Genomic DNA, 144179 nt, shown 5'->3' with positions numbered 1-144179 from the left:
TTGCAGCTGCTGATCTATGAGGTATGCATAAGCTTTACCTTTCTAGATGTTGCGGTGAGGGAATACATACTTGCTCAGATTTTACTTGCTGAATAGCTGCAAGCTTTGCTCAGGATTGCTGCCTCATTCTATGTTCTAAAAAGCAGCCTCTTCTCTGTGTGGACCCAACTTTGGCATCAATCTGACTTGCTAAGGAAGCTCCACAGGGGTGAATATTGTCTAATGAGATGTCAGTTCTGAAAAGCATTGCACTTGAATATCCATGACCTCCTTTGGCTGTATCAAATTTTGCAATGAATATTTTGATCATTGAGTTGATTTTATAAGGAATTTCTCAATTCTATCATATTTCTGTTTGTTCAAAAATTTCCCACTAACCTGTGTATGTATTACTGGTTGATTCAGATATTTTAGCATAGTGAGGTTTTATGTAAAGGGATAAAATCTAAAACCTACAAGATTTAGAGAATATTTGAAACTTGTAAGTACACTATTTACATTTTTATAATGTGATTAATTCACTCAATAGTCCAACTTTTATTTCTAATGGCAATGGGCTTTCATTTAATAATAATCTAATAACTTTTCTGAATTGCCATGTATCTTCATAACAAGATAAAAATCTAATATCAAGAAAATTAAATATGATAAACTTTACATCACAATACTAATGAAAATTACAACCATTGGTTATATTTTATTAAAAGCATAAAAATTTCATTTTCAGAGTAGCATTTCCCTTCAAGTATTTAGATTCAGTGATTTACTTTCTAAATACTTATAATTTTCCTAAGCACTCAAGAAAACTTTATTGAAGGATTAGTTAAATTATTCTAAATCATTATAACCTTTAAAAAGGCAATTCTTAGCAACTGAATATTCTCCATAACTGCAGCATTTATATTAATATTATCACTACCTGACATATTTAGTAATAGTTTCATTTATTTTATATTACTTCCACTAATACTCTCTTCTTTATATCTTACTCTACCACTAATAAATATTAAATACTATGATGCTTAAAGATTTCATTTTCCACTTAATTCAATGAGATTCAAAGTTCTCTTGAATTTTGATAAATCTGTAGACATATATAATGTAATATCATCATATCTACCCCACATTTCCACCTTCCAATTCCTGTCATAGCTCACAATACCCTTTGTGTGTGTGTGTGTGTGTGTGTGTGTGTGTATATCATTAAACCAATGAGAGCTATGTGTAGGTGAATAGATGTGAGTCCATCTATTGGAGTATGGGAAACCTACCATGGTCCACATCTTGAAGTAAGAATGTTTCTATCTCAGAACCAGAGATCATCTACTCTACTTGTGCTGGGATTTTTCGTGTCTTACCTTGTATGAACTAATGTAGCTCTATATTTTCTTTTTTTCCTTCTTTTTGAATTTTTTTCTTTTTATATTTTTTATGTCTGTGAAGAATGGTCTTTTAATATTGATTGGAATTTTTACGGAATGCCTTTCTAACCATCAACAAAGATGTATCTGATTTTGTTTTACCTCTTCAGAGATCTATGTTTTAAGAAGCTGATCCTTACAAGCTGCAGTACTCAGGATAGCTGGCCCTGACCCTTCCCTGGGCAGCACAGTAATGCTAGTCCTGGTGGAGGGGTGCAGGTGAGCAGACCCCAAGGGCATGAAAGTGGGAGAGCTGACCCTGCCCCTTCCCAGTGATGGCACTGTGTTGGTTGTCTAAGACAGGGCTTGAGAACTTGCCCTGTGGGTGCAGCTGTAGGAGAGCTGGCAGATTGACCAACTCAGCTACCACCCAGGCCCAGTCCATGGCTTTAAGTTGACCCACCCCCAAATCTTCATCTTCTGTAAAATGTTCAGCATGTAAAAGAGATGGTTCTGCTGCACCAAAGCTTCAGGTTCTCCATGATACAGGACAACAACAAGGTAATCAAGAGGGGTCCCAGGTGAGCATCCAGTATTGGTGTGGCAGTGGGCAGAGGCCTTGAACCAGGCCAATGACTCATTTCAATGAGCATATTCAAGTGAAGATGTGTGAACAAAGGGGTATACTGTGTCATACTATAGTTTCTTTGAAAAGATGTTTTCTGTGCTTTGTTTTTTTGTTGATGTTGTTTATTGGTCTGATTTTTATTTTCTATTGGGAGAAGTTTGCAAAGGCAGATGACCAGTATGAGAGGATGGGGAGACAATTGGACCGGGGTTAATTTTAATTCTAAAACAAAATTCAAACGTCATCTAATGATCCAATAAAAAGAATGAAATGTTATCAGATGTAATACATTAAATTAGTATGCTTACCATATAACATATTTATTTTGATTAATGTGTTAAATGACAAAAACAAGGCATCTCATAAAAATCCATCCAGGATTATTAGATTCTTAATTACTGATGTAATAAGTTATTACAAACCCATAACTAAAAATATCTTCAATTCTAACTGTCGTACACTTAGAAGATCCACTAGTAACAAGAGGTACTACCTTTAAGTACCAATAGTATGGTGTGCAGTATCCTTTTTCAAGCCTTAGCTTATAAAAAGAATTCTTCAATCTTTGTTAACATTTCCACATAGTTTTCTCTATGTAAATACTGTTCTCTCCCTCTCCCTCTCCCTCTCCTCCCTCCTCCCTCTCTCCTCCCTCTCCCTCTCTCTCTCTCTCTCTCTCTCTCTCTCTCTCTCTCTCTCTCTCTCTCTCGATATTGCATGCAAGTTTACAGCCTTCTGAAGTTATTGTGACTTTACCTTAAGTTGGTTATACATATTATAACACTACTCCAAATTAGACCACATTCACAGCTGCCAGGGATCACAACTGCACCCTGTCATTTCAGTAGACATAAGTCAATCCATCATCTTGTGTGTCACAATCTTCCAAATCTTCCAATTTTTCTTAAATAATAAGGGACTGTAGACTAAAATATTGAGAGATATGAAATTTAAGTTTCTCAGAATATGGGGCTTTTATGTTATGACCCAGTTGTCCATTCACATCTTTATAGTTCACGTGCATGAACATGTGGCTTTGGTGTCATGTTCAAGCCAAATAGTTACTGGACATTGAACAGATATATTCAAGTCCATCATCTATAAATCTGTCAAATAAATCCCTACTCCAAAAGTTTTGCTTTGATGTTAGTGACTAGAAGCAAAAATAAAACAGTTTGATTTGCAGTTGGCCTGCTGTTCTTGTGACATGAGAGCATTAAGCGAGAATGCCATTGGAGAGCATAAACCAAGAAAATTTAATACAGGCTTCATTGGTGTAGTCATAGGGGAAACAATTTTTCAAACTTTAGAGGTATTTTATTGCTGCTTTTAACATTCACTACATCTTTCAGCAATCTTTGCATATAAATATTAAAGGTATCTTAAAGAGTAATTTATATGCAAATACATGGATATTAAACATCACATGATTTAGAAACTATTACATACTGTTTTGAAGGCTATGGGAAAAACTAATTTGGGCTTTCTTAATTCGCATATTTTTATATTTCAGCAAGAGTTTGGCTTAATTTTACCTTTGCTTTATGAGAAAATAATTTTCTACGCATATTTATCTTATGAAGAAATTGCCCTGCTTATGTGACAAATTATATACATATTCTTTGTAGCCTGAAAACATTTATGTATGAATAATTGATATGCTAATTATATCTCATTCTCAGACATTAGTTAAATCAAGGGGATTTTTTTTTTTTTATGTTGTGATTCTGTAGAAAACTCTAGTTCAAAAGCTGAATAGAGCATGGTAAAGAAACTCATAAAAGGTTATATCTATTTAAGAAAAGAAGTCATTTTAATCTATGGTTTTATTGATTTAGAAATCATGTCTTTTGTCAATGAAGTAAACAAGTAAACCTGTATTTATTTACAGGTTGTTATATCTAAGTGCAAATTTGTTCACATTCTGAGACAGAAAGAGAAATCTGCGTCAGTTGGTGTTAAGATTGGTCATTGCTACGGTTGAAGAAAAAATAAAATGACACCTTAAAAAGTATGGAGCTTTCCTTGTCCAGCACAGCACTGCACATGGTGTCCTTGTTATTAGGAAGGTAATAAGGTAAGTATATCAGGTTGGACTCTTGGGAGTAGTAAGGCCACTGAAGATACATGTGTCTAACGTTGCTCAATACGATTTTAGAAACTAAGGAAAGCTATCAAATTTATTAGTGGAATTTACACATGGGAAAACTTTTCTAACTTTGTAATATTCATCCTCAAGAAGGCAAAAACATACTGGTTCCTACTATGAGTCTGGAGGAAATTAACAGGCCAAGTGCTAGGATAAAAAGTAACGATGTGCCTCAAATATTTCAGAAGAAAGTAGAGCAAGTAATAAACCACAAATCATGTTATAAAAGAATAGTTTCTGCTTAGTTCAAGCCTTAATTATTTCCTCACTTGAAAAGACTGTGGGTTCAAGCCCCAAGATTCTCATAGTACTTAAAAGATTTCCAATACGTTGGAGAAAATTCTTAAAACAAAAAGTCAGCATGATCTTTTAATCATGTGATTTTTTTATACGATTAAAAGATTAAAATGTTAGCTTCCTTATTTGTATGTTAGGGATAGTTTACTAAATGTTTATTTTAAGTATTTGAAATCAGTCCCTCCTGGGGTGAAGAATTTATTTCTTGGTACTTGTGTTGTTTGCTGCATTGATTGTTATTACCAAAAAAAAAAAAAAAAAAAAAAAAAAAAAAAAAAAATGTCAAGTCTGTAGATGCAATAGCTGTTTCTGAAGCAACAGCTAGGAGAAATAGAAAAACATTTTTGAATACCCATTGAAAACCTGAGTAAAGAGGAGGATTATAAAGCCTCTATGGATCTTTAAAAGTTTCATTATTACCTATAGTCATAAAGTGAGTAATGAGGGCATGATTACAAAAATCACACTACCAGTTAAATGTGCCCTTACTGATAGAAGTATGTTAATTCTGAAACCTAACATACAGAAACATTTTCATGAAAATTATAAAGACAAGAACTTGGAATCCCTAAATATTTGTAAACTTTATTTTTCAATAGGATCACCCCCTCCTCAACTTCCTACGCTCTATAAGATCACCTACCTTTGGCCACTGACATTCGTAATGTATGGTTCTCTGAAAAATTCAACCTATTATGCCCATGAACTGAGTTCCAAATGAGAAATAACAGACTTGGTGTGGGGAAAATACAGCCTTGACAAAACGCATTGGAGAAATCTGAGAGTCCAAACATTAGTGAACTGAGGCTTTCTGGAGAATGAAATACTCAGACCTTCTTAGAGTCATTTTGGGTAGGCTCTGAACTGAAACAAAACCAAAACCACATTGACTGAGTGGTCAGAAGATAAGGCATTTGATGCCAGATAATACATAGGTGTATGGTTTGTGACACGGTATAGGGTATTCATGGGGAGCTTCAAGTGCTATGAAGCATTCTCCATTTTGATAAATACAAAAGGGAAACTACTCAGCTGTATTGAGTCACAGTTTCTAAGGCTAAGTTCACAGCTGAGCTGCTTCATTGTGTCCTCTGTGCTCTGACGACGCTGGTCATCATAGAACAGATCTGAGGAACAGCTTTCCCTTCCAAAGCCGTAACCCTGTGACCGACATCTTCCAACAGGACCTCACCTTCTGAAACCTTCCTCACCTGTGAGGTTCACACTCTCATTCACATCAGCCTTTTATGACACCACCAGCCGTGAATCAAGCCATCACCTCATGAACTTTCAAAACATGTTATGTTCAAGTCATACAACACACAGCCTGCCTTTCAGTTCTGTCTTTGGTGTTTGGATGTATTCTTAGAATCTAAAATACATTTTATGTTTGTTCCTATGAGTTAGAAATAATTACAGTTGGTCCAGAAGAAGCCAGTATGCCATGTCTACACTAGTATTTAAAACAATAACTTGTTCTGGAAGATTGGAAGAGAACAAGTTGAACAAGTCATTATCAAATCTTTGTAAATTTCAAGTTAGGTGGCATTCTTATTTCATTGGACATTAATTTCTGTCTTGCCTGTGAATGGTTTTATATTTTTTTTCAGGCCAGATTAAGGATTTTACTAAACACAACTGAATTAGCAATGTAAATTTTTAGAAAAGAAAAAATAACGTTTTATACACCTAAGTTGATTTCTTGTGCATTTGTATCAATAAAGATAATCATAAGCAAAAATGGCAGACTACCTGACAGTCTCTCATAAGTCAGCTCCTCTGCTCCTAGTTCTGTGCTGTCCAGAGAGATCTTACTCTTCAAAATATATCATTGTACTTTATTGATTATATTATGCTAACTAACCAAGTGTGATGGTTATTCTTGTTCCATAACTTCACTGTATCTGGAATTAACTAAAACCTAAATGGCCAAGCACACCTGTGGGGTATTTTTCATAAATAAATCATTTGAAATGAAAAAAGACTCACTTTTAGTCTGGATCACGTGAGGTAGGCAGACACACAGTACTCCAGTCCACCCCTTCTGCTGGAAGCCCGTGTAAAGGACATGGAAGAATGAGGCTGGCTTATTTTTTGCCTGTTTACTTTCCTCTTGCTACCAAGTCTATTCCTTAACTGACATTAGAGTGTACTTTACTGGGATTCCAACGTGTACTAAGAAGATCAGCTGAGACATTCAGCCTCCTGGACAGAACAACTACTGGGTACTTGGACCATCTATTGGTAGAAAGATATTGTTGGACTAGCTGGACTAGCATATGATATATGCCAAGAAACAAGCAACAAACTCTGGATCTCTGCAAGAGCAGCAAGCACTGTGAGCTTCACCATCTCTGTAACTCTGAAACAAGACTTCTAAAACCACATTTGCCATATACAACATTGGGTTCTGATGAATAGGTTCATTTAGCTGAAAGGAAATCTTATTAAAACACTCTCAGAGGAAATAGTTTTCTGAAAAGTATACAGAAACTATTAAGCATTAGTCCACATGTTAGTCAGACATATGTCACTTCATGAACACATGGCATATCAGTGTTTGTCATTCACTCTCTTCAGTAGCAAGTAATTGCTCATCAAGAATTAGCTGATCTGACACAGTTGACAACTCAATGGTTTTGTTCATTTGTAGATGTAAAGGGTGAGACCAAACTTCGTGGTAGGTATTTCTTTTCTTTCATCCTCTTTGTTTCCAGTATTGAGTTTAGAAACCAGACCTGTACCAAGCACTCCAGGTCCAAGGCATATCTCCAACTTGATGTTTTAGCAGCTGTGTTCAACACTGAACACAGGTTGGGATGGAAAATGCCTCTGATTTCTCTGCTCAGCATCTTCATCTCTGAATTGTGATGGTTACAAGATTAATTGTAACAGAGATATTAATTAGTGTTAGTAACTTATAAACTTAATATATTTTGCACAATTAGTTTCCTTAAAGTGGAACAAAGGTGCAACCGTGTTTACTGTCTTTATGATGAGTATTTGGATTAGTGAAGTTAAAAATGTGTAACAATATTTAAAACTATTTAATAGTTTCCATATTGATTTAACAATGTAAGTGTTCTATCAACCATAAAGAAAGGGTGTTAAATGGTCCCAGGTTAATTAGCTCTCAATGCTTAACCAATCTTTTAAGCCTAAAAACATAACAAGAATTTTCAAAAGTATGATTCTTCTTAGCTTGCCTTAAGAGTGTTAAAGACACTAACTGGTATTTAATGAGGCATAAGTAAGTGTAATGGAGCTTAAAATTTTTGCTGAAACTTCAGATTTTCTGAGACATAAGACTTCATTTGATTTCTGATTATAGCGATTTTACCTAATTTCTGAAAAAAAAGTTTAATTCCTGAAACAAATATGAAGACAATGAGGTATGATAAAGAAGGTGATTTTTTATAAGTTCAAATGCTATTTGGACCAAATGGGAAGAGGGAAACCAAGAAACTGGTTGACTATAAATGATGACTATACCTTTAAAGAAGGAACTTGTATATAATAGGTACACAGAATATGAAGATGTGTTTTCCATATGACCCATCTCTCTATTATGGAAGCCATCTTCAACTACTTATGAAATGTTTACCACACATTAGGTTAGTGTTCATTTATCTGTAAACCTCTTTACATATTCAGCTCTGCTGCAGAATTTTGGGTGGGTATGCGACTCTGGGTGTATAGCAGTTTGTCTGCTGGTGGTAGTGTTGATAGTTATGTTGTTTGGGGCTTTTGATTTTATAATCACTTAATATGTCATCATTTCTGTCATGACTTGTCCACAAAAAAAGCTCAAGCCCCATATTTATCTTTGTTTTCTTGCACGGAATGTGGCTTTTTCTGCATGTGCCCGTGTCATAATCACTTGGAGCTGAAGTAACAGATGGTTTTGAGCTGCCTGAAGTGGAAACAAGGAACTGATTTTATTGCCTGGAAAAACAGGAAATGTGCCTAACTTCTGAGCCATCACTCCAGCCATACGGTCCAATTTTTAAAAATGGTCTAATTAGCTATACTATTCTAGGCTGATATTTTGTTCTTTTTAGAAGTTTAAAGGTGTGGCTGGTTATCTTCTGGCTTGCATCATTTCTAGTAAAATATTCACTGTTATTCTTGTACATAATACAGAATACTTGTTTCAAAGAATTTTATTATAGTGGATTTTACTGCAGTTTTCTTATTCAATTATTGTCTATTAAGCTTCTCCATTCTGTTTGCTTAAAATGTTCATCATAATTTGTAAACATTTTAGCCATTACTGACTCCCTTCTCTTCAGACACAATTGTATTACAAATAAATATTTTTAAGTTTGGGTGCCAATTTTATTCAAATTGCTGAGATTTTGGTCTAGCTTATTGAAATGAAAAATAAAATCATGATAATATTTAGTGTTTTTGTCTACAGGTTCTATTATGTATTAGTTCTTCGCAGATTACTTGTCTACCATAGAAAATGGTAGTTTCTGTCTGCATAGTTTTCTATCTGTATTACTATCAATGAAAAAAGACAAAAGAGAAAAATTGAGATGCAAACATGCCTGTCTTATTTTCTATTTCTCCCTCTCCCTGTCCCTCTCCTCCTCCCTCTCCTTCCCTCGCTCTTCCCCTCCCCCTCCCTCCCAACCCCTCTCTCTTTTTCTCTCTTTCTCTCTCTCCCTCTCTCAAACACACACACACACACACAAACACACACACACACACACATACATGTGCACATACAGATAGAAACACACTTACAAATTTGTCTCACAGGCCTTAGCTTCTTTGTTTAAATACGTTTCATCTTCTACTTTTAATTTAAATGGTTGAAATTTCTATATCACAAATTCATTGGTCTTTTTACACTGTTTCTAATTTTCTCAACTTTTCAGGGCACTTGTGACTAAAATCACTTGTCATTCAGAGTAGGAATTTTATCATGAGAGAGCCTTCAATTCCTCATTTTATTTGCTTGTTTACTTTTTAAAATTGTTCTTCATTTACTTCTGTCATTAACATTCTGGATAAATTTCTTATAGAATACTAGACATTGTAAATTTCAAGTTTCTTAATTTTTTTATTTTTCATGACTTAACAGTGTTCTATATTATTGAGATCATTCTGGGAGACTTTAGAAAGTGACAATCTTTTCAAATCTTGCATTATACTTTGTTTTTCGAAATCAAGCAACTTTTGTATATTGAGGGGACTGCTGATCCTACCTCTACAATAGTTGATATTCCTTAAAATCAGAAATTCTTCCAGGCCCTGTGCAGGATTCCTTGGTGGTTCCATCTACAAAGTTCTCGAGGGTCTTCCTGCTCTTGTGTAGATTCTGCCAAACTGTATATTCTATAAGGCCTTGGCCTTCTGTACATATTGAAACCACTCTGTGTACTGACTTGTCTTTCTGGAACTGTTCCTTGACACATTAACACTGGAACATCTCTGGTTCTCAGCTCCATATTCACCAGCATTTTCCTGGTCTCTCTTCCATGCCACATCTCCTTGTTTGTATTCGGACTTTGACCTTGTGTTACTCCATGCCATCCTGTCTGAAGGGCTGACTTACTTTAATTTTAGTATCATCTCAATTATCTTAAAAGTCATTTTTCCTAACACACATGTGCACGTGCACACACACACACACACACACACACACACACAAACAGCGAAAGAGAGGATGAAAGAGAAAGAGAGAGAGAGAGAGAGAGAGAGAGAGAGAGAGAGAGAGAGAGAGAATGTTTGTTTGTATAGTTGACATCCAAACACTGAGATATAAGGAAGCATGGGAATTTTTACAAAGTCTGCTGTTTTATACAAGCTTTCTCTATGATACTATGTATGATCTCTATGATGCCATTGAATAAACAGTTTTTAAATAGCAGTCAATGAGTTAAAAATAATTGGAGGGGTATTTTTTTTTCCTGACCTGGTAGCACATACTCATAACCACAAAATTTGGAGGGCTGGAAGGCTGGAGAATTAAGTTAATCTAACTTGAAAATAAGTAAAGTTCACTTGCTTTTGCTCCCCCTTTGGGTATGTTTGTAAACTGTATAGCTTATGCCTGTGTTTCTAAATGTGGAATGTAGAATAAATACTTTCATGTAATCTCACAGTCACATATATTTTCTATACAATGAGAAATAATGTTGGATATTGAGATATGAATAGCCTGGAAGTTCAATCTCAGTTTATGGGATCTCGGTTTAATTCATTTAAATCAAAATAATGCTTTCAATGTTTCAGTTTTCAATGTTTCAATGTTGAGATTTTTTTTTAAATTCAAGTTAAGCAAACTAGAGCTGATTTTTGTGTAGGGTGATAGATATGATTCCATTTCTATTCTTCTACATGTGGATATCAATTTTCCCAGTACCATTTGCTGAATATGCTTCTTATATTACACAGATTTTTATCAACTTGAAACAAACTAAAGTAATCAAAGAGGAGATAATCTCAATTTTAAATAAACATGCCTATAAGATGAGGCTGGAGGTAAATCTGTATGACATTTCTTAATACATGATTGGAGGGGGAGGGCTCTACTTATTGTGGGGGAGGCTATTCTTGGGCTGGTGTTTCTGAGTTCTATAAGTAAGCGAGCTGTGTAAGCCAATGGAAGCAAGCCAGTAGGAAGCTCCTCCCCATGGCTTCAACATCAAATCCTGTCTCTACATTCCTGCTCTGTTTGAATTACTGTACTGATTCCCTTCAATGGTAAACAATAATGCAGAAGTGTAAGCCAGATAAACACTTTTCTCTCCAAGTTGCTATGGTCAGAGTGCTTAATCATGACAATAGTAACCCTAACTAAGATACTGTCTTTTCTCCAGTGTGTATTTTGGCTTCTTCTTCAAATATCATCTTGAAGTTGCATGGCTTCAGGTCTAGATCTTCTATTTAGTTCCAATTTTTTTAAGTCTTATTTTGAGCCAGAACCACACTGTGTCAATCATTGTGTCTCTGTAATATAACTTGAAATTTAGTATGGTAATCCTTGTAGTTTCTTTCTTTTTGCTGAGAATTCTTTTGTTTTGGCAACAAATACTGACAAGGATATAGAGAAATGAGAAGCTTACTCACTATTGGTGGAATTGTAAGCTTGTGCAGTCATTGTTGAAATCACTGTGGAGAATTTTCAAAAGGATGTAACTAAATGGACCACATGACCCAGCCAAGACACCTAATGGCATACATACAAAGAGCTGGACATCCTATGTCACAGATCCTTTTACAGCCAACATGTTCATTGTCATTCCATTCACAAAAAGCTGGGAAATGGAAATGTACTTTGGCTCATAAATGGGTAATACAAGACTTACATAATGAATACACAATATGTGAATTTTCATGTCACAGCTGTTGACATGCCATTATGGATGGCCAAAACCTCACAAGGCCCTATCCCTGGCACAAGAGCTACAGGCTATAGGCAATTAATAGCTGCTGTGAAAGTAATAGTCTTCTTCAGAGATGAATACCATGATAAACCACAATAATTGATATCATCCAATGCTTTCAACTTTAAACAAACATACACAGAAGCAACACCAAATAGATCCAAAAGGATATATCTATCCTATTAGATAGATAGATAGATAGATAGATAGATAAAGATAGATAGATAGAAAGATAGATAGATAGATGATAGATAGATAGATAGATAGATAGATAGATAGATAGATAGAGATAGGTAGATATAGTAGCGAGTGCACAAGAGGTGTTGGAGTGTTGGAGGGAGAAAGGGAGAACTAAAATGCTGTAAATGTAGTGTATATCTATAAAATTCTCAAAAATTAAAATAAAAAATGATGATATCTTTTTCACTCAGTATTTACCATTTTGTACAGACTAGAAAAATCCTTATCTAATATAGCATAAGCTTATTTGTTTATGATCCATTAGTCTGCTTCAATATTTTATTTTATTTGTTAAGATATTTGTTTCATTAATGAGTTATTTGTTTTCTCCCCTTGACTGATTTGGCTTATGGCTCTGATAACAATTTTATAACATAGATTGCTGGACTTTTATCATTGAAAAAAAAATAAAACAGCTTGGCCCTCTTAAGTGATGGGTTCTTTTAAATATTAGCAATTCAATTTATTCATATTCAAGGAAAAAATAGAACAAAGCTTTTGATACATTTCAATTTTCAGATGATGTTCTCAAGAAAAAGTAATTTTTAAAGGGATGTGGGCAAACATAATATTATGTTTACTTACAGAGGGATTGCTTATTAATTAATTTATATTCTTTTTAAAATTATTTCTTTTATTTTTTGAGATGAAATATTTTAATATTACAACTTTCCATCTCATCCAGTTTGCAACCTAATATACTTCTTGGGTTTCTTTCCTTTGTCTCATTTTGCAGGATAATATAATACAAAGGTAAACTAAATTAAGTTCTCTGTATGCTTTCACACTCTGATTGAAAACTGTTATCGAATAGTGTTATGTGCGTGAGATATACAAAAAGTAAATGGACAAGCATTCATAGTCCTGTATTATTAACACATATACATACTTTCTCTTCAGCCTTAGAAACCAATACCAATAAATCCACAATAATTGTATTGAAAATGATCTATGGCCAATGCTTTGTCATTTTCTCTCACCTTCAAGATGTTAATACAACATTTGGGGAAGAACAGTTACCTTCCCTTGATAATTTTAAAAGTTGTAATAACAATGTATTTTTAGACCTAGAAGCAGGTCACCTCTGTGAGCTCTGCAGAACAGTGTATTGTAGCTCTCTGGTTTCCCAGTAATGTTGACCCGCCCCAACTGAAAGAAAGAAATCAAAATAGTTTAAATGCAAAATTTACTTGTCTAATAAATCTCACATTTTAGACAAGGCTGAAGAAATGATATTAAATTTACTCAATTCTGTGCATTTTCTTTCATTATATTTTTTAATGATGAGAACACAGTTTCAAATGATATAAAAACGATAATTTGGGTATATATTTAAGATTCTAAAAATATGATAACTAAATATGTGGAAAGAAGAAATCCATAAAAAAAAGGGGGGGTGAAATTAGAAACATTGCTAACAAACTCACTGATGCCCAACAGTACCAGTTCTGTACTTCTTTATTGAATATTTTCGTTATGTACATTTCAAATGTTATCCACTTTCCCAGTTCCCCATCCCCAAACACCCTATCCCATTACCCTCCCCCTGCTTCTATGAGGGTGTTCCCCCACCTACCCATTCCAGACTCCCCGCCCTAGAATTTCCCTACACTGGGGCATCCAGCCTATATAGGACCAAGGGCCTCTCCTCTCATTGATGCCCAATAAGGCAACCTCTACTACATATGCAGCTAAGCCATGGGTCTCTCCATTGTACTCCTTGGTTGGTCCCTGGGAGATCAGGGGGTCTGGTTGGTTGATATTATTGTTCTTCCTCTGGAGTTGCAAACACTTTTAGCTCCTTTAGTCCTTTCTCTAACTTTATCATAGGGGACTCCCATTGGGGACCCTATGCACAGACCAATGGATAACTGCGAGCATCCTCTTTATATTTGTCAGGCTCTGGCAGAGCCTCTCAGGAGACAGCTATATCAGGTTCCTGTCAGCATGCACTTCTTGACATGCGCAATAGTGTATGAGTTTGGGATAGTGAATGTATATGGGATTGATTTCCAGTGTGGCTGTACCAGCTTGCAATCCCACCAACAATGGAGAAGTTTTCCTCTTTCTCCACATCCTCACCAGCATCTGCTGTCACCTGAATTTTTGATCTTAACCATTCTGACTGGTGTGAGGTGGAATCTCAGGGTTGTTTTGATTTGCAATTCCCTGATGACTAAGGATGTTACACATTTCTTTAGGTGCTTCTTGGCTGTTCGAGTTTCCTCAGATGAGAATCCTTTGTTTAGCTCTGTACCTCATTTTTAATAGGGTAATTTGATTGTCTGGAGTCTAACTTCTTGATATATATATATATATATATATATATATATATATATATATATATATATGATATTAGCCTCTATAGGGTGTAGCATTGTTAAAGATCTTTTCCAAATCTGTTAGTTGCCATTTTGTCCTAGTGACAGTGTCCTTTGCCTTACAGAAGCTTTGCAGTTTTATAAGATCCCATTTGTTGATTCTCGATCTCAGAGAATTTTGTACTGTGTTTTAATTACTAATGTCTTATATTTTAAAAGGTATTCAACTACAAGTACCACAGCATCCCTAGATATGTTTATAATATTCTGTGTGCATTAGCTTGCATCTACTTTTAATCAACACACTACTTACAACTTACTGGGGTTTTAGATTTAAATATTTTATTTTCAATCTACTATCATCTAATATACCTGAAATCTGTTAGAAAGCTTTTATAATGTAAGAAAAATCCCTATTATATGTTATTCAATTCAAGAAAATAATTTATTTGCATTTTGTCCATGTCTTCAGAATTTGAATGGGACTGAATCTAAAAGCACAGAATTTAAAATGCATTTTGAGCATTTGACTTTTACATTAGGATCACTGGTTAAACTCTAACACCAACAGGGTCTTCCAATCAAGGTCATTGTGTTATTCCAATTATCAGTCACAAATATGAATTTTCTGCTGTCCTCATTTGTTTTCTGTTGCTATGATAAAGTACTGTGACCAAAAGTGACTTATGGAAGAATTTCATAATGTGACTTATGGTTTATAGTAGAGAGTGTTCAATGAAAGGAGAGACATGACAGCAGGCAACAATTTAAAGAGGCTGAGAGAACATATTTTCAAGCACAAACATGAAGCACAGAGAATGAACTGGACATATGGTAAGGACATAAACTCTCAGAGCTGCCCCCAATGACTTACTTCCTCTGGCAAGCCAAACCTCCTAAAGATTACTAGTTTCCTCAAAGAAAAGCCACCAACTGAGTAACGAGTGTTTCCCTTTTGCTCTTCTCAACTGTTTTTATTTTTATTTTTTTAATATTTACTTTACATCCTGATTGCTTCCTGCATCTCCTTTCACCCAGTCCCTCCCCATATCCCCCCTGCTCTCCTACTCTGAAAGCATGGGATATCCTGCACCTTGTCAAATCCGGTCTCTTCAGGGCTAAGTGCATCCTCTTCCATAATTGCAAGACAAGGCAGCCTAGTTAGAGTAACTGGAAACATATTCCACAGATAAGAACAGCTTTATGGATAGCACCTACTCCAGTTGTTGGAGACCAAGTTGCACATCTGCTACATAAGTGCAGGGTGGGGGCTAGGTCTATCCTATGTATATTCTTCAGTTGATGGTTCAGTCCCTAAGAGCCCCCAACATTCCTAGTTTTCCTGTAGAACTCCTAGCCCCTTCAGGTCTCTCAATTCTTCTCCCAACTCTTCCACAAAAGTCCCTGAGCTCCTTCCAATGTGTGGCTATAGGTCTCTGCCTCTGTTTCAATAAGCTGATCTGTGGAACCTCTCAAAGGACAGTTATACTAGGCTCCATGCATGTCCTTTTGGGTGTGGGCTCCAGTTCCAGCCATTTGCCTGTAAAATGCATGGTGTCTTTGTTTTTAATGACTGGAATAGTATTCCATTGTATAGATGTACCACATTTTCTTTATCAATTCTTCTGTTGAGGTACATCTAGATTGTTTCCAGGTTCTGTCCATTATGAATAAGGTTGATGTGAACATAGGTGAGCAAGTGTTCCTTTGGTATAGTGGGGCATCTTTTAAGTATAGACCACAGTAGTATATCATCAAAATTCCAAAAGAATTTTTACAGACCTAGAAAGTGATTCTCTACTTCATATATAAAAACAAAAACAAACAAACAAAACAAACAAACAAGATAGCTAAAACAATCTTGAACAAAAAGAGAATTTCTGGAGGTATCACCATCCCTGATCTCAAGCTTTACCACAGTTCAATAGGAACAAAAACTGAATGGTATTAATATAGAAGCAGACAGGGTGATCAATGGAATTGAAAGAAAGATCTGAAATAAATCCCCACACCTACAGACACTTGATTTTTGACAAGCTAATGAAAAAAATTGAAAATTGGAAAAAAATCAACAAATGGTGCCAGCTTAACTAGTTGTCTGCATGTAGAAAAATGCAAATAGATCCATATATATCACTCTGCACAAAACTCAAGTCCAAGTGTATCAAGACCTCAACATAAAACAAGATATACCAAATCCAATAGAACAGAATGTAGAGAATTTTCTTGAACTTATTTACATGGGACAGCTTGCTGAACATAACACCAATGGCTGAACTCCAAGATTAACAATTGATAAATGGCCCCTCATGAAACTGAAAAGCTTCTGTAAGGCAAAAGACACTGTAAGTAGGACAAAACAACAGCCTACATACTGGGAAAGGATCTTTACCATCCCTAAATATGGCAGAGGGCTAATATCCAAAATATATAAAGAACTCAAGAAATTAGACATCAACAACCCAAATAACCTAATTAAAAAATGGAGTACAGAGCTAAACACAATTATCAAATTGGAATCTAAAATCAACAAGAAGTACTTAAAGAAATATTTAATGTCATTAGTCATCAGGAAAATGCAATTCAAAATGACCCTGAGATTCCATCTTACACCTGTCAGGATGTCTAAGATCAAAAACTCAAGTGATATCACATGCTGGCAAGGATGTGGGCAAGGGGGAACACTCCTGTATTTCTGTTGGGAGTACAAATTTGTACAATCACTTTGGAAATCAATTTGGCAGTTTCTCAGAAAACTGAGAACAAGAGTTTGTAAACCCTAGCCTATTTGGGAGAGTTCTCATTTAAACTAGCATATCTCCTAAAATAATAAGGATTGGGACATGTTGTAAGGACAAGAACAAAAAATCTTTTTATCCTTTTGCTAATCATTAACTTAATATTTGACATCAGCCATTTGGCAGGAAACCTTGATGCCCATACAGAAGAAATCTTCTGTCAAGTTCACATGAGTAAGGTGACACTAATGATGATGGCCAATTTCTAAGGGTTAGTGAAGATGTCTTAATAGATTATGGTGCTAAGACATTTTTGTTCACTTATATTTGCAAAACCTGCATTTGCTATCGCTAACTACATTCAGTAACTAGTACTAAATAACTGCTTTGGCATATTTTTATTTTATGAATTATACAATTCAAATCAATAAATATTTACAGTAAATTTTTTAGTTCCTTAGCCTAAAATCTAGTAGAAATCTTGCATATGTTGGGAATTCAGGAAGAACTAAGTGGGCTGATTAACTAGTTAAATATTTTATTCTCATAAAAGCAGTAGGTTTCAACCATAAAAATGTCAGGTTATTAATTTTTATGTCATCACACATTCTGATAACTATATGTATAAAAGGGGATTTAAGATCCACTTTATGATAGAGAACCCATCTTCAACACTGCTTCAGTGGCAAAGAACCTGAGACTAGAAAGGCCGGGGACTTAGGGGAAAACAAACTACTACTATTCTGCTAAAGGAACACAACAGTAAAATGATAACCAAGGACATTCTGCTCTTCTCAGAGATCAGTTCCTTGCTCAGCCATCATCAGAGAATCTTCTTCCTCCATCAGATGGGAATAAATACAGAAACCCAGCTGCAGAATATGCAGAAAGTGAAAGACTTCTAAACATTCTGTCCTTAATGGTATGTCACCATCAAATGCCTTCCATTAGAGCTTGGGTAACCCTGCAGTAGAGAGGACCCAAAGACTCTAAGTCCAGAAGAGGATAAAGGAAACCAAGAAAATAAGACCTTCTAAATAAAGCAGGATTGATGAAAACATGGACTCACAGAAACCATGGCAGCATGTTTAGGGCCTGCCTAGGTCTATGACAGATGGGGTCTCAGCCATGAGAATGAAAGTAGACATAAGTTAACATTCCTAACCCACACCTTTTCTCCAATTAACAACCACTCACAAAAGAAAAGTCAGTGTCATTGGGGTAAAACCACTTTTAATAACGGGCTTCATGACTAGCAGAAGATGACCAACATAAAACAAACTCTGGCATTTTTGGAGGTTCTTGGTCTCATAATGCTTTATCGAGGCATTTTTTTCCCTTACAGATCTTTTCCATACATATTATAGTTTCTGGTTTTGCGTTTTTATTATATTTCTGTGTGTGCAGATGTGTGTGTCTCTGTATGGATATGTGGGGTTTTTTGTGATTTTTTTAAAGGCTTATTTTCTTCTGTTTGTTTGTTGTTTGTTTTGTCCTAATTGTGGCATGTTAAATTTTATTTTATATTTATTATTATTAATTATTTTAGATGCCTGTTTGTATAGTTATGAGCAAAGAGCAAAGGTGTAGATATCAGTGGGGGTGGAGGGGAGCAGGTAAAGAGGATCTGGAAAGATTTGCGATAGAAGAAACCATAATAATGTATGAAAAAATCTTTTCTCATTAAAAGTTCCAAAATGAACATCAACCAAAATGGTTGACAGTACTGGCTACTGCACTGTAAACTTTAACATCTTCACCAGAGAATTGGCTGTTGTTAAGAATCCAGACTACTGTTATTCTCTGAGTTGCTCCTTGTGTTTGAATGCCACATTTTACTATTCTAATCTCTACCTAAATTCCAGATAAGCCATTGATTCTTTGTAGACTAGAATGTGATGCCCTTTCTTTAACATCAGTATTGGATTATACTTTGATGTGATATTTAGCTTTCAAAGCTAAATTCTTTCTCAAATATTATTTTATGTATCAACATCAAGATAGCTATGTGTAGATTTTGACATGATCCTAAACGTCACTAGGACCTACTTGGTAGAGATTTGAAGACTAATTTACAGATTTGATTAGGATGGAACTAAATGTTATGTTCCCTTGATCATCTAGACAAAATGAGTGAAGCAGAGGAGCCAATGAATGTACTTTTCTCAGAAGAGCTTTTTCAATTACAATTTTTTTCAGGATTCCAAGAGCCTTTGTTGGGGAATTCATGCCTTTGCATAGGATGGTTTTGTTTTGTTGTTGTTGTTGTTGTTGTTGTTGTTGTTGTTGTTGTTGTTGTTTTGGTTTGTTCGTTTGTTTTTTCTGTAGTACTTGAATTAGATGTCTGATGTGTAAAATTTTAAATAAAGTTAGATATGACCTGATATATTTTATTTCAGTCTTTGCTAGCATTTTAAGTTTCTTTCTATGAATGATACATTTTTCTATTTTGAAGAATGCTCAATAGTAAAAATCCTCCTGACCTGTGCAGTTAACATCTATTGATCCTCAGATTTTGTCATCACTTCTGTGTGAGCACCTGCTCTATGACCTTGATTGAAATGGAAAGGCATTAAACCCAAACTGGGGCAGCTGGAATTTTACCCTAAGGCAAATAGAGCATTTACCCAGGGAGATTAAAAGGTACATCTTCCAACATCAAGGCATTTGGCTGGCATGAACTACTTAGGCAAAAATATATGTTGAACATGGGAAGACAAAAGAGGCTGAGCCACAGGACATGAGAAAATGTGGATTCAGACAGAGAACAAGAAGACGAATAATAGCTATTTTCATCCTCTATGACAAGATTCTATTTCCATTTTACATGAAATTAGGGAAAGTTTGTATAAATATTCTTCCCAACCCATGTAGAATTATGGATTATGTTTGTACTTTTAGCAATTAAAACTAAATGATATCTCATAAATAATTCAAAATGATTATTGATTAACGTGTGTGACTATTTGTTTTCTGGTCAATAATGATTTATTTCTGCAAACAGGACATTAATATTCTACCAGGTATGTTGGGATAATAGAAAAAAATAAACAGAAAGTTCCAAGAAAATGTTGACTTTCAACTTTCCAATTACAGAAGTAAAGTGATTGTCTAAGCAGACAGAGAAAGTATGAGATGGGGCCAGGGCTTGATCTTAGGCGTCTCATCATGTGACTGAGCAGGCTCTACACTTATTTTATGATCTGCTGTGAAGCACAACATCATTGATGCTCAGCTATATGAAAGGAACAAGAGCAAAGTGTGTATGTTAAAGGACTGTGCTCTGCCTTAGAAGCTCTGGTTCCAGGAATCAAAAAAGTTGTGTGGAGCTTTCATATCTCACTGGGTCATCACACACAGAGCATCCTTCACAAATGATAAGAATAGAACCAATGGTCACAGTATCTCATTTTATCTTTAGTCAGACATGGGACTTAGGTACCTTACAGATGAAGAAACTGGAATTGAAGTGACTTCTTTAGTGTTATAGAGGCAATAACTGGTATAACCAAAGCACATATTCAGGCCTTTCTGCCCAGCATTCATGCAAGTGAGTCGCCTTTGTAGATTTCAGGGTTTGTAGCTGCATGGGTGGTTACCTTTCACCTCTAGTAACATCAAAAATCTTGATATTTTCAAATGTAATTCTTAGAAGATTGAGGTTTGTTTTTCACAGAATCAACTTACAGCTAGATGTTCATTCTAGTATAAGGATAAATTTAAAAATAAACAACACTATAAAAATTTCATAGCACATGTATAAATACAAATTTGCTAACATGATAGAGTAAACAATTTTGAAGTTTAATGATATATGAAATTAGATTTAGCTAATTTTCAAAGCTTAAAAGATAGCTAATAACTCTCCAATGCAATCAATTTTAATATACTCATTGTTTTTAAATATGTGTTATAGAAAATAGAATATCTGTATTTTTATAAATTTTTTAACATCAATATTTCTAATGAATATTGCATTATCATATCTTATTTGGAATATATATATATATATATATTCCAATGCATAAAGGTATTGATACCTTTGTTATAATATCTGAAAAAAATGATCTACAAAATGACTAGTTTTATATATGTTTCATAAAATCTACACTGAAAATGTTTATTACAAATCTGAGTAAATTTTTCATATTAATATCAAACTAGATATATTACTCTGTGATTAAATAGTCGAATAAAATTATAAATGCTGTTTTTCTAATTTATTTGAAAATTATATCTCTTCCCATCAGCCAGCATAAAACTGCACTTTGACCTAAAGCAAATCCCTTAAATGAATGACTTATAAAAGACACACACATGCCAAGTGTGGTGGTACATGTCTTTAATCCCAGCACTTGGTAAACAGAGGCAGGAGGATCTCTGAGTTCAAGGATAGTCTGTTCTACCAAGTGAGTTCCATGACAGCCAGGGCTACACAGGGAAACTCCGTCTGGAAAATCCCCAAAGAAAAAACTCAACTTACACATATTCAGTGCTGAGTGTACAAAATAGATCCTCTTGAAAAAGTTTGACTGAGTCTTTAAAGTTTGTCTACAAAGAAATATTGTTTGCAATAATGCTTCATAAAATGACTTAATTCTTCTAAAAGCCATAATTACTCCATTTTGAACTTTAAAATTCTTGACTGGCATCTAGCAGATTAAAAATAATTCACGTGATTCTAGAAGAGTAATTTCGAATTACTGCTTAAAGACTGTAATATAGCTATGTATTCAAGGCATTGTTTGAGACAATCATACATCCCATAAGCCTTAAAGCACGTTATCTTTATTCTTTTGTTATTGAAACAAATGGAGATTTAACTTCATCCTTTTCATGATTTTTAATTGTGCACATTCTTTAAAGATTTCATACATGTTTACAATATAACTTTATCATAACCATATCTTATTTCTTCTCCTCTAAATATTCCCAGAAACCCCACACACATATACACCATGTCTTATTTATTTATTTATTTATTTATTTATTTATTTATTTTCTAACTGAGAACAATTAGTGATGCCCATATGCACACAGGCATGCAATCTGAGACATGGGAAACCTTCCACTGGTCACATCTCTAAAGAAAAATTATTCTCATTTTCCCTGTGGTTACCAATTGTCAGTGCTTCCTCAGCATGGGGTGGCCCTTGAAATCTGCTCTCTAATCCACTTCAGTCTTTTTAAATTATGTTGAATTATTTGAGAATATAATACATGCAGATAATAACATTTGGAAAGGAGCCACTCGCCATTGCTTCATTTTAAATTTCTTTGCTCCCAATTCTATATGTTCTGTTGAAAATTGATTTTTTTCACACAATATATCCAGTTTTACTCTTCCCCATCTCCTTCCAGATCATCCCCACCTTTCTACCCACCCAAACCTACACCCTTTTTTTCTCACTCTGAGAAGAATACACACAGGCAACGAAAAAAATAAAAAGGAAAAAAGCAGTAAGAAAATAAGATAAAATAAAAACAAACATGCCTAAATAGAACAAACCAAACAAACAGAAGAAAAAAAGAGTTTTTTCCCCAAAAGAAAAAGAAAAACATGACTCAGTGACACACACATTGACAAATATAAAAATCCCATAAAAACACAAAATCAGAAATAATAATATATAAGCAAAAGTCCTGTAGTGTAAGGAAAAATCTCAAGATAAATCATTATTAGTCAAAGAACTTCAAAAAATACCATTGAGATAATTTTGTCTTGGAAATCCAATGATCAGCATGAGACCAGACCTTAAGATTGGTTTGTATCCCCAGTGAGACTAATGTTTCCTTCATAAATGATCATTAATTGAAGATTGTTCTGGATTACATTTGTGGCCTTATGTTCTCTTCCACTCTCAGCACTGGGACCCCATCTGGGTCAGACCTGTGCAAACCTTGTGCATGCTGCCAGTTTCTGTGAATTCATATGTGCATCTCTCCTGCTGTGTTTCCTTCTTTCCTTGGTGTCCTCTAGCTTCTCTAGCTCCTATGCTTTCTTTCTTCTCCTCTGCAGAGGTCTCTAAGCTCTAATTAGAGGGATTTGAGGGTACTATCCCATTGAGAACTGAGTGTACAGAGGTTTCTCACTCTCTTCCAATTGTCCACTTGTAGGTCTCTGCCTTTGTTCCAGTGTGCTGCAAAAGAAAGCCTCTCTGATGATGAACAAGACACTGATCTATGAGTGTAGCAGAATGTCCTTGCAGAATGTCCTTGGGAATCATTTGATTGCTATGTTCCTCTAACAGAACAGTAGTATTTGTTTTTCCCTAGGTCCCTAGCCTATCTAGTCTCTGGTTCTTGACACCAGGGCAGTGTTAGAGATGGGTTGCATCTCAGAGAGAAGTGTTGGCCAGTTCCATCTCATTCCCCCTAGTCATCCCACTGTGCAGTAGCTCACACAGCCTCCTTCTCTATCTAATTATAACAGCACTTGTTGGTTAAGTTTTAAATTAAGAAGCATTATGTCATCCCCTTTTCTTTAGTTTCATTTTTCTTTCATGATCATCATTTAACTCCCTCTTTTCAGAGTCAACATTCTTACATTTATTTTTTTGTGAAATATACAATGTGTTTTGGTGAGTGTATATTTTTAGTATGCTGCAGAAAAAGGATCATAGTCAGTATTCTTATTCTATTATCGAGTACAAGAGCATGGGATCACTCTAAATCACCAAAATGCTTTAAAGGGAAGAAAAAGAATGTCTTACCTTAACTAATGTACAGATGTTTCCTAGAATCTCCATGAGATGCATGTATCCAATCATGTATGATGGCAGACATGTTAGTGCTGTCTCTTAAAATAATGTTCTCTTCTGCAAATACAGTCAGCACTGTGCATACACATGCACACACACAGGTATACATACGTACACTCACACACACATATATACACACATGTACATACATTCAGAGTACATACATGCACACACATTCGTACATGCAAAGGCACACACAGGCGAACAAATGCACACACATGCACACATGCATGCACACACACTTGATAGTTTTATACTACTTAATCATCTCCCCTAAAAGAGTAATTCCTGGCTGTCTTGATTGGCATTTTTGAGATTCTAAGGAGCATTTTATAACACACTGCTCAGCCATCGACGAAGTATGGCAGGTTGTTTGTCCCTTTAACTGCTTTTTTGCCTCTCCCAGTGAACTTCCTGTCCTTCTCTTGTTTAGCAGATGTTTCTACTCCTTTAGTTCAGTCACATTGGGTTTGACCTTCCTCCTTTATCTCTATCATATGAGAACACAGAAAGAAGGGTGCCCTCTCCTGTCCAGATAAAGTGCTCACTAGGTGTACCAAATTGACATTACATGGTTTGGCATGGGGCTTTGAGGATGCTGAATTGAGAGAATAAATTCTTGTAATGTGACCTCTAATTCTGTCATGGTTTTTTAAACTTATTAATACAAATACTCTTCCAAGTTACTTTGCAACCTTTGTTTATAATTTTCATGTTTTATTTTTCCTTCCTGTCTGGTATTTGCTGTATCACATTTTCTTTTATGGTTCTATTTCTTGTATTTCCTCTTTCTTATTTATTGCATTTTCTTTCAATTCATTGGTGTTCTTGCATTGGATGTTTTTGTTGTTGTTGTTGTTTTGTTTTAATTTTTGAATATTTCTACCTTCCTACCAGACAAAGTAGATAGATTAAGACATTTGTTTTCCTCTAAGTGCCCAAGTACTTTCACCTTCTTTTCTGTGACCACACACTTTTTCCACTAGAACACTGTCAACAATTGACTTGCAGGTTAAATAAAAATATATGTATGAGAGAATACAATTTAAAATAAGATATAATAATTAACTAATAAACATATTCTTAAACCAGATTCCCTCAAAAACTGTAACATTTAGTTTTCATTAATACTTGATAGATAATGAATGAGCAAACCAGTTAGCTGGCTCACTGGTCTAGAATTTGGACTTGTTCTGAAAGAAGTCAATGATGTTCTATCCTGAGCAAAATCTTGTCTTTAGCAAATTCTTGTGCCATGGTATCCATAAGATTTAGAGACTGTTAGGCAGAGCCTGAGTCCCATCGTGAATTAATTGATACTCCACAGAGTCTTGGGGTATGCCCACAGTCATACCTGGGCAACTTGGTCATAGGAGCTTCATTGCTTATCTCTCCTACTTATCCTCTGTTCCTCAGCAGCACGCAGATTTTTGCAACAAGAAACCTATAGTCCAGTTTAAAAGCCCTTTGTTGAATTTGGTCTTTTAAAAGGTTCAAGAAAATGATGTAAAACAAACAAACAATCAAACAAGCAAATCTTGCCTTTTGGGTTTGATTTGGTTAAATACACATCAAATACTATACAAGTAGTTGGTGAGATCTTAGCAACACCTAGTGTCTGACTGTGGAATCACATCTGAGACATGAAAATCTGTGACTTCTAAAACATATTTTATATAGATAGCATGAGGTTGGATGGTGATGCATAGTAGATCGGGTCAGAAATGTTGTCTGTTTCTAGGTAATATTTATGAGACATGTTCTGCAAAAGAAACCTCTTTCATAACCAAGAAATAGCTAAAATATTTTACAGACACTCGGGGGAAATAGTCAGTTATGTATCAGCTTGACAAATACAAAGATTTAGACCTAGAACAATGGATCAATTGTTCTATTCTATTATTCTAACTATTGACAGGTAAGGGATGAAGACATGAGTTTGATCCCATTAAACTCACATTAAAAGGTTAGATTTGGCAGCATGAACCTATAATCTGAGTCGTGGAGAAGTAGTCACAGAAGGATACTCATGGTTTGTTGGTCAGCAAGTTTAGCTGAATGGGTGAGCTCTGGGTTCAGAGAAAGATTTTTTTTTTTAATAAATAAGGTAGGTAGCTATTGAATAAGAGACTCAATGTTGACCTGTGACCTCCAAAGCCACACATATATAATTTCACATGGACACTCCCACATTTGTGAACACATATGTGAAAACTATGCAAAAAATAAAAAACATAAGGAAACAGAAGTTCTTATTTGGTGAAAATAAAAATTGATGTGTTATGCAAGGTAAAAGTGGCATTGGTACTGAAAACCAGAAAATGCATGTGTTTAAAAATAGTTATGCACATGCATGAATCAGGTCATACATATTCATGAATGAGGTCATACTACTGATTTTATTTCCTAAACTTAATTAGATTTCAATACATACACTTTGGAATTGATTGGTATAGTAAATAATACACAGAAAAAAGAGCAAGGAGTCTATGAATAATACAATAAATGATTTTGATTCCATATCTAAGATGGTATATTGAGAATCCTAATTTCATTAAATAAAGAATAAGATTTATTTTATTTTTTGGTAGTATATTTGTCATGGGCTTAGCTAAAATTAATATTCTTGTGTAGGGGAGAATGTGTGGCAACCTAGCAAGGTGGTTGCTTCTACATGCTAGGCAAACACCCTATCCTGGTTACACTGCCAGACTAAGATGATTATCTTAACTCATCTTAGTAAGATACAACCTCATCTTATTCTCAAGGAAAAAAATCTAGATAAAAGAATTTAAATTTCTCATAGTTATTTAGTAATAAGAGAGCACAGGCAAATAAGTAGCAGATTAAAGAAAACAAAGCTAAAATTACAAATAAAAAAGAAAATAATGTATAACTCATACTGTAGGATACAATAATATGTTTATTGAGGCAAGAAGAAAACTGCTAACTCCATCATTAATAAAGGAGGGATTAGCATTTACCATAAGTACTATAACATGATAAATATAGAAGAAATTTACTAAAGAAAGGAAATGTGTGTGTGTGTGTGTGCACACTCGTGCGCACGCACGCTCAAGACTTTTCTGAGGAAATAATAGCTTAAGACAATATCTTAAATATTCATTCAAACACAGGATATTCTCAGTAATTTTAGCAAGCTTCAAGGTCTGGCTGTTTCTTAAGCCCACATTAAAGGTACATTCACATTTTTATCATTACGTCAGCCAGAGTGTTTGGATCTTCCATCTAATCTTGAATTGTGGAAACTGCTTCTTAGTGTGTAAGTTCTGGGTCTTTGTGGTGATCCATGTCTGCATCTGCAGAGATCTTAGCACAATGTCCAAACTTCTTTTGTCTGATGATACACAAGTAAAAGAGATAGGCTTTGCATGCCATGTGTTATCTGCCTGTTCCAGCTATATAACCCTACCAATATTGATAACTTCCAATTCCATATAAGTTCATTTACAGTTGGGACTGTGTAGTTTATGGAATAGAGTTAAACACTGATTTGAGCAAATTAATAAAAGAATCAGATCCTATCATAATCTTCAGTTCAGCTTTACTGGTAAAAACATCTGAATCTAATTTTCATACTTACTGGCCTTTTTTTTTCTGGATTCCACTTGTTAAGTTCTCAAAGATGAAAAGAGTAACTAATTACTCAAGCTTCCTACTTGTGAGAACCATAGAAATTACAGTACGTTGTTGAGTCTGGTTGACAGCAAATCCAGGTTGTTTAAAAAATGTCACCATCTGCCTAGAGTACACTCAAAGGCAGAGGAAGTATGAAATATGCTGGATGTCCCCCTTCCATTTGATAAGTCTGTGCGGGAGTTCTTAAGTAGTTCACTATGATGAAGGAAAAGGAAGGCTGGCATGCTGCAGTCTGTTCATGAAATGAACCAGAACTGAACTTAATGAGACAATGGCACATTGGGAAGAACAGTAGAAGGAATTACCAGGGTCAATGGCAGTCATCACTGAAATAAATGGTTTGACATAATGAAGCTCAACTACAAAATGATGATTGATGTGGGAGCATCCAGGTGAAGAAAAAGAATAGTTGTCCATTCCATTTCTGTTCAACGCAAATCCCTTTATAGAAAGCTTTTAACTCAGGAACACAGGTTCATTAAGCGTTAGATGTGATTGGCCAATGACTGACCATGGTGAAGGGAAAGAACTAACTCCCCATTTCACAATGACATTTTAAATGGATGTCTTCTCATTTTAGAATCTAAACTCTGCAGATCTTGCCTAAATAAATTAATTGACATCCTCATGAAAACTAGGTGTTGTGCAGTCAGGTAGGAATAAGTTCTCTTGGCACCATCTAGTGAGATCATGGACTGTCAGTTTACACCACACAACTGAAAAAGCAAAACAGTGGCCTCTGAGGATTTTCCCTAAGTTTAAATACCATTAGACTGACTGACATCCGGCAAGTTGAGATTATGTTAAATTACTCCGAGGAGTGAGGCTTGTTAATGATATAGCATTTAACAGATACAGTCAACTGTCAAGATGGAGTCCTTCCCAGGTTGTGGGTTTGGCATCACCAGTAATAACACATAGGAAATGTCATACGTGTAATCAGTCACCTTTAGATATAAGACTATATCAAGATTAAATTACTAATATTTAAATATGTCCCAGCCATCTTTGCAAAAGCTCTGGCTGGGAGATAATAGGTAGAGATTATGTGTGGAATAAATAAAAAATAGAAATAACTCTGAACTCTATATTTAGTTTATACATACATACATACACATGAGTGGGAAAGAAATAATTGGTCATATACTAGTTTAGTGTATGAATGAGAGAGAACAATAAACATAGGAAAATGTAAACATTCTTATTTTTGTTTTGTTTATTATTTCTTCTTTTCACTCTGTTCTGCTTGGATGTCATGGTTTTACTGCTTAAACCTCCTCAGATCTGAAATTACAGATGCTAACATCCATATCAGGCTGGCCTTGCTTCTGATTTACCACGGCCCTCACTTTGAATGATACGATTCCATATTTTCTCTTTTGTAGTAAAGCACATATATCAGAATTGCATGGACTATTTAATTTCTGCTGCCTTTGTCTTTATTCTGACAATCTCACATGATATAGAATGTAAATGGGTGGTTTTTAAATTAGTTCAGCTGAAATTAAATAAATTTCAAAATCAATAATTTATGATATACTTGTACCTGCGTGAATCGCCACCTTTTCCTCTCAGTGGTGAGCTCCTGCCCCTGGTGTAATACTGTTTTGAAAATAAAATCTCCTAAAACACTGGCTAAGAACAAAACAAAGCTGGACTTCTTTGATATTTTTCAAGGTTGCAATAATTGCTTTAGTCAGCTCTTGCATCAGCAGCAGTAAATATTTGAGTCTTTCAAAGGAGTCAGTACTAATTTTTCATGCTTTCCAAAGCACCATTGGAAAAAATAACTATGGTATTAGATTTCCATTGCTATTGTGTATTTCCACAAATACATTGGTTTTCCACCAGGATACTTATGTTTATATTCCCCAAATCAGGGCTACCCACCTCCAGCATCCTTTCTGAAGCTCTAAGAAAGAAGCCACTTTCTTCTTGTTTTCCCAGCTAGGATTAGTGTTCTGCGTATGTATGTATGTATGTATGTATGTATGTATGTATGTATGTATTTACTTATTTATTTATAGAAAAAGGGGATCCAGGAAGCATTCTATTGACTATGTGTGGAGGTCAGCTTTAGAATGCGATTTCTCTCCTTCCATTCTGTGGGCTTTGGGATTTAAACTTGGATCATCAGGCTTGGTAGTAGGTATCTTTTCCAGTGTTACTTTTATTCATTTTATAGTGGTCATGTGAGTATCTTCAACCCACAGATTGCTAAACAGTTGGGTATTGAGGTTATCAAAACAAGGCGATGGGTTCTTATTTAATCTGCATGCATGAGAGTAACAAAAGTCACATGATTAAGTGAAGAAGTAGCCTGGGTGTGTTAAAATGACTCTTGAAGCAACTCAATGAAATTAATGGAAGAATTTGAACTATTTAGGATAGTCGATAGCTACTTCTCTGGGATAGAAAGAAAAATTCTTGCAAGTAATATAGCTTGTTGTAAGAATGATATGAAGAGACCCAATGAGGTGCATTAAGGTAGGTATTATAATAGAAGGAGATCTGGGGATGGTGCACACCATGAGGAACCATGTAAGTAATTTCAAGATTGGAATCTTCAGTTGTATGAGGAATATGCTTATAAAAATATTATGGTCTGAAAAGAGGTTTCCTTGAGAATAAACTACACACATAGCAGCATGCGGGAGTGAAATTTACGGTAGAGTATACAAGGTAGTATAATTTGCTTTTTCATTTGTAGAGACTATCAAGAGAGATGACTTAAAAACTGTCAGGAGCCATCTAGGAAAGGCTGAGTCTAGCACGCAACTGTCCAGAGACGTTTCACCATGGAACTGTGATGAATGAGCCTCATGGAGGCAAGGTCTGAGGGACAAGTCTCGGGATTGAGTCTTGCTGTTGATATGCCTTTCCTGTCATCATTGAGCCAATATAACAATTATTCCACCCTAATAAGCAGATTTTCTACAAATCAACTAAGATGGACTCTCTTCTCATGATGCTACGTAGACAAATAGACGATTCCTAATGATGATTCTATAAGAATTCCTAAATTTATACTAATAATTACTGAACCCTTTATAATAAGAATTATGATTAAGGCCATCTGTAATATGGAAACTAAAAATAGGGTTCTACCACTCTTCGTGTATCATGAGTTAATTGATATGAAATAAAAAGCAGACACTGATACAGATTTACAATTTAGGAATTCATATCTTTAGGACATAAAACCATTAAACTAAAGGCCAGAATCTGGAAATGAACAGTTTATTGTAGGTGCAAGCACTGAAGATAAAATACTGACTGGATTTATCTATACAAAACTTCAATGTTAACTTATAGTTTAAAGCCTCAATGAACCTGTGGAGCTATTGACAGAAAATAAATGTCTAGTTAGATCACCAGTCTTAATGGAAACACATGTAATCATCTCTATTGTAAGTTCTTGTTTGATTTTTGACTTGAATTGATGTTTGAATTTACTGGAACTTTTAGAATACCATATGATCTATTCTCCTGAAAAATGACAAAAAATAGGAAAGATGGCATTACAGAGGCAAAAAGGATAGGTTAGAAGCATTACAGAGATGAAGAACTGAGCAGATGAGAAGAGAGACTGAGAAGCTACAGAGAAATCAGAAAGCAGCAGCAGACAGGCTTTTCTTACAGGAGGGGGCAAAAACTGGACTGTAAAAAAGCTGGACTGTAAAAAAAAAGTAAAGTCAGAGAGAGAGAGAGAGAGAGAGAGAGAGAGAGAGAGAGAGAGAGAGAGAGAGAATCCCTAACAATTAATCATTTTGCGGTAAGGTGTTAATAGCCTGAAGCCTATGTCTTCAGGCCTCTGAGTAACTTCAAGTAGCTTCAAGACAAATAAAGTTTATTATATTAAGCAACTTTTAGAGCCCCTGCCAAGGCTCCACCCAATCTGCTGACTCAAAGACCCAAAGCTTGAGACAAATCTCCAAGGAAACAATGTATTGGATAATGTCTCTTTTCCCTTTTGTTTATTTTCACTGGGCAAAAGAAACTGAGGAATCTTCTTTTTAAAACTTTAGTGTAGAATACACAATATGTTTAATACAATCTTTGTAGATACTGTGTTTCAGGCAGCAGGAATTGCTCTTGGCTAGAAATAATCTGTTGGGTAAGCCCGGATGAGTCTATGGATATTTTAATGCCCTGTTGCCTGAAGCTGAACCCTCAGAGACTTAGCTGCTGCTATGAAATACAGCTTTCTCTGAGTACAGAGAAAGGTGGTTTTACTCAGAGATGAGTATGTTAAAAGCAAAGGCAAAAGGAATTTCCATTATTGGTAACACACTCTTGCTACATAGAAAGAGTAGATTAGGGGAGGCATGCATGCGTGCGTGCGTGTCTGTCTGTCTGTCTGTCTGTCTGTCTGTCTGTCTGTGTACAAAAATGGTAGAAATAGTCTACCCATGAGTCCTGATTTAAAAAAACTTCTGAGTTTTAAATTTAAAGGGTGACTGACTGTTTTTAGGAAATCCAGACATGTTGAGGCAAGGCATGAAGGAATATTCATTTTCACATAGATTCACATTGATAAAGTCTTGCTTTATCAACCACAATTTATATACATCTGGATATGATGAATAAAGAAGTTAAAAAGATAAAAAATACGTCATTCAAGGACTGATAGAAACAACATGTTTTCTTGAAAAGAACTGAACGGCATCATATAAGCTTTGGCTTCTTAAGAAAAAAAAATTGTAAAGTTTGTGAAGGTAGCCAGCTCCATCTCTTACACCACCATAGCAAGGCTGAGACAGAATGGAATAGTGTGTTATTGCCAGTTACCCTTGATACCAAGGTTGAATGGCAGCATTGACTATGATGAAGAGGAATGCAACCCTCTGTCCTTTATAGAACATCCCATTAAAAACAATGTAATAGCAAAGCTTTTGGATAAGCTGGCATGTTTCAGTCAGTGTACCTTAAATGTGCCAAAAAAATTAACAGTGAGGACTGAACCACTGGGATTGATTCACACTGCCTAAGTGGCATAGAAGTTTTCCCTGGTGGGATATTATTAAAAGTGTAATTTCCTTTTAAAATTATCAAGGTTTTACCCTCATTAATAAGATATAGTTGTATTGTATCCATAGAAATGTATGTATCCAAGTATATAACTCAGTGAATTTTCACAGTGTGGACATAGTATAAACAGACAACCAATCTGCAGATCAAACCAGTACCCAAAAATTTTTCAACATCTACTCCCAAAGAAACCACTATTCTGTGGCTCTTTACTTTTATATTTTGAGATTATACTAAAATTCATAATTTTCCTTCCCTCCTTTCAACCATGAATATCCCTCCTTGCTCTTCTTCAAATCCATACGCTTTGTTGTTAAAATCAGGAAGTAAACCATTCAAGAGCTTCAAGAAGTCCTTGAAACTGATTCAACAAAGCCCTCTGTCCTCAGTATCTGTAAACTGTGTGGATTGCTAAAGGGCTTCTCAGACAAACTGAGCTGCCCAGCAGGGGCTCAGACCTGCTGAGGTATTTGGACAAAAAGACAGACTAAGCTTCTTGAAAGAAGAGGTGACCAGAGATGCCTGGAGGATGTGAAGACCTGATGGGCTGCCTAGGAAAGGCTCAGATCAAAGAGGCTTCCTGAAAGAGATAATACCCTTTCTGGCATGATGCCAACAAGTTGTGCAGTGTGTTCCAGGTTTGAAGCTTCTCTGAACTGCTACCTGTGCTGTGGATGGGTTAATAACACAGTTTTCAGAGTCATTTCTGCTGCTGTACATAACCCTTTCACCCATATTTATGCAAATAAACCCAATAAAATCCATTGTTTCATCAAGTTGGACTTTGGTCCAATTTCTATCCTTCATTTCATTTGAGGTTAGTTCCTTACTTGGTGTAAGTCTTCTATCTTTCTACCGATACAGACTTTTACTTACTTTGTGGAAGTTTTAGGCTAAGAGAGTCTGTGGTATAACTTAAGAGTTTAATTTACATAACTTTCTGTTTAAAATGAATGCTATTATACTGTCTTTAAGGAGAAAACTTTTAAAAAATAAATTAAATATAATTAAAAATTAAGTACACATGGATGAATAAGTAAAACAAACATTCTATGATTTTCTAAAAATATTATTTTATATTATATGTAATATTATTTTAATTAATATATAAATTTATATTATATATAGCAGATAGTAATACTTTGTGATAATTTTATATTTGTGTCTAGATGTAAAAGGGTCCAAATGTGCATATTTTTGTGTGTGCATTCATATTCTCCATATGCATATCAGTTAAATCATAAAATCCATTGATTCATCAAGTTGAATTTTGGTGGTGGTATCTTTCTTTTGGTCTGAGGTCAGTTCCTTACTTAGGGTGAGTGGATGTTTGCTCATATCTCAATAATAGTGTCATGGTATGTGTATTTAAGTCTTCTATCTTTCTAAGGTACAGTCTATCAGTATCACATAGTGACCAGACTATTCTTGATGTACAGCATCATGTACCAATTTCAGAATAAACTCTTGACTATTCACGTCTTTACAATTGGGTGTGCTCTATTGTGATAAAGGTTTGAATTGTCTATCCTCACATGACGGTGTAGCTTTAAAATCAGTACTTGTGTCTTACACCATAAATCCTTTTAAGTTAAAGTTGTTTTATTTTTCTTGGCTACTTACTACAACATAAGTTTATAGCCGGTTTGTCAGTTAAATACAAAGCAAACAATGTCTTATAGAGATTTTCATTGAAATTGCACTGTGCGAACAGAGCAGTTAAAGGAAGTTCTAGGAAGCAAAGCAAAGACTTTACAATCACACACACAATCACACACAGACACACAGACACACACAGTGATAGATCTCAAATCAACAGCTTCACTTTACAAAAAAAAAAAAAAAAAAAAAAAGGAATTAGGAAAACAACAACCAGTGAAACTCAGAGGAAATAGGCGGGAAGAACTACCAGAGGTTAAAGCAGATAAAAACTTGCATGCATTAATAATAAAAATTAAATAAAAATAGAGAAAACCATATGAACCAAAAAGTTGTTTCTTGGAAATATCATAAATGCTCTTATTTTGTATTTAACCTTGGGCGCTGTTTTATTGGTTTCCTTTATCTACATTCATTTTGAATTTAAACATTTAAAAGTTGGTTGGAAATCTCCAAAAATAAATAAATGTTTGACATTTCCCTGAAGTAGTGTTATATTTGTAAATTGATCTTGGAAGTACTGTAAATTTATCTTTTGGCTTACTGATTCTTTTTGGAACGATTAATAGTGTCTAGTGGCATGAAATTCATTTCACCACTTTTTTTTTTTCCAAAACAGTATCATTTTAGCTTGTATACTATGTTAGGACATTTTTTTATTATTTTTTTGTGGCTGTTATAATGTACTATTTATAATGTACTGTTTCATTTTGCTTTTGTTATATATGGAAACAATAGTATTTTTCTCTGTTAGTCGGCAACCCAATTATTCCACCTTATCATTTTGTACTTTACAGTAAGTGCTTGAGTTTGCCCTACTTCAAATTCCTAGAATAAGCCCACATTAAAATGATTTTATCTCCTCCTTTTCAAACTTACGAATCTGAACATTACTAACTCATGATCATCAGTGGCACATCTGTGACTTCTGCTTAACTAAAATGTGTTTCCAGCACATTGGACAAAATTTGTGTTAAAGAAAATAAGCCATATCATATATAAGCTTTGAGTTAAATAGAATAGAATTCAAATGTTATTGTTTGGCAAGTAAATAACTATATTTTACATTTAGAATTAGAAAAAAGCCTTCATTCATATTTTCTTTTTACCCCATGCTACTTTCCTTAAATAAACAACAACAATGACACACACATTCACACACATATGCTTAAATATGTTTTATCAGATAAAAAAATGTGCATTGTCTCCCTTTATCTAATAATCTTTATTCTACATGGCAGAAGAATTGTTTTTTCTCTAAAGATATGTAGACATCTCCCTCAAATTCTGGGCCTGGTCTCTTCGTGGTGGTAGAGACGTTACTTTGTTCATTTTCTTCTTTTGTCATGGAATCTCATTTGCATTGCCTAGTTAGTCTTGGGGTTCAGGCGTGGTGTGTTGTCACCCTATTAGGGGTCCCAACATTAAAAACCTGACTCTTCCTCTCCAAGCAGCTGCCAAATAATATTGGCTCCTATGTTGACAGTGGATTTTTTTTTCTAGCTGTAGCTTGAAGGGGTCTTTTGCCTGCTGTCAGAATAATTGCACACTCAAATGTTCATCTTTCCTGTTGTGTCTTGAAGTTGTCCACCACCTTTGCTTCTTCTGGTCCTTCTGGCCAAAAGATCCCTGAGACTTGAGGTGAGATAGGAATGTCAGATTTAGGGCTGAGCACTCTTCTTTTTTCTGCATGCTGACCACTTGGTGGAGTCTCTGTGTTACTTTCCTCTACTGCTAGGAGAGGCTTCACAGATTGAGAAGATGTTCTGATTTATGAGCACACCAATAAACCATTAGAAGCCATTTGGATACTATATCCATTTACAAGAATAATAATTTTGGCTTCCTCCCTATCGTCTAGGATCTGCCAATCAGAAATATTTTTTAAACACAAATGACTAGTCAGTATCTCATTATTATGTATGGATAAAAAAAGAGAAATATTTTTGTAAAATCAGTTGTGATATGAAATAATGTAAGTATATAATGATTATTGTGGTTACATTGTAATAGTCAGAGTTGGTGTGTCCTTATTAAAGCAGTCTGGGCTAGCCTCCCATTGCTTGGCCAAACCATTCAACTAAGTAATGAACCAGTCACAAAGTTTGCTTCTTGATTTTTTCAACTTAATTTGCATCTTATCAATTTTTTTATTTCCATTACTTTCAGAAAAAATCCTAATCCTAGAATGAAGAAAAACATGACTTGTAATTCCCAGTATTTCTGTAACACTTGGGCAACCTAGAAGGAACTGTTCTGGGCACACCAATAACCCTCCTGGATTGGTGCCTGGATTTTTAAACTCAAGTTTCTTGGGGGAGTCAGCCCTATACAACTGTCCGTGGGTGTTCTAATGGAAAACAAACAGAATCCTACATCACTGAACATTACATTAGGACTGAAATTATATTAAATATTAAACACTACCCATGTAGTCACACTGGCTCAGGCAACAATAATAAAAAATAAATTTGAAGTTAAAGCTTAATGCGCCTGTTTTATTGGCGATTGCAATCCCACGGGAGCACTTCTAAGGAAGTAAAACCACCAGCAAAGCACAAAAAAAAATAACTGTTTGCTTAAGATACAGGAAGTGAAAAGGTGAGGAGGCTGTAGCTGGTTAGCCAGGGTGACTATCTCTTGTCTCTCTGAGTATTCCCACAGAAGCTGTGGAGCCACTGCTCTGCAAAAAGTTCAAGGCAAGGCTGAACATAGAGGTTTCATTCCAGTTACTACTGGACTCCTGGGCTTCATTCATCAGTTTTGTTTGTTTGTTTGTTTAAATTTAGTGCTGGAAAACAGTTATAGACTGGCCCCCTGTTGCATTTTTATAACGACCACATACTACTGCACCTTTAGCATTTGAACATCCTAGCACTCATCCTTGTTGAGCATGCACACCTAATATACGTACTCGTTAGTTTTGCAGAAGTTTCTTGAGTAGAAACTCCTATGAATCATGCTGATGGTCATCTTCACAAAATCAACAATTTCACCCACGTAAGCTTTGCTTTTAGAGCCTTTGCATACGCTCATTAACTGTTTAGGGTGGTGTAAGCGTCTCATACAACATAAAGCTGAGGTGGTTAAATCAAAAATGACTTAGTTTAAATGCTGTGAAATAAATGCATAAATCAGCCAGAGTTGAGACTGGGTTAATATAAATAAGTCAGAAAAAAAAATGAGTGATACCACAATTGATTTTATAGGCTGTTTTACGGTTTGTCTTTTTACAGCTAAGTTGTGACGATGCTAAAAACTGTTACTGCCATAAGGAACGGCTATTGTCTTCTATTGCCTCTATTTAGTCGTATTTAGAAATAGGAGCAAATCTGACTTGCACTCTTAGCTCTTAGCAAAGTTTAGAAAGAGTTTTTCAACATTGTACTTTGCAGTCCCAATGGGCCAAGAGGGTTATTATGTTCTTCCAACTCCTAAAATTCTAAATTCTTGGTCAACACGGCATCATTAGGAAAGAACTAGGAAGAGGTCATGGGCTTTCTCCGTGGTAAAGAAAAGTCCCTGGGAGACACTTGGCCTAGTCGGTGCCGGGTAATGATGCAGGAGGCAGCTAGTGGGGCGCAAGAAGTAAAGAATGAAAAACTGCTTCCTCCAAATGCTAGCAGACAAGTAAGTTGGGTTCATTTAGATGAGTCACCCCATTATTAAGTTCACTGTAGGTTAAATCAATTTAGCAACACGCTTTGTGTGGGTAAGGTTTGGCTCAGTTCTGCAGTTAAGTGTTAAAGTCCTGGACTCTTTTCCATATGTATCATAGAGTTTCATCAACTTCTTCATACTTTCAAAATGCAAAGTGAAGCTTGAAACAGCCATCATGATATGTTGATTTTCCTCATCAGATCAGGAGGAGCACAGACTCCAAAATAAGTCAGTTTGAAGTCACTAGTCATTCTTGGGTACCAATATGTTTTCATCACGTTAACAAGTAACATTCTCATTTATGTCTGTACTGAGGACCACCAAGTGAAGGGTCAAGGTTTCAGCACTATTAGTCTTTGGTGCTATTCTTTTAAAAATCCATGTCTCTTGTGTGATTTCTCTGAATGGTTATATTGCTGAGGCCGTAAGTCTAGAGCCTGAAAGATGCATTAGTTGCAAACAAATGAAGTATCTTTTTTTTCATGGATAAAGCCCAAGGGTCTACTATCTAGTCATTATGAATTAGTGTTTCAAAAGATGAGGTAGTACATATTTTTTAAAGAGCATCTCTGTTCAGTTGTGATAAATATCTGAGGAGTTTATCTGCATGACCATCTATTGTGGTGACTTCTTCTTGCTGTGATAAAGCATTCTGACCAAAAGCAAGTTAGACAGGAAAAGTTTTATTCCATCTTACAGATTACATGCTACCATCAAGCGAGGCCAAAGCAGGGATGTGAAGTGGAAATCATGGAGGGACACTGCCTAATGACTCACTTTCTTGCTTCCTTACTGGCTCAGCCAGCGTTTTAGTACAACTCAGACCCACTTGCCTAGGCATAGCTCCCAGTGGGCTGGGCACTCCAACATTAACCATCACTTATGCCAGTCTCTCACAGACATAGCCCCGTGACAATCTGATATGGGCAATCCCTCAGTTGAGATCCTCTCAGATAACTCCATGTCAGACTGACAGCTGCAATTACCTAGAACACTGTCAAATAACTGACACCTAGCTAAGTAATTCTGGTTTTGCTGAGGTTTCGAGAAACTTGAGGAAAGATGACATCTTGGTTTATCAAGGTGACCAAGGAACTAGAGGATGACTGAGCAGGGCCTAAAAAACAATGTGGCTAATAAAACAGAGCAAAAACATTTAAGAGCACAATACACTGCATTATTCATGTACTCAAGAATGCTTCTGAATTTAGTACATAATGGCACTTTCAATGTGAGCTGTGTTGTGGGGAAAAAACTGGCAGAGGCACAGGGAGGCTTTCCATGCCTGCGGGTCCCACATACTGGAGAAAGTCTGAAGTTTCAAAGACTGGAAGCTTTGACTATGGCAGGCCCCAATGATACGTGGATTTTCAAGAAGTTTATTGTTCATGATGTAGTCATTGGGTTTGGATGTGCGCCCCCCCACTCAGTTAAGCCAGAGTGGGTCTGGCTTAAATAGGGAGGGGGTAGAGGGAAGGGTCTGGGAGGGAATAACTTAATTAGTTATGGCCTCTGGCTTTTAGGTAACTCATTAATTTGTAAATCTCTTGAGGCTGAGGCCTGTAGCCAAGCCCTCTACCTGTGTCCTATGTGACTGAATAGTGAAGGTTAAATGGAGATGCGACCCTAGGTTCTGGGGTAGTGGCCGAACTCCTGCCTTTTCTCCCTTGGGGTCTTGGGGGTTCCAGGCCCATGCCCACCCAAAAACCAAGATACCCTTCCACGGCCCGACACTGTGTGAGTATAATATTGAAGATAAAAACTTAAGATCTATAAAGAAGAGTTTGAAACAATTGATTCTACGTAAATGATCCCACCGTGCTTCAGACACAACTGTTGAGTCCTTAGACAAGCTGTCCCTCTGGTCTCCAGGTCCCAGAGGCTCAGAGACAGGCAGGATGGTAACATGTTTTCACATTTCTCCTCCTCCTCTAAGTGCCTTTTCAGTTTTCTGTCCTTGCTCTTAGAATATTGGAAATCATTACCACTGCAGCAACACTCATTTTGTACCATTATAATACTGACATTTATTCCTAATGACTCAGTGTGGAAGCCAAAAAGCAATTACGATCGATTATATGTAGAAAGTTCATTTTGTTATAATTATAGTATTTGCAGGAGTTCTAAGATCTGAAGTGCTACTTCTCTTTGAAGGTAAATTTGCAATTACTACCAAGATGCAAAATACATTTTTTTAAAAGCAAGTTTCTTAGTAAGAAATGTGTCAAATATGCTGTTCTCTTTTTCTTCCCTTAGGATCCAATATAAAATCTCTGTTTATGCTGTCAAAGACTCACCCCAAAGTATAGCAAAGAGTTTCGTTTATTCTGACTTTTCCAAACAAGTTATCTTATTAAAATACTTTTAGCATAGATTTCATACCCATTCCTTTGAGCTTACCTGGAATTTCAAAACATGATTCTGTCCCTGAAGCACATTAGTGGAAATATTTCCTACTGGAATGGTTTAAAACAGTCTAATGTCTATGATGTTATTTCTTGTCAGTTTATTTGTTTCCCTTTCTTATCTTTTTTATGACTGCGCTACAGGAATGGGCTCATTATTAGGAAAAGAATGAGTCTGTATTATTTCTTTTGTATTATTCTCTAAGCTTTAATCCCCATTTCTAAACGAATGTGGACTCCTCTTACGTCCTGCTTCCTGATAAATTTCTACAGATAAAGGTTCATTATTTAAATTGCTACATTGGCTAAAGCTTTATGCTCACTTCTGCAAGTGTCTGAGTTACTTTAAAGGTTTTTAAAATTATGTGTATATGTATGTATATCTGGGAGAAAATGCATAAATGTATGTGCAGGTATCTTTGTAATCTAGAGAGGGCATCAGATCCCCTGGGACTGGAATTACAGAGGGCTGTGAGCCCCTTGACACAGGTGCTAAGAGCCAAACTAGAGTCCTCTGCAAGAACATCGTACATTCTAAACCATTGAGCTACACGCCCAGCCTTCGCTCTCTACTTTCAACTCTCATTATATTTTCCACTGGTTCTTTTACCATAGGCTCATACTTATCCAATCTACCTGTTTCTTCAGGTAGAAGAGGCTCACAGTCTGTCTACCTCAAGGTATAGCATATAGTAGGCACTTTGTGGATACTTGTTTATGGAAATAATGAAACTGTTTGCCAATGGTAACTTACAAGGGAAAATGTCTGAGGTAAAACAGAGCACTTGTGGCTTTTATCATGGATCTCTGTTATTTCTAATGCTCCTTGTTATATATTTTTCCAGAGCTGAAATGAGACACAACTGATGTTGCATGAGACCACTGTTGGCGCTCAAAGTGCAGCAAAATCTTCTCGCTGTATTCCATGCTATAATTTGGAAGGAGAGGAAGAAGACATGTTTTTCAGACTTCCATAGATGTTTTTATAAACTAAGTATAGAGATAAATCTGTGTCAAGTGGAGTGGGCTCAGGAGGAGCTTAATATCTGAGGGAAATTAGTTTTACTGTGTCTAGGAGGTTGTTTCTGAATGAGGCTAACTTTTGAGCCAGAAGATGGACAAAGAAAATTATTCTCTCTAGTCTAGAGAGCTCTCATCTAAAGTGTTGAAGGATGAACAAGAAAAAATATGTCGACCCTCTATCTTTGAATAGGCTGAAGGGAAGAATATCTTGAGCTGACACTCTCAGCTTCTCTGGATGTTAGGGTTGGATTTAGACTGGAAAAGCAACCCCTGGATCACTGTCTTACCTACAGAAATTACAAGACCTATCATCCTCCTGTTTTATTTAATATTTTGCTTATTTTAGAATTACAATTCTGCTATGAAACCCAGGCTAGCATTGAAATCATTTTCTGCATCAACTTCTTTAGTACTAAGATTAAAGGCCCATACAACATATCACGCTTTAATGTGAAATGTTATTTTTTTTCAGTGTTGGTATTGAACTCAGGCCTTTGTACATACTAGACAAATTTCTGCCACTAACCTGAATCTATAGCTCCAGACCATTAATTTTCAACTGGAATAATTTCAAGTACATAAATTAAACAGTGAAAAATCTTTTTATTATTATTATTATTTATTATTATTATTATTATTATTATTATTATTATTATTATTATTATTAATCCTAAATCTGCCTTCTATCCCCAAATTATGCAACAGTAGTTGTTCTAGGTGGCATGCAAGGTCATATTCAAACACCAGGGGGCAGTAGAGTATTTTCTTCTTTAGAATACAACCTCTAGGAATTCTTAATTTGAAAATTTCAATCACCCACATTTAGTAAATGCCACTGTATGCAAATCCTAGGAGACAATGTTGAGGAAATTCATTAATAAATAACATATATCAATCAGAGGCATTTAAAGTGCATTAAATTTGAGTTCATTCTCTATAATGCAAAAGATCCATAGCTACACACAGTTACTAATTAACCTGTTAGTCAGACATTTCCATCACTGCAGAATGTTCTTTTGGATACCACAGCCAAAGGTAATATAAAACCATATCTTCTGAGAAGATTGCTAGAGAGATTGAATCAGAAAAGTGTGGTGTCAGCAAACACACACACACACACAAAGATTTCAAGGAAGAAATGGTTAAACAGTGCTCTGTTCTGACATTTAGGGAATGATCTTCTACACATTGCACAAAGTCTCCAAGATTCCAGTATTTTATAATAGGATGTTACAAACTACAGAGGGACCAACATTTCAAGTAAATGGAGTACTGAATTTAAGACATCACAGGGCATCAATTAGTTAATTATAGGCATTTACAATTTTAGCTTTTGTTGTTTAAAGTGTGGAGATTCTAACATAAAAGAAAAGACAAACCAGGAGGGCACCTTATGATGGTGCCAACTGCTACTATGTACCCCTGCAGGGCATTTTATACCTGCAAGATGTTCTTATAGTTGGCCCTGACAGTATCATTTCAGGGTAAGTGAAAAAAAAAATCTGAGGTCAAATTTTGCAGAAACCTGGAAGAATGAATGGGATGTAATTTCGCACAGAAGCCATTTAAGAAAGTCTTAGAAAAAAAAGACAGGAAAGAGAGGAGGCCACATAAGATTAGGGTTGGTTTCATTGCAACACCCCCTCTAACAACTGATTGTTCAAAAACCTTAGGAAACCAAATATTTGGTTTTCTGGGTTTTCTCACCTGGGCCTCTTTTAGGTAGAAATAGTGCCTAGCATACCTACACTTGAATGGGATAATTTTGGAAATGAGTGAAAACTGATCTCAGAGAGTGCCACAGAAAAACACATAAAGAAATAAATTGTGGATAGTCCACGGAAAACCACAGAATCCTCAGTCCTGCTTACTAAGTGGGGGAGAAGACCTGAGCCATCAGTCTAAGAAACTCTGCAACTTCCTTTTCAGGGCTGTGCATTTCTTCTTCGTTTCATGCTGTGTTTTCCATACACCATTGCTAAGGTAATCTCTGTGGTGAAGAGTATTGTGTCTGTTACAACCTAGATTTTAAACTAACTTACCAACACGTATTTATTGGGGCACTATGAGCTCATATAGAGACCAGCACTTTTGAAATTCCTCTTGCACATGCTTTTTCGTTCCCGTACCAGAAATATTCAGAAAGGCCAAGATGAGGCATTACTCAAATGATTTTTAAATATTTAGTATATCTGGGAATCTTCTTTATCTTTGCTATACATGATACATAATTTATTTTGCCTCTTTCCTCAGCATATCCAGAGTCCTCCTTGTACTTTGCAATAAGAGTCACCGTTCCAAGGAAGCTTGTTTATGTATAATTCAGTGCCATTTTTCCTTTTAACCTTATCATCATGATTTTACTCTAAAACAGGTGTGTGGAAGTCAATTTCTGATCATACTGCTGCTCTAATTATTCTGTAATAAACCACAGACCTGTGACATTTATAAGTTAATTATCATTCAAAGGCTTTGTGTTGGAGCAATCATTTAAGCTCCCTAACTTTGGATATAGGTGCACGATCATACTTTCCAAATAGCTTAATAATCACAATAATTCTTGGGTCACTGAAGGTCATTATTTTCTGCTATTTACTCTATTTCCAAATTATCAAGGCAGACAACATTACTTGCAGGTTTCTTAAAAGCTGGCTCGTAGGACAAGAAAGAGGCATGTTCTCTGATTCCTTGAGAATTATTTTCTGGGAAGAAGATCTCAGTTAAGTAAACAATGACACCGTTGATAGTAATTGCAATAGGCTGTGTGAGCACTTATAACTTCTTAGTAAGAAACAACAAAGGAGTCCTTATTACTCTTAAATATGCCCGATATCAACTGAAGGGGAATAAAGAAGAAGACATACCAGCCAGATGGTACTGGAGAAGTAACACATCACAAGTGATGGCTGTTTCTTCCAGATTTATATAATATGCCAGAGAGAAAAAATGGATTTATGCTATGTTGTAAACACGCCAACATAATAAATTTCAACAACTAACTGCTGGGGCCCAGCTGAATCTATGATTCCTTTCTCAGGCACAAACCCTGACTGAATGGGCGTTGTGTGGCTGTGAAATGACATTGGAAAACTGCAGTTAATAGATAAAGCCCAGGAAGAATGTCCTCAGGGACAAAACTAGATCACAAGGGCAGGGAAGTGTGAAAGGGTCCAGGAGACAATTCACTCACTAGCTCTGCTTGGACTCTATCTTTAGTGGCTAGCTAAGTGATATACAAACAGCATTGGAAAAAAATGTAAATCCCTGAAGTAAGCCGAGTCCTGTGTCTCTGTCTACTGTACCCTGCTTTCCAGGTCCCTTGGTCCCCATATCAATTAACGTTGCACTCCAGGCCACTGCACACCCCGCAACCCCTCCCCGGGAACATTCTATTTTGGATCCAACTTAGATTCTTTGAAGATTTGTTCCATGCTCCAACTGCACTGCTAATGGATGGGTCTCAAAGGACCTTCTCACTGCTTTTGAAAGGAAAGCAGCCACGTCTTTGTCTTTGAGAGTGACCAGCAGAGATATTTGATCTAGAGGGCTTCCTGCAGGCCAGGTGGAAGGAAAGCCAGGAAGAGTTTCTCAGACTACCTTTTAAAATGTAGTATAGAACAAGGCAGAAAGCAGATAGAACTCTGGCAGCTTTTCTAGACATCCCCCCCTCATCCTGATCAGGTGAAAGACGGGCAATTCTATCTCTTCAGTCTTTGTTTGAATAAGTTTTCTATAAAATATGTAACTACTAATTGTGTTCCTAAAACTGACTTAGACAAAGCAATGGTCTTTGTAAAAGATAAGTCATTCGTATAGCTTCATACTTGCTTATAACTTCCCTTAAAATTGTACATTGGTTATTTTAAGTTTGTTCTACTAAGGCAAAACATGAGCATAGTTAAAAAACCCATATTTGCATTAACCGATTCATCTTCCTAAATACTGTTTCAAAATTTTAAAAAATTTCAATTATTCTCACTGTCATTTAGTTTTAAATTAATTTACTCTATTTCATCTAACTGATTTGCAGGTTAAATTTGATGTTGATCTCTAATGACTCAGTTTCTAACAGTATTGCTACCATTTCTAACGTGAAAACTGATAATCATCATATTCTTCCTCTCGTTTCGTGAAGTCATGGTGTCAACAGATCACTGGTAAAATCCACAGCAGCTAGATTCACTACTATGATTCTTTTAAATCCAAAAGACAAAGAGAGAAATATAACTTGTTATATATGTTTGAGTTAACATTAGAAGGGCTTCTAAATGTTTTAACTTTAACTCATTTTCCCCTGTTTTGAATTGTTCCAAGGTATATACTGTCTCTGTTGCCCGAACTGTGTGTCCTCAGAATAGATTATCTATCTGCCATATCCATTCTGACATTAGAAAGTAATCCTTGCTTTTTGTGGTGCCTCATGCTTGCTTGTTACAAAAGCCTTTTTGTCCTAAGTGTCCCCCTCAGCTCAGGAACTTGTATGTTTGCTTTTCCCTGGGCATAACCCATTTTTTTAGTAACTTCTTAAGCAAGAACAGGTATGAGACATTTTAAATGCATACAAAATTGATTTGGGAGAACTTCTATGTCTGAAAATGATCTGTGTAAGTTAGCTTAGTTCTGTATAGAATACTAGACTGGAAAAAATTTCTTTAGCAATTTGAGTATACATATTTACATTCTAGTAGATTTTCATGCTGATACTGACAAGTCTCATATCATTTATAGCCCAATCTCCAGATGTTTTAATATATAGATTTTATAGGAATAATAAAACACTTCATTTCCATAATTTCTACTTTGATTTCAAAAAAATATTATATATAATAATATTATATATAATTTATATATATAATATTATATATAATTTCTTATATATAATATTATATATATATTCTATATTATATATAATTTCTTTACCTCCTCACCTATATTCTTTTTTACATCTATTTATTTTATATTTATGAATGTTTGCCTGTATGTATGTATATATGTATGTATGTATGTATGTATGTATGTATGCCACATGCATGCTTGGTGCCTGCAGAGGCAGGTTCCCCTAGAATTGGAGTTTTGGTTGATTGTGAGACTCCATGTCACTGCTGGGAATTGAACACCTGTACTCTGTGCAATCAGCAAGTGCTCTAAACCACTGTGCCATCACTCCAGCCCCAGGTTTTATTATTTTGAGGTATTTTCACCTCTTATGACTACAGAGCCTATAAGAACAGTTGCTTTGCCAACATTTTGTGTGTGTGAACTTTTATGTCAATGTGTATGTTTCTACAAATATGTAAAGACCATAGGACAGCCTTTGGAATTATTTTTATTCTCTACCATAGTATTTCTGAAACTATCTTACCATATGTATATTTTGTTTATATAGTGTAGGTGTGGGTGGTAAAAAAAGATGTAAAGACCAAGCCAACACACACACTTTGATCTACAGTTTTGCCTGACTACAAGATAATGCCGATGCAATGGCAGCACTAAGGTTTTGGGCATAACCCAAATCAATATCTTATTTTACTTAAAACACGCTCCATACCCAACACTTTTTGGGTCATCTAGCACCAGAGACTAGATAGCTCAGGGTTCTAGGATAAAACTAAATAATATTAATCTAAAACAAAACAAACAAATTGTAGTAATAAAATGACTCTTAATGACATTCTGCTATTCTCACCAGAGAAGATTGCTCCTGTCATGGATAGGAACAAATACAGAGACCCACAGCCAGACATTAGGTAGAGAGAGAATCCTAAACAAGATGCCGTTATCAAATTCTTCCACTCATGGCTTCAGAAAACCCTAAAAAGATAAAGCAGGAAGAGTGTAAGAGCCAGAGTGGGTATACATTTTTAATCAACATAATCAAAATTCATATAAATTCATAGATTGAGGTAGGAGGCACAGGACCTACACGGGTCTGTACCAAGTCTTCTGCATATATATTACGGCTTCCAGTTTAGTGTTTTTATGGGATTCCTGCGTGTAGGAATTAATTGTTCTCTGATTCTTGTGCCTTCTCTTGGATTTGTCCCCTTCTGTATGATTTTCTAGTGCAATTCCAATGTGTCAGTTTGTTTTATGTTATTATAGTTTATTTTGCTATATTTTATTACGAGGTCCTAGAAACCTGTACTTTTCTAATAAGAAACAGACAGGGAATAGATTGGAATTGGAAAGAAGGTGAGGAGGAACAGGAAGGAATGAAGAGGGAAACTCATAACAGGTTATATGATGTGGGAAAAGAATTGATTTTCAATAAAAGAAAAATTAATGGTCTTTTGTTTCTGTCATATATCAAGGGAGTATACAGTCATCATGCCTCCATTTTCTTCAGGGTGACTCAGCTTTGTTACTCAGACTTCTGAACTATAAAGGGGACATCTGTCACTTAAATTTGCTTATGAACGTTACTGTTTTTACCTCCACTGGGTCAGTTCTTCCAGTATATTTACTTACATGATCTTTTTCTGCCATCCTGAAAGCATTCTTCAATTCAACAGTGGCTCTAATTTTGTGATGAGTAAATAAAAAGTTGCATGCTCTGTGCACTGAGGAACTGTATGATGGTTGAAGACACTGATCTTGGGGATGAGATGCTTTGTTTTCTGTTGATCTGGGGATTAGTTGACCTATCCATTACTCATACTTGTGTTAAATTTTTGAGAATTTTGTACAATGCATTTGGATGATTCACGTTCCTTATTATAGACATCAAATGCTAATATTGTTGGTTTTAGAGTGTGGTACAGGTCATATACATCAGAGAAAGACTTTAGAATTGGCCTTGTAAAATTCAGAACATGACAACTAAAGTTCTCAGACATAAGGGAGAAATTGCACCAAAGGACCATTTTTTTTTCCAACATTACCCAAGTGCTGTTTTCAGTCAAGCTTTTATCTTTGACTGTTATTATTATACCAGATACAAAAATTTTAAGATACAAAACTTCTAGACCATCTATTTTTCATTTTAAATTGATTGTGAGAGGAGCTGAAGGGTGGGTTGGAGTTGAACTTCTGCTGACCTAAGATTCTCAGAGAATGTTCTGTTTGTAGCATTCTGCCTTGTCCAGTTGCACTGTGACCAAATATCTTCACAATGATATAGAATTGTCTACAAAAAAAGCTAACTTGATTCTTACCAATATCACTTTCTACAGATAGTGAATTTGTTGTTGCTTTTTTTTTTCTTGACCGAGTCATTTATCATTAGTCTGGTACACTCCATTCTGTCTAACTGAAACTGGTTTTGTAGATCTTTTATACTTTCACTGGAAATGTCCTTAGGAGTCAAGATATTTCTATTTTTTGTCTTCACATTTTTAATAGAGAAATAGATTTCAGCTGATATTTTATCTAACCAAAAACAAAGTGGTAGAAAAGAAAGAAATAAGTTCAGTTAGATGGCTCAGTGAGAAAACACACTTGGGACCAAACTTGATGACAAGGATTCCGATCCCAGAAGCCAAAGTAGAAAACAAAAAACAACTCCAGCCAGTTGTGTCATGCTCTGCCACGGTGAGCAAGTGAGTGTGTGTGTGTGTGTGTGTGTGTGTGTGCATGTGTGTACATACACTCATGCAATGATAAATAAGTAAATTGAAATAAATATATAATTTGAAAAAATAAACAGTTTACAAAACTAATGAAAATCTAATACTATACTGAACTATCTGAACTTATCACCTGATAATTCCAACTTATGTGAAAGAAATATTACATTTGGATGTTTTATTTATAAGTACATTCATTAGACATCCTGGAAACAGTGATAGATCACAAAGGACAGAGAGTCAGCAAGTTTGAGTAAGCCAAATTCTTTGGAATGCTGTGGCCCTCTACTAACTGTTTGAGAGACACAAACTCTGCTATTTTTCAGTTACTCTTATGTTAGATCATAGTACTAAAATCTAACTTGTTTCCATGGTATAAACATATTAACAATTTCACAGGTATGCAGGCAATGAAAATATAACTTCCAGTAAGTTACAACAAGCTGTAACTTACCAATTATGTTTTCTATTTTATTTTTATCGCTTGGAGTCCTCTGGGCCTCTCTCAAGCCTGTCTGGGAAGTACTTGCATGTGGCTACTGAACATGTAATTGAAACTGGAATGAATTGTGGTTAGGAGCATTTTGAACATGAACTCCAGACAGGCTAATAGCTTTTATAGTCTGATTCCTAGGATCAGGGCGGTGTTATAAAATCAAGGAAGGTATGAAACAGCTCAAAAAGTCCCGTATAAGTAGAAATTCCCTCATTATATATTTAATATCTTTTCTAAACTTAAATATTTAATTTAAATTTCCTCTAATTTTCTTTAGTGATTATGTCTAGATTTAGAAGACATTTGGAAACTCAAACTGAGATACTGTGTTTATTGCTTATATATCCCAGGGCTCCAAGAAACTAGAATTAGTTTAAAAACTTTTTTGACGTATGGTTAATGTATCTCCCCAACTATTATAAGGATACTCAAATATCTGCAATTAGCAATAAGCTGTCTTTCACATCTGGGAATCTGGGATTCAGGCTGTTTACATTGTTCTCTCTGAGTGTCAAACTTTTCCAGTTTTACTCAGCAACCAGGCCCACATTCCAACAACTACATAACAGAGGACAGGGCTGAAGACTGTGATAAGGTTTTCTTGAGGCAATGCCAAGGAACTCAAGTTTATAAGTAGTGTTGTTTATAGAATTCTATGTATATACAAAGCATGATAAGAAAGCAACACTGTCTTTGTGTGTAAGACTTTAGCTATTGAAGATTTTTCTAGTGATATTTTAAACTACACCTGAAGAATCAGTTAGCATTTGCAAAAAAAAAAAAAAAAATCCATGTGAATTTAGAAGAATTACCAATTCTGGGGTAGGCAATGTAGCTCAGTGTTATGGTGCTTGGCATAGCATGAGAGACAACGTGGGTTCAACCTCCCACATTCCAAAGTAAAAGGATATACAAAATGCCAACCCCCAGGAAGACATGCTTCTACAATATGATTTATAATTTATTCATCCTTAAAAGCTATTGTCCTAGTTTTGACAACAGTCCAAAAGCCATATGTATTCCTTATCATCCCTCAGCAAAGATAAAGAAAGGATGCTGACTAGTCAGGGCATCCACCCTACAAATTCATGTTGAAGAAACAGCTTCTTTCTTGTATTGTTAATTGACAAAATAAACAATTGGGTATGTTTGTGAGCTACACTGTTGTGTTTTGACATCTGAATGCATTGTGAAAATAGTCAAACTAATTAATATATCCATCACCTCACTGATGTTATTGTGTGTATGAGGAGAATTTTAAAAACATGTTCTAAGTAATTTTGATATATGTAATAATATTTCCTTTACTGCATGAACTTACATTCCTATCAACTTTATAGACCTGTCCTATTTTTTGTATCTCTGTCAAGTATTTCTTATAGATTGCTTTATTTATAATAAAACTTCAATAATAACTTAGTTATGGTTTTTAACTCTCCATGAATTTGTGGAACTGTGACAGGTGATGACTCTTTACCCAGATAATTACTCCTAATGGATATGCATGTAAACATTCACTCAACTTTTACTTTTTACTCAGTTTATGATTTGAATTTATGTGTGAACTTGTGATGAATTTTTTACCAAGTGATCATGTATTCTGAAAGATCGATAAGTGCTGAGGACAGAGAGAGAAGTGCGAATTTCTTTTGTTCCACTTAGCATCACCATGGTCAATTCCTCTTTCCCAGTTTTTCTTAGAGTGCTTTCATAGGAAACATTTTACAACTTAGAAATAGGAGTTAAAAATCATTTTTTCAACATGTCCCTTTTTCTTCCTGTGATTTGAACTAGCAAACTGAATGTTAGAGCCATGCAATTCCTGTGGAGACAGAACAAAGGCTGCATTACTTTATCCCCCACCCCCTGCTGTTAGACTACAGGTGTTAATCCCCTAAACCAGTGACTTTTAACCCTCAGAATGAATAAGAAAGTTTTTAGGACTCTTTAGAAGTTACCATCAACATTCAGTCTAGTTAGAGAGCTTGAACATCCAGAGACCATCAGTCTTAAAGCTCCACCAGAATCCCACTCTGTGTCTCCTTTCAACTCGATCCAAACCAGGGGGCTCCTGGCAAATACATACACATATACAACCTGCTAAAACCCCTGTATTCTTACTAGTGTGCACATGATTGCATACAGGGCTGACTACTTCATATTGGACAGTTAATTAGGAGGATCACTCCTGGCGAAGACTACTTTCCTGCTTTCAGAAGGTCATAGCTGTGGACAATTCTTTGTCAAAGGGTTGGGCCCCAGTAAGATTTTCTCCTCCAAAATAGAATGTCTATTGAAGTTGCCATTGTTCAGGATTTGTTTAAGCATCCATATTGTAGAGTTATGATAAATTTAGCTTCTTTGTTGGTTCTAGGGTATTTGTCCTCATAGGAGACCTTCTGGTCCTCTCGCTATTGCAAGTCTCTCCTAACTCCTTCTATGATAATCACTGAACTTTGGGTCCAAGAGTTCCACTGTAACTGCATCCATTGGGGATTGAAAACCCACAATCTGCTGTTGTCTTCATTTTAATGAGTTTTGGATTTCTGTAATAGTTTCTGTCTGCTCCAAAGAGAAGCTCCTTCGATGGGGATTAAAAGACATTTTTCTCTGTGGGTATAAGGATAAATTTTTAGAGTACAGTTAGAGATTATGCTGGTTTAGTAAAGTGTAGAACAAGTTCTTTTTTTACCTTCCATGACCTCACTAGCCCTGAGTAGCTGACCAGGTTTCCATTACCAGATATGGTTTCTTTCCTACTGAAAGGGACTTAAATTCAATTAGACAGCTGTTGCTTCAAATCCAGACATGGGTGCTCCATTGCACACTTAAGCATGCACCACAACTGGGCAGGAATATTAGTTATTTCCTTTCTCTGGTAGATTTCATAGGATCTTCTAATAAATATAAAAACTGGTCTTTAGGAAGAAAAGAAAGCTTTCAAGTGAGATCCCACTCAAATCCTCCAAGTTCATTGTGCAAAATGCATGGTGTCTTCAAACTCTGAGAAGAAACCAAGGGCAGCAGCAAAAGAACGATTTTGAGACTCTCTAATGTGATATGGGGAAGAGAATCCTCTATTAGGGACAAACCTTATAATTCCTCTCTTGAGTCTCTTCTGCACATGGATGTAAAGGTTGTTAAAAGTGGTGGCAAGAATTTGGATGGAGAAGATACTACCAACCACAAAATAAATTATGTTAGATGTATTTTTAAATTAAACATAATTACATCATATTCTCCTTTTTTCCCCTCCAACCCTTTCTATGCACCTCCCAGATACTCTCTCTCAAATTCATCGTCTCTGGTTTATATGTATATGTGTATGCATAATCATAATTTGTATATATTCACAATGTACATATATATGTTAAGATGAACTTAACAGAAGATAGGTGAAGCCCAAGGTGTAGTTTCAAAAAAGAATGTACTTGTATTTGGTAGAATTGTTTGATATTTTACTGTGTTTATATTTATTCAAGGCTATGCAAATTCTGGGATGGTTATAAAGATAAAAACAAAGTCCAGATCCACCTGCATTTGTGGTACTGATCTGTTGGTATTAGAATAAACATCCCCTGTTTACAAATGGTATAAGAAAAATAGTGCTCCCAGGTCAGGGGGCTAGTTAAAATAGTATGTTTTACTTGATGAGGCAGAATAATATGTCCAGAGCATCTGTAATTTGAATATGTGCAAAAGACAAAACAGCTTAGAAAATACAGTAAGATGGTCTATCATATCATATCATATCATGAACCAGACTAGACAAAGTCCAAAACAAGATGTGTAGAGCAGGGTCCACCTTCCACAAATCTTTCTGTTGACAAAAGCAGAGATGGTTTTAATTTACTCCTTAGAACATAATTGTAAGAATATTTCAGCAAATTCCATGATCCCTTCAAATAACTTATTAAATGTTTGAGATATCAGGTGGGTATTGCTAAAGAATGTCATACAAATTTTAATTTGGCCAAGCCCACAGCTTATTGCCCCCCCTTCCAATGTCTAAGCTTCCCCCCTCCAACTATTTTCCCTCTGAATTTTGTATACCCAAATTTCTAACAGTCACCAATGGCTGCTCAGATAGAGATAGGATATTTGAGCTCTGCCCCGAGCTGTTCCTGGGTTTTGTTCCTTGCTCTTAAACCAGTCATGTGCATTCAGCAATAGTACTGAACATTTATGTGTGCCATATCCATTCATGTCTTTGTAAATACTGTTTCACTGTAGATGTCCTGTATTTTTGGATCTTGTATTTCTTTCACTTTTTCCATAATGTGTCCTGTGCTTTGGTAGGATAGGTGGTAGTGAGAGGGTGTGATACTCCTTTTAGAACTAAGCATTCTATATCCTCTGTGGGTTGGCCAATTGTTAGTCGCTGCATAAATCCATTTAATGAATATAGAAACTTCTTTGAAGAGGGTTGTAAAATGCACTAATTTAAATTTAAAATGATAAGATTTTAGAGTACAGTTTATTACTTTGTTCATTCAGCTTAATGAAGCATAAAGTTCTTTCTTAGCGTCTGTGATCTAGCTGGGTACTACTTTGGGACCCAGATAACAATGTGAGATTTAAGTTCTGTCTTGTGGAGTGGGCTTTCAGTTCAGTCAGTAAGTGGTTGGATAGTCTAACAACATGTGTAGTACAATGCAATAGTGGGTATATCTTGTCAGGCCTGGAGGTTTTACATAGGCCCCAATAGCACGTTGAAAGCTAACCAGTAGGGATAAAGCTTCCAGGTCAATGCTAGATTTATTTCCCCATCTTATGACTCAAATATATGGGGTCTTCAGGAACAGGATCTATGATCAATTTCTTAAGAGCATCCAAGAGGAATAGCAGTGGTGTATAACGTTGGAAATGGTGTCTGTGAGACATGGTGGACAACTTAAAAATTGGTAACCCATAGCTGGCCCTGTGCATCATGAAAGCCTGGGAAAGGCAGTATCCCCCCATTCTAGGATAACTCTATTTAAACCACTTTTAAACACACACACATGCACACACACACAAACACCTATAGAAATTTTCCATATGACATTTGCCTACCTTTAAGAATGTTTTCCAAAATTGTCTGTTGAGTTTATTTTATGTTTAAATATACTAAAACATACACAAGATTGTATTGGTAAGCATGGCAGATTGCCCCAAGAGAAAGCTTTCCACCCTAGGAAATGTATTTTTAATAATACTACAAAACTTGGGTGAGAAAAGCTGGAAATCCATGTACAATCTTTGAGAAAAAAATTGAGTGGATGTTTGGCATTGCAAAATTGTTACTTTTATTTTTAGGTATGACAATAGTACTAGGTTAAATTCTGTAAAAAAATTTATTCATGGACATATGCTAATTTTAACAAATCAGATTTTTAATAAAATCTGGACAAAGTAGGATTATACAATGAATGGTCTATGTTGTTTCAAAACCTTTCTCTGCTCCATCTCAGAAAAAAGAAGAAGAAGAAGAAGAAGAAGAAGAAGAAGAAGAAGAAGAAGAAGAAGAAGAAGAAGACGACGACGACGACGACGACGACGAGGAGGAGGAGGAGGAGGAGGAGGAGGAGGAGGAGGAGGAGGAGGAGGAGGAGGAGGAGGAGGAGGAGGAGGAGGAGGAGGGGGAAATATCTAGTACATCTTCCCTACATCTCTTAGAAAATACTTTAGATGTAGAATGTGAGAAAATTTCTGAAAAGAGCAATAAAAGTCTCCTCTGTGTCTCACTCATATCCCAGTAGCCAGAGTAGAAGACAAATATGCAGTAGATTTAGGCTTCCCATAAAGTATTTCCTAAAGCAGTTGCACATCTGCACAGAACACCATCCACTGCAATGACCAGTTTCCCATCCTGAAGGTTGACAGTCCAGGTTGACATTTAGCCCCATGTATTCTACTAGGCAGTCAGACTAGTGCAGGGGAAGCCTTCTGCATGTCAGGACCCTGCGTTTGCCATCCTCCTCTTAATACATTTCCCTCTGCTTTTTCTACGCACTCAGTGGCATACAAACACAATTTAGCTGCATCCTGCTTTCGCTTTTCTCCCAGGTTTTGGACCCTTCATGCCTCTGCCCAGCTCTCTCCCTCTCTCATCACAAAGTCCTAATGCCCCTTGAGTGACTGGCTCCTTCCCAGGCAGCAGGAGGTTGCAAAGCCACTGCTAAAGCTGTTATTGCCTCTGCAGCTGGGTCTCTGTCAATATCAGCCGCCCACGCTTATCTTAGCTTCTAGAGTCACAGACTGGCCTGGAGATGAGGGTGGGGGAGTGGCCAAGAGAAGGGAGGCAGGAAGGCAAAGGAAACAAAACACGGCTACAAGGCTTTCTGGGCATCTTTCTCTAGGTGGTCTCTGGGTCTGTGACTGTGGAGCCAGCCAGGTGGCTGAGTGTCTAGCGGACATCAGCAGTGGACAGCAAGCACAGTGCAGCAACCTCCTAAGCAGAGAGCCCGAGAAGAAAGACAAGCCCAGGAGAGCAAAGGGCTCTCATGAGCCTTGCTTCTGGGGTTCCTGCTGGAGTTTTAGTGAAGACTATTATTTGACAGCAGGTAGGTGCATTTTTTTTTTCAGTAACAGTCCCAGGATGGGGATAGCTCATGGCTGTGGCCTGCTTTTCTGTCCCCCTCCACCCGCCCCACCCCTAAATTTTTGGGAAATGTTTGAGGACTAAAAAAGAACAGTAATATCTAGACCTGAACTGTTTCAAGGTGGGTGTTTGCTTTGCCTATGTGGTCAGTTATATCACCCACCCAGGTAAGCAGAAACCAAGAGATGATCTGTTATTATAAAATTTCTAGAACTCTGTAGGAAGTGATGGCCAGAATAGATGAAGCAGAAGGTTATGTGAGTTGGACTGTACTATTATGAAATTCAGACTTCATTTTGGGTAATTTTGTGCATTCAATAGTGGAACTTTTGATGTGGCAATCTCAGTATTCAAGCAGACGAAGAGTGCTATTGGAAATGGTGTGTTTATTTTGAACAGCTTGGAGTTTGACGTTATTTGTTCCAGCATGGTTTATGTTTTATTTGCTGTATTGTGTTTTCTCTCAAGCATATTCTTTCTAGATGTCTGCTTCCTTTTAGAATTGATGATGTTATTCTGGTTATGTTACATTCAACAGTTAAACAGTTATCAGACCAGTACTGATGCTGGATTTGTGCAGACATCTCAGCTGATGGACTTGTTCAATGTGCCATGTGGATTTTGGTCAGGAAAATCTGAAGTAAAAGGGTGGAAGTATTTTGGTGGGCATTTGGAGAGAATGTAAAGCACAGTAGAAGGGACCTGCTGTACAATGTTCAGAATTCTGGCACCTTGTCTGCCATGACTAGCCTTTAGGTGCTATTATCAGCTGCTACTTTTATAAGTGGTACAGACAAGACTTCTGAGGAATAAAAGCCCCCTTCCTCTTCTGTGAGCTTCTTTCACTTACTTCACGGTTACACTCCTACTTTCACACTCTAAAGTTATAATTTGATGAGTTATTGGGCTATCTAATAATTGAACCTGAACCCAGTCATATAATTTGGAGAAGTTAGAGTTATAAAACTTTGTTTGCCTTTGGTATAACATTATGAATTATTAATATTTAATGTCATAATAATTTGTTCCCCTGATTTTTAAGAATGATATATAACCAATTCCTGCTAAGACTAAAAGAAACAATGTGAATTATTTCATAAAAGCAATCATTTGTGTAATGATTAGTTTTTCTCTACTTCATCAGTGTAGCTCCCATTTGAAGTGTAGCATCCACATGGGAACAACGGGTCTTTAGACAAATTGTTCTAGAGTTATGAGAGTAAAGAAAAGTCATGCTTGAAAAAAATATTGTAACCTGTAAGACTTCATCCTTCCAAAAGGTATGCCACTCATAGTGTAATACCCTTGGATCTTCTGTAAATATGACTTACCCTTTTTCTCTTTTCAATTTCAAATTTTGCTTTTGATGTATGGCCTTACTTTCTGAGTTAAAAATATTAACCATAGTAAGTAGAGTGTTTGGAATTTATTTTATATAGTTATTACTATAGATGCAGTCAAGTTTAGGCATTTAAAACTTTTGGTTGCAGAAATCCATTCAGTCTTACAGTTCAGCATAGGATATGTTAAGCTCCTCTTTAATTGTGGATATTTTTTAAATAATAGAATTAACTGAAATTGGTCATGAGGCTATGGTAGAGGGGTTGTCTAGCCTTGGATGACACGTTGGGGACATGCCCACTCCAGATGCTTATCACTCTCACCTGGAGGAGTGGAGTAAGAACCAAACATTTGGAAACTGGACATCCTGTTTCTTGTTTCTCATGGAGTAAATAAATGGCCAAGGTAACTGATATGTACTATGATTAAATTTGCCTAACTGAGATGAAGCATGCATGTCTCATCAGATTAGAAATGTAGAGCCAATACCTTGACAGAGCCTTTCCTTGGATAAGGATTATGCTAATACTTCCAAATCTAAACCTCACTGAAATAAACTCAGCATGTCAGAGCAGGACCTGGAGATTTACACGCAACTCTCTAACCACTATTTAAACCTTGTCTTCAAAGCTTATGGTAGAATTATTAGTTCACAAGAGATATTCTTTTCAATATATATTTAATTTTTGAAATTACAATGTAATTACAACATTTTTACCCCCTTTGCTTACCTCATTTTCATCTCATTACCCTTTTTCCCCCCCACCTCATTGTTTTCTCATAAATACATGGTCTCTATAGCTCTAATTATTGTTACATTTCTGGGAGTCTGATATTTTATTTTCACAAGTCAATATCAATGCTGATCAGTCTGAGACTATCTACAACTCCTACCTGCCTCCACTGACTGTTAACAAAGATGCTATCCTTCCTCCCATGAGATTAACTTGCAAACAGTTATTATTTCCCTTACCTTAGTCTTCCTCTCTTCGGTATCTCCATGGTGATAGATATAATATCATTAAAGTAAAGTCTCACATCCCAAACACTGAAAGATGTAGCCTTTGACTTTGAAGAGAATGCATTCATACGAAGGTTGTTATAGATATGCCGTGACCCAGTTAAGATTCTGATTTTCATATATTTATGTGGCTACTGCTTCTTTCCTCCTAAACCAGGGTCTATTTTGTTGTACTCTGTCCTCCTATACCAAACAATCAGGTATCCCTGTTGTTGGTACAGCTGTTTTGACTCACCTCATTCTACTGATGATAGCGAAGAATAACTGGTGATAGCTCCATAGCAGAGTCAGGTATCAACTTCATTGGGTAGGTATCAAAGATCTTGATTGAAAAAAGAGCTGAACTTGTCCTGCTTATAAAAATTCAAATTCAAAATGTCTGTAATTAGAATATTTACAACAACACTAGATGCTGATTCTTTGGGGAGCATAGTACTTGAATGAATAAACCGTGTCCAGCAGAATATTCTATCCTTTGTATTTTAAACACAGTGTGAAGCTTCAAGTTTAAAGAGTCCTCATTGCCTGAATCAAAAATTATAAGTTGTCACTTTGGCTTTGGTCCATAGATTTTATCTTCCCTGGACCATATAGCCCTAAGTTGGTCATAGTTTTGTCCAGTGCAAAGTGAGATTAAATACTAATTCATTGTCATTCAGTTCAGTTATTTTCAACGTTTCTCTGTTATTGCTCTCCAATTTGAAATTGGTGGACAGCTATTGTGTTTTGTTTTTCACATTTGAAATCCTAGATTAACGGTTTGCGAGAACATTGGGATCCTAAAATGTCAGGCAGACTCTGGGTTATGAAGAGAAGTAAACAGGAAGTCCCAAGAGGTCTTTGGGACTCCAGGAAATGTCCCAATCTGGATTTAAGAAAAACATTTCATAGATCAGTTGGCATCTAATACCATTGTCCAAAGGGTCTTAGGGTTGCTGGGGACTGTACAAGCTACATTCATTACTGGATCCCTTTTTATTTCTTGAACAGAGACAAGAATGCATTCCTCTCCTTTGACATCTTAAATGGCCTCTGGCCAGCTGTTTCTGGTCAAGGGTTTTACAGACTAGACTTGTAAGAATATTTAATTTTGAAAGCTTTTGGCTTCCTCCCAGGATGCTTGTTTGGTAGAGCAGACAAGCACAGCATGGTAGTTTTCACAATCCCAGTAGGAGACCTTCCTAGGGAGCCATGGAATTGGCATAGAACTGCTCAAATGGACATTGGTCACATGAACAGCTTTCATTCTTGTGCCTGGAGTTCTCCCCTAATTACACTGTCTGACTAGTTATAAAAGTTCACTGTGTTGAAACCCACATTCCACAGACTGGATGTCTTGTGTGTCCTTGCAGCTATTCAAATTCATATTTAACGTTTAAAAATATAAAGATTAGTCTTTGACAATTTCAAAAAAAAAGTATATAATGCATTCCAGAAATACTCCCCTCCCTTTACACTCTCTTATTCCTCTTCTTTCCCTGTCATTTCTTCCTCCTTGGTGCAAGTCTCCTTCCCATTGTCATGGCATTTTGCTTCATTTACTTTTGGTTTTTATCTTATGTTGCAACTCACAAAATCTAACCAAGGCTCTGTCTATAAGGCATGTAAGGCAATCCACTGGAGTATGGTGGACTCACTAATAGAACTTACCACTGGGTGAGACAAAGAAGAGTTCTACTTTCCTAGCATCTATTACTACCCTATAGTTACCCAGTTTCAACGATATTTTTCTTTACATGGAATTAATTTATAGAAAACATCTCATTTTCACTGTCTTGGTCCTCTTCTGTATCTCAGCTGTATCTTCACCTCTTCTGTATATCAGCTAAGAAAGATCTCACATCCCAACAGTGATGATGGACCCTTTGAGGTTGAGAAGAGGTCTTCATCCAATGGATGGAACAGCCATGACTGAAAGTTGACTGCTCTTGTCCTGTGAATCCTAGTGCAGAAAATCACATCTCCTGAGTTCATGATTTCAATAACCTTTCTGTTAATAATTCTCAAGTGGCACAGAGTGTATTTGTGGTGGCATGGCCAAAGAACAGTGTTCTCAACCTATGTGTCGCAACTCCTTTGCAAATGTCTATCTTCAAAAATATTTGCATAATGTTTCATAACAGTAACAAAATTACAGTTATAAAGACAAAAGAAAAATAATTTTATGGTTGGAATCACTACAGTATAAAGAACTCTATGAAAGGGTCAGAGCATTAGGAAGGTTGAGAACCACTGATATAGAGAGTCATTATTTATTTACTTATTCTTTGCACCTTGAGCAGCTATTCTTCATTGCTATTTAACTAAAAAGCAAGCCACTTTTTTTAAAATCAAGGATGAGAGTATCACCTATCTATAGTAACAAAAAACATTTTGAAGATAGTTTTAATTCACATTGATTTAGCAAAATCATAGTAGAAAGTGTCCTCTGGGGGTATATGATTTCCCCAGTAGCCATGGGCATTTCTAGTATTGGGTATGTATTCCCTCCTGTGAAACAAACCTCCAATCTAGTCATAAAAGTATGGTTATTCAGTAACAGTCCCCACTGCTACACCAGTAGGCAGATCTTGCCTGTCAGGTCAACATAATAGGGTTCAATGTATACCACTGGGAGATATACCTCATGACTTATCTCTCCCAGCTCTCTGTATAGTATCTTTTACAAATATGAAATCTACTTAGCAGGCAGGAAGCTTCCAGTTCATTTTGAGCTTATTTCTCTGTGTCCTAGATTCTACATATGTGTGGCTTTAAATGGGCCCCTACCATGTAGTTCTCGTGGCAGCTTAAAGGAATGGCTATAGTGTGTGTTGTTCTGTGGTTTCTGGGACAATTCTGAACAATTAACCCCTGGTAGCGATTCAAGAGTTTGTCCTGGAACTGCTCTTATAATTAAGCTGAGTCTGCACTCATAATATTGGTGACTCTGTTTCCTTCTTTTTCAATACAAGACATATTCAAACACTGTGAATCCCGGTAATAAAATTGAGGCACTGTAAAATCTATGTTTGCTAGACTCTAGGTAAAATTTGAATCTTACAACAGTGATAATGTCTTACTTCAGTCTTTATTATCATTCCTTCACACATTAGGTCATTATTTATAGCTCATAATTCATAGAAAAACTTAATTAAAATTTTAAGAATTATAATCAAACAAAAAAGGCAATGCAAATAACTGAATTTTCTTTCTCTTTATGGCTGAATTTTATATATCTGCCTTATCAATTTTTTTGTTGATAAAAAACAAACAAAACAAAAACAGTGTTTTGTTGACACTGAGGATGCTTCTGTTTCATTTCTGTGGTAAATAATGGTATAATTAATATAATCATGACAACAATCTTTTAAAAATTCTGATCTCAGTCCCTATATATACAAACACACACATACACACACACACACACACACACACACACACACACACACACACAGAGAGAGAGAGAGAGAGAGAGAGAGAGAGAGAGAGAGAGAGAGAGATGTTATAATGTAGATGAATCTTAAATACATTATGCAACATTAACTTAAATATCACCTTTGCATTCATAGAGGCATTATTTCAGGAATAATGGATACCAAAATCTGTAGAATTTTAAGTTTCTTTTATCAAGTCATTTAATATTTTCATTCATCTCTGCATCTCTTCCCATCTATAATAAGTCATTCTTAGACTTACAACACATAATTTTGTGCCACCATATGATGCAGTGAACTGCTTATAGCCAAACTTAGTTGACCTGATTACAGAACAGAGCTTCCAAAGCTTACATTCAAAGACAGTGTAAAAAAAGTCTATAGATCAGGCCAGATAAAATTCTAGAAACAAAATTACAGAATGGGAAGCAGATACTAACAATAACCAACTCAGATTTAGGAAAAGTAGAACAGCAAGGAGATTAAACAAAAGAAGTATTCCAGATGGCTGTCAAATTATAGGTAGACTGGTGCTATCACAGTCAAGATATACTTAATCTCAAAATTTCACTATATGGCATTTCAATTTCTAGGTTTTCACAATCTATACTGACTAAAATGTATGTCACCCTAAAGAAAAAATAATACAGAAATTTATACTCTGATCTCAAATATATCAGAGTGTCCATTTCATACCTACATATACCAGTCAACTAAAGGCTGTTCACTGAGATAAGTCTCAGTTATGTTGCTATAGAGTTTTACCATTAGAATTGTTGATTATGATAATTTTATTGAGGCTTCTCAGAATTTTATGACCTATAATCATCTTTCCTTGTAAGTTTCTGATTTCAAAAAGTTTCTGATTTCAAAAATCAATGATTATATATTTCATGTACTTCCATTTTAAAAAAAAAGAAAAGAACAATGCACTGACTAAGATTTATGTGTGATACTCCATGGGGGAAATAGATTCTAGTTAGAGACCTTTGAGTGTAAAAAATATATCAGATGGTTCTGCTGTGAATCACATTAGAATGTAGCAAAGATGAAATATAAGCTACAATACATCTACTAAGTGCAGTGAGACAGCCACAACCAAAGAAGTTGTCAGTCTAAATTGACCATTAAATGTCTAAATTGATTAGCAGTTGGCTTCTTATATTCTCAAAAATTCATATCCTGTTCAATGTTTTTATTTCTCTGCCTTTCACCTAAGCTGGTGGCACCTTCTAGTCTGAAGCAAATCTAATTTAACACATAATGGCGGACTAATAACTATCATTGCTCAAAAAGAAAAAAAGAGAGACTACTTGTATGGCAAGGCTGTGATTGCATTGTGCATTGCTCTTGTCTGATGTTGAACCTTATTCATGCAAAAGAGTTTGATAACTATCAAATAGTTTCATACTATTATGTCTGCCTGAAACTGACATCTGGAATGCAACCTTTACTTGATGGATCCACTGTACTAAACTGGGGGTTTTCTTTTCCCTTATTCTTCATTTTTAGTCTCCTCTTCTGTCCTCTATATCCTTATTTTCTATCCTAAAACATTTTGGAAGTTTATCGGAAATGTGAATATGTATATCTATATTCAGACTGTATATGTGATATCTAGTATAATTCTCTGTTAAAATTAAACTAAACATTTGTTTCCTACTAAGCTCCTCCAGGTTCCAGAAAGCTTGTTGATTAATTATTTACATTTTAATAGATTAAATTCCCTAAAATAGGAACATACATGCAGAGGCACTGGGTGGTTATCTAAGATCTCTGAAGAATTGGCTGTGTGGGTTGCCTGCTTTATTGCAGATTTTTCTCTAGATATCAGTCGAAGAAAAGGTGTTCATGTGGAGAGATGTAAGGATTGGAAATAAGAATAAGAAAGAAAATATCGACCATTTTTTTTGTGTGTGTTTTTCATTATTTCTAAGATCGAACAGCAGTTGTGGGCAGAAAATCCTATGGAAGCTGGCTTAACCTAGTGAGCTGAGTTCAGTGGAGACTTGTATTGGCTCAGTGGTTAGGTGGCCATGTAATTCATCATCTAAGTCAGAATTCTTTGGAGAATTAAAGAAAATGTTGATAGCTTTCTTCCACAACTGATGTGCCCTCAAACTAAGTCCAACTACTGAGCACTTTTTGACTGAACTATTTGAAATTAAGATAGGGTACCTTAGGAAGAGGAGAAAAAAATCAAAGGAAAAGAAAAAAGTAGTTAGCAACTAGTCAACAATTAGACACAGGATAAAATGCAAGGGATGGCCCCATGAGTTTAACCTCAAACTCCAGGGCTTTGGTGTCTAGGTGTCTGAGGTCTTCTGTTACCTGAATACTACCCTGACAAGTCCATCATCATATTCTCAGAAAATGATGGAAAACGATACAGCTGAGGGAAAGTGGATGCCCAAAAAGATGAAAATAATGTCTTTTGGATGAGCAGAGGTTTCCAAGCAGATATTTTTCCCACTGGTGTTACTTTATGCTTGATCCATCCTATTCAGTAATGCCTATTAAGATTAAAACATAAGAAAAATGAAATACAATGGTGTGTGTGCTGTAGAGCTGTGTGAAGATGTTTGAGTAGAGCCTAGAATCTTTCTGTCTTCAGTATGCATCAGCTTTACCTCATTGCGATGCAACCCAGATACTCTAAAGTTGTCTGGCTTCGACCACTGGTTCTTCATATTTGATAGATAGACCCTAGGAGAATACTGATGTACAGCCAAGAGCTCTTGATTCTCTTCAGCAATACCAAGAGTATTGTGTCACTGAACCATGCTCAAATCAGCTATTGAACCTTACATTTTGTCCTCTCAGAGACTACAGGCTTCTTGAAATACAAATCAGACATCATTACATAGAATCACCCACCCAGGGTCTAGCACACTGTTGAAGGTTTGGGGTCCATGTCAAGCTAACAGAGACAGAGATGCTAGAGGCTTAGGGTTGGACACATAGAAAAACTGTTTCAAACTCCTCTGTCTGGTCAATAATTCTAAAACTGCTTACTATGTGCTCACTTTGTCAGTTGAAAAGCTAAGCAACAATAAGAAGGCAAGGAAGTCTAGCAGAATGAAGACACTAGAAAGATACAGGAACTCAGCTGGCTCTGGGAGCTTCTCCATCACTCTAGAGAGAGTGCTCATTCTTGAGTTTTTTTCCCCCCACAGGCATCAATCAGGTCATCTATCTGAGTTGTCAGTTGTACCAAACATTACAAGAGTCAAATTAGTTTGGTTGCCTGTAACACTTGTTTCTCTGTGGGGAGCTGCAGGGCACTTATTTCATAACTTTCTATCTCCAATGTGATCATGACACAGGAATGACTGGTCAACAATCTGACAAAATCAGTCTATCAGAATTCTAGGACAAGCCTGACTACTACAACTTGATCATTTTGACGAGGTAACAAGGATGACTCTGCAATCTTTATGATTTCACCAAGCACTGGAAGTACTTAGAACATCTGGAGAACTAAGGTAAATTGTACTATTTAAAATGCTGGGTTAGACTACTTTCTAGAATTCCTGGCAGGAAATGGAAGACCACTGGTGCCTTGGGAGATATAGGTAGGAAGATATAAGGCAGAACCAGCTTATACATAGTAAACTTGTAGATAAACGTCTCTATTGTTTTATCACAGTCATAGGTCATAATATAATTTCTTGGGAGACACTTGAGAAGATGTTACTGCACCCTGACCTGCATCACTTTCTGCAGTTCACTCCTACTAGGGTTTTGTTTTTCTTTTTTTTTAAATAAATTATTTTATTTATTTACATTCCAAATGTTGCCCCCCAGGTCACTCCTCTCAGATTCTTCATCCCATTTCCCTTCCTCTTTCCTCTGAGAGGGTGCCCCAAGCACTCCACTTCCCTGGGGCATCAAGGCTCTGAAGGATTAGGCACATCCTCTCCCACTGAGGCCAGGCAAAGCAGTCCTCTGCTACAAATGTATAGGGGGCCTCAGACCAGCCTGTGTATGCTCTTTGCCTGGTGGCTAAGTCTCTAGGGAGTTCCCAGGGATATGGGTTAGCTGACATTGTTGGTCTCCCTATAAGGTTTCCATCCCATTCAGCTTCTTCAATCCTTCTCCCTAACTCTTCCATAGGGGTCCTTGAGCTCAGTCCAGTGGTTGGCTGTCTCAGTCAGCACTGGTAGAGCCTCTCAGAGAACAGCCATGCTAGGCTCCTGTCTGCAAGTACACATAGCATCAGTAATAGTGTTAGGCTTTGGTGAATAAGCATGAGATGGATCCCAAATTTGGATCTCAGTCACTGGATATCCTTTCCTTCAGTCTCTATTCCATTTCTGTCCCTGCATTTCTTTTAGACAGGAACAATTATGGGCCAAAATTTTTGAAGGTATGTTGTTGACCCCATCTCTTCACTGGGGACCCTGTCTATCTACTGGAGGTGCTCTCTTAAGGTTCTAGCTCCCCACTGACAGGCAAACTATGGCTCTTACAAATTTTCAATTAGGACGGTTTTGATTTTCTTTTTGATATCAGATTCAGTATAGATCTAAGCTGATGCTGTCCATTGACTATGTTACTTTGCACATCAGAAAGGTATTGATTAATTTATTGTTCAAGTGTTCAATACAGTTTTCCAGTTTTACAAACTATACAATATAGATTCACCAGTATTTGGGATAATTTTGGTCTATTTATCTCAAAGTCTTAATCACTTCCAAGGATGAACAATGCAAAAGCTGGTTTTAGTTTGTTTCAGAGCCTGCATTTCACTGTTCTTAATTTAGGGAATTTATCTATATTTGAAACACTGGTGTGTGGCACCATGTTTAGCATATTATGATTATATATTCCACAAATGAAGAGCTAAAGCAAAGCACCTAGTTTATGCAAATCAAAATACCATATTACATTCCTCAAGTATGTACAAATATTGGGCATAATTAAAAACAAATATATAGACATGGCACTATGGTTAATTTTAGTGTCGCTTAGGACCATTAAATGTCTTTTGTAAAGGTTAAATTTACTTTAATGTATTTGAAGAAAAACTTGTTACAGTATAATAATAAAACATAATGACTGAGCACGTTGTCATACACGTGTAATGCAACCCTGTGGAACCTAAAATAGAATATTGCAAGATCAAAGCCAACTTGAGCTACTTCATGACAACCTGTGCAAAACACATTTTGTCTTTAAAGTGAGCAAGACTATATTGTAGAGACCTTCTCTTTTTTTTTTCCAAATGTTCTCTTTAAGATTCAATTTCAATAATGAGTTCCAAAGTGCTACAGTATGGTAAGGCAAAAGAAATAAAGAATAACAAATTTAAGCAAGCTTAAAATATGAAGCCAGCAAACATGAACAATACTTGGTCCCTTTGGGACTAGGTTAATTGTCCTCCAAGAAGTTAAATTGGGAACATTAGCCAAAATTTGCTGAACTGTGAGAAAAACACAATTTCAAACAGCCCCCCACAATAAGAGCCATGAGTAAATCAGCACTGGCTTACATTAGAACAGAATAAAGCAAAATACCATTTGCCCTAAGGAGCAAGTAGAAGAATTCTAATAAAGAAAGTTAAAGCTGCATTAAGGAGGTGAAAACACTCAAACACAAGAGTGCCAACAAAGTGACAAAGTGTGCAATAATGGAGTAAACACCAGCCAACTTTGGAAGCCAGAGTTCTGTACAGATGGACATGACCATTTTCTGTTAGACATAAGTCTGAGAAGCTGGATTATTTTAGCATCTCCACATAAAAGTATTCGTACTCTTAGATTCAAGCCACAAGGAATAATTGTGACAAGTTTAGATCAAAATCATCTATTCCTTCTAAATCTGACGAGGAACTTCAAAACTAGAGAGATGTATGTGATAGCTCATTGACCAGGCTCATCTTCCATCAATCTCAAGCCTTCAAGCTTGGCTGAGACCAAGGAAATAATAGTGCATTTGGTTGTGGTGAGACAGAGGAGGGAAGGGAATCTAAAACATCAAAATATTTATAGCATGGTTGACTCTTCCATTGGCTGTTGTAGGCTGCTTTTTATAGCTGGTTATTTCCATTATCATGTTCAGTTGTAATGAGTTAGAGACAAATGTTAGAAGAGGAAACAGAAGCAAATGGTCTGAAAATAGCAACAAGCTGAAAGTCCAATCATGAAAGAAATATACATAACATGGAAGAAGAAGCTCACCAATTCTAGAAGCTCTTCAAGAAAGTCACTGTATTGGAATCAACCACTGTAATTTATTATTTAACTATTAATTATTGATTACCAGCAAGGAATTGTACTATCTTCTAAATAGTGTGTTTATAAATACCAATATATTAGATATATTAGCTAATTGATTACTTGCAAATGACAAGTAGGTGTAAAAACAGTATACATTATAAGATTTAAAATAGTAATAAAGGACATAATAATAAAGACAGTTTAGAGTACCTGGCAGACACTGTTCTAAATGCCATGTCTTTCTTATTGTTTCTAGCATTGCTCTTTTTTTAACCATTTCCACATTGTAGCTGAGAAAAACAAGTCAACAAGAGGTGAATTACCTTGTATAAGGTCAACAATGAAGAAAAGTGTGGTTTATAAATTGCATAACCATTGACAACTAAGGAGCACTGTTTAAAAAATAATAGCCCAACATTGGAGAGACAACTCAGTGTTTAAGAACACTGGATACTCTTCTAGAGAACCCAGGTTTGATTTCCAGGACACAGCTTGCTATAATTTCAGTCCTAGGGGAGCCAATACCCTCTTCTATCCACGGAGAGCCCTGTACACCAGTGGTACACAGATGTATATTCAGGTAAACATCCACACACATAAAAAGTAATTAATTAACTAAATTTAAATAATTGATTAACTAGATTTAAAAAAATAAGGCTTAGATTGGAACCTAACTCTACTCCTGAACCTTCTGCACATGATGCAAGCTATTTAACATATCAAGGGTCTGTGAGCAATGCATCATCAGTAACTGTACATATAATCCCATTTTCGTGTGTTTATCCGTATGCACATTTTTAAAAATGAGGTTTCAATTCTTATTTTATGTCTTTTAAAACAATCATCAAATGATCTTGCATCTGACTCCTAAGAATTTTTTATTGGTATAATTAAATGGGGATATTAGTTACTTACGGCTTCCCAAAGGTAATATTCACAAATCCTAAGATTCTGAGTTTCACTTTGACAGGTATATTTACCTGTGTGTTCAAAATTCCTAAGAGATTTTGCAAATTTCCACCAGTACTGGCTCTCCTTGATGAACACAGCCACACTGGGACTTGTCTAACCTTTTCTTAGAAGTTGAATGATGCAGAGTATAATCCTTGGTGTGTCTGTTGATCAGGGTGAGTTTTTGGCTCATTATGTCTATTGGTAGTTCAGCATTTGCATTGCCACAATGCACTCTATTAAATAAGTTCTGTTCTATAAAAGTACCACAAGTATTTTTTTTTCTTAATGTGTTTTGATAGGCTATTTCCAAGTTTTGGTAATTAAGCCAGTTTTTTCATTTTTATATTCACGTGCTGTATCTCTCTCTCTCTCTTTTAAACCTCATTTATTCATCTTACATGTCTAAATATTTACCTAAAGATATAAAATTGTCTTTGTTCTGTGTTCTTTGTTCAGGAAGGTTCTTGCTGAATACAGAATTGTAGGTTTACAATTGCTTTTCCTTGTATACATTAATGACATTGTTTTGGCTTCCACTTCTCTGAGAAGAACTCAGTAATTACTCTTGCTATTATCTTCTTACACACATGTTATCCTTCCTTAATTGTTTTCAAGATTTGTCTTTTATATACCTTGTTAATATTTAACTTATATGACTTAAACATTAAGACTATTTTTTTTACTTCTTTATTCACTTTTTTTAAATTGCAGTTGTTTTCTAAAGGTATTGTTTCTATGGATTGTATTTGAAATCATTTTATAACAATTTTCAGGGACTTGGAAGAGGGCTTGTAAGGTATTATGCTTGCTAACCAAACACAAGGACAAGGACCTATGCACAAGCCAGGTTTTGTGCACTCTTGTGTTCTCAGAACGTAAGAGTGGGCTACATGGAGATCTGGGGATACCTGGCCACTCAGTGTAGCTAAAATAAGGACCTTTTGTCTTTAAAGATGAAGGTAGAAAAGCTATTGAGGAAAGACACGCTAATATTACCTTCATTTATATCCACACACATGTGAGTACCCATCTAAACACATGCACACTCATTAATATGCCACACACATAAAATGCACACCCATAATATTCAGACATAGAGCACACACATACATATGAGCATACACTTTTTAAAAAAATAAGAAAAAGAAATTCAGCTGTTTTTGCAATATGTATGATCTTATATTTGAACTTGGTTTCAGTGATTTGTATCATCATGTACTATATATGCATACATTTTAATGCAAATATATGCAAATTTGTTTACACAACACATGCACCCAAGAGAATTTGCTTATCTTTATCCACCTTCAGGCTTATATTTATAATTTCTCACTGAATTTCCAATTTTTAAGTGTATCTCAAATTCAAAAATACCATCTTTCCTAATACTTGAAGTAGCACTTTCCATCTTCTACAATAACTTTATAAGTAGCTAATAATCACTTTCCAAATCTTATATATCTTTTAAAGTTTTGTCATTGCCTCTACATGGACCTAGAAATCAACTATTAGCATTTAACATCTTATAGGATATTAGAGAGAATATTATCATCTAGTAACTACCTATTTCTATTCTTAAAGAGTCTAAAAATACTACTGTGGTTTGGGAAGCATTAATATTGTGTAAGAATTCTATTTAAAACCTATCTGGAGGATGCATCTGAGATACCCCAACCCAGAATGCTGCATAGAAATGTTGTTACCAAGAGTTTCCTAGTATGCTTCCCTGAACATTAGTCCACAGTTCACTAAAGTAGGACTTCTATTATATTTATTTACTTATCACATGGAATATACATGTGCAAGGTATGTGTTTGCATGTGTATGAATGCACATGTGTATGTGTCATCTGCATGTGTGTGTGCCAAAATTGACATTTGTGTCTTCCTAGACTGCTCGCTACTTTATTTACCAAGGTGGGACTCTCAGTGAATCTAGAGTGTATATATTTAGGTAGTTTAGTTAGTCAGTTTGTGCATGGACAACCCTGTCTCCACCCTCCCAGCACTGAGGTTTTAGAGGAGCCATCATTCCCATGGCTATCTGAACTTCTGTCTTCACACTTGTTTGGCAAGCACTTTATACACTGAGACATTTTTCCAGCCTCTCTATTTTAAATTGTTATAAATAAATGAATGCATGCATGCATTGATATTTTTTTTCGGTTTTCGAATTTACACCATATTTTTGCATTTGAATAACTAAGCCATCTAGAAATGAATTTGGTTAGAAAAGTGCATGGAGCTGGTTAATGGGAACTTCTCGGTTCCACATCTTGTTATAAGTGCTGCTCCACACATGAAAAGGACAAAAAGAGGAAGTCTTAAAACTACACGGAAAGTCCCTGTAGGCATAATAAAAATATAGCAAACTTCACAGTGTTGTACAAAACCAGCAAAGCTGGGGCCTCGTGCACTGCATCTCACAGTCTTAAATCTTAATTAAAATTGTGAATGACCAGCGAAACTGAAAACATGGCTGGTGGGTAAAAGTGATATAAGATGGCCCCTTATGGAAGAAGAACACTGAAGGAAAAAAATCATTTTCCATAACCATTCTTTGATTAAATTTAATTTCTCACTCAAGTTTGAAAGTTGTTTTTAATATCTATATATCTACAACCTGACAAAGGTTCAAATTATGCTTAAAGGGTAGCACTGTGAAATAGAAAATTACATGATAGATTAAAAATAACCTTTAAATATTCTTATTTACATCAGTAAGAAGAATAAATCCAAGCTAAGTCCACATTCATTATCAGTTGGGGGAAAAACATTCTAGTGAACAGTCATAATACTACAACCTCGAGAGGTCAAACAGTGCTGGACATTATCAGGCTCTGTTGCTGTCACTACCTCTTAAATTGCTAGACAGTTGCCACAGAATCTCTGCCACCTTCAAAAATGGATTACCCATGATCCCTCCTGCTTGGTGTCTTTTCATCCAAGTTCAAATTCTTGAACAGGTACACTTTTTTGACTTCACAAAACATACGATCATTTAGATCTAGCAGAAACCAGATAAATCATTCTTTCAATTATCCAGCTCTTTCTTTTCAGTTGTTGTTCAGGACGTCTTCTAACATGATTTATAGAACTACAAGTTCCCTACATCCAGAGGTAGAATCCAGAGAGTGGATTTCATGATAGCAATCTCTTGTCCTCTCCAAACTAATGTCTAGTTTTCTTGTTTATCTTTCCTAGATGTGCCCATTTGCCATTAGTCTGTCAACTGTAAAGTGATTCAATGTTATCTCTGTTTTGGACATTTCTAAAGCAGCCATGCTGGTATATCAGTAGTTTACGTTTGCCTAAACTATTTGTAGCTTATTTGGAAGTTTTACTTTAAGCACCTCCAAACTTAGATCTAACCACAGTTGTGTTAGCCTTGGTCTTCACCGGTTACCCAGCTGTACCATGATAGAGCAGTCATGCCAAAGACCAAGAAACACCTCTTTTTTTGTAAAATGATACAGGGACAATACAAAAGAAAATAAGAGAACTTGACAAATTTATCTTAGGAATGGCAGTCATTCAGTAAGACTGTTCATAATTACAGTCACCACATTGTTTTTGATAAATTTGTCCATCTTAATTTTTATTTAATCATTTATTTATTTATTTACACTCCAGATTTTATTGCCATTCTGGTCCACCCTTTGACTGTTCCACATCTCATACCTCCTCTTCACCCCCCTGTCTCAATAACTATTATTTCTGTAAGATTATACTCTATAGCTTTTCTGATTATTCAAGAGAAATAGATTCCATTTTACTGAACAATTTGTCAAGAGTGCAATTGTAATATAATTATTGCCAAAACCTTACTCAAGCTATTCAGTTTTTTAGAAAGGGCATCTAATGGGCAGATTAACTATTAGTCTTTATTTTTGTAGGCACTGATGCTGTATTAAGATGACTCAAAAGAAAGCATAGTGCCTGGACCCTGTTATATAAAGTCCCCACAGAAATGCTTTTACTGAATTATGTTTTAATGATTAATAATTCAGTCTGCACTCTACCATCTAAAAGTCAGAGGCCTGCCAATTCACTTGATAAATGTTTGCTTTGCTGCTCAGTGCATAGAAGACAAATGCCTGTTGTCCATTCATTCTTCGAGTCCACAACTGGGTAAAGTTTCTTTCAGTGTCAGAGTCAGAGTGATTACTAAAAGAGTCATTTGAAATAAGTTGTTGCAATGAGGGAAAGAGTGAGTCCTCATAAAGACTGTAGTGTAGCTCAGGGTTTCTGCATTATATGTTTTAATCGTATAGCATTTTACATTGCATATATATGAAGGATTTCTAATTTGACAGATTATGGAAAGACACTGAGAATTTTACTGAAGTTTCATATATATTAGTTAATAAAAGAAGGAAATAATCATTGGATTATTTTCTGAGTAGTCCAGAAAAAGGAAGTTATATTGGGACTATACAATAAAAACAAACAAACAAAACACAACCAACTGGACTGGCAAATTAAATCTTGAGGTTTCAATGAAGTGTATCTAAACTATTTCCACTAATGACGTTGTCTTACGATGAGCTTGAAACATCTCCTCCTCCACTGGAAACATCTAGTGCTAATAAATATAATTTAAATATACATGAGCTTAAAACTGTTGGCTAGCCATCTCCGTGACTCTAATGGCATTATAAGAATTATTTTAGGCTGGGTGTGATGATGCTGTAAGTCAAAGAATTCTTTATTCAGTTTCAGCCAACCTTTGTATCTTATGTTGCTGTACAAAACTTCAATAAAAGTATCTTAACATTTGACTGTTTCTAAAATTACATGATATTGACATTACCAATCAATATTTGTATACATTGCAAATGTCTCACCCAACAGCCAGTAATTTTATGCTTCCTATAGCTACTTAAGGTGAGGCTTGCTGCCCATATCAATTCATTCAATATTAGAAAACACTTTATCCTAAAAGCAAGTCTGTTCTGCAATTGGCTCATTGATTCTATTTCTTCCTGTATGATAAGACAGATATCTAGTTTCCACATAAATTTTTTCAGATACTTGGAAGCAACAGGTTTCACTCTGTGCCTTTTCTGTGTCACTATGTCACACCTTCATTCTTTTAGCCAGATTCTCTAGAGTTTTATTTATTTTAATTTAGAAGAATTCATTAGGTTTTGTCCAGTCTATGCACTCTGAATACAGGCAGATTCTTTCACAGTCTTCTGTCAACACAGGCTAACTTTATTTTTTTCTTTGCAGAAGAAAATGGTACTGACTTATATTCAAATTTTCTATTAAATAAAACATTTTGGCACTTTCCTGTTGTACAAAGCATATCTCTTTCCTGTTATACTTGTATAGATGCATATATCTAGTAGAGGTATCTGAGTCCTATATGGACTATCATAATATATGATTCTGTTGCAGTAAATCTCTTGCCCATAGGGAGTCCATAGAATAAAGACACAAGTCAATAAGTATCAAATGAATGCTGTATGCCTAGATTGGGCAGATTTACCATTAAGCTACACTATTTCCCCGGCTATGAGAGCTCTAAACAACTTGCGGTTTCCTAGGTCAAGGCCTTCTTCGTCTTCTCTCTCTCTCTCTCTCTCTCTCTCGACCAACTACCCTCTCCCTCGGCCAACTGCCAACTTCCCCCTTCTCCTCTCTCCTCTGCTCTCCTCGTCTTCTCCCTTTTCCTGCCTCTGGCTCCTCCCACTCCTCTTCTACTGCCCAATCACTGGCTGTAGCCTTTATTTAACAAATTTGATTGGACAGAAGGTTTACAAGATTCACTCCTCCTTTGCAGCCCCTCCCAGGAGTGGAGTTACCATGACAACAAGAGGCTAGGGCTATCCACCACATGATTCTATTACCTTTGATGGATCAAAGGTCCCCAATTTATCACAAATAAAAATTGCTGTAAGGGGCTGGAGAGATGCCTCAGTTGTTAGTTTCACCAATTGCTCTTCCAGAGGACCCATATTTAATTCCCAGAACCCACTTGGTGGCTGACAACCATCTAGAATTCCAGTTCTGAGGGGATACAGCGCCCTCTTCTGCACTCCACAGGTACTGCATGTACCTGGTACATAAACATAGATGCAGAAAAAACACTAATACACGTAAAATAAAAATTATATTTAAATCTCAAAAATTACAATTAATTTCTTACCTATTATGTGCCTATTATTGTATTGGACCTTTTGACAATGCTTGTAGTTTTATCTCTAGGTGAAGGAGGAATATCAGTCTTGTGACTGAAAGATCAAGTTCAAATAAGTAATTAACTTGACTGAGATCTCAAGAGGAACAATTTCAAGCTTGAATGTAGATGTGCCCAATTTTAAGCTTTGTGATTTTATTTTTTTTATTTATTTCCTCTAGGCCATTTTCATCACAACCTAAATTGTTTCTCAGTTTAAAATTCACAAAGGATAGTTAGGGGTTGAGTGGGTTATAATCATTGGTGAATGTGGCCTTAGGAAAACCTTACAAACATACCATATTATGGTATTTTTCTGGCATGTATGTTTTTTATGTTGAGCTGTGTTATAATTTTATTTTATATTTTATTTCCTTGTTAAGTAATCAAGGCTTGTGGTAAAAATCTAAACATTACCAATGTGCGTGAATATGAAAAAGTCTTTCTCATGTTTCTGATTTATTGATTTATTCAGTGTGAAGAATTTAGATATCTATAGGCATTCACCCTTCAAATTTCATTCTTTCACTTTACAAATAAAAGGTGGTGATTAGGAAACATCAGGACAGCATCAGATAACATTTGACTGTGGAAGAAAATAAATGGAAACCGAAAGCACAAGAAGATGATTCAGTGATTCATCTGGGGGGGTCACACTGTATTACATCATGATACAGCAATGAATGTTAGTTTTATAAGCATCAGTAATCAATAAACCAGTTAGTACAGAGATGCTTGTGTGAAGTTTAATTTTATAAAACACATCAAACATTGTATAATAAAATATATCAAGAGAAAACTACTTCCTGTAACATAAATCACACTTACTCAAAGCACTGTAACATTCTACAGTAAAATTTAATATGAAGTGTTACTATTTGTATAGCATGAATCTATGAATGTACATGTTGTACATATAGAAAACCTTAGCAATCTTTTAATGAATATTGGTCCGTCTTAAGTATATATTGAACCGCATTTTGGGAAATTACTTGCTGTTATGGTGAACAGTTTTTAATTTTATAACATTCATATAGGGTGAGAGTTCTATAGAGCCAAATGCTCAACTTCTTTCCAGGGTTCTGTCTTTGGAGTTGTTCTGCACATAGGCCTTGAGCATTTTTTAAGGATTCAGGCATAGCTAATCACTAATATAATTATATCTCTTTGTGATCACAAAGAGCTACTGCATGAGAAAAGGAAACCATGGCTAGAACAAGAAATAGAGCATTTTTTCATTTATATATATTTTAAAAATATTGATTATAAACATATATTGAAAAATTATGTGCACAATATCTTGAAAAGAGGAACTACCTAAATACCCTTGAGGTGATGGATGGATAGTGAGAATGTGTTACAAATATTTGGTTGTGAGGAAAAGAAAACCTTCTGTTAAATGCATAGAACTAAAAAAATACATTGAGTTATATCACCCAGGCATGAAAAAAAAAAAGTCTGCCACCTTGTCTTTCAAAAGTCTGCCACCTTGTCTTTCTTTTCTTGGCTGGTTTCTAGCTCCAACCCCTCAGAAATAAGTATTTAACATAAAATAACAACAGCAGACAAGAAAGCAAATAAAGGTTCATGATGGGGACAATATGGAGAGGGAAATAGCAAAGTATAGGAGATATGGAATGTGAATGAGAAAAACTGAAAGACAAAGAAAGGGTGGGTTTAATTGCAGATGGAAAAGATAATACAGAAGACACCAGATTTGGTTGTTATCACCCACATGAAGGCCCACAGGCATCAATAACTCTAGTTTTAGGGATCCAAGTTTCTCTTGACAATGTCAGATATTACATAGCACACACATACATGAAGGCCAAACACTAATACACATAAAATAAACCTAAATATGTGTTCTATAAAATAACACATTTGTATTTATTAAGAAAAGGTTATCTGAGTGAACACTGATGCTACAGTGAGTTGATGGAAAGACACATCTTCCCATGTCTGACAGAGTGAGTTAGCATCAGTAAACAGCAGAACTGATGCCTAACAGTTACCAAAGTATGCCAAAGAGAGGACTGCAAATATAAATGGCCTCAGGCAGTTGTGGAAATGGACAGTATTCAAGATCATCATGAATAAGTATCACAAAACTGTGTCATGCAAAGAGAGGTTCATGTCACAGAGAAAATGCCATGAGTAATTTTCTAGTCATAAATTTTGTTTTTTTTAAAAAAATTTGTTTTATTTATTTTTGCATTTCATTTTGTCTGCATTTTAAAAATTTATTATTTTACTTTTGTTTTATGCAAATTGGTGTTTCATTGGCTTATGTGTCTGTATGAGGTGTGTTGGGTCCCCAGGCTGGAGTTACAGACAATTGTGAGCTGCAATGTGGATTCTGGGAATGGAGCCTGGGTCCTCTGGAAGAGCATCCTCTGCTCTTAACTACTAAACCATGCCTCCAGCTCTTTATTGAATTTTTAATTACATTTTTTCACTCAATATATTCCAGTTTCTTCATTTCCAACTCCTCCTAGATCCTCTTCATTTCCTCACATTGCCAACTCTCTATACTTTCTTATTCTTTTTTAAAAAACTAACAAAAAGTGGCTAAAATATTAATGTATATTTGTCATAACTGTAAAAGAAGAAAAGAAAAAATATTTTTTCTCTGCTGCTTTCATTGGTGAACTTTCCACACAACCATCCAAGAGAAGAAAGTATTTTGGAACTGTAGTTGGTAAATGCTGGTATACAGAGACTAACACAACTCCCGTGCATTCATCAAGACATTTGTATAACATAGAAGAAAGGCACAATTTTAAGGGTGTAGAAGTTAAAAATTCAATAAAATTTGACCTATATTCCTGGAGACATATCTCTATGGAAGAGCATTTTCCAAGTATGAGCATGGCTCTAGTTTTATCTCTGTGCCACTAAAAGGTAAGAAAGATAACAAGCCATGCAGGGATTTAGGTGAAGTAAGTAATCCAAATATAAACACAAGACAAATGGAATCCAGAATGATTGAAGACCATTTATAAAAGAAAAGACCAGTTGATGGCTATAAGCAAGACATATGAAATAATTAGATTTGAACATTAAAAGATATCAAACACCATTAAATTATCTATTATTGTAGAGAAGCAGAAAGACCAATACAATTAAAAAATTCTATTAAGGACTAAATGAAATTCCAAATGAGTATAATATTAAGTATAATAAAAGTCTGTATGGCTCATAGCTCCATAAAATTAAGAAATGATTTTCTTAAATGTACCTATTTAGTTTTGGGGTAGTCTCTAAATTTTCATATCTTGATGTCTAAATTTGAACTTAGAGACCATAATGTTATGTATGGCCCAGAGAATCATCCATAATATTCTTACTTATTTTTTATTTTGAATGATTTCAGTTTAGTAGGTATATAAGAAGACAAAGTAAGAGAGTAAGCATTAGCAAGGAGTGAATGGATGGCTGGATACTTAGATGGTAGATGTGTGTGAATGAGAGAGAGAGAGAAACCGATAGAGATAGGTAGATAGATAGATAGATAGATAGATAGATAGATAGATAGATAATCATTAAATGAAATCAAATACAAAAACAGGAAGCAGAAAGCAATTGGAGAAGCCATATTTAGGTTGCCAGCTGGAGTACCAGACTAATATTTCCAAGAAGAGTGGTATCTCATGTTAAACTTTCAAGTAAAAGGAAAAATCACATCACAGAAAGAGCATCTTGCAGAAACTCACTGTGGACTGTTGAGGGTCAGGTCAAACACCAAAATAACTAGAACTCATGGAATGCATCCCATCAGCTACACAGCCATGATGGGTATGCCTTAGAGCAGCAGAGCCCTGAGGATTCTGTGTCCTGAGGACTCTGTGCTTGCTGCCTCCCATCACATCCCTCATAATCTATGAGTTCTGCGAAAACTTAAGAGGGCTTCCAGCCCCTCATAGGGCAGTGTCAATGGCACTTACAATATTAATAATTGAGCTTTTTCAAGCATTGCTGCTAGGGCATCCACCATCCTCAGAAAGAACTTGTAGCTTGTTAGCAATGACAACCACCCTTAGAAAAAATCTGGAGATGTAGATTGTTAGTGAACTTAGGTTAAGATATTTTGCTAGAGGCTGTGATGTATAAATATTAGAAAACAATTTGCAGTTCAGAAAGGCACACTTTTAATAGTCGAGCAAGAGAAATTTTAAGGTCAAGGAACAATAGCAATGGCAGCCTGATTAGCACTGGCTGATTTGACCATTTTATTGAAGATGGGCTGGTGATCAGAGTGATAATTAACTTCTTCTGTCTATTTTTGCCCTCGGTTTCCTAATCTGATTTAATTAAAAAATGACAATGAGTAGATGTGCACCCTGAAGATTTAAAGTAGAAGTTATTAATTGTTGTTTACATAAAAGTTTAGATTTGTGATTCTCCTAAGGTTCTTATAACATTATGTTTTATGAAAAATATTAACATAATTGATTCTGTTATTTTTATTAATTGTTTTATTATTTACATTTCAAATGTTGTCCCTCCTCCCAGAACCCCTCCCCTTTACCTCTAAAAGGGTGTTTCCCCCCACCCATCTGCTCCCACATCACCCCTCTAGCATCCCCTTTCTCTGGGCCATCAAGCCTCCACAGGAACAAGAGCATCCCCTCTCACTGAGGCCAGACAAGGTAGTCCTCTGATACAGATGTAGCAATGCGATGGACCAACCCATGTATGTGCTTTGGTTGGTGGCTTACTTAGTCCCTGGGATCTCTGAGGAGTCTGGTTAGTTAATATTGTTGTTCTCCTATGGTGTTGCAATCTCCTACAGCTCCTTCAATCCTTCTCCTAACTCTTCCATAGGGGTCTCCAGGCTCAGTCCAATGGTTGACTGTATCTGCATCTGTCTCAGTCAGCTGCTGGTAGAGCCTCTCAGAGGACAGCCATGCCAGGCTCCTCTGTGCAAGCACATATTGGCATTTGGTGCCTTCTCATAGGATGGATCCCAAGTTGAGGCAGTCTCTGGATTGGTGTCTGCTCCATTTTTTTTTTTTTTTTTTTTTTTGTCCCTGCATTTCCTTTAGACAGGAACAATTCTGGATCAAAAAGTTTGAGATAGGAGCCATGTCTATCTACTGAAAATGATCTCTTCTGGTTTCATCTCCTTATTGTTGGGCATTTCGGCTAATTCCCATTGAGGCCTGGGAGACTCCCATACCACTCCCCTGGTGTCTAGGACATTTTAGTGATTCCCCCCATTCTCCACCCCACACTGATACATATTTTTATTCATTCTCCTGGACCTCTGGACTTCTCTCCTGTCTCTCCTCCCCATACTTAATCTTGCCTTCTGTGAGGATTCTGTTTCCCCTTCTAAGTGGGATTGAAGCATCCACACTTGGGCCTTTCTTCTTGTTATGCTTCATATAAGTTGTATCATGGACATTCTGAACATTTTGGCTAATAGTCACTTATCAGTGAGTACACACCATGTATGTCCTTTGGGGTCTAAAAAAATTGCTTAGTTACAGATGTATGTGCATTCTTGGGAATAATTTTTTTCTTCAATTGCAATAGTAAAATGTTTTTCATGTATTGGAGAACATACTGAATTTTCATGATAATTTACTAAAATCAAAATAAAATATAATCATATTGTAATTTTTGTACTTCCTGAAAGATCTTGGTGTGCTCTATAAGCTGTGGGAGAGAAAAAAATAGTGTTGTTGAAGCTTGCTCATTGGAGCTTTGCTCCATCTATCCACAAATGCATGTATGTGTATGTAAGTGGTTGGAGCTTTGCTCCATTCACCCAATGTGTGACTGTGTATGTATGTTTAAATGTATGTATGTATGTATGTATGTATGTATGTGTGTGTGTGTGTGTGTGTGTGTATGTGTATGTGTATGTGTATGTGTATGTGTATGTGTATGTGTATGTGTATATGTATGTGTATGTTGGAGCTGGTTAAATTGTTCTCCACACTGTGTGTATGTATGTGTGTGTGTGTGTATGTATGTGTGTGTGTGTGTGTGTGTATATGTGTATGTGTGTATCTATGTGTGTCTGTGTCTGTGTGTGTGATTCTTCTCCCCCTTTTTTATCAGCTCCAGATAATCAAGCTTTACTTCCTCTGACAAAAGTCTGCTGAGTGATCAGTTGTTGACCCCACACCCTCACCTTAGTTTACCCAGACCTATGGAAGATGGTCTTCAACAGTGGAGGTTGATGCAGTCTGGCTGGGGTGTTTCGTTAAGCTACATCTTCATGGATCATCTTTTGATGGCTGCATTTCAGACTTCTCTACTGCCAATATTTTTATAGAATACACTTTTTAAAAGAGTAGTCTTTATTGGAAGTAGTTCATCCTACAGCTGTTGTCAAGGACATAACTTTTATACTCCTGGGCAATTTTGCTGTTCCCTTCCCTCATTGTCATGGAGTTAAGAGAGCAGCTCATCCCCAGACAAGGAGCCCTGGAGTGTACTTTAAAACAATTGTTCTTACATCTGAAAAAGCAGGGGAGAGCCCCACTTCAGAGTACTCCATGAGTTCAAAGAGCATGGGACAACTAAAAGAATGACTTTACATGTGACCAAATGTTATATATTTACTTTTTTACAGTTACAAAATAGAAAATGTTGACGTCCCCAGAGCTGAAGGGCCTCGTCCCATTTACAGCTGAGTCACTTGAACTTATAGAAAATCACATTGCTAAAAAATGCAATGAAGAGCATGAAGAAGAAGATTTAAAACCAAGCCGTGACTTACAAGCTGGCAAAACCCTTCCACTAATCTACGGAAACCTTCCTCAGGGAACCGTGTCAGAGCCCTTGGAAGATGTGGATCCGTACTACTATGTTAAGAGAAATGTACGTATGAACGGTTATTATTGAAGCTCTATGCTACTTCATTTATTTTCAGCCATTTTCAATATAATTGCCTGTTACTGTCGCAGCCATCAGGGTACTGAGTATTGTGTGCAGGCATGCTAGGCATGGGAATATTTCCATTGAAGATGAAATCAGAGATCTTAAGAAACAAAGTAAACACTTTATGACAGGCCTTATGTCCAGCAGTAGTTGATTCTTTTGTCAGGATGGCATGTTTGGAGTCAGGAATTCCCTGGGTAGTCCTGGCTGTCCTGGAACTCACTCTGTAGTCCAGGCTGGCCTCAAACTCAGAGATCTGCTTGCCTTTGTCTTCTAAGTTCTAGGACTAAACATGTGAGCCACCAGGCTTTTTGATGGTTTGGTTGGTTTGTTGTTTTCTTTTATTTTGTTTTTTTAATGTGTGTGTGTGTGTGCGTGTGTATGTGTGTGTTGATCTTTATATTTTTTTTGTCATTTTCCCTTTAATTTGTTATGTTATTGTTTTGATTTTTTTTTTTTTTTTTGAGAAAGAGTGAAAGAACCTGAATTTGGGTGGATAGTGAGGGAGGTGAGGAGGATCTGGGAGGAGTTGGGAAAGGGCAAAGAATATTATCGAAACTTATTATATGAAAACTTAAATACAATATGAAATAATTCTAAAAACTCAAAACAAGATTCCGAGTGATTTAGGATTTTAGCTGCTATGAGGCCTCTGGGTTGAAACTTGCCAGGGTGACCTCATGCACTCTGAATCCTTCAAGGGTTCAAGGGTGATCTCATGGATTCTGTAGCCTGCAAGAGTGACCTCATGAACTCTCAAGCCTGCCAGGGGGACCTCATGTACTCTGAAGCCTGCCAGGATGACCTCATGAACTCTGAAGCCTGCCAGGGTGACCTTATGCACTCAGTGCTTCTTTCAGTAATGTCACATTGTATAAATATCTGGGTTGTGTTTCGCTTACTCTCTTCCACACAGCATATAGATAAATAACTATAAAATTAAGAAAACATATGAAATCAGAAGATAACCTGAATGTATGTATCCCTTCACAATGGCACACACATATGCTGAACTTCCCATGGAGTTTGCAATTGTTTTGGAAGCTACCATGGAAAGTAGAATTTACACAATCAGGCGTATTATTTCTTTCTATTTGGTTTAAGTGGAGATGGGAGAATAAGTATAATAGCTGAACAATGCCCCATAGTTGTTACTTGTTGAACTGCACTTATCTAAGACTTGAGACCCAGAGTAGATACCAGTTAGAGCTGACATGCATGTAAAAGTGTTGGCAGATTTATATTCTTGTAATTTCTTTTTCCATGTGCACCTGTCAATATAAAGAGTAAAAGTCATAGTCCCTATATTATTATCAGACTATAAGTAAACTATATTCTATGTAAGAGTATTTTTAAGCCAGGCATGCTGGCAAGGCTGTAATTCTCAAATGATTTAAATATTGAAGATTCAAGTCCTCTGTGGTCTAAACTGTGACTTAAGACCAGCCTTTATAACTTAACAAAACCCATTTTTACAGAAAAAAAAAAGAATTTAAAGATCCTCGGGAGAAACAGTGGAAGAGAGTTTTCCTAGCACACATGACACCCTTGACTAGATCCCTGTTAGAGAGAAAGAAATTAATACATTTTTTATTTATAACAATATAGTTATCTTATTATATACTATGTTATATTATAAAACATAGCATTTTATCTCATAGTTTTCAGATTACTTACTACATATAAAAATATTTTCAGTATTAACTAGATCAAACACAGGGTTTACTAGAGGCTGGGAAAACACTGTCTTCAAGTTACACTACCAAACAGTACATGTTAATGCACACCCCACATTAATACTTTCTGTGAACAGACATATATAGTAAATATACATACATCTATACCTCAATGACCATATATAATATATAGCATACACATTATAATAATATTAATATGCACATATCTAAAAATATGCACACATATGAATATATGTAAGTCCATATGTACATATGTATAAATAAGCCCATCTGCCTACACATATATGGAACAATTACTGTTTTAGAATATTTCTGTCTTTTACTACATTTATCAAGATTTAATGCTTTAGTATTCAAAATCCTTGTGTTTATATTATATAAATAACTATGTTCATGTCAATAATATTAAATAAGCTAGGATTTTTACAAACATTAATTTAAGGATTTACCTTTTAATAGTTTTATCTCTAATATATTTTATTTAAAATAGAATTACATAAACTATCCTCTTTTCTCCCCTACAGTCCCTCACTCATAAATAATATAAATGATTGATAGATTTCAAAACATTTGACCATTGCTTTAATAACACTTCATTGATTTTTTTTATGATATAAAATTAAAATTTTCATATTCATTAGGTTGTGAGATAAAGGCCCTCTGATACCTTTAAGTGCAAATCCACATACCATCTGAAGAGTTTCTGTGACATTAATTCAAGGTGTGATCACACCATAATGACTTTATCAAGTATACAGCCAGCAATAAATAAATAAAATAAGTGGGGGGCTATCAGGTAAGGTAAGTGAAAATCACTTCCTTTGTTTTAAAAACAATTAAATATCAAAGCCAATGAAAATATGATGGAATTCCAAACTGATGAGCATTGGTAGTGTTGCTTAAGTTCTCCATTTGTAGTTAACTGTATCTACTGTGGTTTCTTACAGACTTTCATGGTCTTAAACAGAAACAGAGTCATCTTCCGGTTCAATGCTGTTTCCATCTTCTGCACGTTGTCTCCTTTAAGCTCTCTCAGAAGAGCTGCTATCAAGGTTTTGGTGCATCCATATCCTTTCTGAGGGTGGTTGGCTGTGTCTTTGGCATGCTAAAAATAAGGCTTGATTTTTCTGTTATTCAACCCCTATTGTAATAATAGTTAATACATGTTAATTCTTATTTTTCAATTAGAATGACATGCATTTTCAATGTTTACAAAAGAATCTTGTCACATGTATCTACAAATGAAATTATTTAAGTAGGTCTTTTGTAATATGATTTCTTATCCATTATTCCTTGACCATGGTTTACTCTTTTTCGCCTGCTGATTTTAATTAGTGTTCTCAGTGACAGCATACTGATGTGCATGAGTAATCTACCAGAATGGATATTGGCAATAGAGTAAGTTACTTAGTTTTGCTATATATAATATAGTCTTATAATTTTACTTTATTTTTAACATGTTTAATATTTATGCCATTACATTAAATTACAAAATGTGTTATGGATTAAAACAATACTATTAAACTTTTTTAATTTTAAATTTTTAAAAATTCATAAAAGCAAGAGATTTGCTTCACTCACAGCTTTGAAGGTTGAAGAGCGAGGTGCCTTTGCTGTTATGTTTCAGGGACAATTAGGTCCTCTTACCTACACTAAACTGTGGCCTGTGGAAACAGCAGAAGCTCTTTTAGTAGCCATTCATATCTAGATACCATAACCCCTGAATGGTATGAACCCTGCCTCAGCTTTTCTATTATTCCTCTTGTGAGTCCTGTGAAAACAGGTGGACAAGTGCTCTAGGGAAACAAGGATGTTCAAATAGGCTCCACTTCTAGTGTTCCATAAACTTTTGCCTCACCACACTTGGGATCAAATGCCCAATGTATAGACATATGAAGATAAACCATATCTTAATATTTCTATCCTGTATGTACTGGTACATTTGTGGGTCATAGTGTTATGAACACCATGACTGAATTTCCTAAATAAAACATATATATGTATGTATGTATGTGTATATATGTATATGTCTGTGTATGTGTTTGTGTATGTGTCTGTGTCTGTGTCTGTGTCTGTGTATGTATATGATGTGTGTGTGTGTGTGTGTGTGTGTGTGTGTGTTCATCCATTTGGAGTGGGTTTTTTTTTTTGCCCTTTCATTTTTCTTACTTAATCTGTTAGTGTTATTTTATTTGATTCATGTTCTTGCTATGTATCACTTACCTGCCTTTGACTCCTGTCACAGACTCTTGAATACTGGAATTATGACTTCATATTACCACTTTAAATATCTACAGTGCTATATAGACTGAAACTTTAGTTATATCAGTTAATTATATTCATTGGAATATTTAGTTTTTTGATATATATATATCACAGATTCATATGCATGGGGGTTCACCTCATGCTTGTTGTCTTTCTTATACAAAGTTTTATTTATTTTCGTTCATTAAAATATTATCACTTTTATACTTTTTGTTGTCTATGGGAATCTAAAAAGTCTGGGTTTTAATAAACTAATAGAACAGTGTGTTAGGGTTTTTGTTGGTGGTGGTTTTTGGTTTTGTTTTTTGTTTGTTCAATTAATTATTGGAAAATAAAACTACTTAACAATAACTTTGAGCTTTAACACTGTTCTTAAAGCTAGGTGGTTTTATAAGGTAACTATGATACTGACTCATCAAAAAAAAACTTGTGTGTGTGTGTGTGTGTGTGTGTGTGTGTCTGTCTATGTCTCTGTCTGATTGTCTTTTCCTATATTTTATTACCTTGAGGTTTAAACACCAAATTAACTATGCTAAAATCCCCATTTTGAGTATAATTAATTTAATTTACTTATGTAATATAAAAATGTATATGCCCTCTGAGTCAGAACTACTGGGAAGTAGTTTATCAAATCTAGTAGCCACTGCTACCACACAGGTCTCACTAAAGTTCTCCAGAAGCTCTTAGGTGAATTTCTAAGGGAACAACTTATTTGATTATTGTCTGATTGATTGTTTCCACCCCACCAAATATATCAGATTTTACTTCCCAGATAACTTATATTCCATAAGTAATGACTATCAGAGACATAACATTTCAGAATTGAACAATATACTATCTTCAACACTTAATATTTATGTGATTTTTTTTCTGCAGGAATACTTTGCTTGGGATTTACACATTTGAAATACTTGTAAAAGTCATTGCCAGAGGTATCTGGGCAGGGTCGTTTTCCTTCCTTGGGGATCTTTGGAACTGGCTTGATTTCAGTGTAACTTTGTTCGAGTAAGTAGTATTTCAAGTTGGAAGCATTTTAATGATTTCAGTTACCATGTGTTTTTCAGAAAATTGTGTCTGGGTGGTCACTATAAATGAAAGGAATGAGTGGTTGGCTGTCTTGTAGATAAGTGAAATCTCTTAGTAGTATGCATTGTAAGTGATTTTTATTTTTGTTGCTGAGTACAGTATGATATTAAGACTTAGGTGAGGTATGTAGCTGACTTGAGGCTCAGTATTTAACCATTTTATGTAGTTCATGGTTTGAGACCAGTAAATGTGCTACATATTCAAATAAAGTATTTAAGTACACACAGACTTTTCTGGAGTGTTATATGTAATGCTAATTTTTATCTAACTTTTCAGTATTTGTATTGATTCTATTCTTTTTTGTGAATATGAAAATGATCAGTAGAGACAAATTTCTGTTAAGATGATTTAAAAAGAGATTCTACTTTTTTTCTTAAAATATTTTTATAAACAATAGTAGCAATGTCTACCATATGGCAAGAGTAAAATGAAATGACTGGTATCATTATAATTATTGACATTACTATACTATTATTACTTGGGTTCTCTATGCTGCCATTACCACTTACTTAAACTGACAGCTAGTCTATATTGTGTGCATGCACACATCTATGACATCTGAATACATTGTTCCATTAAATTCCTACAAAATTCCTTTGAATAAGGAAATATTGTCTACTCTACAACAGAGGTAATTATGGCACAATATATTACCACAAGTCCTGTCACATAGCTGGGAAACAGTGTGTATTATTTCTACTTTGGCATTCTGACCACAGAGAAAGTCACAGTACACGCCCTGACTTTGGCCTTCATTGCTGTTTACCATCAGGTTCCTCAGCATAAGGAGATTAAACACTTAATATAAGCCACATAATACACAGCAGAGGACTGCCTGGTCTGGCCTCATTGAGAGAAGAGGCACATAATTCTTGAGAGATTTGAGGCCCCAGGAAGTGGGGAAGTCTGGCAGGGTCTAGGGGTGGGGGTGGGGACATCCTCTTGCAGACAAGGGGGGAGGAATGGAATGTGAACTGTAGGAGGGCTGACTGGGAGAGAGTAATGACTGGACTATAAAAATATAAAAGTAATAAATTCATACATGTATAAATATATATAAATAAAAAACAGCAGGTTTTCTCATTTTTCTTGTCATTTTTTTGTAATAAGATAACATTTTATGAACACATTACAGTTTGTTGTTTCACAGGAATTTAGCACAGAGTATAAGTGTTATAAACTCAAAAATTTGAAAGTGTGAACTACTACTACATAGGACAACCTTGTCCAGAGTAAATTTGTCTGTCAAGCAATAATAAACCTATTGCTAGAGTGGAATCATGGGAGCAAGGAACATCCTCAGAAATATAATTTTATAGGCTTCCAAAGTCCATAGGCTCACTGACTTCAAAATACCTCTCATTTACCCCCACAGGCTTATCACAAGGTTCTCACCTCTAAGCTCCCTTCCAATGCTTAAGACTATAAGAACCTTGCGAATTTTGAAGATTATCCCTTTGAACTATGGTAAGAAATGCTATTAAATTCATTTTCTCATTGTACATTTTTGTGTATTCATGAGTCACTTGAACTGTCTTATTATTACTTAGAGAAAAGACATTAAATTGAACAATGTCTCCACTTTAAAAGCTATCTAAAAGTCATCTAAACCTTAAATCTATTTGTCAACAAAGAAAGTCAAGAAAAAAAAATACATTTAACTGTTGTTAAATGGTGTGGCTTGTGATACAAAAATGTAGATAAAAATCAGTCATGCTTTCATTTCAGTTATTCTTACTAAGTGTAAAAGGTCTTATATCCTATAAGCTCTATGGAAAGCAGAGACAGATTCTAATTTGCTTCTTTTCCCTTTCTTCTTCTTATTTCTCAAGAAAACAATTTAAATGAATGAACACAATCTAATATAATTATTAGCACACTGTGTCAAAAACACAGATGAGCAAGTTTATGACCTTACACAGTGTCACGCTTGAGCAAAGTACAATAAATTCACAAATTGAAAGGTTTCAATTCAAATGGTTTGCAAGAGAATCCTGTTCACCTTGGTAGTCTGGCCAGCGTGAGTGTGTATTTATTCCAATCTTCATTGCTCATATACCACAACATGTAGCATACATTAAATATATGTAAGTCTCTTCTGTGATTTACAGAATAAATACAAAGTAGAGAAGATACAGCAGAGATCAAGAGATTTTAAATATAGGCAAGTAAAATGTACATAGAACCTTTATTGATAACATTATGGACCTAAGACAGATTTAGAGGAGAAGATGCTATTGAGGCCAATGGAAGGGTCAGGATAGAGAATGCAGATACAGTTAAGTCTAGCTGTGAGGTAAAAGGCCAGAAGCCAAGTCACATTGGAAACTGTAGGTTCTGAGCCAGAAGGTGAGCACAGAGGCAGGCAGATGTCAGTAGCTTGTGTTGCATCAGTAATGGTAAAACTCAGCCTAACTGAAGCACCAGGGATCATCAGGAGTTCTCTGTCTGTTGGTACTTACCAAATACCAGGTATCCATGGCACTTCAGTGCTAACTTTCTATCACTTTATGAATTCTGCTGATAGAGTTACACCCTTTCCTTAGTACAGCATGTTCTGTGAAGTCTTGGGCCTGGCTATGCTGATATAATTTTAAAATGCTCATGTACACTTACAGTCTCAATTTATCCAGGTAAATTCAAAGGGCAACCATCTTTCATTCTGTGAGGGCCAGGCAGATGGCATTGTTTTTAGGTCCTATTGGGACCTCAATCATCTCCCTCAAAATGTAGTTTAAAACTTTCTGAAATGGAGTCTTTCTTGGCTAAGGTACCTCTTGAGAAACCATTGTTTTAAATTGCCTATTCTGGAATAGAATAATGCATATCCTGATCTCAACTAATCTTCTTTGTCCTCAGTATGTACCAAAATGTTCAGGTCAGGAATGTTCTCACAGATAAAGTAGAGAGCTCTGATACTGTCAGTTGTGGATGGTGAAGACTAGCTGTGGTTTCCATTTTTTAAATGTGCAGACAGATGCTCTGATCACTTGTATCATTTGATGTGTCCTTAGAAAGAAACGAAAAAAAAAAAAAAAAAAACCAGTCAGATGGGTAGCAAGATCACTGGGATGCTGTAAATCATACATTATGATAAAATCATTAGGTAAGGACACCTGAGTGTGAATGCGATGTAATAAATAATGTAATAAATAAATGTAATAAGCAAAGAAAGAAGAAAGAAGAATGGAAGGAAGGAGAGAAAGAGAGAGAGAGAGAAACAGTGAGAGAGAAAGAGAGAGAGAGAGAGAGAGAGAGAGAGAGAGAGAGAGAGAGAGAGGAAGGAGGAAGAAAAAGAGTCTAGCAAGTTCAATGACAATACCCAAGTGTTGACTCAATGTGTCAAAAGTGAGATCTAGAGGTGATTTTTCTGCTCAAAACACTGTGAAAAACAGATGTGTCCACATTATGAACTTGAAATAGAGACTGAGCCAACAATACCAGGAAACTACAAGGTAATGTGATGAAAAACCAACATGTAAATATTTAAAACATCAAGTTGCATACATTAAGCAGGTATATTTTAGGATTTATGAATTGCAACCCAATGAATACACTTAACAAAAGTACTTTTGGCACAGCATCCCACCCCAAGCCAAGGAAGGAATTATAGAGTTCTGCTCTGGTGGGAACATAACACTTTTAACTTGCTTTGTACCATGAGAACCATAAGACCACCAAATGGCAGCATTTTCATCTTCACCAGAGGAATTGTTAAGAAAGATTAGAAAGTTTTAGTCAAGTCAAGAAAGATAGGACACTAGAGTTGGGAGTGGATGTGTCATGGGTATCTCTTCCTTGTCCAAGGAAAGTAGGGAACTTGCTAGCAATATAGACTATATGAACTGATAAAGGAAGACAAGGAGAGAAGTGTACCATTCAGAAGAAAGTAATTTCACCTGTACATTGAATAGGGAAAAAAAATCTGGAATTGTGGTTTCATTCACTTTTAAAACTGTTTTTATGACCTTACATTTGTTTTGCTTTTCTAATTTGATTATACCCATCCACCACTACTTCCTTCCAATTCACTCTAGAGCCCCACTCCATCCCCATGCTGCAATTTCTTGTTACTAATACAATCTTGAATCCAGTTGATGCTGCCTGTATGTGCATGGATGTGTGGCTCTTCAGTGGGGCATGGCATGGCATGCATATGTCAAGGTTCAGAAGCTGTGTCTACCAGCCCAAGATGTGCATCGTATTGTGCCAGTCTGATTTTGAGGCTTTCCACAGGATGGGGCTACATTCTGTCAGGCAGAATATGAAACTTAGATATAACAGACATATTCATACATTTTTAAGATGATGAAGTGATATGAATTGTAATAGGCGGTATAAATATAAAGTGGTAATATAAGTAATTATTATCAATGCATCAAATAAAGCCAGAGTTTGAAGGAAGACTAAAGAGGTTCTATCTCAACTGATGATGATGTTGATAAATGAATGAGAAAAAACTGCATTGCATATTCTGCAGGATTGACTTTGAAAAAGCATCAGAGTAGATATAAATATATGCTTTCCCATATGTATTAGAACCTGTTTCTTTGAGTTTTTGTTGGGGTCCACACTAGCCCCACGTTGGGGCGGCCAAAAAATGTCGTGGCCCAAGCAAAATGTTGAGGCCCGGGCTGACCCACGTTTGGGCGGCCACTGTATCCTGGCCTAAGCTGCCGCTCCGGTTGGCGGGTCGGGGTTCAGCAAGAGCGAGAGTGAGGACGGACTCGAAGAATGCAGACCAGACAGAGTGTAATTCAATCCCGTTCATTCTTCAGTCTAAGTCCTAAGTCTTGAGTTCCTAGTGCCTACTCCCTAGCTCCTAGTCCCTCCAAGTTCCAAGTTACTTCTTCCAAGTTCTCTTCCAAGTGCCTGCTACCTAATGCCTAATTCCTACTCCAAGTTGTGCTCCAAGTTGTACTCTCTGCTGTGTCTGGTTCTCTCCTCTGTGTCTCCCTAATGTCTGCTGTGTCTGATGTCTGCGTCTGCCTTTTATATGTCTTACTTCTAAGCCACGCCTCTAAGTTACACCTTTAATCATGCCCTTAGGTCTTGTCTCTAAATCTGATCTCTACACTTCTAAGTCATACTCTTAAGTCACACACCTTTAATCTCACACACCTTTAATCTCACACACCTTTAATCTCAAGGTATCTAAACCAAGATTATTGGAGTGTGCTCAGCTCTTGTAGGCTATTGTAATCCAAGTCACATGTCAGGTATATGGCTCAAGATGGCTGCAAAGCTGATAGCCGCTTTCTGCTAAAAGTCGGCCCACAAAAGTTTTAACTGAAGGAAGACTTTGAAAGCAGAAACATACTTTTGCCAGATAATTCAGACATAGTATTTTTCCATTGATTTATATACTTATTCACTTTACATCCATGTAAAGGGGGGGGGAGGGGATATCAGTCCTCCTACCTCCAAGTCTCCCATGCTCATGCAGCCCATCCCTTATCTCTCTCCCTTACCCTCTGAGATGGGGAAGTCCCTCCCCCTGGGTACCTACCCTGGCACATCAAATCACTGCAGGCCTATTAACATCCTCTCTCACTGAGGCCAGACAAGGCAGCCCAGTGAGTGGAACAGGATCCACAGGCAGGCAACAGAGTCAGGGACAGTACCCACTCCAGTTGTCATGGAGCTCACATGAAGAATGAGATGAACATCTACTACATGTGTGCAGGGATCCTTAGTCTAACCTATGTAGGTTGGTTGGTTGATGGTTCAGTCTCTTGAAGGTTCCAAGGGTTCAAGTTAATTGACTGTTGGTCTTTATGTGGAATTCCTACCTAGGTCCCTAGATCCTTCTTCTAACAAACACTTCCACAAGACTCCCTGAGCTCTTTCTAACGTTTGTCTGTGGTTATTTGCATCTATTTAAGACAGCTTCTGGGTAGAGCCTCTCAGAGGACAGTTATGCTAGGTTCCTGTCTGTAAGCATAACAGTATCATTAATAGTGTCAGGGATTGGTACTTGCCCATGGGATGGGTCTCCAGTTAAGCCTGTCATTGGTTGGCCAATCCCTCAGTTCTGCTCCATCTTTGTCCTTGTACCTCTTGTAGGCAGAACAAATTTTAGGTTGGAAATTTTGTGGGGTGGGTTGCTGTTTTTATCCCTCCACTGAGAGTCTTGCGTGGTAACAGTAGGTTGACACTTCAGGCTCCATATACCTGGAGTCTCCCCAATTCCAGATCTCTGGCATGTCCTAGAGATGCCCCCCACCCTCTGAGAGGGGACAGGGAGCAGAACAGGAGTAGGGTGGAGATTAGGTGTAGGGAGAACTGGGGGAAAAGAGGAGTGGGAGACCGAATAGACACAGTATTTTAAATCAGTGTCTCTTTACTTTTTTTTTAATGTTTTAACAGCCTGGGTATTGACAAGCCTGCATTTCAAACAGACACACACTTAAAATAATGTTTTTAAATTATCTCATTAAGTAGCATTAAGTATCTCATAACCAGCAATGACACAGAACCCTCTAGCTGTGACTGTGGCTCTCAGTATTTGTTAGACCTGGGCAGTAGTACTTAGAATGAAGGACAGGTTTATTGCCTTCAAAAGAACAGGCATTTGTCACCGGAGAGATTTTCTGAAGCTGCTTTTTGAAAATATGTTTTTCTTCTTAAGTTAAAAAACACATGTCTCGCATGTTTTAATTTTTGCTTTTCTCTTAATTTCTCCTTCCTGTACTTAAAGTGTGGCATAATTTCATTATGCTCGGTTCTGCATCTTTTCATCTTTAGGGAGTAAACGCTGCATTGGATGTTAAATTAGATAACCACATGCAGGAATGTAGATGAACATATGTTTTATATAGTACAATTCAACAGACTATTAATAGTTTAATAGATTTCTAAATGTATGGAAGCAAAATACTTAATATGTTTTCTAGAATGTAGTTTTCTTTTTTTTTTTTTGTTTTGTTTTTGTTTTTGTTTTTTTTTTGTTTGTTTGTTTGTTTTTTGAGACAGGGTTTCTCTGTGTAGCCTTGGCTGTCCTGGAACTCACTCTGTAGACCAGGCTGGCCTCGAACTCAGAAATCCACCTGCCTCTGCCTCCCAAGTGCTGGGATTAAAGGCGTGCGCCACCACCGCCCGGCGAATGTAGTTTTCTTAAAGTGTAACTTTATGGAGTTGATTTATGGCAAAGATATACTGGAGATATGTACTTTTAAAGATTCTGAACTAAAACAAAAAACAACAAACAAACAATCCCCCAAAAAACAAACAGACAGACAACAAACAAACAAAACACATGTCTTTCTTTCCAGGCCTGCAGTCTATTGTGGTAACACTGGCCCAGTGTTTGAAGAAACTATTTGGTGCCATTGCCCTAGCATTGTTTTCTCTGACTGTGTTTTCGCTATTTGGAATGGGTCTCTTCATGGGCAACCTGAAGCACAAATGTCTGCGGTGGCCACAAGAATATGAAAATGAAACACTGCACAACAGAACTGGAAGCCAGTACTATATTTCAGGTAAAAGTCACTCCATCTAATGACAGAGATGCCCTTAGAGTAATCAACACTCTATTTCTGAACAACTTATAAATCTTGTAACAATACTCAAGAACTAATTTGAATCTGTTTTTTTCTTTCTTTTTTAATTAAAATAATAAATTTTCCAATTTTCAGACAGTTAACCACGAGAACGTAAATTTTATAAAACCATGTAAATTTAATTTTTAAATTTTTAAATTTAAAGTTTATCGGGTTATTTTAGCCATTATTTAAATAATTGCTTATTTAAGTGTAAATTTTTATTTTATCTGTCACCATGTTTGAGATTACTCTAAAAGTCAGATAGTCACCTTCATATGGAAATAAAGTCATTAGATTCTGTTTACTGGTATACTTCTAAGACACTTTGTAGTTCTATCTTTTAAAGAAAGGAAAACATTTGAAACATAAAACAATAAATAATAATGTAATATCTTACCTTTTGGACATCAAGAAATAAACATATGGTCATCATAATTTTGCAGAAGAGACATAGCAATGGCTGTGGTACTATCAGCAACAGAATAGAAAATGAGAGGAATTAGATGATGCTTCAAGGTTTTATAACAGCTAGATAGGGAAGCTGGGATTCTAGCCAAGCTAAGACTATCTTAAGAGCATACAACTTTTAACTGGCAATAAACTCATACTGGACTCCTCTCGTGTTAGGCCCGTATTGACAATATTTGGAAATGTGTCTATGATTGTCTATTAAAATATTTAATCCTTTTAAGCTTTTTATGTTAATTTGACTTATACTTAATGCTTCATCATCACTAACATAAATCATAACAACTGAACTCCATGGAATATAAACTGTAAGTACATGAACAAGCTAAATGTTTCATTTCCTGTGTGTTTACATCCCCAAAACAAATTTAGAACCGAAGATCAAGTGAGGTGTACATTATTTCCTGATCCTTACTGAAACACCAATTTTTTTAATGTAACACCTAAAATCAACTAATTATTTAAGGTGACCAAATATTGCTACTTGACTGGTCATCAAAAAACTAAATAAGCAAACAAACAAACCAGAACTCTGGTTCTTTCCAGTATTGTTAAAGCACAGTATTGTAATTAAAAAAAAAAAAAAAACTTTCTTAGTGCAAAACCATTATAATGCTTTTAAATCTTTTTCATTTCATCAATGACATATTAAGAACTACAGGAAATAGTTTATTTATTAAATATTTTAAACCAATTGCCATGCATACTTCTTTTATGTTGAAGAATTCTTAGAATCACCCAGTGCTATTGATATTAAATTTTATTTAATTAAGTTTGATTGTCACTCAAAAAGAAAAAACCCTAAAGCAATAGTACCTCATCTTTATGGCTTAAAATTTCTACAATTATTTTATGTAGCCTGTTAAATTAATATTACGTTTAAGTGGAATAGTGCATGCTTATTTAGTACACACACACACACACACACACACACACACACACACACCTTTTTTCCCTATAGTTTGGGTTCTGAGATTTTAATTTCTTTACCAATGTCCAAAGGCAAGAAATTATATTTTCACCAGGCAGTGGTGGCTCATGCCTTTAATCCCAGCACTTGGGAGGCAAAGGCAGGCCAATTTCTGAGTTCAAGGCCAGTCTGGTCTAGAGAGTGAGTTCCAGGACAGCCAGGACTACACAAAGAAACCCTGTCTAGAAAAAACAAAAAACAAAAAAAAAGAAAGAAATTATATTTTCATTTATTGTTTTATGTTTCAAACGTTTTCCTGTCCTTAAAAGGTAGAAGTAAAAAGCCTTTTAAAAGTACACCAGTAACCAAAATCTAATGTCTTTATTTCCATATGAAGGTGACTGACTGACTTTTAGAGTAATCCAAACATTGTAACCAATAAAATAAAAATTTACACTTAAATAAACAATTTTTTAAGTATTGGCTAAAAACCTGCATATTTCTAGCTATAATACTTAATATCTAAAAATATAATTTATACTTATTACTAGTGTTTAACATGTACTGACAAATTGTGTAGACTATGAAGAATATTAGCAATGTTTGTGATTGCAATTAGCATGTCACTGACATAGTTACTCAGTACAAAAAGGCTGACTCAAGTTAGGAAGAAGCCAAGAATTCTGGCCTCAGGTGCATGATATCATCGGTAACAAACTTTGAAAAAGCAGTCTTCAGGTTGCTAAGTAATCTTGGATATTTTCCTTCAGCGATACTGTCATGTGTGACTGTTTAATTCATTTTTCTTTGCCTCTGAATTCAATGTTCCTGCTCCTGGGTTCTCAACGGTCCCTGGCTTGTGCATGAGATGGCAGAGTAAGAAGCAAAAGTTTGCTCTTTTCTCTCAAGGACATAGAAAGATAAGCATCTCCTATGGAAATCCAGATGAGCTTCATGTGGTTGACTCAAGCTGAAGCATAGAACTTTATTTCTTTCTTATTTTTTCAGAAAGAGAAAACTTCTACTATATGGAAGGCGCGAGATATGCTCTCCTTTGTGGCAACAGGACAGATGCTGGGTAGGTAGGACCAATGCTTTCTTCTAGCATGTCTTTAACACTCATTGAATTAATATTTGTTTTACTACTGTTCTCAGTTGCCTATGTGTTCTCCCTTTGGTATCAAAGCTATGCAGGGGAGCTGTTTTGTTCTTTTTGAGAATTTTCTGCAAAATTCCATAGATTTCAAGTCTTAGAAACAACAGATATGTATTTCTTAGTTGGACAGACTGGAGACTGTCTCTACTGGCTCCTAGGTGGTGCCTTTTTTGATGTATCCTCATAGTGGAAATGGGACAAAGCCTTTCATATTTCCTTTGTAAAAGCACTAACCACAAACATGAGACCTCATTTTGGTCTAATCTGTCATTAAGAACTCCACCCAGTACTACCATAAACTTGAGACAGAATTCCAAAATATCAACTTTGAGCAGAAGTAGAAATTTGTATTATAAAATACCATTAATTCAATTTTCTATCAAAGCAATAGGCAGATGAGTAGAGTGGCTTATTGTAGCTTAAGAAGCTATGTCAGTATGAGGATGTGCTCCCACCTACCCCCCACTCCCACCTCCCTACTCTTGAATCCCCCTCCACTTGGTATTCATCCTTCATGGAATCTCCTCTCCCACCTATGCCCGACAGGGTCATTCTTCCCTTCATGTACGGATGGGAGATGGGATAGGAGGTTCCTGGGTGGTGTGGGGAAGAGGAGTTAGGGGATATAATCTGAAATGTAAATATAATATCCAATAAAAATAAATTTAAAAATAAATAAAATAAAATAACCAATAAAAAATAATAAAAAAAGAAGCTATGTCACCATATGGCTAGAACTCTAGCAAAGATCTGGTTTATTTTCAGTGCATCCCAGTATCAGCAATTAACAAAAAAAAATAACATAAATCAGCTCTTCAATCGAGTGCTTTTCAGAAAAGTATGTTATAGAAATACAGTTATTTTACTTACTTGGTGTATATGTATGTTTTATCAATGTATTTCACACTAATAAAATTACTTTTCAAAAACAATTAATAATTATGCAGGAAGGTAGCATTATTCTCATGTGTTACTACTATGGACCCTTTTATTCCATTTATGTGAGAATAAAGGGACTGGGGTGTATGCTGTGGCACGCATGGAGATCAAAGAATAACTTGCAGGAGTTGATTCTTCCATCATGTGAGTACAGAGAATTGAACTTAGGTGATCAGGCCTGGCAGCAAGTGACTTGACCCTCTTAGCCTTCTCACTGGCTGTGGTCTGCAGAGTACAATGGAACAGATAAGAAAATACCAACAAGCCACTCTGCAGCCTTGCTGACTTAGATGCTTTTCTTTATTGCTTTGCTCTCAGTAGAGATGGTGTACCATGTGTTGTTCATAATCTCATTTCTTTTTTGCTTTTAACCCTTACATGCCGGAAATTAATTACATCCCTATGGAAAATAAAGCACCCACGTATAGTTTATATATAACTTTGGGTGACTGCGAAGTTTTATTGCTCAGTTTCCATTCTTTTGCGTCCTTCTCTTACTCCGTAGCCCTCCATTTTAAATACACTCTCTATACCTTGTGAAGGCACCTGCCTATGAATGTTAAGGACACAATGTTGTATTTCAAGGCAATTAATAGAACCCAGATGGTATTTCACTTCCAGTCCCATAGTTATCAGCACAGTAAGCGACCCCAAATTAGGAGGTGAATATAACACCCAGCATGCGTCTGCTCTGAATCTTAGGGTTTCAGTCTAGCAAGCCTCCATGTACAAGCATTTTAAAATCACTTCTTAATTTATATGTCTCAGGCCTGTGGCATGGCCAACCCCAAAATAACGTGGAGAGAGAAATTACACAATGCCTTGGAGAGAAGGAAATAGAATTTATTGAGCCAATACCATAATAATGAGACACATTACCCCAACCTTACATAGATCAAAGTTTGAGAACTCCCTGAAAGGGAAGAAAATAAATATTTAATGTGCTCTTTCCCCCCCCCAAGTGCTAGCTCTGCTTTTCAATTATTAATGTGACAAATGTTTTCTCACCCTTAAATAATGGGAACTAAGGGTCTGAGGTGAGATCACTTGAAGATTAAGCCTTCAAATATTCTAGTTTATTTTTATCAGTGCAATTTTCTAACATTTATACTTTCACTATGACATTCAGAGAGTTTCATGTCCCTCTACTCTCCCACTCTTTCTCTCTTCCTTCCTCCATCCCTCCCCTCTCCTCCTATCTTTTTCTTTTACTCTGTTATGGCTGGATCTCAATTACTCAAAATACTAGGCAAACAGTTTACCACGGAGCAAAATTTTAGCTTCTCCAATCCGACTTAGAGCAGCAAAATTTTGAATAATAACAATACATTATACTGTTGGAATTGCAAAGTATCCTTGCCATGTGATTGTAGATATGTGAATGATGCACAAATCAGTCTAATTTAGGCACTCAGCAATGCATAAATATTTAAAGCATATGTGTGATGAATATATATATATTGTCAATTTAAATCAATCATTAAACAATGGCTCTTTGTAATTTGAAGTGCTTAAAATTCCCTTTCAAGAATTTTCATGTGCATCAACCTGAAATACAACTGATTTTTAGTGTTTCCTCTAAAAAGAAAATTGATTGACTTTGTGCAAGGGGCTTTCTGTGCTCTTGGACAGAAGGGAGGTAGTATTTATAACTGGCCCATTGCCTGAAAGCTACTTGATAGCAAACATTTCTTCCTTTCTTTGTCTTCCTTAGCCAGTGTCCAGAAGGTTATGTGTGTGTAAAAGCGGGCACAAATCCTGATAATGGCTTTACGAGTTTTGACAATTTTGGCTGGGCTCTACTTGCTATGTTTCGGTTGGTGACGCAGGATTACCCTGAATTACTTTATCACCAGGTAAGAAGAGATACTCTGAACTGTGCATGATAAAGGTAGTAGCTTCTCCACCTTTGCAAACTACAAGCTAAAATGTAAGTCAGGTTGTTAAAAAGGAATTACTAATACACACACACACACATTGTGTATGAGGGGAGGGATCGGGTGAAGAAGAATCCAAAGACAGAAGCAAAGAATGGTAGCTGCTGAAGATGAAATGCATCATTGACTCCTGTACCGTGACTGTGTTTGGCCTTTGATATTCTACTCTAAAATAATGCTTCAAGGTCATTACACAGAGCGACAGAGCAGGGTTTACAAAGACTTCATTTTGGATATTTCAGCTTTACAGTGGTGCCCAGTGATAGCATTCAGTAATAGTGACATTCAGGTTTTAATTCTGATCTTACCCATCACACTCTAATACATTTCTCCACAATGGACAGTAGTAACAGTTTCAGCACCACCAGCCACACAGTCTTGGGAGGAGCCATCTACTGGGGTGTGTGTGACTACACTAAGCTATGTTATTTATATGGTCAGCCATAATAAGTACATAAGTAACTAGCACACTTTCAGCCCAACATAAATTTACTTAGATATAGTATCATATGATATTGAAGATCATCTGCTTACTTATATTTTATATAGACTTTGATTGGATTGAATAATAACTCCAAATTTTCATGTGTGGAGCTCACTTTCTTACTCCAAAAGACCATGATACTGACCTGTTTTATAAACGTGATTTATACAAGGAGCATTAAATTATTGAGTAAAACTATTATGGGCCTATCAGTTTGCAACACATTAAGTAAGAACATATTAAGTGAAAATTTCTGTTTCCTTTTATCTTATTTAATGCTTTCTACTTAAGTATTAAACATTGCTCCAGGTATGATGACAAAAGAATTTGTGTCATGGCTACTTTTGTATAGTAGTCTCCCAGGAAGGGATAAAACTTGTTACAATAGAGATTTGGAGTCCCTTTAAAGACCATCTTCATTACCATGAAATATGTAATGTTATTATCAAAGCATAATAGTTAATATAAACAGATGTCTGAACAAAAAATGTTACTCTAAATTCTAAAAGGGTTTTGAATTGAGAGTATTCCTTTTAAAAATATGTGTTTTGTTGAGACAGCTCTTTTTTCATCCCCCTGAGATAGGGTGCCAATGATAGACCGAAATCCAGTTCCACCAAGGTCTCTATAGATTATGGTTGCCAGTTACTAAGTAGTGTATAAGTGACCTCAAAGAAATTGGGCCATTAAAAATCTCACCTTAATGTGGATGATGACATCCTTATAGATATATAAATGAATCCCATCATATATTTACCTATTTAACCTTCCCCAGTTCATATATTATAGAACCTCCAGAGCCTACTAGGCCAACATGCCATTGGGTCAGAATTATATAAGACTTGTTTATATACAGTACAATAGAGGATGGCTATGATTGCTAGTGAGGTTCCAATGACTGCCCTTACCTATTATTTTTGTAAGCACATCAACATTCTATAGGTCTGATAGTGAGAATCTATTCTAGGTGGTCATTCATGCTTTGGTGAAAATGAGAGTACATAGGCTTGAAGAATAGACTTCCATAATAAGTCACATACCTAATATATTACTCTGATTATGACTACACTGTAATATGTGCATATGTGGTCATTAAAAAAATTGACACAGAACAGTTTTTAGAGATTAACCAGTGGTTTAGAGCACTTCTTGTTCTTTCAACGAACCAAAATTTGTATCCCACCTCCCTTTTTAAGTAGCTTAAGTCCCCCTGAAATTCCAATTTCAGAGGACTGGGTGCCTTCTTATCTTTGTATGTACCTCCAAGCATTGTGCAAATACACATGCAGACAAACAGATACACACATACACATACATACACAAAAACAGAGAGAGAGAGAGAGAGAGAGAGAGAGAGAGAGAGAGAGAGAGACTTTTAAAAAGTTCTTTAATTTTTTTGAATAATGTATTGTAATTTTGACATAGACACTAGTTGATAATGTATCCATAAATGGAAATCAAGCTTATATGTGAAGTATTTTTCTTTGTTCCTTGTTTGTGTTTTTGTTTTTCTTTTATTGTTGTTGTTTTGTTTCATATTGTTTTTTGAGATAGGGTCTCTCTGCAAAGTTGTCTGGCCTAAATCTGTCTCTGTAGATAGTATGGCCTTGAACTCATAGATACCTACCTGTCTCTACTTCCTGAAAGCTAAAATTTAAATAGTGTATCAAAAGAAAGTTATGTTATAAAAATATTAGATATAACTGTTTTGTTGTATATACTGATTTCTTATGTTAATATTTGCATTCTTATTTCCCAAGATTTATAATATGTCTGTGTTTCTTATGCCACAGTCAGAGCTTCTTGTTTATAAAAGTGTCTTGATGTTTTACTAAATTACCCTCCCTTAAAATCCTTTTCATTTTTTGGTCTTTGAACTTTTGTTTAAAGACCCTATGTATGATGCAATGCTGTACTTGATAATGGAATAAAACATGGTCTTTTCATGGAGTTGTTTCCATGTATATTTTAAACTCCATAAAAATTAAAGTTTCCTTCTGTTATGACTAAGAGTCAAAGTCACTTCTGAACTTTCACTTCACCTATTTTAGAAAGAAAGCAGTATACACTTATCCCCATAATGTGATATGTTAAGTATTTGTTCAGATATTTCCTTCACTAGGAAACAAACTTCCCCAAACAATTTTGTGTGACCTACAACAATCTGTATAATAATGAAGGCCTTGTTTTGCTTTCTTCTATACATTCAAGGATATGTTATAAAACTCTCTAGTTAGGTTTGTGTTAAATTCAATGCTATGCCTCTTCAAGACAACAAAATTTGGGAGGCTTTCAGGCTTGGAGTCTACTCATGACTTTTATTTCTGATTTCTACATTTTTATTGTATACTAATTGCTTTGATTTGAAAGTAGATTTTATTTAACATTTCCTTAAACTCAATTGATCAAGGCTCAGATATTTTGTAGTTGTTACTAAAAAGTATAGCTCATGTCTTGGGCAATATTATATTTGGTCCCAATAATCCTTTAGACTCATTAGCAAAACTCATGAGGATAGTTGAGTTGAACAATATAGTTAAAGTTTAATGTGAATGTGCTCTATGTTAAGTGTATGCATTGCTTCATATTATTTTCATACAAACACTATGAAATCAGTTCTAGAATTATCCAGTCTTATAGTGAGACCTAATAAACAAGAATTTTCTCATGATTATATGCTAACAAGAATGTATATCTTTAGTCTGAATAGGTGGTTCACAACTATAAAGCCAGACACTGAGGCAGGAAAATATTAGGTTTGATGCAAGCTGGCCTGAGTTGTATAATATCTTCTCTCTTTGAAAAAGAAAAGATATTTTGTAGTTATTTTAGTCCATATTATAGCCTACATTATAATATGTTAAAGATATAATCATTTCTATATTTAAGATTGTGAAAAGTAATTCCACGGTCTTACTATTTATATATCTATTGCAAATTGTATTAAATATCACATACATATGTTACTTGATAAGATAACAGATAAATGGTCTTGATTATTACATAATAACAAATCCTAGACTGTTCACTCCTGGACACTGCATTCATTAGTGTTAATAGCAGCTACATTTAATCAAATCATTACTATCTCAATATAGTATTAGGTTATTAAAAATCACTTTTAAAGACTAACATGTTCTAAATAAGTAAGACATTGTTTCAGAATAAATTTGGTATTTAGTACTATTCCTAAACCATCTTTTACTTTCTGTAGTCACAAAACATTTTCTGTAGATAATATTTTTCTATTTATTCAATTGTATGCTTAAAAATCAAAACTTTGCTTCCTTTACTTATATTCACATATATTTAGTCAGTAAAAAAATTGATTGTATTTTCTAATTACATTTTTCTATATTTGTTTTGATCTAGCAAATGTAACATTTATGAAATCAAAGCTAGTCATGTTCAGTTCAAAAATATAAAATTCTTTATTCAACAATCCAAAAGTATTTCTTCCTATAATTGTGTCACATAAGTCTTCTTTATTCTAATTAGTTTTCTCTAAAGACTTCATCAGAACAAGTGCTTTTATATGCAGAGAAACACCTCGATTAGCTTGTGTTTTCACACTGTGTCTTTTCATAATTCACCATAAGAAAAATGATGTTTGAAACATATTTTAAAATCTCCTAATACTTAAAGAAATAAAGCATCTGTCTATTGCTATTTTTCAGATTTTTCCTGCATGGGTTAAGGTTTTTCTATTCGGTGTGTTTATTCTGGTAATGAAGATATGTATCAAATGCTCATACTAAGTTAAGAGAATTCCTAATTTTATCTCTTGATTTGATAACATATAATTTATATCTTATTGAAAGCAAATATGATATATTTTCTTTCTTATTTTTTTTATTTCTTTAGGTAGTACCTAGAGGCATAAATTATGCTTTGATTATATTGCATTTATGTCTAAGTAATTTTTATAATAAATATTTTTAATCTTAAATGAGGAAAATATAGAGAAGGATGACAATGCCTCTCTCTGTCTTTGTGTCCTACCTTTCTGCAGATCCTTTATGCTTCAGGAAAGGTCTACATGATATTTTTTGTTATGATCAGTTTCTGGTTTGCCTTCTATATGGCAAGTTTGTTCTTGGGCATACTCACTATGACCTATGAAAAGGAAACGCAGAGAGCTCCTGAGGAATCTAAAGACATGGATCCTAAATGCCAACAGACTGTGAAAGAACTTGAGGAAGAAAATGAAGCATCTGAGGTATAAATTTGTGCTGCAAAGATTCATAGTATTAGAGGAACTTTTCAAAGTCTTGGAATGTGTGGTCTTCTGACAGATGATCATATCTGTGCATGATATCCTATCAGAAAAACAAGTGTTTTGTTGGGGCTGGTAAGATGGCTATTTAGATAAGAGTATATACTGCTCTTGCAGATGTCAAAGTGATACCCAGTATCCACATCAGTCAGTACAACCTCCTGTAACTATAGCTCCTTAACTAGAGCTTCAAGGGACTCTTGCATTCTCTTCCCGATTCCACAAACACAGGTACACATTGAACGCAAACAGTGAAAATGCATACATGTGCACACACATGAAAACACATACACAGAATCACACAGAACCACTTAATTTTAAAATTTTTCATTTGCTTTTACTAAAATGGACTCTCTTTTGCTTTCTTACTTTACTCTCTTGTATATACTTGGTCTTTTGTCGAATAATGTGCGAAGAATGACCAATGAATTTAGTAATTTATATGTATAATTGTTGACCCAAATTTGCATTACTACTATTGAGAAAATCTTAATATGTTGTGTTCTTATAAGTTTTTTCAATAGAGATTTAATTTATTAAGTCCAACATGCTTTAGGTGGCACATCAGAATTATCATTGAACAGTGTGCTCAATTGTAAATAATGGTCTCCTCAATTATTACTATAAATTACCTAAGATGATAGTTTAAAAGTGCAGTCCTAAAGGTAGAAAATGAAAAAATAAAAATAAAGAAAAAAGAGGAAATAAACATTCTGGCCTTCTCAAGAAGCAAAGGTTATCATAATATTTTGAATTATTTTATAAATAGATGATAAAATCTATAATAATAAATCTAATAATATATTATTATTTACATATTTTATTTGCTTGCTCATAATATTTTATTGTGATTTTAAATCCTCTAATCTCATACTTAAATAACTACCAGATTGTGAGCCTTCTATAAAAATTCAGTCTATGAATCTGAAAGTATCAGCAGAAGTGATGTTCAGAAGATTTTACAACAACATTTTTAAATTGGATTAATCATACATGTGTGAATAAGAATGAGGGGACAGGGGAATACAACAAGGAGTACCTTCTGGAATTGCAAGTGATCACACCTCTTCCAAAATACTGGAAAATAGTCAAAATTTAGATAGAAAACCAAAGTCAGAGATAAAGTACATTTGGGAAATATTTTATAGACCAAGAATAATACAGATGAGATAAAACACAAGGCCAACAAGCAATTAGACCTCAATTACAAGTTGTAGAAAAGTTAGCTGAGAGCTTCATTAATACAAAAAAAAAAATTCCTTCTTAGTTGAAAGCAGCTAAAGACTAACCCCTCAATCCATGTAGTTACCATTGCCGAACAGGCTCTCGGAAATAAGAGTAGCACAAGTGGAATTTGAATAACAGGATATTGGAATGTACCCAGTGACTTCATAGACTCTTGTGTCCATAACATCCATGCCATTGAACAAGAAGCAATTATTGACTGTATGAACAAAACATGTACAAAAAGTGGGCTTTTATAACTCATAAGTACAACATAAGAAAGAAAATTACAAAAGATTTCTGTCCTTCAGATTGAACTTGAAGGGTCTGAAGGAAATGTTGACTGGGTAATTTGTTTTAAAGTGGCATTTCAGAAACTCAAGAGCTTGTTACTACATCACCATGTTCCCAACAGCTTAACAATACTTCCCTTATTCCTGGATGAAATGTTCTATTATCTTTTATTATGAAATAGTTCTGATTATGAAAGAGCTTTGGCATTTTCTAGTATATTTTCTCACTTAGTAAAATTTGGTTTTAGTCAAGCTTTCCTGGTGTTTATTAAAATCTCTCAGTTATAAAGACTTTCTTTCCTGGAAGAGTCTCAGAACTGTACATTTCTCATGTACAGTTTTCCTGAAACTGAGAATAAAATCCATTTTAGTAAGATCTGTTTTCTTTTCCTTTGCTCTTTATACATAAAAAAACATATCGGTGAAGAAGAATTCAGCCTAGTGAATTACTTTGAAATTAGGTCAACTTCAAACTCTAAAGATGAACTTACAAACAGACAGATTACATGGGACAAATTCTAATACCATAGGAACTCTGAGAATTTTGTTGACTACGAGTATGGTATCACAGTCACAAAAATGTGAACTTCAGTTCACTTTACCTACATGATATATACATTATATACACTAATTCTGTCTTGGGAAACATCCATATCCAAAATATTGACCATTTATATTATCTGTCATATAGGTGGTATGTAGTCCAAATGAAACACCCACAAAATAACCATGTGGAGCAAAACCATGTTATGAAGAAGACGTGTTAGTAAGGTCGTCATCAGTATCATAGAGCATATAAAATATAGCTTTGATTTATCACAATCCTCAAACTACCAATACTTCCTTGATCTTTGTTTTGTTGTTATTGTTGTTTTGGTTTCTCTGTTGATATAAAGTTTCACGATGTAGTTGAGACCGACCTAGAATTCAACCATGTAGCCCAAGAAGTTCATAAACTCAACCTCCTTCCTCCTGCCCCATCCCACAAGTATTACAGGCATAAACCTCCGCATCTAGATACAACAAATAACATTTATAGAGGAAAAGCCCTCATGTTATATGTAAACCAGTTCTTAAGAGTATAATGTTAATATTATGAGACATTTATTGTTTAGTCTATGCCACCTTCTTTACAAAATGTGTAACATATGTTATACTATCTTATATTTGTGCCAATATCTTGAGATATAGTTCCCAAAATGTCAAGTGAAAAAAAAAAACTGATGATTGGTCTCCAAGAAGCATGTATATAATGAGACATGGTATAAAACCATGTTATAAATGCTCATATTGTTTCCTAATAAAATTTAATTAACATCTAATAATGATTATAAAAGACCAGAGAGTAATTATAGAAAACCAATGAAAGAAAATATAAGAACATGAAGTAGCCTGAATGGAGAAAAGACCACCAATGTGAAATTCATACATCTTTGGCTGTAGTTAAATAGTAACATTTACAGCAGCATATAAAGTCAGTTTCCACTATGCCCGTCATTTGATAGGTACTCTTGAAATCCAGTGTGTAATTCTTGGGGGAACAGCTTCAAACATTGATCAGTACACACTGGTACTAGCCATTTTTTTTTTTTTTACCAGTGGGTTGAAGCCATTGCTCATCACTTAACTATTTAGTTCTTTTAAAGGCCAATTGTGTTCCCATATGAGTTTTTAATCTCATTAATTAAAAGTTTAAAGGCAGGGCCAGTGAGAAGGCTCATCACAGAAAAGTCCTCGTCATATAATCCTGGTGATTTGAGTTTGAGCTCTAAAATCCATGCAAAAGTAGACAGAGACAACCAAACTCACAAAGCTCTTACCTCTGCACACTGAGGTGCACACACACAACACACAAGTACACACATAAAGAAGCATTCACAAACACCGTCACACACATAAACACAGTACTAACATCATTTTGACACAAACAGAAATTGAAAGCAGATCTAGAAGGAAGCTCTAGACAAGTTTGAGAATAAAATAACAACAAGGTAAACCATAAGTCTTGGTAACTTCTGGGAGAAGGGGAATGGTTACATAGAAAAAAAATCATGCTTTTTTAAGTTAGGCAGGGAGTTGAAACAAGATACAAAAAAAAAAGAAAGAAAAAGAAACTATTTTTCTTTTTCATTAATTAATGTATTTATTCACTTCACATCCTGATAGAAGCCCCCACCTCCTCCATATCCCCATACCCACACCCATCCTTACTTTCCCTACTCTTCTGAGAAGGGGAAGACACCACTAGGTATCCCCCCACCCTGGCACATTAAGTCTCTGCAAGGTTAAGCATATCCTCTCACATTGAGTCTAGACAAAGCTGCTCAGTTTGAGTAACAAGATCCAAAGACAGGCAACAGATTTAGGGGGCAACCACCTCTTCAGTTGTTGGGGGCCTGCATGAAGACTGAGTTGCACATCTGCTACATATGTGTGAGAGACCTAGGTTCAGCTCCTACATATTCTTAGTTGGTGGTTCAGTCTCTCTGAGCCCTCAAGGGTCCAGGTTAGTTAACTGTGATCCACATTTTTGATATTTTTATTTGGTATTTTAAACATTTATAGGGGCATTTGTGAAGCTTCCATTTCTAATGTTACTAGGGAAATTGGGGATGAGTTCCAAAGCCCGTGATGATGAATTAGCTCAGCCTAAATGACCTTTAAACTCTGTCTAGCTACCTAACAGGTCATATGGCCCAGTTCCAAAGCACTATGATGCTAAAATGACACCGTTTACATAAATAATTCTCTCATATACCATTAGGACCAAACAGCCCCTTAAATCCATTCCACAACCTTAGATTCTTCAAGATTCATTTAATCATATATCCAAGTAATTTTAATTTTATTGAGAGAATTGGCCATATTGTAAAGTTAGTGTATCTTTGAGCAAAAATATTGAGTTTTTAGGGACATATTCTCATTACTCAGAAGCATATTTGGCAATTGGATACTCCATAATAATCTAGTAATTGTGTTAAATTACTTTTTTAATATAAATAGTACTGCTAATATTTCTATCCTGCTCTATTTATTGTTCAACTCACAGTGAAAATTTTGACTGCCTTTCAATTTTAGCATTTATTTTCCAGCTAATTCTAAATAATTCTAGTATAACTAATATCATAGGAAGGGCCAGTAATGGAACACAAAAAGCCCCTGGAAGCAAGAAGCTGTAGAAAGGTCAAGTCCCATATTCTGTTAATGTAATGTTGTTATGGTGTGATGATGGAGAGCTAGCTACTACTAAACCCATTGAACTTCTTTTAGAAGAAAACTACACAAATAGAAATGAAGAAAAGATCGCCAACTTCTATTAACACCACATTGGACATACTGGAAGACACCGCCCTTGGACACAAAGAAGGTAAAGTGAATAAAACTGCTTGAATGCTACACAGTATTGAACAATTCTCAGTAGTGAATTATTTGCAAAATCCATTCTTAAATCATTGAGAAGTTCCTTTAGACAAATAACACTGTGAGGATATTAAGATATTAAGCACTATATGAAAATTCAGAAGATGTCTTCAACATTAGAACATGTCATTAAAAGATATCAAGGTGCAGTCACAGACTGCATACAGTACCAGTTGCAGCTGAGAGAAACAGACACAGATGTAAAGAGGGAGAGTCAGATAGCATCTGCATGATGACAATTTATGTAGTGAGCATAAGCATTTTGTAGCCACCTCCTGTTGCCGTTGCCGTGGGCTACATTTGAGTATCTTCTGAATGTCCATGAAGTGCTAGTCATTCCACGGGAACAGGGTCTCTTAATTAATTGATTATCGATTGCAGTTTCTAAAGGTCCACATATTTTTCACCACAACTAAAACATATAAATATAAAGAATGTGTTAACTGACTGCTTATATTATGTTAGTAAACCTCAGTGCAGCTTCAGATGGTCAATACTTCTGTCAAGATGAGAAGATAAATCAGGAACTTTGGTGGCAGAAGTATTTGTCTTATCTGATGTTCTTCAAAGATCACCTGTATAATCATAATATCTCAGAGTATTTTAGATTCATCTAATTTTTGCTTTTAATAACTCGTTCTTTATCATACACAATTTCAAAAGCTAATATAATGTAGACCCATACAAATCTAGAAATTAAAAATCATCTTATTCTCACCCATACTTGGTGTATGAGAAGTTTATGCTCTCCTACTAATGCATTGTTGGCTTCACTGACATGACATTTTTCTAGCTCAATAGTCACAAACAAAATACAAGACATGGATTTCATTTTGATATGTATTAGTATAAACTATTTATATTTGCTAATTCCACATATAAAATCAAGTTCTGCAGAGTTCTTTGCATGAAAGTGTTAAATTTGTCTACTTAAGAATTTAAACATTTTTCAATAGTTAACTTTTCTAATCTTTCATTTTAGAACCAGAAACGCCCAAGAAGAAATGCCCACTGTGTTGGCAAAAGTTTACTAAAACTTGCTGCATATGGAAATGCTCTCCCTGTTGGATAAAACTGACCGAGTTTGCTGATAGAATTATAACACACCCAGTGGCTGATCTTTTTCTTGTTATATGCATCATTTTGAACATATGTTTCCTGGCTTTAGAACATTTTCCAATGGGTGAGGATCTCATGTCTCTCCTTTCAATCGGAAACTTGGTAAGAACTCATTATTCATTGTTTTCATTCAGTTTTATGTGTTGTGATTTTGTAATTGTTATCCTTGTTTGGTTTATCCTATAACCCCACTATGTTGCTGTGAGCATGGATTGTTCTGGTATTGAGTAAGATGGTATATTTATACCATGTACACTTCAGCCCCTACATTATAAATAGTGTTATCATCAACAGTTTGACAATTAAACTTCAAAATACTATCATTTAAATTTGGAATCCTATCCTGCCGCTTGGCAATGAAATTAAATGGAAATGATTTATTGTTTAATCTTTCCCAGACATACATTCTAGGTATGGATGTCCTATAATGAGCATAGAGCAGGGGTGTGGTGGTATCAATGGTAGCTTTCTTCTGCATTCTGAATCCTGACTACAGGAGAACATAGACCCATTTGCTTCAACTGATTTTACATTAGATTGGTGTTTATCATTTTTAACAGGGTATTTTTGAGATTTGTGTGTGGTTTTTTAAATACAACACGAAACCAAAATAGATTTCTATGGATTTATGAACATGTTAACACTCAAACAAATGAATGTTGCTCAAATCTTTTAACTGCTTTTGGTTATTTAGTTGCTAAGTACTATACACAAAACAAACCAGGATTCCATTTGAAAGTATACATTTACTTGATACTATAATAGCAGGATGCTGAAGAGATGGCTTAGTGGTTAAGAATAGTGCTCTTGTAGAAGACATAGTTCGGTTCCTAGAGGACCTAGCACCCACATCAGGCAGCTCACAACTGCCTGTAACTCCAGGTTCAGCAGGAATCTAACTCTTTTGGCCTCTGCATGCATCTGCACTTACACACACACACACACATACACACACTAGTTTTGTATTGTTGTTGTTTCTGTTTTGTTTTGTTTTATGGCTTTTTTGGTTTTTCAAGACAGTGTTTCTGTGTACAACCCTGGAACTCAATCTGTAGACCAGGTTGGCCTCAAACTCAAAGATCCACTTGCCTCTGCATCTCAAATGCTAGAAATAAAGGCGTGTGCCACCACCAACACATCTTTAATAAATAAATTAAATTGTTAAAACAATAGTTTAGAAATCACTGTCAGCATAACTTTTGAAAGATCATTTCCATAAGTTTGTTCTGGAGTTTTTCTTGATTGTCTATGTACTTTTTAAAGGTTATAATATAAGTACATTTCCACTTTCCTCCCTTCAAACACTCCTATATATCTTCTCCACTTTCTATCAAATTTATGGTCTATTTTTTTCACTAAGTGTCATTGCATGCATATATACACATACATAAATGTGTACTTACGTTCTTTTATGAGTTGAATGGTTGAATGCTTTAATATATATTCTATATTTCCAAAGGAAGTACTTCAAATGTAATCACATATTCAAATACTCTTTTTCTTCAAGAATAGATTTTATTAAATTATCATATTCCATACATTAGAAATAGAAATACAAAATCAAAGAAAATGTATGAATTTATCATAATACAGACCTTAAACTAATAAGGGTCTGAAAAGAACTATGTTGCAGGTCAAGGTGTGGAGCTCCCTCAGTGCCACAGGCCTGTGTGTGAGTGTGGAGCTCCCTCAGTGCCACAGGGCTGTGTGTGAGTGTGGAGCTCCCTGAGTGTCACAGGCTTGTGTGTGAGTGTGGAGCTCCCTCAGTGTCACAAGCCTGTGTGTGAGAGTGTGGGCTTCCTGAGTGTCACATTGCTGTGTGTGAGTGTGGAGCTCCCTCGATGTCACAGGCCTGTGTGTGAGTGTAGACCTCCCTGAGTGTCACAGACCTGTGTGTGAGTGTGGACTTCCCTGAGTGTCACAGGCTTGTGTGTGAGTGTGGAGCTCCCTCAGTGTCACAAGCCTGTGTGTGAGAGTGTGGGCTTCCTGAGTGTCACATTGCTGTGTGTGAGTGTGGAGCTCCCTCGGTGTCACAGGCCTGTGTGTGAGTGTGGAGCTCCCTGAGTGTCACAGGCCTGTGTGTGAGTGTGGAGCTCCCTTGGTGTCAAAGGCCTGTGTGTGAGTGTGGAGCTCCCTCAGTGTCACAGGCCTGTGTGTGAGAGTGTTAACTGCAACTGGGGAAATATTCTTACCACATGTTTGGTTTCCTTTCAGGTTTGTACTGGAATTTACACAATAGAAATGATTTTGAAGATAATCGCTATGCATCCGTATGGGTATTTCCAAATAAGCTGGAATATTTGTGACAGTATAATTGTGGTTTGGGGGTTAACAGCAATTTTACTAGCAGATATTGAAGGAATAACTCTTTTTATATCATTCCCAGTAAGTAGAATTCAAGACCAACTTTTCATTTTATTGTAGTATATCTTACTTTCTTGAAAATGAAAGGACAATATTAAAACATTTTAAAATGGAAATATTAGATCCTCTGTAAAATTCATTTAGTTTTAAAAATGATATTTAATGTTTTCAGTATAAATAAATGTGGGAGAATATTAATGTTAAAAAAACCAAATATGTTATAAAGAAAAACAAAAACAAAGTGTGGATATTTTTGCCAACCAGATATTAAAATTCAAACCTGTCACAATAAGAAAAGTACAATATTGACTGTGAATTAACAAGTAGGTTAGGATCATATGTATAGAATTAGTGTATAAAATTATAAAATGTGTAATATGTTTTATGAATATAAAGTAATCACTTGTTCTTTATCAATAATGTTGAAATTGGTATAACTTTAAAGTCTTTATATTCATGACTACATAATTCTGATGAAACTTTAATTGTGTATCATAATCAACGCTGATCTGTTGATTTTTTATCTTTTATTTTACATTTGTCTATTAGTTGATATTTATAAAATTAGGGAAATATGGACCACCATTTAAGAATTTGATGCACATCCTTGGTAGCGCATTCGTGGCCCTGAAAGACTTGGTCCTGATGCTCTGCATATTCATTTACTTCTCTGCCGTGTTTGGCATGAAGCTGTTTGGTCAAAGTTACAGAGATTGTGCCTGCCACATAGATCAAGACTGTCAGCGCCAACGCTGGCACATGAGTGACTTCTTCCATGCCTACATGACCGTGTTCCGCATCCTCTGTGGGGAGTGGATAGAGACATTATGGGAATGTATGGAGGTTGCAGGCCAGGTCTGGTGTATTCCTTTTTACATGATGGTCATTTCAATTGGAAATTTATTGGTAAGTATTGATTGCCTTTATTTCTTCTTAACAACAACAATAACAAAGGACCCTGGTATACTGTATATATTTGTATTTGATGGATTGATAGAATCTAGTGATTGGTAGCTGCATAGTCCAAAATACTTGGTACTTGGTGATTACCAATTGAAACCAGATTGGTCCAATTTGACCCATGTAGTAACTGAAAAATATATACTGGATTTAAGTCTTATTCCCAAAAAATGTGTGTTATTAATAGATTTGTAGTTATATGATCATATTTAAAAGCATATAGTTTAATGAAATGCAATAATATATCCTTTTGTAAATGTTACATGTTTCCATATTTCCATATGTATTCCATATTTCTATTGGCTAGCACAATGACATAATGTTATTTATCAAAGTAGCTTTGACATCACTTGGAAATGGTTAAACCTGCATTTTCCAATTTCATAGAGGAATATAGAAACATGATTCACCTTTTAACTTTATTCCCAAAAGATGTATTTGTCCATTAAATTTTAAGAAGCACTTAAATACAACAGTGGCTGTCAACCTCCTGCACACTGCCATTACCTGGGGGAATTGTTAATGGTGTACTCATGCCTTGAATACATGACCACAGATACTGATGTTGTTGATATGTTGTGGACTTGTCACTAGACAATGATTTTTTTTTTCATTCTTACTTGACCAAGCAGTGCAGCAATGATTATAAACCAATAGATATACAACTGTCCTGAATTAGATAAGGAAGAACACTTTTACTTTCCAATTTCTTTACCATTGATCTACTGCCAAATGAATTGAGCAAGGATCCTTCACTGCTTCTAAAACAATCATATGGCATAAAAAATTTTAAATATTTCTCACAGAACAGAAAAAAGGAAGTGATATTTTATTTTTTATTTTTTTATATTTTATTATAGATTTCTTAAATTTTCTTTTTCTAATATGTCATGAAAATCAATTGTTTCATAAAAGACTTAAAAAGAAGGAAAAACAGTAATCGAAAAGTATTATATATGCAACAATTGAAAACAGGATTAAAATTGTTCTCTGTAAATTAAACAGGACTTGATTATATTTCTCAGTGATAGTAAAGTCAAAATATACACTTTTGTTGCTTTTAAAACCATTTTATATCTGATGATTTTTAGTTAGTTTTGCATAACTTATCTGTATCCATTTACTATGAGACAATATTTCATGTAATGATTGTTTCCCTGGCTTTAAAAAAAGTATTAGATGTTGAGCTCAGTACCATGGCTAACTCTGGAGCTTACCCTTTATTTTTTTGGCAGGATCTTTGCACATCATGCTAGAACTGGGCTCAACAGAAAATGGGTTTGCCATAGGCATTTGTTAGTCGAGTGCTTGTCTTCCAGTTGTAATATACAACCTGTTTCTAAGTTAGTGTTTGTTCTTTCACTTTAAGGAAACCTGGCTCCATGAGGAAACAAGTTTTGGCATATAACAATATAGAATAGCCTTATATTTTTAACACAGAAACAGAAACAAATCAAACTGCATATGTTGGTGTTATGAACTGACAATTAGTTGCTTTGTGGAGTAGTAAAATTCCTGCTAGCAGACACAAGTCCTCATGCTCAATCTTTAGCATCTAAAGAAAACAACTACAACTACCCAAACAAAACAGCAACCCACCAAACAACAAAATGGAAATCTGTTCACATAATCTACTAGCAAGGCACCGACCAATGAACACTGTGATGCAGTTGATAAGTTTTCATGTCTCAGGCTAGGACTTTTAGATGTCTGTTTTTATCATATTAAACAAAACAAGCAGGATACATTCAATGTCGTTTTCTTTTTTTAAAGATACTCTACCTCTTTGTGGCATTGGTGAGCTCTTTCAGTTCATATGATGCTACAATGGAAGTGAGCAAAGAAGCCAAAAATCTTCAGCTTGCCATGGCCAGGATAAAGACAGGAATAAACTCTGTGCTTCTTAAAATATTGTGCACAGAAAGAAGTGTTCCTACAGAAGCAACAGACCAAACATGTGATCCAAGTGTTAAAGAGAATATTTCTGAACATACTCTCTCTGAACTGAGCAACACCCAGACGTTCCTCAGATATAAGGACCAGAGCAGTGGCACTGAGAAAACTCCAGTGACTGAGTCTGAGAGCCAGTCACTGATTGCTAGTCCCAGTGTCTCAGAAACTATGCCAATCGCCTCAGGAGAATCTGATATAGAAAATCTGGATAACAGGGAGACTCGGAGCAAGTCTGGAAATGGAGGCAGTAAAGAGGTAAGGGGTTATATTATGTTGATTATTAATATGGGTTTGTGGCTTTGTTACAAAATGCAAACCAATATTGATGTTATGCAGTTAAAGTGCACATTTGACCCTAGCTCTAGCTTCCCTAACTACTAGATTTCAGGGGTTTAACCAAACTACTTAAATGTTCAAGCTTTTGCTTCCTCATCTGAAAATGAAGATATGTTTCTTTTAGAGGCAAGAGGTAAGAGATAATGTCACAGTAGCATAGAGAATTTGCCTAGACTAAAATGACATGCAGGAAATATAAGATGGTTTAATAGTAAAATTCTATAAATTAATAAGTAAGATAAATTGTGGTGATGAAAATCATCTTTAAAACACATACATGCCATTATAAAATCAATGTGTATGATTGGGAAGTTCAAATTCCTTGTGCATTATCATCTTCAAGATGTGAGAATAGCTCAAAGGAGTGCAACATGATCCTTGCTTGCTTGCTAAGAATGAAAGTGTAGTTCATTCATGTCTACCTTATATAAAAAAATATATAATGGATTAAGACAAAAAACTTAAAAGTCAATAGTTTGAATTGCGACTAGTTGGTAACTTTATAAATTCCTGTCTTAGAAAAAACAACAAACACAGTTAAAAGGCTAGATATTGTTGTTAACTTACCTTCTGAAATATTTAATGTTGTATCCTTTCCACTTGCAAATAACTTGGTACAGTTTAGTAAGAGATATTCTTACAGAGAACACTATGTGCTGTATCAGCTTCTAGCTCTGGGTCTCATTAAACATCATCTCAAGTCAGTTGAAGGCCTTAGAGAAGGATAGATTATGGCTTTTCCATGTCCCCATCATGCCTGGCAGCACTTTCCTCAAAGGTTTGCTGGTTAGGCATCTCTGGTCTATTAAAATGCCTCAAATGTGTCTTCTGACACAAGTTCAGGATCAGTAATCAGTAGCCCCTCAGCTTCTCTCCGAGCATATCAATATTCTTGGCTTTTTTTTTTTTTACCCTTAATGACGAGATGATAGGAATCCTTATTCCTCACATATCCACACATATCTTACTTCTCTGAAGACTTGGCGTCCATGCATCTCTAGACAAAACTGCTATTTACCATGGAAAAATCTTGATAATATCATGAGCAAATCTAGAGCACAAAATACAGAATAAAACAGCAATGTAAAATAACCATAAATATTGAATTTCAGAAACTGTCAATAATATTGTGTGCTTATTTAAGCTTTTATTTCATTAAATAACTTCTCAAAGATGTATTCCATTATGCATATGCTTAGTTACATATTTAATTGGGCAATTTGTCAATTATGTAGTCCAAGAATATTTAATGTACATTGGTGTAAAAAAATTAACAAATTGAACATGAAAAAATACTAATTTAAGAAACACATTTTTATTTGTATACATTTATCCCTTCATTAAAATATTATGTATATACATAAGACTGAAAAAATATATATCAGATTGTGAATTTTTTTAAATAGTGCTATATCACAATATATTTTTCATGACATTCAGTAACTTACCGAAATAAATTATAATTATAATTTATATTTTAAACTATATGTGATATAATAAAGGAAAACTGTTGAAAGATCATATTAATAGCATATGGACAAGTGTTTGATATCTATAGCAAGTGTACAAGTATCTAAGTAATACTTTTCTACTTACTTTGTTTCTTTGATCAAGCAACACGTTTTACTGAGGTGACAACTGGCATGTAAAAACTAAAGCAAAGAAAGCTTTCCATTGTACTGATTGTACATAAGCTCACAAGAAATGACCAAATATCTATAAGGTTTTTTCCAAACTCTAGCCAAATAATCCTGCAGTAATAATACTTTTATATACTTGTATGTGATTTTTTTAAATTAGAAAAAAATTTTTGGTGCTACTGACTTAAAGGATCCTGGTGCATTTAAAAGATAGTATGTTGGTGTCCATTTCAAAGTAAAGTAAACTGAAGAATTTACCATATATACAAAGCAATCAACACTTTGACTCGGCAGCCCTGAACTTCAGTCATGGGCCACTAGAAATGAAGAACCTCTCTGTCCCCAGGATCTTCCTATGCAGTCTATTTATTCATGTGTTCCATTCTGTACAGAGCCCTCTTCTATGTGTCTGTTTCTCTTTTCACATCGTTATAACCTCATGTGCAAAGTTGGCAAACACAAAATTATCTGGATTGGATTAAACATTAATATTGAAATTTATTGTCTACTCAATAATAGAATGAATTATTGCAATGTGTCTGCCTAATTAAAATAACACATATGTGTCTCATGTAAACTGGCTTAAAAGTCAAAACTCAATTATTTTATAAACTATCAGTAAAATGCTTTATAGATAAACTTTAATTTTACCCAAAGTTATTTCACTTAAATATTTCAAACTAACTTAAAAAGCAAAGCTATTTATACCTAGTGAATTTAATTTCAAATCAGCTCCAACTATCTTGACAGCTTTTAACTCTGATAATATTATTCTTGTATATCATATTTACTTCTGAAAATGAAATGAATCTACAATAATTAAGTTAAACTTTAGCTGTAACTTTTGGTGAGGCTATAATTTTTTTTTTTCTAGAAAATGAAGCAATCTAGTTCATCTGAGTGCAGCACGGTTGATATTGCTATTTCTGAAGAAGAAGAAATGGTCTATGAACGTGAAAAGTCCAAACTTCGTAAAAATGGCAAGTAGTTGTTTTCTTAGTAACTACATTTGAAAATAGACTATTTTTCTGCATCTCAATAATGACGCAGTATTTACTTTGAATCTTAATTGTAAAAAAAATGTATACATATTGAAATGTGTGCATATCAATCCATGTATAATTTAACAGATACAATAAGTATCAAGGAAAAAAAATCATCTTTGAGAAAAAAAAGGAAGAGTCTGTTTGATCCAATGTAATGTGGTAGTTAAAGCTATTGCTGGCATCAACAGCTTCATTTCATCTTTCTGTCTGTCTGCCTGTCTGTCTGTCTGTCCATTTACTCTTCTACTCACTGCCTTCTGATCTAAACAGTAATAAACTTCAGAAAATGGTTACAAAGATAAATTTGTAAGTTTTCATGAGGGGTATGCATTTGCGTGTACAATTTTAGAAAATAATCTTTTCCAAAAATTAGCAACACTCAGTAATGTCATCAGCAGCAACATCATCCGAACGCATTGACTCAGCCTATAGAGACAGAGACTGACATAGTTGATACAGAAAGGAACTCTGACAACCTGTGATTAGTGGAATAATATCGATAGTTTACTCAATATTTTCATGATATAATATAGTTTTCATGGTATAAATAATGTTAAGAATATATCTTGCTGGACAGTGGTGGCGCATGCCTTTAATCCCAGCACTTGGGAGGCAGAGGCAGGCGGATTTCTGAGTTCGAGGCCAGCCTAGTCTACAGAGTGAGTTCCAGGACAGCCAGGGCTACACAGAGAAACCCTGTCTCAAAAATAAATTCCCCACAAAAAAGAATATATCTAAAGTTTTTATTTACTTAAATACTTGTAGTTAATGCAACTGAATACAGTATACTAGAGCAAGGAAGTGTAGCTAAATTAACTCTAGACTATATAGACTGCAAGTAAGTAAACTAATTTTGACTTCATGAACTGAGTCAATTTAATTTTCTATATACTTTATACAAAAATAAAACATAATTGTATGTTTATAGATTTATATAAAAGTTAGTGCATATAAAATATACAACTTCAATGAGCTATTTAGCACACTAGATATATAATGTATACTTCCCAGTGATTTATAATTCATATTTCTTTACTAGTAAGATTAATAAATTACTACAGATTTGGACTTTTTAAATCACTGCAGTCATTAAATTACTAACTGCCAAAAACATTCGATTGATAGCTATTAATTAAGAATATTTGTGACTCAAATTATGGCTAAACAGAGCGCTTGCTATATAATCCAGGAAGCCCAGAATTTGGATGCCAAGTATCTGCATAAAAGCCAAGTCTGGTGATCATGTCTGTAACCCCCAAATTGGTGAAGGTGACAAAGGTCTACCCAGGAATCTGCAGGCCAGTCTAGTGGAAATGGTGAGGTGCAAATTCAATAAGAGTCCTGTCTCACAACATAGATGTAGAAGCAATTAAGAAATACATCTCCCCATCAACTTCTCAAGAACTACACCACCACACATTTAAACACACACACACACACAGAGGGGGAGGGGCAAGGAGAGGAAGAGGGAGCTGAAGAGACAGAGAGATGGAGGGGATCTAGGAGACAGAGAGATGGGGAGGATGGAGAGACAGAGAGATGGAGACAGAGATGAGGACAGACAAACAGAAATGTGCGAACACACACACACACAAATATTTCAGCAACTTAAGTTCAAGGGCCTTAATCAACTAAGAAAATGGTAGAAATATATACATTTTTTCATAAAGAAGCACATTCTGGTACTAAAAGCACAGTAAAGTGATTTTTTTTAACTTTACCTCACACTCAAATCCAGTTTTTTACACACCCCAATCATCATTCACTTACTGAGCTATAGATTTATTTGTGCTAACTCTCTCTCTGACAAGAAGGCAGGCTTCTTACAGCTACATGTACTCAACTCATGAAGTACTTGAATTCCTGACTACCTCTGTTAACTGTCTTGCTCAGGTTCCACATTTCCATGCTGCTTTAAAATCAATTTCAAGGAAATTGTGTTGACTTAATATTATATGTCAATATAAATAATTGTGTCTTAAATGATTGTACCGAGTATTCAAAATAGGATTGACAAGCTATCACACATGTGTGCACATAGGAGGGTAGCATTGGTGGACTGGTTTTACTTACATTAGTACGTTTTCCTCTAAGGTAGAAAGGGCATTCTGTTGTATTGACCTTGAGCATCTCATCTCTTCCTTTTCCAAACCTACAAGTTCAGGTCTTCTCATTTTCTCACAGGTCACAGACCACTGAGTGGTGGTAAAAAAAACAAATGTGTATGGATCACAGAGTATCTGTATCTGAATCAGTAAATAAGTCATCAGTAAAGCATCTAAAATTGAGATGTTTATCCTATGTGAGTTTCCTAGATGGTTGTCTTTAACAGTTCCATTCTTGGCAGGTTATGAACGCAAATCTTCAACTGGTCAAGTCAGTAGAGAATCTAGGAATGGAAAGATTTGGAAGAACATAAGGAAAACTTGCTGCAAGATAGTGGAGAATAGCTGGTTTCAGTGTTTCATTGGCCTGGTCACTCTGCTCTGCACAGGCACTTTGGTGAGCTCTCAACCTTAGAAAATGTCAGGTGAAAATATGCTGTAAGATTAGCGATTCAGACTATCACTATGCCAAATGACTTTACCCAGAACACTTAATATTACACCAGAGTTCATTTTCTGCACTCTGCTAGCATGAAAAACTATATCACACATTAGTAGAAACATTGTTAATAGATGATTAGACATTAAATTTAATATCAATGCTATTTTATTTAAGTTTTTATCAATAGTATATTTATGGTAAACTTTATATTTATAATATATACAAATGTTTAATATTGATGTTTAAGTAACAAAATTAAATAAACAATAGTTTCAAAATGTACACATTGTAATGGGAAAAAATGGTCCCAAATTATGTCCATATCATGAGTCCCAGTTCTGTCCTCACTTAGGTGACAAAAAACCCCTAATGATATGCCTATATTCAGGATCTTGAACAGGTGATCTTAGTTTCTCCATTTGAATCAGAATTCATGACAGTGGTCCTTATAGACACAAGATGCAAGACTTAGAGCCAGGTACTATTAAAATAAGGATGAAGTAGAGATTGGATCGGTATGCCTTCAAGATGAGAGATGGCACAAAACCAGAGAAAAACAAAGAAAATTCACTTTCAAGGTACTGATTTTCACACAAAGAAACTAATTACAGGTGTTACATTTCAAGACTTATAATAACATAATTTATTACTTCTCAGCCAGAAAATTGCAGTGATCTCTACAGCAACTATGTGAACACACTAAATATTCCCTTAGGATTTATTTCCAATTCTACTCTCCCAATCTTTACAATATCCTACATGTGGCCCATGCTTTCAGAATGTCACAGTTCCCTTCTTTAGTAATCCCCTGGCCACTTGATAAAGGCTTTTGTTTGTACTGATGGGATGTAGGAAGTCGGTAAAATTAGATCTTTTAAAAAGTGTTCTTTTTTTTCAAAATACCTTACTTACTGAAAAATTTGTCATGGTCCTCAAGCAGAAACAGACTTAGTGGCTATTACAGAAATATTCTGAAGTCCCAAAATACCTTCAGAATCCCACCTTGAGTAGAAAAGTGATTGTCTATCATGTGTATGTCTGATGATAGCTGACTGAGACATGTCCCTGTAATAGTGAAAATACTGTCTCTCGATTGAGGGCATTCCTGTTTGACTAAGTTGTTTGCCAGCAAGTTTCAGTCATGTTATCTAGCAACACTCATTGTTTCTGCAGAATTACGTTTGATCTGTGTAGAGTTTTGGATGACAATTGTAGAACTGCACTACTCAATATGTACTTTAAAAAGTATGTGTCATGATATATTGGGTGGAATTCTTGCAATTATTTCATTTGTTGATTCTTTGGGATTCGTTTCTTATATTGTTACTGATGGAATAATAGTGGATTTTTGTTTCATAGCTTTCTCAAATTGTGCATGCCTGACTTCACTGATCTTAGAATCTTAGCAGGGTGAGTCCACATTAGTACTAAGAAGGAAAACACTTTGTCTGTTGGGTAGTAGGTATAAGAATCTATGTGTAAGTAAAACCATCATGCTAAAATTCATTGTTTCTAGATATCTTAGTTCCATTTTTCAAAGTATGTTTACATACAATCTGCTATTACCTATACATAAGGGTTTGTGAAAGTCATTCACTTTTCACTATGAAATGTCCTTTGTTTTAATTTTTATGTCTCATCCGATTTGAAGTTGAATTTAATCTCGTATAATCAGAATTCCTAGAATATTTTGTATATTACCATGTACAATTTTAATTACAGGCTCTTGAAGACATATATATTGATCAGAGAAAAACCATTAAAATTTTACTGGAATATGGGGACATGATATTCGCATACATCTTCATTCTGGAGATGCTTCTCAAGTGGGTGGCTTATGGCTTTAAAGCCTATTTCTCTAACAACTGGTACAAGCTGGACTTCATGGTCGTTATTGTATGTATTTTTTCTTTTTTTTCACTTTCTATATATTTATTTATTTATTCTTTAATCTTTTTTACAGTCCAGACTTTATCCTCCCTCCCAGTCCACCTTCTGACTGTTCCACATCCCACACTTCCTCCAGCCCCCATCTCCAAGAGGATGTCCCCACCCTCACCCCACAAGACCTACCCACTGCCTGGGGCCGCAATTCTCTCAAGGGTTAGGTGCATCTTCTCTCACTGAGTCTAGAACTGGAAGTCCACTGCTCTATATGTGTCAGGGGTCTCGTATCAGTTAGTGTCTGCTGCCTGGTTGGTGGCTCAGTGTCTGAGAGATCGCGGGGGTCCATGTTAGTTGAGACTGCACGTCTTCTATAGGGTCACCCTCCTCCTCAGCTTCTTCCAGCATTTCATTTTACAACCACAGAGTTATGTTACTGATATTAAGCACTACTCTCCTCTGCTCACACTCACACTTTGACCATATTGCCCCCTCTTCCCTCCATACAACCTCCACACAAATATCTCATTTTCTACATTTCCACATCTGTAATATTTAATGTCTATTCATACCCTGTCAGTGCACAACTTGACACATCCAATATTACCATTCTAAATTATCACCAAAATTCACACATGGAATTACTGGTAACAAAACAGTTAATTGAGCAAGATTAAATCACTTTAAAATCTGTTGATTTGACATTTAAATAAAGTTTCCACAATTTGAATATTTATTGTCATCAGAACCATCCTCACAGTATCAGGGTTTCTCTTGTGGATCATTGGGTAGACTTTATGCTAACATAAGATAAAGAGGTGAAGTTTTTATTTTCTGCACAGAAACCAAGATGAAACGGTCAAAAGTGGATGTCAGCTAATGCACTTCTCTTAGAGAAACTGTGTAACAAACAGTCCATTCTCCTCAGAGCAAAAGCTAACTCTTTATAATAAAAAGTCTTTCTTGACCGGATGGTGATGGTACAAGACTTTAGTCCCAGCTCCCAGGAGATAGAGGCAGGTGATCTCTGTGAGTTTGGGATCAACCTAATGGGATGAGAAAGCCTACTTCTCTACTTCCGACCCACCCATGTTCTCTACTCCTGCCAACTCAGTAGATGATCTACCAGCACTGGTTCTTGAAGTGCTTCAAATTAGTCCATAAGATTCCATCTTATTGGCTTGGTATTCATTCTTCCGTTTGGAATTTTGCAAGTGTGTATGTTATAGCTGAATGAGACCTTTGAACTTCCACCATCCTGTGCTTCCTAATAAAATCCACAACCACCCCAGTATTTTCTTGTCATCTTCCTTCACTTCCATAGTGCCTATGGATATTATGTAATTTATTCACTTGCTGGTCTATAATTTATCTTCCCACACTTAAATAGAAGTTCTATTAGGGCATAAAATTTCTGAATATTATTCTTCCCTCCCTTTTCCCTATGACTTCTAGGCATATCATATAGCTGATAATGTTACCCAATGAATAGATGATTGTCTATGCTGTGAATAACTATAAAGGCTTTTCTGCACATAACTAATAACTTGCAAAAGGTAACCTCTGTCATCTGAGATCTACTCCATAAGACACCCCAAAGGACACTGCAGCTCTCCTCAATGACCTTTGTGTCTCCATCCCTGTATGCTTATGTGGACAACCCTGTGATTCCAAGGGTACCTCAACACCATTTTATAGCACAGAATTAAGAACAAAAATAGTGTTTCTCTGTGTGAACTTGAAAATATAGAAATCATAGAGATAAAATGTAAGTTTCATCACAGCAGTATCAACATTGTTCAATTCTAAGTAACACATATTAAGCACTGACAATTTTATACATATAAATTTACTTTAAAAATCACTTAAACACATAAACATATGTTTTATAATTTACACTTTTGTTTAATTCAGTTAAGATCTTTTTTCATACTTAACTTCTGAATTTTCTATTATATGTTGTCTTAAAAATAATTATGCACTGTTGAATATGTAAGTATAGTTTATGTGTGTTTCAATGAATATATTTTCACTGATATATTATAAATCATTGTATTTCAAATTAAAAACAATATAAACATTAATCTTGATTATATAGAATAGAAGTTTTATAAATATTTACCTAAAAATATTTATTTATGGAAATGATTATTGTTTTACCTTTTATAAAATAATTTTAACAAAAATGGTTTTCTTACAGTTTGGATTTTTAAGACATTAGAAATATATATTTAGATGTTTAAAAGGTAGAATGGTAGGTTTAGATAGTGTCTTTTTAATTAGAAGCCCAAAGGTTATAATCATATTAACTCTTTTTTTTTTTTACATATGTGCAGGTGTTTTGTCTTAGCTTAATAGGCAAAATGCAAGAAGATCTGAACCCTCTTAATTCCATGAAGTTCCTTCGAGCACTAAGAGTTCTGTCTCAGTTTGAAAGAATGAAGGTAAGACAAATTAAAACCTGTGAGTTTTCCTTTAGAAACACTAGATATCTATGAGTTAACAAGCTTTATTCTTGCTTTTAACGGTTATTTTAAAACAAACAAATACCATATCTTCCAGTGCATACAAATAGTGAAGCTTTGCTAGTTACACTTTAGTGATCTTTGCAACTAGTGCTTATAAGATATGAAAACTAACAAAATAAGTAAGACAAGTAAAAATATATTTCTTTTGTTTTGTTTTGTTTTGTTTTGTTTTGTTTTGTTTTGTTTTGAGACAGGTTTTCTCTGTGTAGCCCTGGCTGTCCTGGAACTCACTCTGTAAACCAGGCTGGCCTCGAACTCAGAAATCCACCTGCCTCTGCCTCCCAAGTGCTGGGATTAAAGGCGTGCGCCACCACTGCCCGGCTAAGACAAGTAAAAATATATTTCTAACCCTCACATATATGCATATATTTGTATTGTATGTGTTTATTAAAATTGTATTTTATTTTATATATGATATACAATATAAATGTGTATACTATGTATATATTTATATATGGGGGACTATTCAAGAAAACAGTTTATTAACTACTTTAGCACTTCAATTCATTGTAACCTAATTTTATAAGTGTATTTTGATGACATTCACCCATAAAATTCCCTTTAACTTCTCCCGAATCAACACCCCTCCCTATATCTCACACCAATATCATGTCTTCTTTCCCTCTTTTATTTAATAGTTCATTGGTTCTACTTTGTACTCATCATATGCTTCTGGGTGTGAGAAATCTACTGGAATATATTAGATCCACATGGAGCCATACCCTTAAAGAAAACTGACTCTGACTCCACAGAAGTCATTACTATCCATGGCTCTTCATTTAGGAATGGAGTCTCAGAAACTCTTTTCTACTCCATGCTGTAATGTTGACTTGTTTAATCTGCATAGGTAACCATAGCTGCTGTCAGTTCATGAGTGTGGGCAGAGGGCAGGGTCTGTCATGTCTAAAATATACTGTTTCACTCTGGTCATTTCTAACATGTGTCAAATGTTCTTCCCATTATTCTACCATGGTCTGAACCTTAGGGAGGAAGAATAATTTAAAAATGTCATTTGTGGCTGAGCACTTATTCATGCTCTTCACATTAACTGGTTCTTTTTTCTGCATTAACCATTATCCAGTGCACAAAAGAAAATCTGATAACATCTAAGAATTTCACTAATCTACAAGAAGAGAAATACATATTTATGAAATAGTTTGGTTCAATGACCATTTAGCAAAATAATAGCAACAGACATTACCTAGGAAGTGTCAACTTCCAAACCGTGGGCTTTTTACTAGTTATGCGGTACTGAGCAAGCGTCTGTGTCTTGCTGAGTAGGACGCCTTATTGCCAACCAGAAATCAGGCAATTATTTCTGTAACATTTGCAGATATTTCACCTTGGACATATCTTGTCTCGGCAGTAGTTATTGCAGTTCACAGCATTCACAGCTGAGGAAGACATTTGAAGACTCCCCAGGCCCCCAGCAGTCTGCCTATCCCATTGTGGTATTAAGAAAGCTAGTATGCAGTCAGTTTCCTAGTCAGTACCAACTTGATTTTCCCAGATTCTATGACCAATGTGTATGCTGTCTCCAGCAAAAAGGTCTTATCATCAAGTTCTGTTGAAAGACTAAAAGCAACAACAGCACTCTCTATTGTAATGGGGACCTCAGGGTCATCTCTGACCAGCAACTCAAGGAGGGTATGCCACACTTGCCTTAGGCTTTTTATTTAGCAATTGATGGCTTTGGAATAAGATCCCCTATGTAGGGTGTCTTCAATTACACTCTTATATACAAATACATACGTATACTTTTAATATATGCATATATGTATATACACATATAATGTATACCTATGTGTATATATCATATATATGAAACTTGTAAAATAGTAGGCTTCCATAGGCTTTAGAAGCATCCTTCATGTTAGGAGTTCCTCGCCAGTTCCAATCTGTATCCCACCCCACTTAGACCTTATTTTTTATTATTCCCTTACTGTCTTTCATATTACCTGCATTCTATTTTCCCCTTAAGATCTTTATTCTTTTTGCCACCAATGGTCCCTTCTTAGTTCAAATTAAACACATTAATATAACAATTAAGTGTCATGGTCACATACAAGTGATATGTACCATGCAATGTTGGTATTTTTGTGTCTGGATTACCTCATTCAGTGTAGTGCTTTCCAGCACAATCCACTTACGTAGACATTCCATAATCTCATTTTTCTTCATAGTTGAATAAAGTTCTGTTGTATATAGACCACATTTTAATTATCCATCCATCAGCTGATAGACATCTATACTTTTTCCATGTCCAAACTAAATTGGGGTAGTATGTATGTTATTTATTAAATTAAAGTGAGATTTACTTTTTTATAAATAAATTCACACATCATGCACAGTTCATTCTTGCTTGTGCTTTTTCCCTATATGGATGCTAAAGGCTTCTCTGAGCAATATAAAGATAACCCATGGGTTCAACTATATAAGTGCTATAATATCAGGAAAAGTCCTGTGGTTTCATTTTAGAGTTGTAGTAAAGTGATTGTAAATATATCTTAAGTTAAAACATTTATCTAAAAACATAAATCCATGGAATATAAGCAAAGAAGTATGGAAAAGATTAAGTATAATAATGGTTAAAAGATAAAATAAAAAAATCTTTAGGCTGATTATGGAAAACAGAATTAATGGTGCTTCCGGGATGGAAAAGAAATAAAAATAAAAATTCCTAGAGCGACTAAAACAGACTACTATGGTTTGAAGGGGTTCTGTTTGGTATAGCAAGCAGTTCAATTTTGATGCAAAAGTTTCAGTATAGTAAGAAGAACGACATTCTAAATAAGATGTCGAAGGGAGAGAGGTGAGAAAAGGAAGACAGTGACTGCAGACTGTGGCTGGTGCTCACATCCTTTAGGATGTGGATTCTTTTCTCCAACCTCTTACCCCGGTGGGCTCATCAGGAGCATAGCTCAGTGAGGAAGGCAGAGCCTGAGTTAAGGGTGCCATGTTTCCAGAGTCAATCAATTGCTTTGACTTCATTAATACATCCATCGCTGCTTGATATTTCCTGTGCCTTACCTTTATTGTCTCCTTTGCAAGTCTATCCTTCCTTCCAAAGCCCATAACCCCCAAGTCACTTCTCATCCTGTTCTCTATCACTTTTATATATTTGTACATAATCTAATTCATGCACTGAGTTGAAGTTATCTTAGCCAGTCTAATATAGCATAGAATTAACTGAAATAAAGATTTAGTGTAGTGTTTAAACTAATCAATTCTGATGCCTGTTAATGATGTACCAAATTTTTGAAGGAATATTGACTTATAGTATAATTTTATTAAAAGTGAATGACTGTTATTTCCACGACTTGGATATTAAGTATTCAAATTCTAGATATACATGTTGTATGACTCAATATGTTACTATATCAATTAATATTTTACATCTGATCATAAATTAAAATGGTTTTCTTTTCTTACATAAAATGTTCATTTTCTTATACTCCAGGTGGTCCTGAGAGCTTTGATAAAAACCACGTTACCCACTGTAAGCGTGTTACTGGTCTGCCTAATGATCTGGCTGCTTTTCAGTGTTATTGGAGTGAACTTATTTGCTGGCAAGTTCTATGAATGCATTGACCCAACAAGGGGAGAAAGATTCTCTGTATTTGAAGTTATGAATAAGAGTCAGTGTGAAAACCTGTTATTTAATGAATCAATGCCATGGGAGAATGCAAAACTGAACTTTGATAACGTTGGAAATGGTTTTCTTTCTTTGTTGCAAGTGGTGAGTATACTTTTTCACCCATTTATAATCAAATTCATGTTCAAGACAGAGTCCAAGCTTCCATCTAGAACAGAATATGGATGATGAACAGGATGGGTTGTAAAATAGCTGTGTGGTTATTATCTGATAGATAACAATTATGAGATGCATGCTGTTCTAAGCTTCTTTGAAGATCAGGTCAGATAGAGTCTCCTGTGGGCGAATCAGGTGTGGTGACAGTTCAGACAAAGGAGAGGAAATGCCTGGACTGGACAATTTCCACGACTGCTCATTATTAACAGGTTCACTGCTCTTCAGTCTGGCTTGGAGAGCTATTGTCTTCACATTACTTAAAATGCCTAGTGATAGTTACTCCGTGGTCTGATATCCAGCAAGTATACAGGATCCACCACTCAAATCACATGAATAAAACCATACGCATAACTTTGATGCTTATTAACATGTAGTTAGAATTTTAGTATCAGTTTCCTTTGTTTCTCTTGTTCTATAGAAACCATATTAAATGTTTTATGAATTTTAAATGAATTAAGTAAAAATAGCAATATGAAAATAAATGTGTTAAATCTTTTAGTTACACAGTATATGGAAGTGTGGCAAGCCACGCCATTCAGTGTTTTAGAGTACTAAACAAAAATGAATTAAGATTTGTTTTTTATTTATCATAAAATGTTTTTTGATAAGATTCACATACATTTTACTTTCAACAGGCAACATTTAATGGATGGATCACTATTATGAATTCAGCAATTGATTCTGTTGGTGTAAGTATCTGACATTCCCAATATCATTGTCAAGGTGATAATTTAAGCACAGGTCACAATAGTAATTTATGTAGATTCAATCACTTTTTTCACATATAGTATTTCATTGGCACTGAATTTCCAATAACATATTCAAAACTTGAAGCCTACTTATCCTGCTTAAAGGACTATCATCTTTTCAAGCCATAACTAAACCAAATAAACACATTTGAAGTCCCAAAATGAATGTAGCTATGATAGCCTCATCCCAAGAAGTCAGGGAAGCATTTGCTTTATTTGCCAGGTATGGGTGTTCTTGTCAACATTTATTTTCTAAGTCTCATGCTTTAAAAATGTAGTATCATATTTTACTAATTTTTTGCATTTATTTTTAGGTAAACATGCAGCCTAGCTTTGAGCACAACATCTACATGTATACTTACTTTATCATCTTTGTTATGTTTGGATTATTTCTCCCTCTGTGTATGCTGATTGGTGTTATTATTAGTAACTTCAGCAAGCAGAAAATTAAGATAAGTATAAATACTCTTTATACATACTTAAAATCAGACTTTACAAAATATTTCTAGGATTTTCTTCTTGGTTTAATGTCAGTTCTACATGGTACAGATGTAATAGAACAATTATTAAGGTTCTTGTACATTACAAATAACTACAAAACTACCCAGCCTTATTGTATCTGCAATATTCAAAGTACATTTAGACAAGAGGCATTTATATGTTTGTTTGTAAATAATAGTGTAATGAAAATTAAATAACAAAATTTTACTGTGTCTATACACATATGTATATGTTCCAAAAAGTTTTATTTATTAAATAAAGTCCCACTGTTCTTTGATGTATGCATATGTTAAGTTCAAGGCATTGTTAAAGTATAATTACAGTAGTTTTTTCAGTTAGGCACAGGACATAAATGATGACATTTAGAAAATAAATGTATTTTAAATTTTATATTGCACAGAAAATCCTTCCAGAAATACATAAAATATTGAGTTCTAATTGGCTCAGAATGACTCAATTTTAAGATCCTTCTGTTTCCATCCACAGGCATCATCAGCCCTGTCCACAGTGTGTGTGTATGTGTGTGTGTGTGTGTGTGTGTGTGTGTGTGTGTGTGTGTGTGTGTGTTGGTATATATGTGTAAGTGTAAGTGCAGGTCTATGTGCACATGTGTGGATATCTATATATAAACCAAAGGTCAACTTAAGGTTTCATCCCAGAGGTGTGACATCTACTCTTTGTTTGCTTCTTTGAGACAAGTTCTCTCAGTAGCCATTGACCAGAGTTCATTAAGTCCTCTAGCTTGGCTAGGCAGTGCACCCAAGGGATCTGTCTGTCTCTGCCTCACCAGCCATAGGATTACCTGTGAGGTCATCAGGCAGGACCTTCACCTGTGTTCTGAAGATCAAATTCAGGTCCACTGGCTTACAAGGCAAGCACATTGCCATTAGACATCTCCCTAGTCCCAAAATAGTTCTATACTTCAATATATTCTAAGCCTTCAGAGTCATAAGCATGGATACAATGTAAGTCAGAGAGCTCATTTTTTAAGTAAGGAAAGCCAAAGCTCATGAATCCAAGCCTGTGAATGTTTATCAGTGCAGTCTTCTACTCAAGGAATGCAGAAAGCTAAGAGACGAGGTACGATTTGATTTGATTCTGTAGCATCCTAGGATTGTTAGCTTCTGGGCTTGATGATGGTGGTAAGTGTCAGTTCTATCCCAGATTCTGACTGGAGCAAAAACAATTACTATTTCCCAAATTAAAGGCACTCTTACCTTTAGATATTTTGTATGAGATACTGAAATTAGCATGAGAAACACAAAAATGAGTCAGCTGTAGAGAATGCTGTTCAATGAACACTATATACTTCCAGAATTATTTTTTTTAATGTTTTGTTTGTATTTGTAAAATTTGGTCATATTTTGAATTCATAAATTCTAATTTTAATTACTTCTGCTTGGTAACAGACACAAACCATATCTATTAAATTCAATTTGTCATGGCAGGCCTCTCGTATATTCCACTGTGTCTCCTTGTTTCTCGAACTGAAAAGAAAAGCATGCAATAAAGATGGTTGATTATCATATACTTTGTGATTTTATATGGATTTTTATATAGAGATACCAAAACTTGATTGTACAAAGAATTAAGTCTAGTTTTCTAAAATGCACATCAATAAAGGGGAGAATTTGGTTGAAATGCAATTTTCATACCTTTTTATTTATTTATTTTTACCAGGGAGGATCAAATATCTTTATAACAGTAAAACAGAAAAAACAGTACCGGGCACTGAAGAAGCTCTTGTATGCAGATTCTCAGAAACCAGCACCACGCCCCATGGTAAGAAAATATTATTTTGAATCTTAAAAAAATATATATTCATTTTATTTAGGTTAGGAATACAGCTTAGATCAGAATGCTTGCCCAACAAATCCAAGTTCCCAGGTTCAATCCCTAGCACCTGAAATAAATAAATATATCTGGAAAACATAAACATAAAGTATCTACTTATAATATTTTATCAGTAATGTAGATGTGTTTTCTATTATTATTAAAAATATGTTTATTGTAGTAGAACATGCATGTAATCTCAGAATGTGGGAAGTAAAGGCAGGAGTATCAGGAGGTTATAGCTGGTCTTTACTACGTGTGTGTGTGTGTGTGTGTGTGTGTGTGTGTGTGTGTGTGTATCAACTGTTTCTTGACAACAATTATAAAACACATTGTTTAACAATAGATTCAAGTGCTGTTTGTGTGTTATTTGCCCTTTTCTTCACCTACAGAACAAGTTCCAAGGCTTCATTTTTGACCTAGTAACACATCACATCTTTAATGTTATCATCATACTTCTTATCTGTTTCCAAGCAACAACCATTATGATACAAAATGATGAGCAGAGTCCAGAAATGGAAAATGCCATTTTCTGGATGAACTCCATTTTTGTCATGCTGTTCACTCTGGAATGCATACTGAAGCTCACTGCCTTCCACTGTCACTACTTCACCAGTGCATGGAATGTTCATGATTTTATGGTGGTCGTTTTCTCCATTACAGGTAAGGGTGGCTCTTGTCATTTTTCCTTTATAGTATTAATTCAGTCTATCACAATATGTACCAAGATAGTGACCTTGAAGAAGCAAACTGATGAAACCATTTTCTTTCATATATATATATATATATATATATATATATATGAAAAAATATGAAAATTTTAAATATGAAAATTTTAAATATGAAAGAATATATATTTATATTTATATTTATATATTTATATTTATATATATATGTTGTGAGTCAGAGGACTACACTTTGCAGGGAAGAACACACAATTGGTTATCCCATGCTAAATGGTCAGCCCTGAAAACATACATATAAGTAACATTACACAGAATTGGCAGGTTTTATTTACATATTAAGAAACAAATATTCACATGTGTATGCATATATATGTATATATACATTTTAACATATATACAAATACATAAACATATATAAATATATGTGTAATAGCAATTATTGTAAAAAAGAGATCATAAATTTAAAAGAGAGGAAGAAAGTGTATATGGAAAGGTTTAGATGAAGAGAAGGAAATCTGGTGGGATTATATTATAATCTCAAAAAGTAAAAAAAAAAAATAGAAATTAGAAAGTTAATGATATCAACCAGAAATTTCATAAGAGAAAATATAGATGAACCACCTGCCTAATATGAGTTCAGAAATTTCACTCTTTCAATAGAACAGTGAATTCATGTCACTGACTACTGAAAGAAAAATATAAGCTTGGTAGAAAAGTATGTGGAGATTGGAAGAGGCACTAGGAAGGAAATAAGTGAGTTACAGACCTACAGTGACGGAAGTAGGAGTTACAGAGTGAGCAGCAACAACAAACATCCATAGAGAGGACGATTAAACCCGAATTTCCAATCTTCTGAGGTAATCATCTGTCCAAGGCACTGATGTAGCTACCTGAACCAAAACAATGAGTCTTATTAAAATGAGATGGTTGAAGACTGAATTAAGCCCTTGGATGATTCCTTGAGGGAGATGCTGAGGTGAACAAGGAGACCATGAGCCACTTGCTAAGTCTTCAGCTGAGTGCAAGTGATGAGGACAGTGTGAATCACAGAGCAAGATGATAAGAAAGAATCGTGTTGGACAGTATAATCCACAGAAGGTCAGAAATGCATCATATCTTTTAATAAAAATGATTGGACAAAATAAGCCTGGAAGTCTCACTGGAAAGCTACAGAGATACGTAAGCTGTCATTTTACCTTAAAACATAGAGTAGAAGAGAATATGAATTCTTCACTTTAAAGTGTTATGTGGAAAATAATGTAATCAGCAGAGTCAGAGTTTAAACGAGAGGTTTCATTTCCTGGTAGTGAGCATGAGGATGAATTTGTGCTCAGGTAAGTGAGGATGTCTTTTTATTAGTGGGACAGCTTGGAAGACTAGGGAGAGATGGGAATTTGTCTAGTGTAGTAGAATCACTAATAAACATTAGAGGGAATATAGATGTGCCATCTTGGAGAGTGGTCATGTTAACAAAAGTATGGGGCCTGATACTTCCTCTCAGCAAATATACAAAAGCCTCATGACACTGTCCTCCACGACCTTTACAACCAAAACTAACATGAAACGGACATGCTCACATATTATACTCATATTTAAAGTTCTTTGGATTAAAATACTACTGATAAAAGAAATAAATTAGATTAAAATCTATGAACCACTGAATGCTATACATTTTTATAGTCGTGGTTATCTATAATGTCTCCTTGTCTTGCATTCTATTTATCTCTGATAACTATCATAAGTTAATGCATTATAAAGTCCTTAAAGAGAAATTTTACTATCCATCTTTCTATATTTACATAATACATTGTGAAGGTATTTGATATTAGTGAGATTGGGCAAAATTCCTTAATCCAACAATGTTAGAAAAATTTTGACTATTGATCTACAGTGTGGATCTGGTCATCTGTGACTTCAAACCTTTCTTAGAATAATAACACAGAAGAATTCTATTCTAAATTTTGGTACAGAGCCTGATCATTGATAGAATTAATAGTTAACTAATCCAATGTCCAATATGCTGTTCCATGAGATAGGTTAAGTGATGGAGTAATAGATTCATGAGCCATACAAAACTAGATCACTTGCAAAATTAATTATATTTTCTATATACAGCTGCATTTGGATAATTTTGTTGCTTCCTTGTATCTCTTCTCACACTAAGGACTGCTGCTGCCTTTGACAATCGGAGAGTACTTTGTGCCTCCTTCACTTGTGCAGCTGATACTTCTCTCTCGCATCATCCACATCCTGCGTCCTGGGAAAGGTCCAAAGGTGTTCCATGATCTGATGCTTCCCTTGATGCTGTCACTCCCGGCATTGCTGAACATTAGTCTTCTCGTCTTCCTGGTCATGTTCATCTACGCCATCTTTGGAATGTACAACTTTGCGTATGTGAAGAAAGAAGCTGGAATTAACGATGTGTCCAACTTTGAGACCTTCGGAAGCAGTATGCTCTGTCTCTTTCAAGTTACAACATTTTCTGGTTGGGACGGAATGCTGGATGCAATTTTCAACAGTCAGTGGTCCGACTGCGACCCTGATAAAATTAATCCAGGGACTCAGGTCAGAGGAGATTGTGGGAGCCCGTCTGTTGGGATTTTTTATTTTGTCAGTTACATTCTCATATCATGGTTGATCATTGTTAATATGTACATTGTTTTGATAATGGAGTTCTTAAGTATTCCTTCTAAGAAAAAAGCCAGGACCTTGAGCGAAGATGACTTTAGGAGATTCTTCCAGGTATGGAACAGGTTTGACCCTGATAGGACACAGTACTTAGACTCTAGCAAGCTTTCCGATTTTGCAGCTGCTCTCGATCCTCCTCTTTTTATGGCAAAACCGAACAAGGGCCAGCTTGTGGCCATGGACCTCCCCATGGCTGCAGGTGACAGAATCCATTGCCTTGACATCTTACTTGCCTTTACAAAAAGAGTGATGGGAAAGGATGAGAGGGTAGAGAAAATCCTCTCAGAGATAGAATCGGGGTTTATGTTAGCAAACCCTTTCAAAATCACATATGAGCCGATTACAACTACTTTGAAACGCAAACAAGAGGCAGTTTCAGCAACCATCATCCAGAGGGCGTATAAAAGTTACCGCTTAAGGCAAAATGACAAGAATGTTTCTGATATCCCTGTAATAGATGATGTCAGAGATGATCTTACTTCTAAAAGTGTTCACTCTGGCAAAATCGAGGAAAAAGCATCTATTCAGACCCAGATCTAATGGCACTTCCCACTTCTACTTTCTTTACATATTTCCCCAAACACTAACCGCTTAACCAAGCTGGAGGTCAGAGACTAGAGATAATGATCACATCTGTGTGCCCACACATCTCCATGACAAGTGTAGCTTTATGTTCAGTCTTCTGACGCACCAAGAAAGACAGCAGCTCAGCATTGCCGCAAGTAGCTAAACTAGGTTACTGTTGTCATTTTGGCTATTTCAAATGTTTCTACATGGCTTGTGTAGTGTTGCCTCTCCTGGAAGATGTGTGGGAGGAAAGGGGAAGAAAGGGAAATAAAGCTCAGCAGCTAAACAGTTTTCCTTGTATATCTTATATGTAATTTTACAGACCGGGTCACCACGCTTGAGGCTTAGTTGCAAATAAGAGATACTTCCTTAAAGTGCGATTGTGCTTCAGAAATAGGGAAGCATCACGTTAAATCACAAACATGCATAAATGAATGTTGAGAATGGGTGCGAGAGGAAAATGCAGGTGTTCGGAAAGTGCCTTTCAGTTTATTCTGAGGCTAAATTACAAGATCTGTTTCTTAAAACATTTAGATCAGCCCCTTTATTGCTTTTTGTCCCCCTCCCTTTTTTTTTGCTTGCTTGCTTGCTTTGTTTTGTTGCTGTTCTATGGTTCTGGATAGTAGACACTGACTTTGTTTCAGAGCTCCTGGCTCCTCATGGGTAGACAAGCTCTGCCTGAGTTCCAGCAACAACTGAGATTTATAGAGCAAGAAGCATAGAAGAGACCACACTTAATAAAAAGTACATTTTTCTGTATTTGATTCACATTTATACCTTTTTGAAAGTACACATTTACTAAAAGGATACAATAGAGATAAATGATAAGGGGCTAAAACTTTACCTTATTCTAAAAACTGGTGTATTTTTTAACCACTTATCCATAGCAGGTGCATGCTATCAAATAAATTAGAAGAGTCAAGGGCAACCAGCATGTTTAGGGATTTTCAGTGCGCAGACCCTTATCTAGGAAACTGGTCACTTAAAGTTCTTTCCATTGCACTTTGTATTTCCTGTAACTTAAAAAAGAAAGAGATCCTTCAAGGAATAGTGGTTGTGAATTAACAGATGAAAATTAAGTTGACATTTTATAATATCATTATATGCAAATTAGTTTTAGTGCTCACTTATCTTTTCTCTCATTTCTTTTATATCTTGTCATATATATAAGTACTCATACAAATGTTTTATACTTGAGAATCTACAAAATAACACACATTAGTTTTAACAACTGATGTTATTTTTGTTAATATAAAGAGTTGGTTTTGATCTATTCACAAACTTGTTTACTTCCATCCATGTAGTTTGAGAATCTGATATTTTCTCCATTTGTATAAAAACTGATTTCACTGTGCCTATGAAGTCCTCCAAAATTAAAATAAAAAATATATATTCTATTGACTTAAATAAGAAGCTTTAAATGGATTTTATGATACTCAATGCCATTATATCCTAGAGATTGTATTTTGTAACAAACGCATGGACTTGAGCCGTAACTCCTGTACTCCACTTCCAATCCTCAGAAACTCTATGACTTTACCAACTTGCCTTGGATGATCACCTAAGTAAATGTAATTTCAGAGTCTGTGGGTTTTGTGGTTTTTTGTCTGGCTGGTTGTTTGGTTGATTGGTTGATTGTTTTTATTAAAGTATTTCTCTTTCACTGTTCACTCTTTGTCATGTAATGGAGACAAGAGAAGCATGGGAGTTTTAACTGGTGACATGATGACAGCTTCCGTGTTACCTTGACATCTCTGTCTTTCAATTTCTGGGAATGCCTTAATGAGGAAAGAGCTACAGATAGTAAGACTAAATCATAACTTGCTTCTATAAATCCCATTAAGACAACACACTGAGTTTGAAACTCATTTTGCTGTTACCTATAAAGAATGCCAAGCAATAGCCATCCAAAAAGTAGGAAGTTTCATTTCTGAATGACGGTTGCCAAATGTCCTCCTTTTTAGATCCCATGGAAAATAATAAATATAACCTGTTAAGCACACTTGGCTTTGTTTTTATATTATTTCTCTGTAAGCCATGTTGGCATATCTGACTGGTGAATTTTTGAATAATATTTACACAGTAATTTATTCATGTGTTTATCCTCATAACACAAGTGCCTGTGGGTCTCTGATGCTTACCTATCAGTATTCAATCAGCTATCAAATCCTTGAAAGATCAAGTTAGGATGTTAGTAAGGCACACATTGACTTTGAGATTCATTTGGGTATTAGCATAGTTGCCACATTTAGTTTTCTGTTCCACAAAATAAAGCATGGATATTGGTTTTTTTTTTAAAGAGGCTAACAAATTATAAAGGCTTTCTGGATATGATATTTCTTTCCATTGGTTTCTCATTCGTTTTCCTCACTTTTGTTGATTTCTGCTATTATTGTTAGGGTTTCCTTCTCTCTATTGTTTTGTTCTTCATCTTCATTTTCATACAATAAAAAATTAAGTTGTTTATTTGCATATTTTCTTCATGACTAACATTCCTTAACAAAAATAATTTCTACATTTATTTGTTCCCTATCATACTAATGTGTTGCATATATTTTTTATTTAATTATATGTCTTCTTTTTAGAGACTTACAAAACTTAAATCTTTATTAAGTAAATTTGAGTTGTGTGTCACAGGACATTACCTAATAAGATTTGAACCTATAAATGATTTATCAAAACTGAACATCTTCTGGCTTGCAAAAATAGATCTTCATGAATGTCAAAGAATGGATCATGTTCTCTGATCACCATGAAGTTTAGGTAAAAATTAAAAGGGAAATACTTAAAAGTGTACATAGGCACCCAGACTCATACATACACACTGACATGCACATGCACACATGCGTGCACACATACATACTCTTAAAATAATCAAAATAAAATATTTTATAAATAAAATTAGAGTGTTTAATTTATGTATTGTTTAAAGCATCCTATTTTATATAGATTCACTCTTCTGGCCTGTGCTTCATTTATACAAATAGAACTTAATTCTGAATCTTTTAAATTTTTCTTTAATGCTTATCTTTGATCCCTGAATTTGTTCTGTCTTTATTTCCATGCTTAGAACTTTCCTGTAAGTTGTTGATTTGTAATTTAGATACATTATGGCCTAAGAACACACATAGCATGTAATTTCATTTTATTTGGTCATGGTTCATTTGTTGGCCAAATAGTGGTCTGTTTCAGAAGCGTCTAATGGGCACTTGATAGCATGTGCATTGTCATGGTTGAGTGGAGTGTTCTGTGTGTGCTTACATCCATCCTGTTCACTCACCATGTTGTGCAGATCATCTGCTTCTTTGTTGATTTTATATTTGTTGATTTTTGTTGACCTCTGAGAGGGAATTATTCTCATGCTCCTGTTGTATTCAATGAATTTTGCTCCACTTTCAAGGGCTGTTGCTGACACATTTATATTAAGAATTGTTATTTTTGCCCTGATAAGCCTTTCTTTTTTATCACTGTATAATTCCTCATAATTATTCCTTCTGAAATTGACTTTAGCACAGAGTATAATAAGTGTTGCTTTTTTTAAGAAAAATTAAGTTTGGTTTGGTGAATGTTTTCCTTATTTTTGACCATTTTTTTATTACCAATTCCGTATGCCATTGAATAGCAAATTTCCGATAAGAATTTTGTTGGCTCGGTGTATCCAACTGTTTATATTTACCTGGAGACTTGCTAGCACTAAAGACGGACATCATTTGCTCTTTAGGGTTTTTCCCCCTTTCTCATTTTTTTTAATTTCTTTCTCTACTTTCTTTTTTGAAAAAATTATATTCTGTTATTATTTTATTGAAAATATATATTCCAATCACAGTTTACTCTTCTACCACTTCTCCCATGTCTTTCTCACATCCCCACTAACCCGATTTCGTATTTATAAAGTATTTCTAAGTCATTTGTTTCATGGTGAGAGAAATCTGTTTAGCTCTGCGACCCATTTTAATATCACTATTTGTTTTCTTGATGTTCAATATTCTTTAGCTTTGTATTTATTCTGGATATTAATCCTCTATCAGATGTGTAATTTTTTTTCCTGTGCCTTTGCAAAGAACTCAGTTCCATCTCCTATATTCAGCATGGGGAACAGTTTATTTAGTCTGATGAACTAAAGATCATGTTCATCTTCTGCCTTTTCATATTTTCTTCAGTCTTGAAATGTATTCAAATCTTATATATTGCTGCAGAAATCCTGTATTTTTAAAAATACAGACATTTTTTCCTTTTGTATTGTCTTATACTTGAGTTTAAAAATAAGAAAAACTCTTTACTTACATGGGAGGGAAATGGCGAAGAATGGAAAAGGGTAAAATAAAAGACCAAAGATATGAATCCATCATTCTACCATATAACCACAACACAAAAGGGCTTTTGCAAAAGCCATATGGAAATCTACAACTGTAGAACCTTCCTCGAACATACACATATCCATCTATATAAGGAGTTTAACTTGAGTTACTATATAAAGGAGGGCAAATACCCAAAGGTAATACATATTATCAAATAAAACCCTTAGTAGTAGTAATTGGTCATCATTTTTGGAGTTGTTGGCCAAGGGAGATCTATATATTTCCAAACACAGCCCATTATTGTCACTGTTCTTGGCTACCCTCTATACTTTGACAAGAACATTAGAAATAAAACAAGTGCTTCATCTCTATTGGGTATCTTTCATGATACTTAAAGGCACAGACCCTATTAAACTACAATAATGACTCTCCTGGAAAGATATACCTACTGCTGCAATAGTGATAATATGAATCTTACAGAAGTAACCAAACACTTTTTCATTGGATTTATGGACCACTCCAAGAAATAGAATCGAAAGCTGGCACTATAATTGGAGCTATGGATGTGTTTCTGAATAGGTTAGAGGCCTATCTAGGGGGAAATTTACTGCTATTATTCTGCTAAGTGGAAATATGAAACAGACTCCTAATGACTTAGCATCATTTATGGATGAAAGTACCTCTCAACTCTCATTAAAGAAACTTCTTTTTGTAGCAGATGACCACACAAAAACTCACAACTGGTCAGTGTACAGAGAATATGAAACTTCAGAGCACTCCTTCCTAAGTAGGTCATCTAAATCGAACCCTTTCTCGTAAGGCTCAGTAATCATTGAGGTAGATGGAACATAACATTTATAGGGGCTAAAGACAGAGTAAGTCTATAAGCAAACAATATTTTTCAGATACACAGGCTAGTTGCACATATAAACACACAATGGTTGCTACAGAATGAACTAGTCTGGTGCAAAAAAAAAAATCAGACAAAATCCAAGTATGGAGGGAGGGAAGAGGCCACAAAATCTTACCTAACAGAGGAGGTATTGGCATTTGATAGTTGCTGAGAGGGGAAGAGTCAGTTTTCTTCACGTATAACCCCATGCACTGGGCAGATCCCACTCTCAAGAGTATTTTGACAACCCAAACGACTGGAAAGGTTTAATAAAGAAAGAGCAAATAAGAATTTGGGTGGTGAAGAAAATGGAGGTGGATCCAAGAGAAGTTAAAGAATGGGGTGAATAGGGTTAAAATACATTGCATGGAATTCACAAAGGATTAATAAAATATTATAAAAAAATATAATATCAAAGACTATTACAAAATATATTTCCTTTGAAATTTGGAAAGATTTTTGATATCAGCAATTATAGATATTAGTTTTTATATGTGCCTACAATGTGAAATAAGGCTAGTGACTAAGTCTGCCTCTCAGTTTTATTTCTATTAGGAGAGCATTTAAAAATCTTTTAGTAATTTAAATATCATTTAAATTACATTATCATTTGTTATAGTCTGCATTTTCTTCACTATATTTCTGTTGTTTATTCTTGCTATCTAACGGAAATTCTGTGAACTGTTCGTAGCATCCTCATTGTCCCTATGCATACCCCTATCCCAGCCTTTGGTAATTTTACTTCCTAGTAGAATTCTATCACAGTTCTACTTCCTAGTTCTATCTATTTACTTTTTTTAGATATCATATGTTAAAGAAGCCACTGTGCATTTCTCTTCCTGTTCATGGCTTATTTGACTCAATGCAATGTTACCTGGATTCATCCACTTTGGTAAACCTTTAGAATAGTAAAATAAATAATAGTCCACCACAAGTATTACAGTCATACACTTACTGCATTTTCTAAATTCATCTCTGATAGAGATACTTAGATACATTCTTATCTTTGCTTTCATGAATAACGTTACAGTGAGCACAAGAGTGCAGAAATTTACTTGGAATATTTTTTGATGCCTTTGGATACATATGTACTTGGCAGTAAGATTAGAGAATCAAATAGTACTTCTAAATTTTAGTGTTTTCAAGAATCTTAACATATTGTTTCCCATGATGATTATATTTACATTCCTACTAGCAGCCCCCAAGGTTCCCTTTTCTCTACAGCTTCCCCAACACTGTGTTTCATCTTTCACCTTCTAACAGTTGTAGCGTTATATCTATTATTTAAGTTTCTGTTCCTTTGATGAAATATTGATTTTTTTCATAAATGTATTAGCTGTGTTTATCATTTGTGATACTATTGTTTGAGGTCCTGTGCACATTTTCAATGGAATGGCTTCATTTCTACTGAGTTGCTTATGTTCTTTATATATTACAGATATAAGCTTCTTATAAAGTATATGAGTTTCAGATCTTTTCTCTCAATCCAATAGCTTGGCCTTTCTCTCTAATAACAGAATCTTTTGCTATGTAGAAAGTTTTTAGAATTTGATGCAATCCAACTTGTTTATTATTGTTGCTTGTGCTTTGAAGTCATAGTCAAAGGCTCTTTTCAGGCCTAGATCATGTAACAGTGACATATGTTTTATTCTCGTTTTACAGTTTGTGTCTTATGTTTGACTCTTTAATCCATTTTGGATGGTGTTTTATAGATAATGTTAGATTACTGTTGTTGGCTATGTTTAGGAATCAGATTCAAGAACTGTGCCCATGCCTATATCATAGGACATATATGTTTTTATCTAGTTTTAATGGTGTGTATCTTATGTTTGACTCTTTAATTCATTTTGAGTTGAGTTTTACAAAAACATTAGATAAGGGTTCACTTTTGTTCTCCTGCTTGTAAATATATGGTTTGCCCAATCTGGTTTACTATAAAGACTGCCCTGTATAGCCCTGTGTGTTCTTGGCTACTATGTCAAAAATCAATTGACCATAAGTATATGGGTTTATTTTGGGTCTCTATAATGTGTCTTTTGTCAATTAGTCAATATTTATGCCATCCTTC

At 35.3% G+C, this 144179-nt stretch overlaps 1 protein-coding gene across 4 annotated transcripts; it reads left to right on the top strand.

The window, feature by feature from the left end:
- Positions 1-55633: 55633 nt before the first annotated feature.
- Positions 55634-138589, top strand: Scn7a (sodium voltage-gated channel alpha subunit 7). Of its 4 annotated transcripts, none has more exons than XM_076928845.1 (26): positions 55635-55939; positions 65121-65240; positions 81703-81950; positions 84655-84773; positions 85016-85105; positions 86849-86977; positions 88434-88525; positions 94333-94539; positions 96989-97058; positions 99790-99931; positions 104509-104715; positions 109560-109656; positions 110692-110930; positions 113043-113213; positions 113742-114098; positions 115926-116360; positions 118956-119061; positions 121475-121629; positions 123397-123570; positions 125895-126002; positions 129547-129825; positions 130533-130586; positions 130961-131098; positions 132825-132929; positions 133373-133643; positions 135831-138589. In XM_076928845.1, exons 3-26 carry the CDS (start codon positions 81717-81719, stop codon positions 136892-136894), a joined length of 5043 nt encoding a protein of 1680 aa, XP_076784960.1. In that variant the 5' UTR covers positions 55635-55939; positions 65121-65240; positions 81703-81716; the 3' UTR covers positions 136895-138589. The 4 variants fall into 4 exon arrangements, with proteins under 4 accessions (XP_076784961.1, XP_076784960.1, XP_076784959.1 ...); XM_076928844.1 differs by having other exon boundaries at positions 65082-65240; XM_076928846.1 differs by lacking the exon at positions 65121-65240 and having other exon boundaries at positions 55634-55939; positions 109563-109656.
- Positions 138590-144179: the final 5590 nt, after the last annotated feature.

This window comes from Arvicanthis niloticus, chromosome 2 (genome assembly GCF_011762505.2).
Source record: "Arvicanthis niloticus isolate mArvNil1 chromosome 2, mArvNil1.pat.X, whole genome shotgun sequence".
Lineage (NCBI taxonomy): Eukaryota > Metazoa > Chordata > Mammalia > Rodentia > Muridae > Arvicanthis > Arvicanthis niloticus.
Note: the sequence above shows the minus strand (reverse complement) of the source record. Positions and strands in the feature narration are given on the sequence as shown.

Bases quoted from the DNA above. Each gene is read 5' to 3' on its own strand.
- Scn7a (XM_076928845.1), top strand. From the start codon at position 81,717: ATGTTGACGTCCCCAGAGCTGAAGGGCCTCGTCCCATTTACAGCTGAG. The intron at 99,932-104,508 runs GTAAGAAGAGAT...ACCTTTCTGCAG, and splicing joins CTGAATTACTTTATCACCAG to ATCCTTTATGCTTCAGGAAA. The intron at 126,003-129,546 runs GTAAGACAAATT...CTTATACTCCAG, and splicing joins CTCAGTTTGAAAGAATGAAG to GTGGTCCTGAGAGCTTTGAT.